The 144,179-nt window shown below is 35.8% G+C and overlaps 4 protein-coding genes and 2 long non-coding RNA genes across 9 annotated transcripts; 4 read left to right on the top strand and 2 right to left on the bottom strand.

Annotated features, from left to right (window-relative positions):
- The first annotated feature begins 40,582 nt into the window (after window positions 1–40,582).
- On the top strand, window positions 40,583–51,153 carry LOC127845810 (uncharacterized). Of its 2 annotated transcripts, XR_008033397.1 has the most exons (4): window positions 40,639–40,682; window positions 46,731–48,417; window positions 49,896–50,084; window positions 51,063–51,153. It is a non-coding gene; the product is annotated as an uncharacterized LOC127845810 (long non-coding RNA). The 2 variants fall into 2 exon arrangements; XR_008033396.1 differs by lacking the exon at window positions 51,063–51,153 and having other exon boundaries at window positions 40,583–40,682; window positions 48,271–48,417; window positions 49,896–50,368.
- A 4,556-nt stretch (window positions 51,154–55,709) lies between these two features.
- Window positions 55,710–58,549, bottom strand: LOC127846395 (uncharacterized). The gene is made up of 3 exons (XR_008033494.1): window positions 58,249–58,549; window positions 56,148–56,243; window positions 55,710–55,800 (listed from the first exon to the last, which is right to left on the bottom strand). It is a non-coding gene; the product is annotated as an uncharacterized LOC127846395 (long non-coding RNA).
- Window positions 58,550–70,965: 12,416 nt separating this feature from the next.
- LOC127844861 (cytochrome P450 2U1-like) lies at window positions 70,966–89,811 on the bottom strand. 2 transcript variants are annotated; one of them, XM_052375392.1, is made up of 9 exons: window positions 89,666–89,801; window positions 87,698–87,766; window positions 87,059–87,451; window positions 81,148–81,327; window positions 80,570–80,779; window positions 79,481–79,607; window positions 76,574–76,839; window positions 73,027–73,154; window positions 70,966–72,485 (listed from the first exon to the last, which is right to left on the bottom strand). In XM_052375392.1, the coding sequence occupies exons 3-9, from the start codon at window positions 87,428–87,430 to the stop codon at window positions 72,248–72,250; spliced, it is 1,521 nt and encodes a 506-aa protein (XP_052231352.1). In that variant the 5' UTR covers window positions 87,431–87,451; window positions 87,698–87,766; window positions 89,666–89,801; the 3' UTR covers window positions 70,966–72,247. The 2 variants fall into 2 exon arrangements, with proteins under 2 accessions (XP_052231352.1, XP_052231353.1); XM_052375393.1 differs by lacking the exon at window positions 87,698–87,766 and having other exon boundaries at window positions 89,666–89,811.
- Window positions 85,783–102,240, top strand: LOC127844860 (kelch-like protein 24). Of its 2 annotated transcripts, none has more exons than XM_052375391.1 (4): window positions 85,783–85,874; window positions 92,056–92,247; window positions 95,947–96,082; window positions 96,849–102,240. In XM_052375391.1, the coding sequence occupies exons 2-4, from the start codon at window positions 92,125–92,127 to the stop codon at window positions 98,462–98,464; spliced, it is 1,875 nt and encodes a 624-aa protein (XP_052231351.1). In that variant the 5' UTR covers window positions 85,783–85,874; window positions 92,056–92,124; the 3' UTR covers window positions 98,465–102,240. The 2 variants fall into 2 exon arrangements, with proteins under 2 accessions (XP_052231351.1, XP_052231350.1); XM_052375390.1 differs by lacking the exon at window positions 85,783–85,874 and adding an exon at window positions 89,929–90,227.
- A 13,676-nt stretch (window positions 102,241–115,916) lies between these two features.
- On the top strand, window positions 115,917–117,914 carry LOC127846068 (uncharacterized). The gene has a single exon (XM_052377246.1). The coding sequence runs from the start codon at window positions 115,917–115,919 to the stop codon at window positions 117,912–117,914; it is 1,998 nt and encodes a 665-aa protein (XP_052233206.1).
- Window positions 117,915–118,026: 112 nt separating this feature from the next.
- Window positions 118,027–119,427, top strand: LOC127846067 (uncharacterized). The gene has a single exon (XM_052377245.1). It carries the CDS (start codon window positions 118,027–118,029, stop codon window positions 119,425–119,427), a length of 1,401 nt encoding a protein of 466 aa, XP_052233205.1.
- The last annotated feature ends 24,752 nt before the right edge of the window (window positions 119,428–144,179 follow it).

The following is a 144,179-nucleotide window of genomic DNA, read 5'->3' as shown; positions in this document are numbered from 1 at the left end:
TAATCGCGTGAAAAAATCATTGTGGTTTAACGAGGATTGTAGACTGAACAAAAACGAGTTTTATGATTGTAAAAGAATTTATAAACGTTATCCTTGTGACGCGAACAAGATTAAATTTTTAGATTCCAGAAATAAATATTGCCGCGTTAAAAGGGAGACAAAACGTACATTTTTTAATAAAGAAAAGCATACTTTAGCTAAACTAAGCAAAAACAATCCAAAACATTTTTGGCGATATATAAACAAATATAAAAAGAAAAATGTCTCAAACAGTAATGGGATCGACATGGATCAATTTTTAAACCATTTTAAACAATCATCAAATACTGCACATAGCAGTACATTTAATCCTAATGACACCTATGACTTGAATTTGTTGCCATCTATTGAAACGCTTGATTGTGCATTTACTGTAGAAGAAGTGAAAACAACGATATCTAACATGAAGCGTAATAAAAGCTGTGACTTGTTAGGCAATGTAGCCGATTTCTTTATTGATTCTAATGATTTTATCTCACCATATCTTACTAAAATATTCAATTATATTTTCGATCGTGGTATTTATCCAGTTTCTTGGTGTAAAGGTGCTATCATACCAATTTTTAAAAAAGGGGACAAGAAAGAGCCTTCCAATTATCGAGGAATCACACTTGTTAATATAATTTCTAAAATATTCTCATTATGTCTACGCAACAGAATCAATTGCTGGTGTGAGGGAGAAAATATGTTTAATCCTTCTCAATTCGGTTTTAGAGACAAACGTAGTACAAGCGATTGTATTTTTATCCTACATAGCATTATACAAAATGTTCTTTTGCAGAAACATAAGTTATATTGTGCTTTTATTGATTATGAAAAGGCTTTCGATACAGTAATCCACGAAGCATTATGGATTAAATTAATTGAATCAGGTCTCAGTTGCAAAATAATAACAATGATAAAAAGTATATATGCAAATGTTAAGTCATGTATAAAAAACACACAGGATATGTCGTACTCCGACTTCTTTGATGTATCTCTTGGTGTTAAACAAGGAGAACCCCTGTCGCCGCTACTTTTTATATTGTTTATAAATGATATTAAAGATTGTATAAATGTTCAAAATCTGTCAAATGCAGATTTGCATCTGCTATCTGTCTTTATGTTGATATTTGCTGATGATATTGTATTATTTACTACTAACCCAGTAAGCCTTCAGAACCAACTTAACAATTTATACCTTTACTCTACTAAATGTGGTCTTAAAATTAATATAAATAAAACGAAAATATGCATATTTGAAAAACGAAAATGCAGGTGCAACTACACATGGTCAATAAATAACGAGAACCTTGAAATTGTCAACAGTTTTGTATATCTGGGTATAAAATTCCTTTACACGGGAAATATGTCTAATACTGTAAAAATATTAAATGAACAAGCACTTAGAGCATATCATCATCTTGTATCTATTTTTGGCCGTGTCAAATTAGATGTCAAAACCAAACTAGCTCTATTCGATGCATTAGTAACACCAATCATACTTTATGGTTCTGAAGTCTGGGGCATTTATGACAACCCTGATATTGATAAATTACATTACAAATTTTGCAAAAATATTCTTTGTGTAAAACAATCTACTTCTAACTATGCTGTTCTTAGTGAATTGGGTAGATTCCCTCTAGCCGTTTTATGCAAACTTAGAGCATTACGTTATTGGATGAAAGTCGCAAATAACCAAAATTCACTATTGTACCAAGTTTTTATGGAACAAATGAATGTTTTAACCAATTTCAATTGTACGAAAAATAATCTATGGTGTCATGCTTTGAAGTCAACTTTAGACAATCTTGGTTTGGGTTATACACTTTATTTATCTGATTTCACGTGCGACATTTCTCACTTGGTAAACCAAAGATTAAAAGACCAATTTGTTCAAGAATGGAGCGATACTTTAGCTTCTCAGTCCAAAATGGAAATGTACTTGAAATTTAAAAAAAGCTTCGAATATGAAAAATACCTTGATTGTATATCTAATGAAAAGTTAAGAATCCAAATGAGTCAATTTCGTCTAAGTTCCCATTATCTAGAAATAGAAGTTGGCAGATATAGTGGGCTGTACCGAGAAGAACGCAAGTGTAAACTCTGTAACCAAAATGTTTGTGAATCCGAATATCACTTTTTATTATGTTGTCCATTATATAATGATTTGCGTGTAAAATATAATGTCCGGACACCATGGCCTTCCATAAGTAAATACATATTAATGATGTCTTCCAAAAATGTTCTTAAGTTAAAAAGCATTGCAAAATATTTAGTTGAAGCGTTCAAACTTAGATGTGATACTTTAAAACATCTAGCTGTTGTATAATTGCATGTTAAAAGACATAACTGTATTTAATAGTCAAACATATATGTTTTTGATTGACATATTTGCTCATGTTTAAATTGTATTATTGCATGATTCCCTGTCTTGGCCATATTTCTATTGTATATATGTTCTTGGCCAAAGGCAGAATGCCGGATTGCCAATAAACTTTGAAACTTGAATGTCTGCAAAAATTGTTTTAAAGGGGCCTTTTTACGTTTGGGTGAATTGACAAAATTGAAAAAAGTTGTTTTAGATTCGCAAATTTTCGTTTGAGTTATGATATTTGTGAGGAAACAGTAATACTGAACATTTACCATGCTCTAAAATAGCCGTTATATGCATCTTTTGACGATTTAAAAACCTGAAAATTATAAAGCGTTGCAACGCAAAACGAATTAATAATTTTGAGAGTTCTGTTGTTGTCGCTATATTTTGTGAAACTACGAGGGTTACTTATATAGAGTATAAATACATTTGCCATGGTATCTGGAAGGCTGGCCGAGTGGTCTAGGACGTAGACTTTTTACTCCAGGACTCAAGGGGTCAGTAGTTAGAGCTCTGCTGAGGTTTACTTTTTTGTTCTTTTAAATTTTATTTTTTATTTTTTACTGGAGCTTTTTAAATCCAATGTTTACATTTATCAATATAAAGCATTTAATGACAAACTTTAAAACATGCCAAAATCTGTGAAAAGGCCCCTTTAAAATAATAATAAAATGATCAGTATGTTAAAAGATAACACAACGCTACGTTGGTTTCTAACACACATATTTTGCACATTTTATAATATCTCATGAGACTATTTTTATTTTCGATGTGTTACTAACTACAATATATATTATTGTCGTGCATCGCGCATTTTACCGTTCGTGTCTTTCGGATAAACCATAGGCATAGCACTCACGTAAGATTCGATAGAATTCTAACTTTCCATGTTATAAATAAACTGCACACCTAATAAATTAAAATGCTCTTTAATAACATTCTTATAAACATTAAATGACGCATCTGAAATATCTAATTCATAAAATGTTTCTAAATAATGGAATTTTTGTATATGTTCCGATACACGCTTGTTTATGTTAATTTTACATAAAAAGAAAGTAGCGTAAATGTCCGCTATTTCCACATCTCTTTATCATGAAAATGCTTTGAAATCAATTATAGAGACTTGGGTACAAATAACCGCTTTATAGATTGATCCCCGATTTTCTCAAATGCATTCTACTCGATGTGAAACACTTTGATTATACCTACTTCTGCACAGCAGATACAGGAACAGCTTCTGCTCCATTTTTGCAGAAAGAAGGTTGATGCACATGTCTGACTATCTATATTAAGGTGCAGTTGCTTTTGAACCGTGAGGCACCTTTGCTCATAAAGATATTTATGATTCCCATTCATGATTTGCAGTACTTAAAAAAGAAGGCTTAGGTTGTGTGCATCAATTATTAGAACAAAATCAATGTTATGAAAATATTTCCATGTAGACTATCTAATCGATAGGTGTCCAGTTTGCACGATCTTACTGGCTGAACATTGTGAAACCATTTAATGAACATTTAGTCATATTGGTACTCGTGTTCGTGTCCGTGATAGCATAGAGACTGATTACTAAACCCGTCAGCGACCAGTTAAATACCGTTTTGTTAGATTAAATGACATTAACCAAATAACCACACGAAAAGTTTATCTAGTTATATAGGACAATACTTACACATCCGCTTTATCAGTTTACCGTTTTTGCAAAAGCTTTTAATAATCTCAAAAATGTTTGCATGTTGAACAAAGCATTATACGCTGCACACGTTCCAATGTACGAAAATGCGATGTTTAAAGAATGGTCTGAACGCGAGTATGAGATATATTTCCAGCGTGTTCAAAATTGGTAACACCATACACTTTCATTTCTACAAATGTGGTGAGATTTATGTATGATTGAAGACGGGGAAAGGTATATACACGGTTACATAGCACACTAACACATACATTTATTCTACTTGCGCTTTCAACATGCAAATTGCAGGGGATTGAATGTTTATATGGCCAAACTTTACATTTTGGTTGTGCCATTGTTATAGACTAAATAAAAGACATCTGAAGAATAACACGAATTTATTCCCCGATTTATGATAGTATTTTTCGTATAGTGAATTATTTGTGTCGCACTTAAACCAAATCAAATATTCATTTTTCGACAGGCCTTTAAACTAAATCCAATGCCCAATACAATTCATTGACCGTTCAAAGACGGTGACCCCAGTATTCATATTTCTATAATGCTTATGGTTATTGTAATATTATTGCCGTCCCCGTATAGGCTACTTTGCTTTCAGAGTTTGTTTCATTTATCCTATATTCCAGACAGTGACGATTGTGTGTCTCTGGACTTTTATCCCTATCACATTGTATTCTACATGTCTCTCAAAACAGATTATCATACGTACGATGATACCTAATCACCGCTAAACGATCACGATAATGTTTTGGTTAGAAAAAATGATGAAACACAATTTCTTTTTCAACTTATATGTTCATATAAATATCACCAATAATTTAAAAAAACATGTCAGCGTGTTGTTTTTATTTAACTGTATGCATTAGTATGTTACCCAGCCAACACCCACACCTCAACGAGGGATAATAATCTCCATTAGTATGTTACCCAGCCAAAACCCACACCTCAACGAGGGATTCTTAACTCCATTAGTATGTTACCCAGCAAACAACCATACCTCAACGAGGAATTCTTAACTCCATTAGTATGTTACCCAGCCAACAACCACACCTCAACGAGGGATTCTTAACTCTATTAGTATGTTACCCAGCCAACACCCACACCTCAACGAGGGATTCTTAACTCAATAAGAATGTTATCTAGCCAACACCCACACCTAAACGAGGGATTCTTAACTCAATTAGAATGTTACCCAGCCAACAACCACACCTCAACGAGGGATTCTTAACTCCATTAGTATGTTACCCAGCCAACAACCACAACTCAACGAGGGATTCTTAACTCCATTAGTATGTTAGCCAGCAAACAACCACACCTCAACGAGGGTTTCTTAGCTCCATCAGTATGATACCCAGCCAACAACCACACCACAACGAGGGATTCTTAACTCCATTAGAATGTTAACCAGCCAACAACCACACCTAAACGAGGGATTCTTAACTCCATTAGTATGTTACCCAGCCAACACCGACACCTCAATGAGGGATTCTTAACTCCATTAGTATGTTACCCAGCCAACAACCACACCTCAACGAGGGATTCTTAACTCAATTAGTATGTTACCCAGCCAACAACCACACCTCAACGAGGGATTCTGAACTCCATTAGTATGTTACCCAGCCAACAACCACACCTCAACGAGGGATTCTTAACTCCATTAGTATGTTACCCAGCCGACAACTACACCTCAACGAGGGATTCTTAACTCCTTTGTATGTAACCCAGCCAACACCCACACCTCAACGAGGGATTCTTAACTCAATTAGTATGTTACCCAGCCAACACCCACACCTCAACGAGGGATTCTTAACTCCATTAGAATGTTACCCAGCCAACAACCACACCTAAACGAGTTATTCTTAACTCCATCAGTATGTTGCCCAGCCAACAACCACACCTCAACGAAAGATTCTTTACTCCATTAGTATGTTACCCAGCCAACAACCACAACTCAACGAGGGATTCTTAACTCCATTAGTATGTTACCCAGCCAACACCCACACCTCAAAGAAGGATTCTTAACTCAATTAGTATGTTACCAAACCAACACCCACACCTCAAAGAGGGATTCTTAACTCAATTAGTATGTAACCCAGCCAACACCCACACCTCAACGAGGGATTCTTAACTCCATGTGTATGTTACCTAGCCAACAACCACACTTAAACGAGGGATTCTTAACTCCATTCGTATGTTACCCAGCCAACAACCACACCTCGACGAGGGATTCTTAATTCCATTTGTATGTTACCCAGCAAACGCCCACACCTTAACGAGGGATTCTTAACTCCATTAGTATGTTACCCAGCCTACACCCACACCTCAACGAGGGATTCTTAACTCAATTAGTATGTTACCCAGCCAACAACCACACCTCAACGAGGGATTCTTAACTCCATTAGTATGTTACCCAGCCAACAACCATACCTAAACGAGGGATTCTTAACTCCATCAGTATGTTACCCAGCCAACAACCACAACTCAACGAGGGATTCTTAACTCAATTAGTATGTTACCCACCCAACAACCACACCTCAACGAGAGATTCTTAACTCCATAAGTATGTTGCCCAGCCAACACACACACCTCAACGAGGGATTCTTTACTCAATTAGTATGTTACCCAGCCAAAACCCACACCTCAACGAGAGATTCTTAACTCCATTAGTATGTTACCCATCCAACAACCACACCTCAACGAGGGATTCATAACTCCATCAGTATATTACCCAGCCAACAACCACACCTCAACGAGAGATTCTTAACTCAATTAGTATGTTACCCAGCCAACAACCACACCTCCACGAGGGATTCTTAACTCCATTAGTATGTTACCCAGCCAACACCCACATCTCAACGAAGGATTCTTAACTCAATAACTATGTTACCCAGCCAACACCCGCACCTCAACGAGGGATTCTTTACTCTATTATAATGTTACCCAGCCAACAACCACACCTAAACGAGGGATTCTTAACTTCATTAGTATGCTACCCAGCAAACACCCACACCTCAACGAGGGATTCTTAACTCCATTAGTATGTTACCCAGCCGACACCCACACCTCAACGAGGGATTATTAACTCAATTAGTATGTTACCCAGCCGACACCCACACCTTAACGAGGGATTATTAACTCAATTAGTATGTTACCCAGCCAACACCCACTCCTCAACGAGGGATTCTTAACTCCATCAGTATGTTACCCAGCCAACAACCACACCTAAACGAGGGATTCTTAACTCCATCAGTATGTTACCCAGCCAACAACCACACCTCAACGAGGGATTCTTAACTCAATTAGTATGTTACCCAGCCAACAACCACACCTCAACGAAGGATTCTTAACTCCATAAGTGTGTTACCCAGCCAACACCCACACCTCAACGAGGGATTCTTAACTCAATAAGTATGTTACCCAGCCAACACCCACACCTCAACGAGGGATAATTAACTCCATTAGTATGTTACCCAGCCAACAACCACACCTAAACGAGGGATTCTTAACTCCGTCAGTATGTTTCCCAGCCAACAACCACACCTCAACGAGAGATTCTTTACTCCATTAGTATGTTACCCAGCCAACAACCACACCTCAACGAGGGATTCTTAACTCCATTAGTATGTTACCCAGCCAACACCCACACCTCAAGGAGGGATTCTTAACTCAATTAGTATGTTACCCAGCCAACACCCACACCTCAACGAGGGATTCTTAACTCAATTAGTATGTTACCCATCCAACACCCACACCTCAACGAGGGATTCTTAACTCAATTAGTATGTTACCCAGCCAACACCCACACCTCAACGAGGAATTCTTTACTCAATTACTATGTTACCCAGCCAACACCCGCACCTCAACGAGGGATTCTTAACTCTATTATTATGTTACCCAGCCAACAACCACACCTAAACGAGGGATTCTTAACTTCATTAGTATGCTACCCAGCCAACACCCACACCTCAACGAGGGATTCTTAACTCCATTAGTATGTTACCCAGCCGACACCCACACCTCAACGAGGGATTATTAACTCCATTAGTATGTTACCGAGCCAACACCCACTCCTCAACGAGGGATTCTTAACTCCATCAGTATGTTACCCAGCCAACAACCACACCTCAACGAGGGATTCTTTACTCCATTACTTTGTTACCCAGCCAACAACCACGCCTCAGTAAAGGATTCTTAACTCCATTAGTATGTTACCCAGCCAACAACTACACCTCAACGAGGGATTCTTAACTCCATTAGTATGTTACCGAGCCAACATCCACACCTCAACGAGGGATTCTTAACTCCATTCGTATGTTACCCAGCCAACAACCACACCTCAACGAGGGATTCTTAACTCCATTTGTATGTTACCCAGCCAACACACACACCTAAACGAGGGATTCTTAACTCCATTAGTATCTTACCCAGCCAACAACCACACCTCAACGAGGGATTCTTAACTCAATTAGTATGTTACCCAGCCAACACCCACACCTCAACGAGGGATTCTTAACTCCATCAGTATGTTACCCAGCCAACAACCATACCTAAACGAGGGATTCTTAACTCCATCAGTATGTTACCCAGCCAACAACCACACCTCAACGAGGGATTCTTAGCTCAATTAGTATGTTACCCAGCCAACAACCACACCTCAACGAGGGATTCTTAACTCCATAAGAATGTTCCCCAGCCAACACCCACACCTCAACGAGGGATTCTTAACTCAATTAGTATGTTACCCAGCCAACACCCACACCTCAACGAGGGATTCTTAACTCCATTAGTATGTTACCCAGCCAACAACCACACCTAAACGAGGTATTCTTAACTCCATCAGTATGTTGCCCAGCCAACAACCACACCTCAACGAAAGATTCTTTACTCCATTAGTATGTTACCCAGCCAACAACCACAACTCAACGAGGGATTCTTAACTCCATTAGTATGTTACCCAGCCAACACCCACACCTCAAGGAAGGATTCTTAACTCAATTAGTATGTTACCCAGCCAACATCCACACCTCAACGAGGGATTCTTAACTCAATTAGTATGTAACCCAGCCAACACCCACACCTCAACGAGGGATTCTTAACTCCATTTGTATGTTACCTAGCCAACAACCACACTTAAACGAGGGATTCTTAACTCCATTCGTATGTTACCCAGCCAACAACCACACCTCGACGAGGGATTCTTAATTCCATTTGTATGTTACCCAGCAAACGCCCACACCTTAACGAGGGATTCTTAACTCCATTAGTATGTTACCCAGCCATCCACACCTCAACGAGGGATTCTTAACTCAATTAGTATGTTACCCAGCCAACACCCACACCTCAACGAGGGATTCTTAACTCCATTAGTATGTTACCCAGCCAACACCCACACCTCAACGAGGGATTCTTAACTCAATTAGTATGGTACCCAACCAACACCCACACCTCAACGAGGGATAATTAACTCCATTAGTATGTTACCCAGCCAACAACCACACCTCAGCGAGAGATTCTTAACTCCATCAGTATGTTGCCCAGCCAACACCCACACCTCAAGGAGAGGTTCTTAACTCAATTAGTATGTTACCCAGCCAACACCCACACCCCAACGAGGGATTCTTAACTCCATTTGTATGTTACCTAGCCAACACCCACACCTAAACGAGGGATTATTAACTCCATTAGTATGTTACCCAGCCAAATACCACACCTAAACGAGGGATTCTTAACTCAATTAGTATGTTACCCAGCCAACAACCACACCTCAACGAGGGATTCTTAACTCAATTAGTATGTTACCCAGCAAACACCCACACCTCAACGAGGGATTCTTAACTCAATTAGCATGTTACCCAGCCAACAACCACACCTCAACGAGGGATTCTTAACTCCATTAGTATGTTACCCAGTTTAGCAACCACACCTCAACGAGTGATTCTTTACTCAATTAGTATGTTACCCAGCCAACACCCACACCTCAACAAGAGATTCTTAACTCACTTAGCATGTTAGCCATTTACATACTAAACAGTGATAAAAAGCCGAAGGCTTCAACACATTTTTATTGCTTTAAGATTGAAACAATTGTATTGCTAAAGAGAAATTTACCAACACCAAGACCATTAAAAGGTGTGACTTTCTGAGTTGTTTCGATAAACCAACGAAACCTGGCACTTCGTGGTGTATTAAATAGCATGCATTTGAAGATTAAATATTGATTTCGAAAGTCACCATAATTTTGTAAATGCGATTCGACCACAATCTTGCGGTCAATCAAAGGTAGTGAATTATTGCTACACTTAAACGTTAACAAGTTAGTAAATTCGCCCATTTCCAAGGTGAATATTCGAATTTTCATGTTTGTGTTTGTTACTTAATTGAGAAAATAATTATAATATCATTTTAAGCTGATGTCACACATGCTCAGACGAAATTCGCAGTTACAACATAGATATTATGTTCACCATATATCCTTCAATTGTATATGCACATGCATTTTTGTATTAAACTCTAAACTATACCTTATCCTCCTTACAGCTGCAACTAGTGGAAGTTCAACTTAGGATGACACCGTACTTATCTCAACATGGTTTATTTTAGAATTTTCTGACATAATATAAAATGCGCTTTCCGTAATGACCGGGGTAAGAGCATTTTAAGAGCCAAACAAGCTTGGTAACAGGTGAAGTTACACGAACTTCTGGAATACTACAATATTGCGCAGACCAAATGATAACGTTAATGGCGTATATGCAACGCATTTCAGTAATATGCTTTTTATGCTATGCTTGTGTTGTCCAGTACATTCTCAAGATTTATTTTACTCTGTTATCCGATTTTCGTTCATTGAAAAGTGCATTTCTATATATAAATAATATAAAGGTAAAGGTTATTTCTAGTTGATCATGACATGTCATAGCTATTGACGGTGAAGCAAGTAATTCTTTTTCGGAAAGGAAAATTGTCCATACAATGTTTGTTCAATTTTTAACGATCGATGTGTAATACAAAAAGGTTTTATGCATGCCTACAAAGATATTAATGATAAAAAAATAAACGTATATTTATAATGAGCGCATGTTTCGACCGAGTCACAAAGATAAAGCTCATACACGACACTATGCCATTATTGTTCATTTAACAAACTTTAATGGTAAATCGTCCCAGTGCAGATTACATTTCGCAGTAAATGAAGTTCAAATAAGGTGTACCATAGTCATATAGTGTTGATAAGTGTCATGCTGAACTAGAGGTGACTTTACGTCTGTAGAATTGATGTGGTTTCCCAAACCTGTAGAAGTTTAAGAATCGTTATCAGAAGTGTATACTGAGAGTTTAACCAAGATTAAATTTTAAAATATTAGACTAACATAAACATGTTACATAAACATGCATTTATCAAGTTTCACTAGTGAATTCCCAAAAGTACACTTGTAAACTTCATTGAAATCCCATCGGATGCCATCCCGGACAATATTCGCTTTTACCTATTTTGGAATACAAAATCAAGCAAGTAGAATATAGACGTATTTCAAGTGAATAAATCTATGCGTACACTACCCCCCTCCGCATATATCTATTAGTTTGTTCTAATGGACGAAATGGTTCGATAATATATATCTGAAGGCGTTATTGTTATTTATGTAGAGTTATCTACCAATGTTAAATAATTGTTAATATGAAGCCCAAATTCTGCATATGAATAAAAAACGCCCTAGGGTAGTTAGACAGTGTTCTTACTAAAACTTTGCGGTCGCTATTTAGGGCTATAACGAAAAGACTCGGGGAAGGTTAACATTCCCAGTTCACTAATAATGTGCGTTTTAAAATCGCAAGGGGATTTTCCCAAATTGAACGCTTTAGGTTTTTGCATATCGATGTTGATTTGATTCTAGATGTTTCTCAGCCAAGCTATATAGATCCGTCATCATTTTCTTTAAATATGAAATGCGTGTACTAAATATGATACGCGCGTACTAAATATGATACGCGTGCACTAAATATTAACCGCCCATACTAAATTTGTGTTAGCCTATGACATTGTGTTAGCCTTATTTAATAACTCGATCATGCATATATCGATAATATAGTACCCAATACTGGTCATTGCGTAAAATAATTAAGAATTAAATTAGAATTAAAAAAAATCATAAAATGAATATGTGCTGACACATGCACCGTACGTTACTTCACATGCCGAAAATGTTGCATCTTTGTTTGTGGTTTAAGCACTTCTCACTAATTTAGCGGAAGCCAGTCATAGCTATTAAAAGCTGATTAGGTAAAGCTTAATTTCCCACACTACTATTCCTGTCAGCTTATCACTTTCCGCTGATTTTTACTGGGGTATGTTAAACTGTAGGAGCTAAGATTGATAGCAGCAAAGGTTAGCAGGTATACACGTAACAAGTTAAATAACTAAGTTCTGACATAAATGAGGTCTATCTACGGTGTTAATGATAATCGTATCGTAATTGTATATATCTATATATTATATATTGATATATCTGGATTTGTTTTTACAAAACAATACTTTGTATACGAAGGCAAATCATAGCTTGTTAAAATTAATAATTTTAGCATGAAAATGAACTTTTCGGTACAGAAATTCCTTACGTTTCAGTGATTGTTTGTAATTATACACAAACAGGGAACTTGTCGGTATAGCAAACGTATGGTGTTGCAAACAACGTGAATGAACGTGACACGTGCATGCTACGTTTACTTTCCAAAAAAGTCATTAATGTTTCAAAACTTATTTTTATAACGTTCTATTTTTCTAGTTGTTTTAAGTCTTGTCATTATGTTGTCTTGAAAAAGGTATGTTTTTATAAGCATTTAATGTTCCATCAACTCTGTATAAATACTGCCCTTTGGTTCATTAACTTGCAAAAAGCATTGACTTACCTCTATATGAACGAATATTATGCATATATACACGTTACATTGAAATATTCATTAATTAAATGTTCTAACTGGAGATGTCTCTGCCGAAACATGACCACACATATCCTGCTTGATTGCCGGAAGAAACGTGTCCAATAGAGAAAAAAGACACTCAATAAAAATGATCTGAAAAGAAATATGTGTTACCATCCGTCTAGTCTTTTATTTTCGACACTCGGTCAAGCTTGCAGAGGACTGTGTATAAAATACAACAGTCAACATTTAATCCGATTAAAACTGATATCATCGCATTAGAGTGATAAATCATAAGCATCTAGGATTTTGATAGAAAAACGAAGTAAATGTAGGGGGATGATGATACTCCATACATTCTTGTTAACGTCGGCTATTGTTTTATTTAAGGCAAGCAAACAATTGACATATGGATACAATACAGTGTATGGAACACGACATTTAAATTATAATGCAATGAACATAGTTCATCACATCGAAAACAATTCATTGGACTATGCCCGACCGCGAGACAGAAAGCGGAAGGAGGCATTACATAGACACAAGATTATGCTATGCTCATCTTTCTTTCGCGTAAGGGCATCTGAGTGCATATTAAATGTTTAACGCTTATGCCCAGTTGACATTTCGTAATTTTCAATGACAATTGCTGTATTTTTGTCTGAATTTTTGTAATTTCACTTAAAGCTAAAACGGGTATATTGTATGCAATGTAGCGGATTTCGGCAAAGGACCACATACTGCATAACATAGTGGAATTTTTCGAACAGAAAAAGGCTTTTAGATATGACAGCAATCTTGCACAGTGAAGAGAAACCATATATAAATGTTTGCTAGGGAATCCTTCGAGGAATATGTGTAACATTGTTATGAAGATTGTACAAGAACCTAGAGAAATTAAAGTTGAATATACAATATTTACGTCTATTCTGTTTTAGCTCAAGCGTCCATTTTTTGCAATGGAATGGAACCGTTTGAATACTTTTTGCTTATATATATATGGTTAGAAATTGTGATAGATATACAAAACGTAAAAATATTGCTTTGGTCCGCCAGAACGCTCGCCCGCATGACCGGCTTTCGCTTAAGCCGAAATTTCCGTCGAAAAATCCGACTAAATATCTAAACATACACTTTCAAAGCAGCTCTTTAATATATATACTCCAGATAATTAAAATTGCCTATAATCAAAGTACGGTGGCGCAGATGTGAAATGAGCCTGTCTTCATTTTTGCAGTTCCCACGACATTGACACTCGTTCCCACGATCTAATAAGTCGAGAACGTGATTACTAACGTGTGGATAGCAAGTCGTGGGAGCGAGTTATTACGTCGTGCGATCGACTTGGTACTCGTGCGAACTACAAAGCTTATTCCTGGAAAAGAGTTTCAGTCTTGAGAACAATATATTATATCCACTTCTATGTAGATGAGTTTTGAGTTTTATATACAATAATTATGAAAAATATGTTGATACAATCCACAAAACATATTTGATTAGTTCGTTGTAGCGCTAGAACATTATTGTCCATTTACGTGTTCTTTTTTAAACATGATCATGATTCGCAAACATATCGACTCGTTAAACTATGGTAGCAAAATGAGTAGGCAGTTTTGATTAAGCGTTTAATTAATTAAAATTTATAATCTAGTGGTTTAGGCGTTTAAATGTATACCTTTCTATTTGTATCACTGATAAATCACCTTCAAGTCATCTTTTATAGATTTCAACGTTAATACGGCGCTCGTGGAAAATTGCTGTTACTGTGGAATTTCTATACACGAATTGTTACCTATGGCAAATGTACAAAATTAAAATTTCACACATGTTACTTTTTTAATTTAATTTAATAATTTAATTCAATCAATATCTAAGTTTATCATTTTATATCATGATCATTGCCTATGCAAACGTATATAACAGAACACATGAACATTTATATTTTGTTTCAATTTTTTTTATAAATAGTTTAAAACCGGTTTACCTTTATTTATTTTATTTATTTTATTTGTTATAGCATGTGAATACACGTCTATATGTGATTATACACGTGTTAATATTAGATGTGCATATTAAGTTTAGAGTGTAATTTTTACTCATTGCTTTTGTAACCTCCCTTCGACATAACTTGACTTGGAGTTGAAACTATGTCCGGAATGTTGAGTCAAAATGTGCACCCTAACTTTCACAAGTTTCTATACAAATTCGTCTTTGTTGAGTATCAAAAGAACACAACAGCGCGGAATGGCGTGTACGTAAATCATTCGGCTTTTATGTGTCTGTAATTGCGCGATGCATGCTAGTTTTACAGTTCATGAGTTGAATGCCGTTGCATTAAATGCGCGATTGTACATTCTTAAAAGGATTATAGTATTGTTTTCTTAATCAAGTTATAATCGTCAATGTCTGCAAAAATTGTTTAAAAATAATAATAAAATGATCAGTATGAAAATACAACGTTACGTTGGTTTCTAACACACATTTTTTTGCACAGTATATTATCTCATAAAACTATTTTTATTTTCGGTTTGTTACTAACTACAATAGATAAATATTATTGTCGTTTATCGCGCATTTTACCGTTCGTGTCTTTCGGATAAACAATAGGCACAACACTCACATAAGATTCGATATAATTCTGAAGTTCCATGTCATCATAAATACACTGCACATCTTATAAATTATAATGCTCTTTCCATAACATTATTATATACATTTAATGACGCATTCGAAACATCTTATTCATTAAATGTTTCTAAAAATGGCGTTTTTGTGAGTGTTCCGATACACGTTTGTTAATGTTATTTTTATTTTGAAGAAAATATCGTAAATGTCCGCTATTTCAACATCTCTTGCTCTTAAAAATGCTTTTAATCATGGATAGAGACTTGGGTACAAATAACCGCTATATAGATTGATCCATGATTTTCTCAAATGCATTCTACTCGATGTGTAACACTTTGATTAAAACTACTTCTGCACAGCACATATAAGAGCAGCTTCTGCTCATTCTTTGCAGACAGAAGGTTGACGCACACGTTTGACCCTCGATATTAAGGTGCAGTTGCTTTTGAATCGTGAGACACCTTTGCTCATAAAGAATTATTTATGATTCCCATCCATAATTTGCACTTTTTTTGCAGTGCTTTTCCCGAATCATACTTTATGACGCAAACAACAGAATGCTTACGTTATGTGCATTAAATATGAAAACAAAATCAATCTTATGAAATTATTTCCATGTAGACTATCTTATCGATAGGTGTCCATTTCGGACGATCTTACTGGCTGAACATTGTGAAACCATAAAATGAACATTTAGTTATATGGGTACTCGTGTCCGTTTCCGTGATAGCATAAGGACTGATTTCTAAACTCGTCACCGACCGGTTAAATACCGTTTTGTTACATTAAATAAAATTGACCAAATAACCACACGAAAAGTTGACCTAGTTATATTAGACGATACGTACACATCCGCATTGTCAGTTGACCGTTTTTGCAAAAGCTTTTCATAATCTCGAAAATGTTTGCATGTTGAACAATGCATTATACGCTGCACACGTTCCAATGTACGGAAACATGCTTTTTAAAGAATGGTATGAACGCGAGTATGAGAGATATTTTCAACGTGTTCAAAATTTGTAACACTATGCACTTTGATTTTTACAAAATGTGGTGAGATTTATGTCTGATTGAAGACGGAGGGAGGTATATACAAGGTTACATAGCACACTTACACATACGTTTATTTTACTTAAGCTTCCAACATGCAAATTGCAGGGGATTTAATAATGATATGGCCAACTTTACATGTTGGTCATGCCATTGCTATAGACTAAATAAAAAACTTCTGAAGTCTGACACGAATTTATCCCCCGATTTATGATATTATTTTTCGAATAGTAAATTATTTGTGTCGCACTTAAACCATATCAAATATTCATTTTTAACAGGCCTCTTAACTAAACGCAATGCCCAATACAATTCATTGAAAGTTCAAAGACGGTGACTCCAGTTTTCATATTTTTTATAATGCTTATGGTTGTTGTAATATTATTTTCGTTCCACGTATAGGCTACTTTGATTTCAGAGTTAATTTCATTATTCCTATATTCCAGACAGGGACGATTGTGTGTTTCTGGACGTTCATCCCTATCACATTGTATTTTACATTTCTCTCAAAACAGATTATCAAGCTAAACGATCACATACATTTTTAGGTTAGAAAAATTGATGAAACACAATAACATATCAACTTAAATGTTCATATGAATATCACCAACAATTAAAAAAACATGTCATCGAGTTTTTTATTTAACAGTAACTACAAATAAAGCGTCAGAATATATTTGTATGAGTCATGCTATAAGATTTGTAAAACAATACAACCTCAAACGGAACGTTTCAATATTCAGTCAAACCAAAAACGATAGCATTACAGGTAATTTTAATAGCATGAATATCATATTGCTATTTCAAACCATTCCACTATCATGTTGTTGCGTTTTTTTTTAAATTTTTACTACATTGCATCCTAATCACACTTAGTCATTGACCTCATTTTCTCTTTATGCAAACATTATAACGTTGTATCGGGTTTTACACGAAGGCAAAGATTGACTATGTGTTCTTCCTTTGTTTGCACATATAATATATAATGAATTTTAACCAGAATCAGTACCTGATACTGTCCAATTATATGACTGAAGCATTATGATGACTTTTAATGATATCATTCGGGCATCACTTGTTGGCAATGTTTCAAGCTCACGTAGAAGAAAATTATTGTCCACGTATGTTGATGGTAAAATGTATATATGACAAACACAATCTTTGTCGAAACGCGCTAATGTGACGATTGTAGCTGCACACGTTCATGTTTAAACTTGTGCGTTTGCACAGGATAAGATTAAAGAGAATGACATTAAACATCATTCACGGCCGTTAATTACGCGCGCCACCTTTCTTTTGAGATGCATTTATAAATGAGCCAATTCAATTTCCGAGGCGGGGCTCAGGCCTGGATGTTTTGAAATTTCATGGATAATTTTACAGGGTGATTAGGTTTTATAAGTTGTTTTCTTTCAAATTATTTCGCACCATTTTTAAAATCGGGCAATGTAGTGCGATTCAGCGAAAATTAATTCATTAAAAAATGTACAGAAACATACATTCTCATCCCATTTAAAAACGTGAGAACCTTTATGAGTTGTGGCATGGTGGAGTTCAAAAAAGCATGTCGATGAGTTTTTCCTGTGTGACGAAAATATTTCCACCCAATTAAATCGCTCACGGAATCAAACGATTGCAAACAGCATACATTAGGTGCTGTATGCACAACAATATTGGCTTCTTACCGACAAAGTAGATAATTTTGCATTTTTCCAAAAGAGATAGAGCTAATGCTTAGGAGATGGCGCTAATGATAGGAGGTGGCGTCAATGCAGGATGTATCAATTATCAGTCGTATGGCAATGCAATTATCACATGGCGTTAATTTGATAGATAGTGTTATTTGTTATATTTAATTTATTTTTCAACAAACAAACGAAATCCCGAATCTTTACAGAACATAAACACAATCTATAAAACATAAGATGTTGTTTTTTAAAATATATAAGTGATCGACTCAATTAATAAGTTACGAACATGAATAAAACATATTGCACGATATATACCAAAAATTTGCAATACTCAATAAAACCAATGACTTAAGGTTCAACATTTTCAAAATAATTCATCGACAGTAATATGTGTATACAGTATGATAATTCACGAAATAAATATAAGATAATAATGCTTCTTGATTGATTTGTGGCCCTTAATCAAAATGCTTAATTTACTAAAAGGATATGGTCAACGAATTTTAATTAGGCTCATATATGTTGTTTTTCCCACTATCAACTACAAAAAAAGAAGATAGCTCGGTCTTTTTAAGTTAACTTTTTTGTAAAAAACATGTTGAATGTTGTTATCTTACAAAGACAAACGTTTAAATCCATCAAGACATTATTACAAAACTACTTTTTCTAATTAAAAACGCACGCGACTCAAATGTGCTGAAGTAGTCGACTTACAAAAAATGATGTTTGTCCTGTAAACATAATAGAAATCATAACATAAAATATTTCACTTAAAAAATATAAATGTGCGTTTGCAACGACTGCTAATCTGAGCGCCACCTCCTTGGCATTGGCTCCATCTCTTTTTGAAAAATGTAAATTTATCAATTGGATAAGCTAGAAGCCGATGTTTTTGTGCACGCATTAACTTAAACAGGTTCAAAGCAATTGTTTTATGTAATGGGCGACTTAACCCTTTTAGCGCTGGAACCGAATTTCAAAGGCCTTTGCAAACAGTTTAGATCCAGATGAGACGCCACAGAACGTGGCGTCTCATCAGGATCCAAACTGTTTGCTATTCTGATAGTATTCTTTGAAAAAATCGAAGAAAATGCTTATTTTAGAAATTCAGCAGACGACATTTTAGCAGAAGACAAATTTCCCAGCATGCAAAGGGTTAATTGGCTGGGAATGTGCTCGTCACACAGGTAAAATACATCGATTTGCTTTTACGAATTCTACCATGCTACAACTTATAAAGGTTCTCACGTATCCAAAGGGCTTGTGATTGCATGTTTCTGTACATTTTTAGACGAATTTATAATCGCTGAATTGCACTACATTGGCCGATTTTTAAAAATAATGCGAAATGTGTTGAAATACATAAAACCTAATCACCCTGTAAAATTATCCGTAAAATTTCAAAACATCCGGGCCTGAGCGCCACTTCGGAAGTAGCATTGGCTCATTCATTAATGCATCTCAAAAAAGAGGCGGCGCGCGTAATTAACGGCCGTGATCATTTATATGAAGAAGATAAACCATGTTAACAAGATATATTAATACAATTATAACTCGATCATACAATTCAAACAGCAAAATATATATACATGCTAAATTCGAACAAGAAACGGATCAGGAAAAATGTCAGCATAGCATACAACGCACATGTGCCGTTAGTAAATGTTGACGAAAGTATACAACGTTAACACAAACACTTGATTTCGATATTTTCCACAAAATATAATATGATGATAATAAATTGCGCAAACAATATTTTGTTTGATGAAAACTGAACACAATATAAACAGTGAAGTCTCAGTCATTAATTTATATTAAACTTCTATATTCTCGACTTTCTGATTCAATCAATAGCGCATTGATAAGGTACTATTTGAAAGGTTCCACAGATAAAATAGCTCGTTGTAATTCATTAAATAAGATATCAACGACCAATATTGAAATTTTCAGTAGGTATTAACAGTGTTTTTTGAGAAGGTAATGGAAAGATCTGGAATAAAAATTCTTATTAAATTTATTTATCACTAGCGTTGGTTTGTCTTTTAATGTGTTATCGGACTTCTGTTCCGACCAGAAGCATGCGTATATAGAGCAAACATACACTCTTTATAAGCCTCGTTTTGTTAAAAAGGGATTCAATGCATGTGCGTAGTAGTGTAATCCCATGTTAGCCTGTGCAGTTCGCACAGGCTAATAAAGGATGACACGTTCGGCTTTGGATTAACGCTTCGAAGAGACTTCCTTTAAACATAGAATACGATTATGGCGTTACAGGGGCCTTTTCACGTTTGGGTAAATTGACAAAATCGAAAAAAGTTGTTTCAGATTCGCAAATTGCCGTTTTAGTAATGATATTTGTGAGAAAACATTAATACTGAACATTAACCATGCTCTAAAATAGCCATTATCTGCATCTTTTGACGATTTAAAAACCCGAAAATTATAAAGCGTTGCAACGAGAAACGATTTGATAATTTGGAGAGTTCTGTTGTTGTGATATTTTGTGAAACTACGAGGATTGGTTATATTAGGTGTAAAATACACCTATAATTGTATCTGGAAGTATGGCCGAGTGGTCTAATTGGGAGACTTTTTAATCCAGGACTCCAGGGGTAAGTGGTTCGAGCCCTACTGAGGGTTACCTATTTTCTTTTTTTAAATTTTATTCTTGATTTTTTACTGGAGCTTTTTATATCCAATGTTAACATTTATCAATATAAAGCATGTAATTAAAAACTTCAAAACATGCCAACATCTGTGAAAAGGCCCCTTTAAGTGACGACCCTGGTAAGCCCGTGCACATGCTCATCTGGGAAAACACTTTTTTCCCATGCATTAAGCACGGGTTTCCCATAGTGACCCTCAAATACTATAGATATAAACAAAGGCTACCCCTGATAACATTCCTATATATCACAATGGTCGAACAATGTCCCATAGTTAAGTTATAATAGCAATACATACATCAAATGAAATGTATGGCTTTCAACATAATCGATAACAGATATTAAAAGAACTTTCTAAAATAATATAACGCGGGAAATGATTGCCCGTACATAGGAACGGCTAGAGTCGGTCAAGGCGCCTTCCTGGTCTGACGAATTTCATGTTTTCGTCAGTCATCTAAGCATTTAAACACGTGTAGGAAGTCATATGTCAATTATACATAGCACAGGCTAACCCCATTTAAATGTAAGGCTGTCTGGATATTTAAGGTTACTTCAAGAAACCTGATACTTAATCGCGCGTCAAATAACATACTAACTATTGAAGCTCGAATATCGATCAAGATCAAGTTATCATACTTTTGTACACGTTATACGACCACAATCTTGCGGTCTCAAATTTAGGTAGTAAAATATAACTACTCATGAACATTATGTTTTTTTCCCAGGGGAATATTTCCAATATTCACGTTTGTGGTTGTTGTTTAATTGATAAAATAAGTGTCCACGTGTGTGGTTGTTACTAAATTGTCAAAATAATTATTATATCATTTATAGCTGATATCAGATATGCCCAGACAACATTCATAGATTAAAAAACAGAATAAGTTTTACACAACATGTGCTTCAATTTGATAAACTTTGCTATTGAACTATACACGAGACCTAACCCTACGATCACATGATCTACATGTGAATTATCAACTTTCCATGGTTGTTAGACAGTATTCTCACTGAAATTGGCGGACAATATTAAGCTATTACGAATGATAACATGAACTCGTTTGTTATTCATTTCCAAGTGAAAACATTTAAAGATAGATTAAACAGAATTGCATTGCAATAGTTTAGAAATGAGTTTTTTCAGCAGAATCTGTATTCGTTTCCCAGTGTGAGTTTGGTACATGTAGACACTTGAAAACAAATATATATTTATTGTTGCAGTACATTAAGCACATAATGTTGTTTTTTCTGTATATCTGATAAATTTTACTTTGTTAAAGTTTGTATTGCGTTGATGCGATGCAATTACAATATATAATATAATAATAAGTACCAGTCGAAAACTCAGAAAAGTTCGACAAAGATATATACTATTTTAGAAATATTGATTTTATACATGAATTTTTGTATGTGCACAATGTTAAAACTACGTGCCAATGAATTTTAATAAAATGCATTCTTTTGTCAGTATTTCGTGTCATATCCTGCAGTCTAATTATCATATTTCTATCATAGTAAATCATATTTCGTCCGTCAGTCCGCTCAAGTTTATTAGGGACGACACGTTCGTCTTTTATGGCATTGTTCGTTAAAGGAAGCCTCATCTAAACGGGAATATATATTGTATAAACTGTACACTGTACACCTAACAGCGTACATACTAGTATTATAATGTTATATTATATAACGTTTGACTCACGCAGGTGCCAACCACTACTATACAGCTTACAATTGACTGATGCATTTTACAGAAAAAAGACTATTCATGCTATCGATTTTTTACCGAAACAAGGATCGAACTTGAACAACGACGTTGATGCCTTTAAACACACAGGCCAAAGGATGAAGTCATACGCATTACTTAATAACAGCTTTATGTAATTTCTCCTTAATGCACATTTTGATTACATACTACCCAATAACGATCCCGCTGAAGACATTATTGTGTTAATTTATAAAGACGAATGCTATAATATTAGATATAATTACAGAAATATAATACTATATATACATAATAGCTATATGTGCTACTGATCAATTAAGCTGAAGTTTATTTACGTGCCGAAACGTTTAATGTTTTCTTGTGATTTAAGTCGCTGTTATCATTCATTTAGCGGAAGCAAGTCATTACTATTAAAAGCGGATTAGGTAAAGGTTAGATTTCCCACACTACTATTCCTGTCAGCGCACCAATTTTCGATGATTTAACAGGGGTATGTTGGACTGTATGAGCTAAGATTGATTGCAGCAAAGGGTTGCATGAATAAACGTTACTAATGGAAAAACCAAGGTCAGCACCCCAATAATGTTTAATAACGGTGTTAACGACACTCGTGATTCCATATATCGTTATTACTTGTATATTTGTGTCTGAATTGTGATATTTAATCTATTGTGCATATACGAATACGAATACGTTGGCATATGCGATATTGTTTATAAAGTTAAAGATTTAAGCAATGGAAATGAACTTTCCGATACTGAAACTTAAGAGTTTCAGTAGTTTTTGTAATATTAAACAGCAACAAAATACATGTCAGTACACACAATTATAAATTTCGGAAATAATTTTTATTTGACAGTGAATGGGAACTATTCAATGGTTTAATGGCATGGCACACACTAATAATTCAAGTTTGATGATTGTTGGAATTTTTTTCTAAACTTTAATAAAATGCTATTGATAGCGTACGTTACTTAAATATAATTAAATGTAGGACCTATTTGACATAAAACATAATAGCATACACATATATCACTGTTTCTCTATGGCTTTTTATTATTTATTACAATGTTTGCATCCATGTTTTGTCACACTGGAAAGAGTATATTTAATTATAGATATCTATTATTGCCTTTTTCAACTTTTAGTAAAATGTATACAATTAATGTTTGTCTATAATCATAAACATGCCCTTTTTCATATGTCTTCAATATATTTTGACACGAAATTACATTTAATTGTAAAAGTAGACAGACTTTCCTTAAGTAAATGCTTTGTACGCCATCGATCTCTATTATTTAGATAACCTTAGATGTGTTACGTGTGTTTTTTTGTCTCATCTGTGATTGCATAAAATTATTGTATTACTGTTCTTATTTTGCGTGTATTTATTAGCAATACATAAATAAAATGTTGTTGTTTTTTTCAATTGTTTTTATATCTCGTTATTTCTGTAGTTGCAATAATATGCTTTGATAAGGCTACGTTGCAATTAATGTTCTCTTGTGGCGGCAGATATATTATTGTATTTAATTGTATGTTTCATGAACTCAGTATTAATACTTCCTTTACAGGAAGCTCGTTGGTTCATTCACATGCAAAAAGCATTGTATAAGTCGTATATGAACGAATAAAGACATAATACATTTCAACGCCAATGAATGAAATGTTCTAACCGGAGATCGTACCTACGTGGTATTTCGAAACATGAATACAAATATATGTCTTCAATGACGGAAGAAATGTGTTAGTTAGAATACAAAGAACATCAATAAACAATATCAGTAGCGACATTCTTGTTTCAATTCTTTTAATATATTAACGGCCATTGGCCAAGCTTATACAATACAGGGCGGTGCTTACAACACATCAGCTCACGCTTGACCTTATAAAGATAAACCCAACGGATTGGGAAATTTGATAGAATAATGAAGTCAATGTATTGGGATAATGCCATTCCATAAGCATGTTCAGGTGATTAATTGGTGTTAACACCCGCTATTATTTTATTTAGGGCCAGCGAACAGTTGACAGTTGAATACAAGACGATAAGAAGAAGATTAAACTTGGTATATATCGAACATAGATAATCGCATTGAAAACCATTCATTGAACTGCGCTCATACTCGAAACGAAAGGCGGAATGATATATGAATTAACTATGCTATGATCATTTAGGGAATATTCGTGCATACTACATGTTCAACGCTCATGGCCAGTAAAAATTTGGTAATGTTGATTTACAAATGCCATTGTTTGCTGAAAACAAATGATCCGTCTTAGTTTATATCAAACTTAGATATATAACTGTTTATGCATGGTGACTGCTATTTCACTGAATATTAACATTTGTATGAGACAGATTAAAACAAGCATATGTTGATTAAAGAGAACATTGGAGAAAATGTGTAAGAACTAGGTTTTATTATGTCGATCAGAGTACATGTCCAGATTGAAGAATAATTATTGACAAACTAAAATGTGTATTCAATAGACTATTGTTCACGAGCGTCCAAGGAAACTCGAACGCCAATATTGGTCCAGACGCATACCAATACTGTTCAGAGGCAATAGGTAGACTAAGCTTAGGAGACCAACGACAGAGCTTTGAGACTCCTTGATTCCGCAAGAACTCACCTACACAAACACGCAGTACCCACACAAACCGTCTAGAACAACGACCGGGCATGTTCTAAACGGATAAGTACACAACCAGATCGATTTCATACTGGCGCCGCAATGGCCAGAATAAACCATACGAACACAAGACGTTTCATGGCGCAGACATTGACTGTGACCATGCCATAGTGCTTACCATCATCTTGCTGCAGTTAAGGAACCAGTGCATCACCAAGAACCTTCGCATCAGATTTGACTTTTGGAATTGAAAGATCCAGATATAGCAAAAGTATTCCATGCACAGATGGGTGGCAAGTTTGCAGCCCTGAACATCTTATACAATGACATCGACACCATAACCAGCAACATCCTGTTGTCATTTGACGATGCAATATTTGGAAGAGACAGACGGAAGAACAAGCCATGGATGAAGACCGACATCATAGACCCATGTGACAAAAGTAGAGAGCTGAGGTATGAGAACTACACCAGCCTAGACTCTAAGTCAGATTACCAGAAAACGAACTTGGAGTTGAGAAAAAGATCAAAGAGTCCAATTAGGAGTGGATTCAGAAGCAAGATATCAACATCAATATAGGGATGACCTCCGGTAGCAGTACAAAGGCATACAGCACCATCAAGAACCTAACGAAGACCAGTCAGCCTAATTCCAGCGTTGTATCAGACTCTGACATGAATTTCCTGACGAAGAGTGTCGCAGTCTTTAACAGGGGGAACAACAGACCTCTACAACCGCTGCAACAAGACTCCAGTCTCCTTCAAAACAATCCCAGACCAAAAGCGGACGACGAAAGTCCGTCCATAAGTAAAGCAATACGGTAGAGGTGAAAGTATGTAGTCTTAAGGCAGGAAAATATCCGGGATTTGACTACGACCCCTCCGAGCTGATTTAGTACTTCTCAGTACTTCTCAATTGAAAGCAGGGATACTTATTTAGGACATCAGTTGCCGTCCGTCAGGGATGCCTGCTCTCTCCCGTTATGTATAACCCTTCTTTTAGAAGATGATGCAACATACTCTCAATGACCACCACACCTCTACCTCAATTTGTGGGAAACTCATCTCCAACTTTAGATTCGCTGATCACATTGACGTCATGATTGGCACCAGCATTGAATTCAAAGATACCAACATACTCTATGAAAGAGCAGGAGCATACAGGAATGAGGTTAGCACTGATTAGTCGAAGATCATGGTGAACAGCACGACACTAGAGCAGAAATAACCATTAACGGCGAGTAGCCAGAATGAGTGCCCAGCTTCATGTACTTGGTAGCAATCCAGTCCCATGATCGCACCATAATCAATGAGGTCCGGATAATAATTTTCATGACGACCGCATCGATGGCCAGACTGAGCCGATTCTGACCAAGCAGACCCATGCGCTTCCACAGAAACTTCAGGCTCTACAAGTCCCTCGTACTCGCCATCCTACTGTACTACTGCGAGACTTGGTCACAGAACGCAGAGTTCCGGAACATTACTGCAACAATTGTTCGCCCATAAGAGCCCGTATAGCAGCTGTCGAACGATGAAAGCTGGCTTGATCAGGGCACGTCATCAGACACGACTCTCTTTGCAAGACTGCCATCCAGGGCACTCTAGAGGGTGGTCGCCGTCGAGGCCGTCAAAAGAAAAATCTGGATGGAACATGTGAAAGAGTGGACATCCCTAAACCCCTTGGGTAAATTACGTTAAGCAGTACACAGTAGACCCGACTGTAGGCGAATTTTTGTATCGTCGACCCTTATTTCTCCCCACCTACGACCAGACCGGTCAAGGGAATAATGATGATGATGAATGTTGCATTTGCCGTTGTATAAAACAAGTTTTATTTTAGAGCCCAGTGCACGCGATAGCATTAATGAAGCGTATGAGACGAATATATAATTAGCTGTAATTAGTCCAAAATAAATTCTAATTTAAGCTAAAACTCGTATTGTGTGTAATTGAGCGGAAACATTTTTAATAATTTTGGCACAAGACATAATAATAATTTTAATAATTTTAGCTATCACGGCCATCTTACAAAGTAAAAGTTACCATGTGCATTTACTTGCTAGTAAAGCCTTCGATGAATATTTATGTACATTTTCATCAAGATTGGTCAAGAACTTAAAGAAAATATATTCATATATACAAACATTCAGGCCATTTCCGATTTTAGATCAATAGGTCCTGTTTTGCAATGTAGCGGAATCTTTTGATAATTATGTGAGAGGACTACATAATGGATATTCGTGTAATATAAATTACATACATAGACATAGGGTTGGAAAGAATGGTGTACAGTATAGACATGTTTCTATGATAAGCTATGACGGCCATGTTTTATAATGAGATGGAACATTATGCACATGTTTTGAAGAAGATCCTGCATGAAATGTGTGTACATTTTTGTAAAGATTAGCCAAGAAATCTACAAAATATGACATAAATAAAAAAATAAAAAGCAATTTGTAAACAATGACTTCACGCCTTCCGGAACGAACGTACGCATACCCGGTTTTCGACTATCTATTATCCGAGACAAATCTGGCTAAAAATAAAAAATACATGTTTGAAAAAGCTTTCCAATATAAAACAGTTACAAAACGTCTGAAAAAAATCTTTGATTTAATTACGGTGGCACATATGTAACAGAGCTGTTTTCAAAATGTTATCAAAATAACCCGGCAATTAACCCTTTGATACTCGAATGGTGTATGGGTTGAAACGCATACATTTTATTTGTTTAATTGTATGATCATATCCAAGTTATATTATATATATTTTATCTTTGACACGGCCCTAGTTCAAAATCGCATGTAAATGATAACAATTGCGAAATGAAGACGTTATTTTGAAATTTCTGTAGACACACCATTACTAATTGGAGTTTCATAAATTAAACGTTCACAAATGTTAGTTAGCAATATTCGATGTCGTTTATTTTGTAAGCGGAAAAAATCATTCTAATGTATTAAAGGCAAAACTAGTTTATATCGAATAGTTTCGTTTAAAAAGTATTCATAATTATTTAAATATCGGCTGGAGTCAAACCGGACGTGACATTAAGTTTGTCAATCACCATGTAGTTTTTATACTTCTGTTCTGAAAATAAAAGGCAAATATGTTATACGTGATGCATTGTGGGCAAATCATGAATACGTGCTTAAAGCCTACATGTTACGCAAACGGCGAGCATATTTTCGGTAGAAACTGTACTGAATTGTATGGCACATTTAATAGCTTATGATATTGTATTTAAAGGTATGAATGCATTCCTTATGCAGTATCAGCAGCAGTTCCCGCCTTTAGTTTTTACTTGTACATGAATCTTTACTTTTTACACTCTACAGATCAAGTCGTTTTGATACCCATAATGTGGTTTTGTTCTCCTTTCGGACTATATTTTACTATAACGATCTACGCAGTGACACAATCAATAATGAAATGTAAAATATCGAATGATGTTTAATAGTATTTAATATCTAATCAGTAATCAGGTGCCTGACATATTTAATGAATTTTATTTTATATAATGGTATTCCGTTGTGCATGAGTATATAAAAGTACACTTGTACATTTGTATTAATGTTCAAAGCTGCATAATAATATGTCAAATGCGCCTGACCTTTTATAATTTACACTTAACTGACGCTTATTACGTGTAAATACACGCTCGTGTGTGATTATCTACGTGCTATTATTTTGAAGCGCAACTAAAGTTTGGTGTTTATTTCAATCGTATTGTAACATTTTAAATTAAATCGTTCTTGGAGTTAAACTATGTCCCGAATGGTTAGAAAACATTTGCACTCTTAGTTTCTAAACAACTTCTCGTTTACACGATCAGTAGACCAAACAAGCAGAAGCGCGTGCTTTTGCGTCGATAAGTGCGCGATGCATGCTATAATTTTCCGATTGAATGGAATTGTACTTTAAGCGCGCTTGTACATTCTAAAAATGTTGTGTTTAACACGTGATGATGCGGCAAATCCCACCTTATATTGAAACCAACTGATTGGTTTGCCTCGACTGCTGACAGAGATCGTATCAGCAAGAGGAATGTGTTATAACTAAATATATAAATAATAACTTTAACCATATACAGGTTCTTTTGCTTTTTCGTCATTTCGTCGTTCATTTTCGCTGTGTTACAACAGAAACCGGACAGGCGTCTGTGGATCTCCTGTGGATTGCAGAGTTTGTTTCGGACAACATTCGTAGTAAGATAAGCGTTACGGGGAAACCATGACCTTTTAAAATAACCTGTTGATAACGAATACACATTATTGTGTGAGAGATGGACATGTTTCAGACAAAATGTCGATAAGAAGATCTTTTGTAGTCTGAAATATAATCGATACAATGAAATATGGACTTAACTTGGACACTCAGTACAGTAATTGCACTACACTTATTGCGTGTATGTGTGTATCCTTGAACATATGAATAAAAAGAATCATGCACTTACACAGTTGCTGCACTGACAATTATTTAATGTTTAATGCGTTGACATCTTATTATTTATGCTACTCACCAATATCAACCGTTGTTTACAGTTCTGCTAGTGGGTATCCTATTTTGCAAAACATTCTGAATGCTTTTGCCATCCAATATAAACTGTTTTATATAAACATGTATGACGCAAATTGTGATTGTATTACATTACACGATGTTGCTGCTCGTTACGTTGGTACCACACGCAACTCGTATTTAAAAGTTTGTACCTCGAATGGGACAGCTATAGGATTGTGTTATAATCTTCGCTGGTATTGGCGAGTGATAAAAGTTGTATTATTATTAAATGTTCAACTGAACTGTTTTTGATTTTGTAATTTGGCAAACGTGTTGCCACAAAAACACATTCAATTCTCCGAAAATTGCCTTCGAAACACGTGTTAAATCCGTCTACTTTTATGGACGCGATATGCATATTTCAGTGATACAGCATATTGCGGAACGGCCGAGTATTGGTCCACAATTGTTGCAGATGAATGAGAGGATGCATTTTTGCAGTTTTAATACATTTTTCTTAAGTGCTTGTATTGTTTAGCATGTAAATGGTGCATGATGTTCAAATGTGTAGTATACATTGTATTGTCATTAGATAGCGATGTATTTGAGCATGATGTATGCGATGAAGTGTAGTTCCATGTGGCAAGCACTTAACATTGGACGTTTAAAGTCATGCGCACATTGCACTTTCACAGTTCAGACACAACCGTCGTAAGACGCTCGTATTCCCTTAATCGTTTTCGTTTAGGATTTTCGATTGGCGTTTGAACAGTATGTATAAGTAAATAAATTAAAATACTCAGTCTGAAACACTTTAAATGATACTATAAATAATAGCAACAAAAAAATTTAAAAAAAAACAACATGAATATGATTATCATCGAGGGCAAAACTCTGTGTATCAGCAATAGCAAAAATATAACGTCATGAACAACAACAGCAACACCGTCAAAGTAGAAAGTGGTTGTTAAAGAATCAATATACAAAAATCGCTGAATCAATGTGTAATTTATAATATCTTCATGTATACACATTACATTCGCTATACTGGCTAACCTTCCAACTAGAAAATGTATGATCAAAAGTTCACAACAACAAATTGTTGTATTTATTTATATGTGACCCCAGACCCTATTCCGGCCATATCATGATAAGCATCATATTTCTGCATCGATTCAACTTCATGGCATTAAATTTGTTTGAGATTTTGGAATAATACCATGTTATTCACCATCGTGTCCATGACTATAAAAGAAAGCGCGAGGTCGAATCAGAACATGCCGTTCAATTATGGAGAGCAGTGCCTTCCTAAACCTGGTCTGCCCATTGTCTTGTTTGTATCCAGAATGCACCTCACCAGTTTAAGCTTACTAGCCAGCATGTCATTGAATATTAGTTTGTTTTGCGGCCAAAATAATAAAATGAACCGAACAACTTTAAATGCTGTCTTGACATTTTCTTAGCGCGCACGTGCATGTTTCATGATTTGGCTAGTCAGTGAGTCATTCGTTAACCGCCGATAACTTCCATATCAATATCTCACGCAATCGGTTGTCATTTATTAATAACAGAGTTGTGTTTTGCGGTAAAAAAATGACATAAAGCGGAAAAACTTTAAACGCTGTCTAGACATTTTGTTGGCGAGTTCATGCATGTTTCATGATATGGCGACTAAATTCGTCAGTTCACATGTGGTAAGCGTGTAGCTATGATATTAATAAGCAAAACATATATATGAGAGAGAATTGTATTTTCAGAGAAGTTGATTTTCCGTAATAATTCGACTATTTGTTAGTTAAAATTATAATTAATATCATAGCCACACACTTGGATCATAGCCATCACCGGTGCGTCATTTGTCAACCGCTGACTTACTTCCTTATTAATATCTTGCGTAATCGGTATGCATTTGTTCAACACAGTGGTGATCCTTTTGATACGAGCACAAAGTGGTTGTTGTTTGGATCATCAATCTTTTAATTTTAACTATACACAACATGGATTTCATTTTTGGATAGTGCAAAAAAGAAACGATAGTCATCGTGAAGCAAGTGAACTTAAAGCGAAACAGTATATGAAATAACATACGTGGTTTCTCAACTTATAGCGAGAAACATATAATACCAATGTTGTGGAAATCCCCTTATAATTATGCTCTAACGCCTTTGTTTCATTCACTTCAATGAGAAGCAATAGCAAACACCTTATAGAAACAATATGGATTTTACCACAAACTTACAGTAATTAAATGAACTGAAGTTAAGGTAGCGAAAGATGCTAAATACGTTACAATAACATATATACTTTATAAGATAAACTTTAATAACATTGTAATACTTTACAAACATGATATTGATCATTATTATATACAAACTTACTTGCCAGTGTTAAAATACATCAATTTAAGGAGTAATTTACTAAATAAATGATACAATACAAATTCAAAGGTTGAACAAGTTTCAAAATGACATCTCGAGCTTATGCAGGTCATATGAAAAACTTTTCATGCAAAGCTTGAATCTTGTTAATCCAATCCCATTAGTCATATTGCTTATCAACGATTTCATTTGACGACATTGTTTTTAATTTAAAATTTCAATGTTAAATACTTTCTATTTACAGTACATCCAAATTATATACCGGTAACTGCAAATATATTATTCAGCTAGACATTTAAATGTATCTATTTATTGTCCCCTTCCCCTACCGGTGAAACCGGAGGGGACTTATGATATGCACTCTGTGAGTCCGTGAGTCCGTGAGTCTGTGAGTCTGATACACTTTTCTGGATCCTGCGATAACTTTAAAAGTTGTTCATATTTTTTCATGAAACTTGACACATGGACAGATGGCAATATTGAGATTATGCACATCATTTCATTTTGTTCCTACGTCAAGAATTATGGTTGCTATGGCAAAAAATAGACTAGAGATATTGCTGATAATGGTGGAGTTTCATTGATAGTGGACCATATTGCTTGACCATAGTCTTGTTTATTTTATTTTAACTGATTAGGCCTTTAATATTATCTTACGTGTTTTTTTATTTTTAACTTAAACATATTCGATGGTATAGACCCTAATGGGATTTTTGAACTATGTTTTATGGAAATTCCAGACCTAAGCTTTTTTAATGTCAATGTCATTTAAATGTCAAATGTTTTACATATAACACTTAAAAGGTTGTCCGAGCTATAACTTCTTCTAGCTTTAAAGGATTGCAAAATAAATTCAGAATAAATGTTAAACACAGCAACGAGAAAGCTATTTCTTAGATAAAGGTAATACTTCAATAGATATTAACTGCTACGGGATAGCCCCTTTGATTGCTTGCATCCATTGTCTTCTTATGCATCCAATGTAATCATCATACTTATTCGCACGCGTTCTCTACGTTACGTGCAGAAATGAATGTACTGCGGACCGACATTCCGACCGACATTCCGACCGACATACCGACCGACCGATCGTCGGACTTGTTCAAAGCAAGGTATCCGCGCTTCTTCAAAGCAGAGCAGTATGTATTCTAAGAACACGTATCCGTGTTACATCTTGAAAGATAGGAAAAATAGCATTACGCGACATCTTCAAATGCACTTGTATTCATTCAACTATTTAACACTCTTTTCCGTATGACACGTAAGCGGCGTCTCTTCTTATGTCATCTCATTGCATACAGATACTTTAGACTCAAGTATCATTGTAAAATGCTCGTAAAGTTTTATGATTCAATGCCGTTGGTAATTTTGTCATGATTGTGCACTTATCAGGTACTATCGTTTATGTACTCGTAGAAAGTGCTATGCAGAATAGAACAGACAGTTTACAGTTAGTTAGCAATTATTCAATGACATAAATAAACTTTATTAAAGATAGATGGTTTTTGGAAAATATAGTTAAATTAAGTGAAGATTTCGAATGTATGCTAGGAATCCGGCAAGGAGAATGCTTATCGCCGTTTCTGTTTTCTATGTATTAAAATGATTTAGAATCAGTGCTCGCTGAAAGTGGCTTAAAAGGTATAGATGTAGATGCTTTTAAACTATTTCTTGTGTTATATGCAGATGTTATCATTATTTTTGCAAATAATGCAGAGGAATTGCAACAAAATCTAAATGTATTTCTTGAATTTTGTAAACGCTGGAAGTTAGTAGTGAACAGCGATAAAACTAAAGTCATGATATTCAAAAAGGGGGCGGTTGCCAAACAATATTTCTTTTCACTACAATGATACTGCAATTGAGATTGTTACTAAATTTAATTACCTTGGTGTCGTATTCACGTTGATGGTTCGTTCTATGATGCACAAAACACATTAGCTGGCTAAGCCTTAAAGGCTATTTTCAAGATGAACAAATACCTTTACAAATATACCGACATTACTGTGAAACAAAGATTAGATTTGTTTAAAAAACGTATATCACCAATTCTTAATAACGGCAGTGAAGTCTGGGGTTTTGTCAAGGGCGATGCTATATAACGTATACATATGCAATTTTGTAAAAGTCTGCTGGGTGTTAAAAGAAGTACTCAAAACGATTTTATATACGGCAAACTTGGGCATCTCAACTGTCAAACAATTAGATATTATAACATATAATATTGGGTTAAAATATTACATACTAATAGTAATAAATTCAATAAAAAAGTTTACCTTGCATTGTTGAGTGACTGCGAAAGATACACTAATAAAAAAAAGTTGGTGTACCCTACTACGTGCTTTGCTAAGCACACTTGGCTTTAACGATGCCTGGTATTTCCAGGATGTCGGTCACGATACTGTATTTCTTGAAGCTATTAAACAACGACATACAGATAATTTTATCCAAAATTGGAACGGCCGACTGGTAAACTCTAGTAGAGCTCCTTTTTTTATAGGAATATAGCATCCTTTCAACTTCAACCATATCTAGTATTAGTTTATATTAAAAAGTATAGATCTAGCCTTTCTATATTACGAGTATCCTCTCATAGATTGAGAATAGAAAGTGGCAGATGGTCTAAGCCCAACCCTACACCTGTTGAGCAAAGGACATGTACTGTTTGAAATCGTCTAGAAGACGAATATCATTTTGTGATTGAATGCAATTTATATACAGATTTAAGATGTAAATATATACCTTCATTTTACAGAAACAGACCAAATATGCAACCATTTATTGAATTAATGTCTTCCGATAGTGAATCTGTGTTAAGAAAAGTAAGTGCTTTTGTCCATGCCGCTTTGTTAGTTAGATCAACGAATATGTATGCGTCCATTTGATGTATTTTTACCCATTAACTAGCTGAAAAATGTAAACTGATACTGTGTTTTGATTTTGTATGAGAATGAAATCCTGTATAATGAGTATTTTGTGTGAGTTCTTGTTTACGTCTTCTTAGTTTGTTTTGTTGAGTAGATGTATGTTAGAAATAATGCAGTATGTAATAATGAGTAGGATAACTCCTCTTAAATTAAAAGTATTTCATTTATGTATGCTGACGACTATTTGCTTTAGCTGTATAATCAGTATGTTGTGTGAGTTTTTTTTGTTTTACTCTCTTTATGTTTTGTTTGAAAAGTAAATGCACGTCAAAATTAATACAATATGTATTGATAAGTATAAGTATGAGTGATCCTTTTACATATTATTCTTACGGTTAATATGTATTTCCTGCTGTAAACTATTACTAACACTAAATATGTAATTATTATTTGAAAAGTTGTGTACTCGCTTACTCATAATTTCATGTGATTGTTATGATCATGTGTATATGTCTATAACTGTAGTTATAATATTGCGTGTACGAAAATGTGTCCACATGGGCCATTGGCCTTCTGGAAATACTGTAAATATAATCTGAAATCTTTAGTATAATTATAACCGATGAAAACGTTATCTAAACGAATATTTGTGTAACAAATGTAGTTGATCATTCGTTGTAATATGGAAATAGTTCACCTCCATGCTTAAACATGATTAGATAAATAAAAATGAATTAAGACAGAAACAGACGTAAAAGTAAGTTTTGTAATGTACGAACACGGAAAATGTGTTAATGTTTGAAACAAAAAGTTCACAATATCAACGCTTAATAAACTTGCTACATGTTAAAGATAAAATGCAATATGAAGTTGAACATAATATAAACACGGAATGTCACTTCCTGCGTTTAATTTCATTCCTCGAAGATATCATGACAAAAACAATTTTGTATATACACACATTGTATCTCTAAGGACTATTACTATATATGGAAAGATAAGATGTCCATTTAAACAATGTAATCGCTGGGCGTCCGTTGGGAGTTCTTATTGGTTGAGAATTATGATAAGCAGCTCAATTAACTTTTAATCGTGAACTGACACCAAAGCTCGGTGGTATCCTGGTGCATATGGACACCAATGCACGCGACCGAGATTTCATACAGAATGATCCCCAATACAAACTGATTAATACACGTTCTGCTTGTCGCTTGAAAATATTCATATATTTATGAACGGACAAATTTGAGTTAATGTACATGTATGAACAAAATGTACACAAACGAAGAGGATACCGGAACTGAAAACGCGAATCATACGCCACCGGACATAAATCATTATGAAGTGTGTTTCAACTTTGTGTCGCATATTTAACATACGAGTTGAATTTTTCATCATTTCATTGGTGTAAAATATTCCGTCGGCCATAACGAAAACGGCGTAATTGTACCGACAGTTTATACACAAATGAATGCAGAAATTGCTATTGAATTCTTAAGCAATGCTTTCCATAACAAAGCAGGAAAAAATGCATTTTCTTTAAATGCTGTCCACTCTCAATTCTCATTACTCCAAAGTCGTGAGTTCAACACTGTCTTGGGCTTGCATTTCACACAGTGTCTTCTTCAGCTATCTCAATATGTATTTAATGTTTAAATGCTTTCTTCCGCAGGAATTGATTTTTATTAAACAATTGAATTTTCTTTAAAGTATTATTTTAAAACCTTTTATTCGTTAACATCATTTATTTAGGACAACAACGGCATTCAATATGTCCATTACTTTTCAGCAATGATATTCATTGAAAAGAAAACAAACTGAAGATGTTTTTAATTATAGTACTTGATTTGAAATCGACAAATAACACGATTAAAATCATTAATAAGTTTATGTTTGGATTGGGTTTAACATAACCCAAGGAGGATCCCGCAATATAAGCTACCTTTTTAGAGAATTTAAATTTACAGATATTACAATTTATTTGACAGCATCGCCTTTTATAGAAATATCCATCTATCTTATCTTACGACATAGTATTAAACCAAATAAGTATACTTCTAACCCACATGTTCTTATATGGGGTGTCATGTTTTATCATATATTCGTTTTAGCGACATAGTTTACTTTTCATTTTACACCTACCTTATATGGACTCGTTTTCCATAAATGCAAGGTATGTACTCACTATAAATACATTTTATAATGCATTAAACGCTTAATTTTCTACATCCTCATTGAGGAATGTTAACAGTGCGGTAACGTATGAAGCTTTTCTTTTTTTCGGAATGTATGACATACAAGGAAAGAATTCAGGAAATTTGTATACAAGTGTATCTTATAGTTTTGGACTTATGCGCCATATGTATTTTCAGTTAACACTTGATCTTCAAAAGATAAATTTAAGAACAATAGTATTATGAGTCGGCTTACTTATATGCAATGTCATTTTTCCGTTTAAAGATGTGCGTATATTTACGAGCGTATTTGATATGTATTGTGTTAATTAAATAAATATTATTTCATAAAGTGTACGTCCAATTCAGTTCTAAGTGTTTTTTGATAATTTTTAAAATAGTAGCTTTATTTTTTATGCAAAGCGTTTTAAACATATATTTATGTGCTATTAAGTCGTTAAGAGAAGGAACATTTGATGGCTAAATAACGGCAATTGTGCGCTAAGCAAGTATGACACGTGTCGCTTAAAAGTTATTAAGGAATAATCAAAACTAGTAGACGCTCAACAAACTGTATTTCAAACATACACAATAATATAGACAACAACTATATCAGTGGGATGTTTGTAAGCAACTATTAGAGGTACCTGTCCCGTCGTATACCAATGACAATACAGGTAAAGGTGGATATTTAGTTTACATACATGTATATTGATTTCCGATACAAGTCGCTTACCAGATGCGTGGATATTTTAGAAAACACTGGACATCTACGTTTAATATTAAATAAACTAAAGGATTGAATGTCATTCTTACAAAAAGTCAACGCAGCAACCTCTTCGTACTTTGTTTTGTCACCGTTTGTTTGGCCACGTAAGTTTAGTTATTTATCAAGCCTCCATGTGAGAATGTATTTGTGTTGTAAAGCTATATCCGGCCAGCTCAATCCTTAATTGACAATTGTAGTCACGTGTTTAAAAAAAACTAATTACAAAAAGCAGACATTCTCACAGCATGTTTATATAAAATGGCATCGGATTTACTAATAACGCAAACTGTTTTAATGTACGACACAGATGACTTCACGTTGTTCTGCGGGTATACAGTAACAAAATATACACTGTAGATTCCCGCTGTTTAAGATTCACATTTAATTTAAAAAAATAATCATATTAATATTTCACATGTCTATGGTGTTTGACAACTTTTATAGAAATGTAACTCAATCTGACAAATAGTTTGAATATCAAATAATGATACGGGTACACGGAATTTATTTTGTGTGTGCTCATGTTCCGTTTACATCAATTTTACCACTGCCGTATATGGACTCGCTTTTCATTCATACAGTACAGCCAAATAAGGACTGTTTTCCCAGTTTCAAAGTAACATGAGCGGTAATGGATTTTCCTTCCGGATTGATCCGATATGTATACAACCATCTCATATTTAGAACGCGTTTGCCTAAAAGGAAGTTTTGTCACGATTGAATAGACCGCTTATGACAATAATGTATTTAGAAAAGTTAATACGAATTATTTGATTAATCGGTATGGCAAATAACCGGCCTTTTACAAAGTCGCATACTCATTTTAGGTCGCTTCTTCATTTGTGAACAAGGCGTTTCGTTCCATAGTAATATAAAATGGTCACGACAATCTGTTAACGAGTCCAATTTATACTTAATAACCTAATCACCACGTTACTATATCAGATAATATAGGGTATCTCGCCCTTGAGTCGATTTCGCCCTTGAGTCGGACATTTTTATCTTTGCAGTTTGTCAAGATGCGTGTTGTTTGACATGAGTTGAGACTTTGTAATAAACACTTTGCAAGTGGTAATAAAACTTGGTAAAGTTCTAAATCAAGTGATATAAAATATGTTTACATGTACATGTAACAGTTTTAATAGCTTCTGGTGATGGTAAACAAAGATTTTTAAATTTTTTCGATCAGCTTATACCATTGGCTTTCTGGTCTGATGTATTACTGAGCATTCATCAATGACTTCATATTAAAAACGTTATCTGTTTCTTTAATAATGAAACGCTATTTCAGTGGTTAGTTTGATTGTATAGATTTCAAAGTACAACATGTTATACAACTCAATTAGCCCTTGAGATGAACACAATGCGCCCTTATGGCGAACATGAGTTTGACTACTGGCAGAGGCATATGGATGATAATTAACCACATATTCTTTCAAATTAGCATGACTCAATCTATAAAGAATCCATTAACTAAAATACATTACATAATGTTTTATCTCTGTATTTTCGCACTTTTCTGTGTTGCCCCAGTGCTTCAAATGGTCCCGTTGTGGTAAAGTTCGAAATGAAACCTAAAGTGACCCTTCTATTTGTTTTCCTTTTAAAAGCTCATTTTCGTCAGCACTTGGCATATTTGAATTGTAATACATCTTGGGAATTGATAACCCAATAAGTGCTTAAGACAAATATGTATCCCTGTTTAGGGATAATGTGTTCAACTCATGCGCGAACTCAGATGGTACTGATTTTCAACCATTATTTAATCAAAATAATCTGAGGACCAAATATTTATTTAAAAAATAGATTAGTAAAAAATGGTACTAAATGGCAGCACCAGATGAGTCGCGGCTTTTATCGATGAGCTTGTTAATATAGAATCGTACCGCTAACCCGTGCGACTCAATGACGAGATACCCGTTATTAGAATAAAAAGTCATGTCATGATTAAGCTGATATAAAAGATTCATTAATCGACCCGGATATTTGGATAAATACCACGACTTTACTTTAAAAAATGTAAAAGACATGAAACATGCGACACAGCAATGTGTTTAACAAATTCACAAATACATCAGTAAAGTCTATAATTGAAGTAAAAAGTAAACACCATAATAAAAGTTCATATCAATCCTTAAACATACACAGCTGTTAAAAATCATACGTAAAATGCAGTCTGTATCATCAACCGTAATATGAGCAAAGCAACTGAGAGCACATAGAGACTTGAAGCTTCTAGCATTCGTTAAGGTACGAACGGGTGTACATTGGCATTAAACATCGAGCACATCATAATTGGCGTAACGATTTAAGAGGCGATGCCATTTTGTTTTTACCAGCGTCAATGCGTAGAACACCACCCGATCCTGTTTTATTAGCTACTACTAGTAGAAACTTATTAGACTTTTTAGACTACTACTACTAATAATAAAAGATGCCTTTCCTACCGCGGTAAAATTTATTAGCTACTGCCAACACTAGTCTAATAAAAGATCACGGTTGGCCTGAATTATTTCGACCAATCAATCAAAAGCACTCTTTACGGCAACAAAGATGGAGGCATCCAGTTCTGTTGCAGTACCGACGGTAGGCTACGTTCTAAATTTCTATATCATCACGATTAAGTTTTGGCGTATCTGCATGTTTATTAGTAGACTATTTAGCGACTGAAGACAATAACGATTGCTTTCACTGAAATATTGTTTCAAGGAATCTGATTGTGCTATAGACGTCTATTTTGGATTTAAGGCGTTATTATTTTCGACTGACCTACTTTCGCTAGGTCGATCTACACAATACTTTTTACTCAAACCAAACGGAAATGAAAACTGCTGGTGTACCCTAGTATGGTTAGCAACGATTGTACTTTAAGACCGGGATTTCTTTACCAGAGTATCGTATCGATATATTCATTTGTCAATGTTTTTCTTGTTTCATGTTTCGTCCTCTAGCCTTTCGTCCTTTGTTTTTTTAAGAAAAGCATTTTAACAAATTTCATCAAACTTCTAATTTGCCAAATCTTTAGATATTTTTCCATACCCCACCCACTATTTTAATGTTTCGTTTTTATCTACTCTACTGTAAACACAATAAAATCAAAATAAAGCATAAACACAAACAAATTTAATCAAAGAAACTAGGCTATTAACAAATCACAAAAAATCCTACCATATAAGTTATGCTTGGGCGAGTAGTTATATATGTGGGGCGAATCCTTATATAATAAGGGGCGAGTTTATATGGGGCGAGTCGTTCCCTATCTGGCTACATTACTAGTTCTTTTTGAATGCTCTGAGCTTGTATGGGTGCATACGGAGTGTCAATAGCTGTGAGTAACTATTTCACAACTGTGTTTATATTGTTTCTAAAATTTCACATTTTCGATTAAATGACCCACAGCCTTTTCACAAAATGACCAGGCTAGGGCATCTTCACAAATTTTGGTGAAAAACCCATGCAGTCCCATAATACACTGCTTTTTATATCCCCCACCAACAAGGATATGTGAATCGCAGCCATCCGTCCGTTCCAATTGTGTCCGGAGCATAACTTCATCATTTATAAAGCCAGTTTTATTAAACTTGCTACAAATGTTCCCCATCATTAGATTATGTGTCACACTTAATTACCAGGTCCCTGGCCACATCCAAGGTCAAGGTTACACTTATAGGTCAAATGTCTATGCGGTCAAATGTTTCCATCCAGTTCATGTCCATAGCATAACTTCATTTATTAATATTAAGCCAATTTCATTAAACTTGCTGCGAATGTTCCCCATTGTTAGATGGTGTATCGCGCTAAACAACCAGACACTACCTCCAAGGTGAAGGTCACACTTAGGTAAAGCGTCTTTATATGGTACAATGTTTCCATCCAGTTCGTGTCCAGAACATGATGTTGTCATTTATTAGGTGAATTTCATTTAACTTGGCACAAACATTCGGCACCATTATTCAATGTGTCTTGCTTAAAGGGTTTCCTGCCTCCAAGGTAAAGGTCACACTTCTATGTCAAATGTCCATAATGTTCTACACTTATTTATGTCAAGAGCATAATTTTGTTATTTTTAGCATTTGTCCGTCGTGCGTCGTCCATCATCAACATTTTGCCTTGTGAACACTCTAGAGGCCACATTTATTGTCTGATCTTCATGAAATTTGGTCAGAACATTTCTCCCATTGATACCTCTACTGAGTTTTAAACTGGGTCTTGCTGGGTCAAAAACTAGGTCACTAGGTCAAAAAAAAAGAAAAACCTTGTGAACACTGTAGAAGTCACATTTGATGCCCAATCTTCATGTAACTTTGTCAAAATGTTTGTCTAAATGATATGTTGGTTGAGTTCAAAAATGGTTCCGGCCCATTAAAAAAAAACATGGCTGCCAGGGGGCAGGGCAGTATTTCTTATATGGCTATAGAGAAACCTTATGAACACTCTAGAAGTCACAATTTTTGCCCAATCATCATGAAACTTGATCAAAACATTGGTTGCATTGATATCTCGGACGAGTCGAAAATGGTCCAGATCGGTGAAAAAACATGGCCACCAGGGGGCGGGGCAGTTTTCCTTATATGGCTATGGTAAAACCTTGTTAACACTCTAGAGGCCATATTTATTGTCCAATCTTCATAAAATTTGGTCAGAAGATTGGTCTGTATGATATCTTGGATGAGTTTGAAAATGGTTAACTTACGTTTGCCTGAAAAACATGTTAGGCTGCCAAGGGGCGGGGCATTTTTCCTTATATGGCCATATATGGCTATAGTAAAACCTTGTAAACACTATAGAAACCACATTTATTGTCCATTCTTAATGAAATTTGGTCAGAAGATTGGTCGCAAAGTTGGCTTGAAAAACATGGTTGCCAAGGGGCGGGGCATTTTTCCTAATATGGCTATAGTAAAATCTTGTTAACACTCTAGAGGCCACATTTATTGTCCGATCTTCATGAAACTTGGTCAGAAGATTCATCCCAATAATAGCTTGGACGAGTTTAAAAATGATGCAGATTGGTTGAAAAACATGGCCGCAAGGGGGCGGGGCATTTGTCCTAATATGGCTATAGTAAAACCTTGTTAACATTCTAGAGGCCACATTTATTTTCCGATCTTAATGAAACTTGTTCAGAAGATTTGTCCTAATGATATCTTGGATGAGTTCGAAAATGGTTTAGGTTGCTTAAAAAATATGGCCACCAGGGGGCGGGGCAATTTTCCTAATATGGCTATATATCATGCTGTAGAAAAACCTTGTTAACACTCTAGAGGCCACATTTATTGTCCGATCATCATGAAACTTGGTCAAATGATTTGTCCCAATGATATCTTGGATGAGTTTGAAAATGGTTCCGGTTGGTGGAAAAACATGGCCGCCAAGGGGGCGTGGCATTTTTCCTTATATAGCTATAGTTAAACATTGTTAACACTCTAGAAGCCATATTTATTGTACGATCATCATAAAAATATGTCAGAAGTTTTGTCCCAATGATATTTTGGACAAGTTCGAAAATGGTTCAAGTTGCTTGAAAAACATGGTCACCAGTGGGTGGGGCATTTTTCCTTATATGGACTTATGAATCTTCATGAAATTTTGTCTGTATATTTGTTTAAATGATATCTTGGATGTGTATGAAAATGGTTCTGGTCTGTTGAAAAACGAGGCAGCCAGGGTGTTCACTAGTCATGAAAGTTGGTAAGAACATTTTGTTCTAATGACATCTTGGGCTGCACAGAACAGGTCAGTTCCTTTGAATCTCAGGTGAGCAACTTTGGGCCTTTCAGGCCCTCTTGTTTAAGCAAATTTAATTAAACTTGGTACAAATTTTTCCCATCATTAGAAGATGTGTCGCGATATAAAGCCAGGTCCCTACCTCCAAGGTCAAGGTCACAAAGGGCGAATGTCTATACATTGTACAATTTTTAGCTCACCTGAGCACAATGAGCTTTTGTGATCGCTTTTTGTCCGTTGTGCGGCGTCAACATCTGCCTTGTTAAATCTTTAGAGGCCACATTTATTGTCCAATCTTCATGAAATTTGGTCAGAAGATTGGCCCAATGATATCTTCGATGAGTTTGAAAATGGTAATGTTTGCTTGAAAAACATGGCTGCCAAGGGGTGGGGCATTTTTCCTTATATGGCTATATATGGCTAAAGTAAAATCTTGTTAACTCTCTAGAGGCCACATTTATTGTCCAATCTTCATGAAACTTGGTCAGAAGATTCATCCCAATAATATCTTGGACGAGTTCGAAAATGATGCCGGTTGGTTGAAAAACATGGCCGCCAAGGGGCGGGGCATTTTTCCTTAAATGGCAATAGTAAAGCCTTGTTAAAACTCTAGAGGCCACATTTATTGTCCAATCTTCATGAAATTTAATCAGAAGATTGGTTTCAATGATATCTTGGATTAGTTTGAAAATGGCAACGTTTGCTTGAAAAACATGGATGCCAAGGGGCGGGGCATTTTTCCTTATGGCTATATATGGCTGTAGTAAAATCTTGTTAACTCTCTAGAGGCCACATTTATTTTCCGATCTTCATGAAACTTGGTCAGGAGATTTGTCCCAATAATATCTTGTTATCTCAGGTGAGCGACTTTGGGCCTTTCAGGCCCTCTTGTTTGTTTTAAGTTATCACCCGTCTTGTCGCGTTTTTTTATAGCTTTTCCGACTGTGTCGGCAACTGAACATACAGCATCGTTTAAGATCTTTTCTATAATGTCTTTCTTAACATTCAACTTCAGCTAACTTTGCAAACAATATGTTAAAAGCGTGTTTTTGCACGCTTTGCAGTTTTTAGGACTCTCTCTGGGCGCTGCCATTGTTTTTTGACAGATAGACTGTGCACGCCGCTTTTATTGGAAAAAATAGCTTTGCAAAACAAACCCGATAACCATTCAATATAAGCACCGAAAAGATCTTAATTACGCAAAAAGAACTCAATAAAAATTTATACGAACCGATGTAAAAATAATATTCGTAACTTGATTTTGTAATTCTTAATGGTACGCCAAGATTTTAAGATAAATACGTAACGGACTTGAAAATAATTCGTAATTACGAAAATACGACCCTTATCTGGAGTTCTGAAATATGAGTTTTAGATCCGATTCCAACACTTTTTATAATGACTTGCACTGAATTGTAATGACCTGTATTGGGTTGTTTTGTCCTGAATCAAATTATTCGATGCCAAGGCCCTGTTGGCGGAGAATATGTCTGCAACTGTGAAGTTCTTGTTTTATTTTCAAAACAACCTGTGGCTCTCAAAAGGAAAATTTTTAGCTGATAATCAACAGAAAAGATATTAATAAGGTATAGATCAATATGAATTTCATTTATATGGTGAACCATCATATATTCGCATCCAAAAGCTGATTGAATAAAGCGTTTGTGATTATAAAAAAGTGGGTATTTGGAATGAATTTAATGAAAACATCTAAATGCTAGGGGAGAAATCTGTTTTAGGAAACTTGTATTTTGCTAGGGGAAACAGCCTGTGTTCGGCTGTAAAAAATTGGGGGAAAATTCACTGATATAAAATTAAGAAACTCCCAAAACATTATCAGGAGAGAACGCCTTATTATCAACAAAAAATCCCTTATTTAAGGCAAATGACCATTTGCCTAACAGAAAAATAAACAACAGAACATTAAAACATAAAACACAAAATGTGACTAAATCTGGCAGTGATTTGTTTGCTTTTATTATACCCCCAAAAACAAAGTTTAGGGGGGTATATAGGAGTGAGCTTGTCGGTTGGTCGGTCTGTCTGTCTTTCGATCCGTCCGTTATTAGTGTCCGCTCTCCAATTCAAGTTGTTTCATCCGATGTTCACCAAACTTGGTCAGATGTTGTATCAAGATGATGTCTAGGTCAAGTTTGAATATGGGTCATGCCGGGTCAAAAACAAGGTCACGGGGTCACTTAGTGTGTTTTAAACATTTAGCATGGAGTCCGCTCTCTAATTCAAGTAGTTTCCATCCGAGCTTCACCAAACTTGGTCAGAAGTTGTATCTAGATGATCTTATGGCCATGTTCGAACATGGGCCATGCCAGATAAAAAAACTAGGTCATGGGAATATCAGTGGTAATTTTGAGCAAAAAAAATCACTGTCTGGGAACACGGTCTGACCTTGGAAAGGTCAATATAAAGCACTGGAAGGTTAAACAGATTTGAGAGATCCCAACCTTGGTCCAGCAATATACATGTAGTGAATGTACTAATTAGATATAAGAAAAGACACAAAACAAGACAACATTGAAAACTCAATGTTTTTAGAAGCTTGGGTCACCGCCTTGGAAATGTCAAAGGGTCATGTACGCACTGCCGGTTTAAACCAGATTTAACCGGTTTACAGGGATACCTAACCTCAGACTTGGTCCACAATTGACCATCGTACAAAAATGTGTAAATAAACATTGACTTCATAGCATTCCTGTTCAAACAAGCAAATTCGTTGAATTGATATCCACCGCCAATATGCTTAAGGACACAAAAGTGTTTTATTTGACACTACAAAAGCATTTTTTTAAGATACAAAGGACCATAACTCTGTTATTAACAGATGTTGTACATTGCCATTTAGCGTGTATCATCCTCTTATCCATATATATACTCATACCAAATTTCAAGGAAATCTGCCAAAGCACTTCCAAGATATGGCTCCAGACACAAAAGTGACGGACAGATGGAAAGACGAACGGACCAAAAGATGAAAGGATGGACGGACGGACAAGGCCAAAACAATATCCCTCCGCCTATAGCGGGGGAAAATTAAACAGAAATACGAGAGAATAATAATTTTATTGATTTAATTACACAATGGTTTCATGTGAAGCACCAGAACTGCAACTATTTAAGAAATAATGATTTGAAGTAAATACGAGTATGTACATAATTTAAGGCCAAGCCCAAGGCAGAATAATCGTCCAATTGTAAGGTTGTCCAACGAGAGCTGTGTTTGGTTCATTCACTTCTCTGTTATTGACACTGTTTGAGTACTCTATCGGCTACAGGTAGTTAGGGTGTAGGTCACGATTCAGCTTTTTTTTTAGCTCACCTGAGCACAATGTGCTCATGGTGAGCTTTTGTGATCGCCTTTTGTCTGTAGTGCGTCGTCCGTTGTGCGGCGTCAGCATTTGCCTTGTTAACACTCTAGAGGCCACATTTATTGTCCAATCTTCATGACATATCGTCAGAAAATTGGTCTCAATAATATCTTGGATGAGTTCGAAAATGGTTACAATTGCTTGGGCTGCCAAGGGGCGGGGCATTTTTCCTTATATGGCTATAGTAAAATCTTGTTTACACTCTAGAGGCCACATTTTATATAGTCAGAAGTCTGAACTTGGTCAGAAGATTCATCCCGATAATATCTTAGAAGAATTACAAAAATGATGCTGGTTGGTTGAAAAACATGGCTGCTAGGGGGCGGGGCATTTTTCCTTATATGGCTATAGTAAAATCTTGTTTACACTCTAGAGGCCACATTTTATATAGTCAGAAGTCTGAACTTGGTCAGAAGATTCATCCCGATAATATCTTAGAAGAATTACAAAAATGATGCTGGTTGGTTGAAAAACATGGCTGCCAGGGGGCGGGGCATTTTTCCTTATATGGCTATGGTAAAACCTTGATAACACTCTAGAGGCCACATTTATTTTCTGATGTTCATGAAACTTGGTCAGAAGATTTGTCCCAATTATATCTTGTTATTTCAGGTGAGCAACTTTGGGCCTTTCAGGCACTCTTGTTTAAAAACATTGCATGTTCTGTGCATTTCCAAAAAGGAAAAACATTTTGTCATTTAATAAGACCCAGTTCATTCACTGCACAATTTATGAAGTTATGACTTCTTAAAGGGGGCAACATAAAAACAGCACCCTCCTATTTTGCTCTTGATCTTTCTTTACCTCAGATGTGGAAGGACCTCATAAACTTATTTTGAAAGTTTGCGTTTCCTTAAACTTACTCTATTTTTCACCATTTAAAAATTCAAGAACACATAATAAACTTAAAACAATGTTTGCCCACATGTTGGTCTGGCCCCGTAACAGTCCATATTCTTTCTCTACTGCTACCAATGTTCTGCCAAGAGTGCATTTTATGTATAATCATTTGATAGTTAACTATCTTAACACAAAATTTAAAACTCGTAATTATCTTTATGCAGGTAGGACTGCCTAAGGATGGATCAAACAATATTGGAGGTGCAATTTGCGGCATACCGAGGGACACTCAATTACCCCCATGGCAGGGCAGGACCCCCCCCCCTGGCCCCCAGTGAATGCCGACTTGTTCTTTTCTGCAATGAAGACTTGTAAGTATTCCACATTGTGAAAACTGGTTCATGGGTTTTTTTTCTGGAGTTGAAATTATTGTTTGTGAAATTGTGAAGTAGCCTGCAATCAGCCGCTGTTTTATTAGGTGAAAATGCCCTGTATCTATGAACACTTTCAACACTCCTAAATCAACTGACCATATTTGGATCTTTAAAATTACCTACTTTTGCACTTTAATTAAGAATTATCAAATTCTTGGTATACCAAAATGGTGCATTTCATATGACACCAATACTGCTTGCTACAAAGCTTTCACAGTTGCATGGATTTTATCTTTAAACCTTTTCAAAGACCCACATCACTCAACTTCAGTTTGATCTTGACATTGACCTATTTTTTGCACTAAGACTTCAAATGGGCAAATGAATTGATACTGATCCGGCTTACACCAGGGGTGTCACCATTTATATTTATATTTTAATTTAGGGTCACTGTCACATAACCCGAAATTTAATGTTATAACCCTTTCATGCCTTAGAAATGTTTGTCATGCTTTAATAACCTTTTTTGCGGTTTGGTCATTTTAAAAAACTTTCAAAAAAAAATTGTGTTAAATTAGTGCATGTTCAATGTCACAAGGCATTCAATTTTGCTATAGGTCAGCCCCTGTTTCAACATGGAATGTTGAGTTTCACTGTATACACTGATTTATCAGGAGCATGCTACTTAGATACTAAAGGCTTCAACTAGACTATTTAACTCTGAGAAAAGTGGAGCTTGCCATCTGCAGATGGCAATTGTATTATCCTACTAATGTAACCATTGGGAGAATTTTATAGAACCATAGTTTTTCATCTTTGCGTATGTTTTCTGCCATGTCTTAGAAGCTTTTCTTATTTCTTCTGAACGAAAATGCATACAGTCGGAAAGAAGAAAACTTTAAAACTTTTATACATATGAGTCGTGTTCTGAGAAAACTGGGCATAATGCATGTGCGTAAAGTGTCGACCCAGATTAGCCTGTGCAGTCCGTACAGGCTTATCAGGGACGACACTTTTACACTTATATTGGATTTTTGCTAAAAAGAGACTTCATTTAAACGAAAAATGTCATAAAAGCAGAAAGTTTTGTCCCTGATTAGCCTGTGCGGATTGCACGGGCTAATCTGGGACAACACATTACGCACATGCATTAAGCCCAGTTTTCTCAGAACAAGACACATATATACCCATACTTCAATAACAATCCCTGGGGGCTATACTGAGACTATATATCATGTCTTGATATGTATAAATATGATTAACAATGAAGACAGAGAAATATAATAAAGTTTGATGTTTTACATTTCAAATACCGTTAAAAAAACAACTGTATGATTATGTTTTGAAGATTATTTAATTGTACTATATCTATACAAGGAAATTGTTGCTACATGTAGTTGGACACGTAGATTGTTATAACTACTACTTTACCTTAAGTATTGCTGCTCATGCAAGTCAACGTTCCTGCATTACAGGTTTAGGGACGTCTTGGCATCTAAGTGCAGACTTTGAAGCAAATGTGACATCAACCCTCTAGACCGATGAGAGAAACAACACTGAACTTAAATTTCGGATATAACCCTGAACAATTGTCATCAATCACATGACATGCTGCTCACCACTAGAGGAAGACCCCTATTGAATTTGGCTTTGATTCCTCTAAGGTAAAGGTCACATACATACTTCCTTTATGTGACAGCCTTGTTGAAGGGATATCTTAAGTTCTGTCTGTGACTCTTCCTCATATTTGGATTAGTTGTTGCTTACCACTAGAGGAAGACAGCTATTGATTTTGGCGTTAATATCTTGAAGGTCCATGTCACTAGGCCATATTATTAATTTTCTTTATTAGCAACCTTGTTCAAGTGATTTTTTCAGTTCTTTATGCCAAGACGAAGACTTCTATCCATTTTGGTGTTGATACTCCAAAGGTCAAGGTCACATCTTTACCCGGTATATGGTTTGTTGTATGAAAATAGTATCTGAGAGATATACTTAAGTACCTCTTGACACTCTCAACCTAAGTTGCCTGTAACTAACAGAACACAAGGTCAAGCTCACATTCTAACCTTTCTATTTCATGAAGTAATTTCTCATCTGTCCTGGGAACACATAATATGATAATTGTGGGTGAACCTTGTTGCCTCTAAAGACATGGTTAAAGTAAAGTTGTGTTTGGACCACAACTTTGTCAAGCATTATGTGATTGTAAAATAAATTGGCGCAATTGACCACTATATCGAGATGAGGATGTCGCATGAAGCAACCATTTTGTTTATTATTTTTTTAACAATTGTGTGTTTTAGTTTTATTTGGTTAATTGTACAAATATGAATAAACATGACACGTTTTCATTGTATAATATATGTTATTAATTACCGGAGTCCCTTTAAAATTAATGTTTAATATGATTCTGTACACTTTCAAGTTTTGTTGGGATCAACTTTAGATTTATGGCCTCTTAATTGATGGTAATTGAGGAATTTTGTATGTACGGAGCCATCGCATAGAATTTTATTAATTCAATTGAATTTAATATCATCACACTGGTTGAGATTAAATGATTTTTTTCAGTTCATTGATTGTTTGTTTAAATAAGTTCTATGTGCTATAATTTACTTGACTTTAAATGTCTCTTTCAGTGTTTCTGGCGGCTGGTGGAGCGATTAAAGAAAAGCCATGCTAATGTTGCAATGATATGTATGCTAAACAAAATAAATAAATTTAAAAAAAATGTTTTAATTATTGTTGTTAAATATAATTTATCAAACTTCCTTAGATGCAAAAGCCAGTGTATCGGTTTGATTTCATGGCCACGGTATAATTTAAGTATATTAGCTTTAGAAATTTGGGCATTAAAATGGAAGTAAATATGACATTTACATCATTTGACAGTTTACTAACAATAAAAAACGCGTTATTTATTAAATTGAATTACAGGAATATTGCTAATTCTAATTGCATTGAATAATGAAACAATAGTGATGTTCCAACAACGCCAAACAGAGGGCTATGAACGACTTTATCAACATGATATCTCGTCTGAAGGATTTCGCTCCATGTTAATTATTAAAATGGTAATGGTGACTCATTTAAGGTTTTAACTTATATCACATTTATGAGCCCATTTTTGACAGGATGAGGGTATCACGTGATAGTCAAGATGGTGACGTCCATGCCAAGACAGTTATTTTTTGCCTTTTTATACCCTTATTAATTCTGTTTATTGTTTAAATGACGCTCACTTTCCAGACATATCAGTAAAATAGTGATTAGCGTTTATTTCGTATTTAAATTCGCTTTATATCTCGACTTTACTCCCCGCCAATTTTACTAGCGCAGCCCTAATTATGTCATCCCGCTAAGAAATTTCGCACCGAGTAAAGTCGAGATGTAGAGCGAATATTACTATGAAATATAAGCGATTAACTGTCTTCCTAATATGGCTGGAAAAGTGAGCGGAATAAAAAAATAAAACAAGTAATAAAGGGTGTTAAAAGACGAAAAATACCTGCCTCGTCATGGACGTCGCCATCTTGTTTGTCACGTGATTACCCCCTCTGGGGTACTACACCAGGCTTTTTCTCTGAACTATAATAATGGGTAACACGACTATATGTGTGCCTTACTATAACGCTGTACTTCTGAACAGAGGGAGAATATTGGCATTTCTTTGTGTCTTGACAATGTGATCCTTAAATCGTTAAAAAAAATCAGTGATTGATAACAAATGTAAGCATTTAGTAGTATAAATTGTATACTTGTATAAAGAGTTATTGATGAAGTACTTTGACATGCTTGAATCTTGACATTGTGAAATGTGTTTTGTTAATATCCGCCCGGTTTCTGTCCAATTAGTGACCTTTTAATTAAAGCCAAACATGACCATTTAAGGCGACATATTTTAAGCCTTTCGGTGCTTTGATTACAAATCATGAAGCTGCTTCATTATTTCCACATTACAGTTAACATACACAACTACTTCACCCATTTGATAGACAATTTCGTTCATTGTAACTTATATCTTGCGCAAGTTTAACATAAGACGGTATTTATATAACTCTTCATTATCTGGAACTGTATTTTCAAGCAATATCCGAATTTATTTTACCCGAATTTAGTATGTAAATATCAATATTATTAGCACCAAAAATAGGAAATATTATAACAAATTAATACAAAAAAACACTATTTTTATGTTTGATAAGAGAGTGGTCTACAATATAAACCCAATACAAGTCATCGGTTTGCACAAAAAGCGTAAGAAATCAAAATTTCATATATAAAGGTTATATTACACTGATTTATCACGCTATTGTAGAATAAGCGTGAACACAAAACTGCATTTTCTAAAACATTACAACAGATGCACGAGTGCTAAAGCCTATATTTAATAATAGAAAGTTTCTTTATGCAGTTAAACATAGAAGATAATGCCTTATCTGTGTGTTCACGTGTGTTTGTTTAAATTGAATAAATCAAGAGTTGTCGCGTATTACTCGTTACAAGGCCGTGCACGTCTGACCTTTTGAAATTTATTGTCAAAGTAAATTGTCAAAAACCATTGTGAAATATTGTTATGGGCATTTATATAGAGCACTCGGGTATCCCCGCAACATGACTTTCCCAAACAGACCTATTATGATACGCAATTACGAACACGAACATCGGTATCCTCGCTACATGGCTTTCCAATACAAAATTAGAATGGTACTCTTATAACGGATCTGAACATCTGGTAGTAGGGTATCCCCGATTCATGACTTCTCGTGCAGAACTAGAGTGATTCACAATAGCGGACATGGACATCTGTTAAAAGGGTATCTCCGCTACTTGACTTCACGTGCATAAGGCCGGGTTTACATGTCTCCGCGTTCCGTGTCCGTGTCCGCGAAAAAACGAACTGGTTGAAATCTGTTGGACTCAGTACACGGACGGCAGTCAACATGAAAGGTCGACTTTCAAGCATAGATATTAGTGAAAAAATAATAAACTTAGTAAATATACAACAAACTCAACCATCATATCATTAAGACAAACAAAGTTACATGAAGATTGGGCATGAAATGTTACTTCTACTGTGTTTACAAGTTTTTTCTTTTTTGACCTAGTGACCTAGTTTTTGACCCGGCACAACCCAGTTTCAAACTCGACCGAGATTTCATTGGGACAAAGCTTCTGACCAAGTTTAATGAAGATGGGACAATAAATGCGGCCTCTAGAGTGTTTATGAACAAATGTGAACGGACGGAGGGACGGACAGACGTCGGACAAAGAACGGTCACAAAAGCTCACCTGAGCAATCAGGTGAGCTAAAAAGCAAAGTATCAATTCATTGATTAATATTTATTTTAAATACTGTAATTGTAAAATGGTGGGATAATTTTCTGTTACAATCACTATTTTTAACATTACCTCATAACAAGCTGGACATTTGGATCCATCATCGTGGATGTTTTCCATTTGGTAGATAAAATGTCGAAATTCATCGGCTGTTCCTCCTACAAGCACTTTGTACAAATCTTTGACCTAAAAATATAACCGTGATTTATCCCATTTATTCAAAATTTATTAAACATGATAAAATATAGAGACAAAACCAACAGTTAAAGCAAGCTGTAAGAACTTAAAATAAACGTTTAAAGGTAAACTAAAGCATACACATAAGGCAATTACACATTGCAATTAAAAATAAGGCTTGTCATAGGATCTGACATATGCCCCCAATGTGGAATATTGTCGGTGCAGTGTGAACTTTTTTGTGAAACTTTTCCAGATGTTAAACTTTGTTCTGTGTTAGCGACTTCAGTATGGTGTTTCCACTTACATACTTATATTCAATCATCCATCCATTCAACATAATTCCATGCTGTCTGCTCTTAATCAAATTGAATTTGATAATTTTCATATCAAATAATAATGTATGTTAATCTATAAAATTGTTAATAGCCACTATAACACATAGGGTCTTTCTGTAATTATTTGTGTACAATGGTGAGACATACTTTTAAAAAGTAGAGCATAAAAATGGAAGGGGGATGGTACATATTTAACAGAGAGGGGCACAAAAATGGAAGGCTCCACCTCCTGCTTTTCTGATACTAGTATAGCAAATCATTCACATGAATCAGTAAATCAAATATTTATACTTAAATTATTTTGTAAACAAGCTTTATTTTATGTATTAACTACATATAAAAATATTATACTTTTGTGTTACTTCAAAAGCAATTCAAACAAAAATCATGTACAAACATACAGGGTGATGAATATATGTCTTCATGTGCTTTGATGTCCACGCGTCTCATGCGGAGCAGAAACTTTTAAATGACACCAAGCTTTCAAGAAGAAGACCACATAACCAGCGCATTAAGTCAAAGTGAAATGCCACGTTTGGAAATTTGGTTGAAGATGGCCACAGGTTGAACCTTATCAAGCGTACAGCTTCAACTTCACACTTGCAAAATTGCAGGGTCTTCAAATGCTGTCGACCTTAAAAAAGATTACAAGGTTTTTAAAAAATACTTATGGTTGTTAACTATAAAAAGTGTTTTAGTAATTGCAAATTGGCAAAACCATGATTTATTGGGATCATATAACTCACTTTAACTTGCAACTTAGTTGTAAACATGCTGGGCATTTCCACTTGTAATAATTAGTTACTTGGCTTTTAATGACCCAGTTTGATACAGGGTGCATATATAAGTATTGGCGAGAATGTAGCTAGATTCCAATATAAGTTGACTACTGTTTAACACAAAGTAACAGGACAGCAAAACAACCTGCAACGAATCTTTCGTACCAAGTTACATTATAGGATAAGAACAATGCAATGATCAGTGTGAGACATGACAAGATCAGAACAATTATCAGCATGAGACATGATAAGATAAGAACAATGATAAGTGTGAGACATGATAAGATAATAACAATGATCTGCATGATACATGATAAGATAATTACAATTATCAGCATGAACCAGGATAAGATAAGAACCATGATCAGTTTGAGACAAGATCAGAACAATTAGCAGCATGAGATATAAAATATGAACAATTATCAGCATTAGACATAATAAGAACAATGATCAGTGTGAGACAATATCTGAACAATTATCAGCATGAGACATGATAAGATAATAACAATATCACCAAGAGACATGATAAGATAAAAGCAATTATCAGCATGAGACAAGATAAGAACAATTGTCAGCATGAGAAATTATAAGATAAGAACAATGATGAGGGTGAGACATGATAGGATTACAAAATTACCTTTATCATCCACGACCACGAGTTTTTTCAGGTAAATAGTGCTACAGGAATGGTCATTCAATTTCCAAGCCTCATCATCATCAATGAAAGAAAGGTAAGCCATGTTCTGTAAAAAAGGGCATTTAAGACAAATGCTCAATAAGCATTTAAAAACACCTCGCAGTTTTAAAGTTCAAGATAACAACAGCTTTTGAGTTTGATGGCAGTTGGAACTGGTTGGTTTTGAAACCATGTATTGAAAAAGACCACATTTGTAATACACGTATTTGTATGAAGCTCATGTAATGATAATTTTCTAAAATGGTACTTTGAATATCTCTAAACACATTCAAAGATTTTTTAAATACATGAAGTCATACCACTTTAAGAAAAAAAAGTACACTGTCTTAGATGATTTATGTTCAAATTCAATGATATGATAAATGCTTTCTCTTGTATTTGTTAAAATTGTACCTTCCAAATGCAGATGAGGATGTTTATGCCTCAACCGCAAGCATGTGAGGCACGTAGTCTCCCATGAACAGCAATCACAACACCTGTACAGTTCATCTGAGGAGAGACAACAATCAGCACATTGTCGCTTATTGGGTGTCTGCATTTGTACATAAGCAGACATAATTTCTGGAGATATACTTTTCCATTCTTCAAGACGTTTGGCCTTTTCAGTATCATATCTTATATTTTCATCTGCAACGCATACATATCTTTCTTTAATATTTTGAGGAGTTTCTAGTTGACAGTAAATATTATTGATTATAGACAAATAAGTAGACCTCAATTATTGTATTCTCAGATATTCCAAGTTTTTTTCCATGATTTTGTGAGGACCCTGGCCCACTAATTTTTTTTTTTGAGTTGCGAACTTTTCAATATTTTTTTTTCAATGAGTCGCAAAATTCTGAAACATAATTGTAGTGTGTGTTTTTTTTTATATACATTTCCACACACCCGTGGTATGGGGTACTTTCCCACTTTAATTAATATCATGAGTATGTATCGTATGATTCCCTTTTTTTGAGCATGACCTAATTTATATCACTTTGTTTACATTAAGATTGCGGCTCTCATGATGACGTCACATGCATGCGTTCCGAGTATTTTGTTTTACTAACATTACTACGCTTGAAAATATAAACTACAGACACAACTAAAATAAGGAAAAAAAAAGTTTAATTACATTTACAAATCTTACTTCAACTGTAATATTCTAATTGTATGCCGATTCCGTTCATGTTTTTGCTACTCATCAATAAACTTGCACAGAAATTGCAGACCACTGCGCTTGTGTAAACACATAATTTCATGTATTTGTTTTATTTTAAAGAAAATTCTTTTACTTTTTCACAATTCCCAGAAAATGTTGCATGGAAAAATCTTTGCAGGTACATCACAAAAATAGGTGACATCCCTTATCCACATGTTCAGTGGGTATACACTGTCTCGATTTGATATTTTTATCAAATTTTTTAATAGTAACATATATGCCAAAATTTTATTTGAACAAATTGCGAACGTTTTTGTTTTTTCCAATTCTTGAGCACTTTTTGTGTGTATATGTTGCTTAACAGAAGATCTACCGATAAAACAGAAACTTGTTAAATGGTAAATAGAAGTTATAAAAAAGTTAAATTAATCTTTCAGTTTCTCTAAATTTGTTCAGTGAATCGAATTTTCTAAGTTTAATTGACATCATGTCTATTGCAATCGAGTACTATAGCTTTTTTAATGTAACCTTTTGACTCAAGGTAGACAACGCGTGTAGTGTATATTATTTGCGGATGTGCATGGAACTATCGACTTTGCGTAGTTTAACACGCTGTAAATAAACAATTTTTACATGGATTTAATGGGAATGAAATAAATTGTTACATCGTTTATTGCGGCAATGTTTGAATTATTTCAGAAATTATTTTATTTGTTTCCTTAACCGCTTGACTGAAGGTAATTGGAGGATATATTTATACTAGCTGTGTGATCTTATAAGGTAATGTCAGAAGTTGTGCGACAATGCTGGGAATTAAAAACAAGAGCAATGCATAACGGGTGCCACACTCGGCTACGGGTGCAGTTTTGAATAAATGAAGGCTTGTCAGATTTTTTTTTTTTTTAAAAAGGTTACAGTGACCTTGACCTTTGACCTAGTGACCCCCAAAATGGGTGTGGCACGTAGATCTCATCAAGGTGCATCTACATATGAAGTTTCAAAGTTGTAGGTGGAATCACTTTGATTTTAGAGCAAATGTTAAGGTTTTAGCACGACGCGGATGGCGGACGTCAGACGGCGGACGACGAGCTGGCTATGACAATAACTCTGGTTTTCTCCGAAAAACGCTGAGCTAAAAAATGATCCAAATATCAGTCTGGAATAATAATTAACTTCAGATTTTTAAACTTTCCTTAATACTGTATCATTGGTTTTGGAAACATTACTTTGTGAATAGATATATATGATCACACACACCCATAAACCAAGGACAGCTGACATGTGACTAGAGCCGGACGGAGGCTGGAATTAATCTCAATCAATGCACCAATTAGGTTGTTGTTTACTTACCAAATGTAACCGAAGTATCTACGTCTGATACTGAACTGCTATTTGTAGTACAGTTAGCAATTAAGTTTGTTTCTGGTTTCTCATTCTCAATCTGAACTTCTGCAAGTTCTTGTGATTGCGTTCCAAGCTTTTGCCTACTGCCCCACTTCTCGGTGACATGTAGGCCTACTGTTCGCCGGCTTTTCCCCTTGTACACAGTTTTAATAGAAGCTTCCGGATCATTGGCATGATGTTTAGTTAATTTAGGCTAATCACTTTATTATCCCATAATTATTTGTATTCTATAATTAAAATAGCACAGACACGTTTCTTCCGCGAACGCCGGTACGTCAGCATTATCAGACGATTGACTGTATAAGCGCCTTTCAGAAAGGTATAATTTGCGGCCAGATAAGACTTGGCGTAAAGCTGAAGCGCAATCGAACCACTCCAATAGCTTTTAAATGCTTATCACTGCGCAGGCAAATTTAATTAAAAATAATATCATTTGTAAAAAAGAACAGCGATATCTCGAAAATATTTATTCATAATGCTACATAACCGGAAACTATATATTTTATATAGTTATTTTAAAAGTAGCACTGAACTGAATTCTCGTCATAGGTATCAAATTGTGCTTAAATCGTGTAATCTGCTATAATTTATTGAAACCCAACATCCAGAGTTCATATTCGTTCGAGCATTTTAAAGGCAGGAAATACAATCAGCTATGCAATAACGGCATAATTCCTCACACGTGGCACACCATTGTCCGCCAAATGAACAAGCACCGTTTAGCGACAGCATCTTTTATTAGTGTTGGCAGTAGCTAATAAATTTTACCGCGGTAGGAAAGGCATCTTTTATTATTAGTAGTAGTAGTCTAAAAAGTCTAATAAGTTTCTACTAGTAGTAGCTAATAAAACAGGATCGGGTGAGAACACAGACATTCCCGTGGATTATTAATGATGTAAATATGCAACACAATCTCGAGAAATTATATACATATGCATTTAAGCAAAACTGTCTTAGACATAACTTAAAGCACACATATTATTAAAGCTAAATATAATATATGTAATGTTATTCTGCTCGTTAACTAGTAATGACACTAAACAATAACAAACATACAATCCTCTTTGAGTCTCAGATGTAGGTGTTATCATGTAAATTTTGATTTTAATATAGATTGGCATCAACTTCCACAACCTGATATGGTTGTATCTACAGTCGTCCGCTTCATCGCTTGTATATTAAAGTGACCGGGATGTAGGACGATTCCCAGAGAGAAATTGCGAGGATCGAGATCTGGAAGAAATTATGCGGGCCGGAAGTCGTAACGCTGCAGCAGGGCAGTGGTGAACAGGAAGAGACGGTTCTTAGCTAGCGACTCCCCGAGACACACGCGTCGGCCAGCACCAAATACAAGTAAATACAACTAACCTGAAATATATGTGAATAGTATGACACTAATAAACAGATGAAAATACCGGCCTATTTTTTCTAATGCAATTCAAATGCGTCATGTATTTATTTTTACATATTCAAGTAAATTTAAGCTGTCATTGTTTAATGAAAAGTAATTGGGTGGTTGAACAAGTTACGTGCGATGCTGATTATTTGTATAACATGCAGGGATTAAGATCAACGTTGCCTAAGATTGTGACGATGAATTCGCTTACATTTTAACATAACGTTCATGAGGACTAATTATCACTTAGAACGTCCATACAGACACGTTTACTTGTTTAATACTACATTTTGATTGTTTGCTGCGGTACACTGTTTTATAAACATTAACGTGTAAGGTTTAATTTTTAAGTTTGAAACCAATTAATGCATAATAATAGCAATAAAATGCTTTTTTTTTCAAAAACTAAGAGCATTCATTTTTGAGGAAGCAAACACAAAAATTGTAAACTCAAACACAACGCAAATAAATTGTTACAAAAAAGTGTTCTCGACCTTCGTCGACATTCGTGGTATGGTGGTAGTAGGTAACCGTCAGCGTCCAGGAAGCGACCGGGGTCGAACTCCCAGGGGTCAGGCCACACTTCCGGGTCGTGGTGGAGAGACCACAGGTTGATGTACACCTTGAAAGATGGTGTTAATTTAACGTTACATTACGAGATAATTGGCTAGCCAGTAAAACCGCTTCCCTTAACTGTAAAGCTAGTACCACGGGCTTAAAGGGACCGTCAACCGCGATTGACGAAAACTGAAATGTTCTAAAATACCGTATTTTTGTACAATTATTAGTTTATATTGAATAAAATATCACGACTGGTACATTACATTACTTGAAAACAGTTGTTAAGTTTTCATATTTCAGTATACTCTTGGTAAACCGGAACTCTCTAAAAACCCGCACGATCAGGCTGGTCCCCAGATCGTCCGGTTTACAGAGAGTCTACTGTATTCGGTAATTAATTTTACTAGGTACAGGTACCAGGTAACTACCATTAACTATAAATAACGCAAGTAGATTGATCATCATCGTCACGTGGTAAACCCAAGAATGCAAATTGTGCATGCGTAGTGAATTGTATATATTTTCTATATAAAAAGATCAATCTACGTGCGTTATTTATAGTGTGTATATCGTTACGTCAACTATTTTCGCGATGTACTTTCGATTTTACATCGCGAAATATCATTACCGAATATACTGAAAATGTGAACTTTTTCAAGTAATTTAATATATGTGTCGTGATATTTTAATCAACATAAACTAATAATTGAAAAAAAACATGGTATTATATAATTTTTCTTTATCGTCAATCGCGGTTGAAGGTCCCTTTAAAGACCCAGTCCGTTGCCTATACTAGTAACTGAAAGTATTTAAAATTGTCTTATTAATGACCTTTGAGACGAAAAGTTTTGTTTTTAAAGACAATAATAATTATTTTCTAAAATGCTTGGTGGGAACAGTCTATATACATGTATACTAGAGAGGAGTGTAATCAAAGTTTATGACTTCCTGATGATGCATTAAGTGTAGACCCGGGGTGTGTCCCACCACTCTTGCTTATTTCACTTACTAGACTCAGGGGTAGTGGTGCAAAGTTGTTATGTTATTATCATTATATGTTATTATTAAATCATTAATATACTTTATGTTAACACCTTGTTGTGATGTGTCTGATGTGATTTATTTTGAAAGATTGATTTTTGTATCATATTTTGAATATTTTGTATTATCCCTTGTATGTCCGTATGCATGTTTCAAAATATATACTTGTGTTATGTTACTGAAGACCACGTTATAAAAAAGAAATTATTTTTTAATGCGAATTCTTCATGAATTAAAGTTATTATTATTATTATTATTATTATTATTATTATTATTATTATTATTATTATTATTATTATTATTAATAAAGCTGAATACCACATATTTAGCTGATACTTAAAGATTTTCAATTTCGGTGTGGTCTTGTGTTTAAGAGGGTGGAGAGAGGGACAGAGTTTCCGGAGAAAGTCCCAACTCGCCGGTTAGTGACGGTTTACATAATTATAATGAAGACGCGTGATATGAATGGAATTCTTGCTATGTTAATGTCGATTTTCATTACAGACATCACAAGTTATCACAATCGAATATATAGACACGTAAAATTAAACTTACCGACACATTATTTTTATTTACAGAGTTACATAATCTTTGATAAGCTGTTCCTGTCTGTTTTTTTTATTATATTTTCGGACAACCGTGTGGACTATTAGTGCAAAAATGTGCATAGCTTCCGATAGCTATGATACGGTAAGTGCCCGTACTTAACGCATGCGCACTCACCAATGACGAGGACGGACGTGGCGCAGACGTCAGCAATTTATGAAAGGAAATAAACACAGCTGAAGAACATAATACAACGCAGGGCTTCAAACCACTAATACCACTTGATTTAACAAACATTTTCTGCACCTACAGTGCAACCAGATGAACAAGTAAACAATTAGGTCAAAGCATCAAGCCCATTTGTCTAGGATTACATTCGGAAAATGGACACAATGATAAAATCAAAATTGAGATAAAAGTACTGATATATCGCCTCAAAAAGGTACCATATGCCTTCTAATTTTATTGTCACATTGTATGTTTTTGCACCAAGAGGGCGAATTACAAAACCAACTATATATAGCGTTAGTTGTTTACAAAGTCTCATAGGTTCGGGTATTCCCAAATGTTACAGAATCTTTGAAATCGTTCCTTTAAATTTGATAACATGATGCGATGTGTTGAAGCATGCTGTATGCGATGAGGTTTGGTTTCATGTGGCAAGCACATAGCATCCGACGTTTAAAGTCATGCGCACATTGCACTTTCACAGTTCAGACACAACCGTCGTAAGACGCTCGTATTCCCTTAATCGTTTTCGTTTAGTGTTTTTCAATTGGCGTTTGAACAGTATGTATAAGTAAATAAATTAAAATACTCAGTCTGAAACACTTTAAATGATATTATAAGTAATAGCAACAACAAAATTATTTAAAAAAACAACAACATGAATATGATTATCATCGAGGGCAAAACTCTGTGTATCAGCAATAGCAAAAATATAACGTCTCAAACAACAACAGCAACACCGTCAAAGTAGAAAGTGGTTGTTAAAGAATCCATATACAAACATCGCTGAATCAATGTGTAATTTGTAATATCTTCATGTATACACATAACATTCGCTATACTGGCTAACCTTCCAACTAGAAAATGTATGATCACAAGTTCACAACAACAAAGTGTTGTATTTATTTATATGCCACACCAGACCCTATTCCGGCAATATCATGATAAGCATCACATTTCTGTTTCGATTCAACTTCATCGCATTAAATTTGTTTGAAATTTTGGAATAATACCATGTTATTCACCATCGTGTCCATGACTAAAACAGAAAGCGCGAGGTCGAATCAGAACATGCCGTTGATTTAAAGTATTGGGAGCAGTGCCTTCTTGAACCTGGATTTGCCATTTTCTCGTTTTTATCCTGAATGCGTCTCACCAGTTATTGCTTACTATCCAGCATGTCATTGAATATTTGTTTGTTTTGCGGCCAATATAATAAATTGAACCGAACAACTTTAAATGCTGGCTTGACATTTTCTTAGCGCGCACATGCATGTTTCATGATTTGGCTAGTCAATGAGTCATTCGTTAACCGTCGATAAATTCAAGATCAATATCTCACGCAATCGGTTGTCATTTGTTAATAACAGAGTTGTGTTTTGCGGTAAAAGAATGACATGAACCGAAACAACTTTAAACGCTGTCTAGACATTTTGTTAACGCGCATGCATGCTTTATGGTTTTGCTACTTATTGCGTCATTTTGCAACCGTCGATTTACTTCCATATTAATATCTTGCGTAATCGGTATGCATTTGTTTAACACAGTGGTGATCCTTTGGATACGAGCACAAAGTGGTTGTTGTTTGGATCATCAATCTTTTAATTTTAACTATACACAAAAAAGTTTTCATTTTGGTAGTGAAAAAGAGAAACAAAATGCATTGTTAAGCAAGTCAACTTTAAATGAAACAGTATATGAAATAACATATGAAATAAAGACTCGCTAAGTGGTTTCTGAACTTTCAGCGCGAAAAATTTCCCACCGATGTTGTGGAAATCCCCTTATGATTATGCTCCAACTCCTTTGTTTGAAATACTCATTTACTTCAATGTGAAACAATAGCAAACGCCTTATGGAAATAAAATGGTTTAAACCACACACTTACAGTAATTTAATTAAGTAGTTGCCTTTTTTCAGCCGTATACTTAAGTAATTGATAACAGTAAATGAATTAACGAAACAATTCCTTCTTCCTTCCTAGATAACCCATGGGAAGTTTAGATATTAATATAATGTTATTTATCGGGGACCTCTTGATATTTGCAGCAATTGTAGCATTGAAGATTGATGATAAGATGCGTAAAAAGATGGAAATGTATGTACAGTACACATAGCAAAATATACGACGCATTAGTAAATGGACACACATTCAAAGAAAGAAATTGATCACATTTTGTAAGAAATAGAAAGAAATCACTGTAATTAAAGAAGCGAAAAATACAAAATACGTTACAATTGCACATATACTTCAATAAAATAATAGATAGCAACATTGCAATATTTTACAAACATGATATTGATTATTTGTAAATGCAAACTGACTTGCTATTTAAAAAAATGCATGCATTTAAGGAGAGAGTTGTTGAATAAATAATACAATAAAAATTCAAATGTTGTAAAAGTATCTTTAGAGACGGTCTCAAAATGACATCTCGAGCGTAGGCAGGTCTGAAAAACAACTTTTCATGCAAAGCTTGAATCTTGTTAAGCCAACCACATAAGACGCATTGTTTATAAATAATCTCATTATTTCATATTTCACGACAGTTTTGTTTTATTTTAAAAAGCTTCTTTAATGTTAAATACTTTTTATTTACAGTGGATACAAATATTAAACCGGTAACTGCAAGTATACTATTCAGCTAAACATTAAAATGTCTTTTTATTGGTTTTTATTATATTAATGTCATAAGAACTTTAATCTTATCTGACGTGTATTTCATTGTTACCTAAAGCATATTCAATGGTAAGACCATACAGGGATTTTTGGACAATAATTTATGGAAAAGACAGAAATAAGATTTTGTTTGCAGATTGGCTGTATAATGGCGTATGGTTTGTTAATGTCAAGGTCAAATAAATGTAAAAAGTTTTACTAACAACACTTTAAGGGTTGTACGAGCTATACCTTCTACCAGCTTTGAAGGATTGCAAAATTAATTCAGAAAAATTGTTAAACACAAGATCAAGGTCATACTTCAGTAGATCTTAACTGCAACACGGTGCAACATTCGATTGCTTGCATCAATTGTCTTTGTATTCATCCAATGTAATCATCAAACTAATTCGCACGCGTTCTCTACATTACGTGCGGAAATGAATGTACCGCGGACCGACATACCGACCGACAGACTGACCGACCGACCGACCGAACGACCGTCGGACTTGTTCAAAGCAAGGTATCCGCGCCTCTTCAAAGCAGAGCAGTATGTATTCTAAGAACAAGTATCCGTGTTTCATCTCGAGAGATAGGAAAAATAGCATTACGCGACATCTTCAAATGCACTTGTATTCATTCAACTATTTAACACTCTTTTCTGTATGACACGTAAGCGGCGTCTCTTCTTATGTCATCTCATTGTATACAGATACTTTAGACTCAAGTATCATTGTAAAATGCTCGTAAATGTGTTGGATTCAATGCCGTTGGTGATTTTGTCATGATTGTGTCATGAATGTGAACTTCTCAGATACTATCGTTTATGTACTCGTAGAAAGTCTTATACAGAATAGAACATACAGTTTACATTTAGTAAGCAATGATTCAATGACATAAATAAACTTTATGTAAGATCGATGCTTTGTGGAAATTATAGCATAATTGTAAGCGATGAAAATGTTTTCTAAACGTGACTTTTTGTAACAAATGTAGTTGAACATTTGCTTAAATATGGAAATTGATCACTTCCATGCTTAAACAAGATGAGATAAATAAAAATGAAACAAACATAAAAAGTAACTTTTTGTTATATACAAACACGGAAAATGCGATAATGTTTGAAACAAAAAAAAAATAACGATATAATTGCTTAATTAAATTGCAGCATGTTAAAGACATAGGATAAAATGAAATTAAGTTGAACATAATATAAACACGGAGTTTCAGTTTTTGAGTTCATTCCTAGAAGATATCATATTAACATCAATTGTGTATATCTGTCTAAGGTCTATCACTATATATGGAAAGATAAGATTTCCGTTTAAGGTAGCGCACCTCTAATGATTTCCCGCGATTTATTTTACGATCATTGCCGATCTTAAATGATCGGTGATTTCCAAGAGATGCATTTTATTTTTTTCAAACTTCGAATTTTGATATGTGTTTACCTAATTCATTAAGAATACATTATTTTCACTATAAATATTGACTTTGATCCAATTATCATCTGAAAAATACGATTTCGCGATTTCTTCAAAGATTGACGAGCCTTTTTACCTGTTTACTTATGGATATTTAATTTAAGGTTGCACTGATGTGAAGTTGACGTGGCTGAGTGGTTAAGGAGATAGGCTAGAAATCTTTTGGAATCTTCCCGCGCTTTATTTCTTTTCTAACGTAATTTGATTTAATATAGCATATAAGCTATGTTTATTGTCAAATATGTTGAAAATTGTAAGAACATCCTTCAATTTTTTAAATTAAAACAACATTCTGGCTAAATTGGGTAATATACTGCTGAAAATACGAATGATGCATATTGCATTTTTATTTTTATTTCAAAAAGTAAACGGTAAATCTGTCTATTTCTTGGTATTTTTGCTGTATATAGTGTTTATATAAAAAATTAGTTTAAAATATAACTAAAATGATACTATTTTGAATGTTATGACACTTTGTTTTTAACCGACCCAATTTTTACTTGGCTGAAATCACTTACATTTCATGGCGCAATTCCATAGATAAAAAAATTGTAAAAAATAAATGTCTGTAAAAGAGTACTTATTTCATCTTGTTTAAACTTTAAACACCTTTACTGCATCTGTACACACCAACTGCATGCCCTTATTTGGAACTCTGAATGAATTATGGAACTTTTATATACCCCAGGGGTTAAAATAAACTGGACAAAAGCCGAGCGAGAGGGTCGTTTTGAAAAAATCGGTATATTTTTTTTTAAAGCATGGAAAGCCTACCTACAAATTTGCATGCAGTTCAGTGAAATGATGCTGATTAAGAAAAGAATTAATTAAATTATATTTGGATATGTGCCCATTAGAGGTGCGCTACCTTAAACAATCTAATCGTCGGACGTCCGTAGGGAGTTCTTACTGGTTGAGTATTATGATAATCAGCTCAATGAACTATTCATCTAAACGTGAACTGACACCAAAGGTCGGTGATATCCTGATTCATATGGGCACCAATGCACGCGACCGAGATTTCATACAGACTTTCACCGACCAATACAAACTGTTTAATACACGTTCTACTTGGCTTGCGCGCTTGAAAATATTCAAATATTAATGAATGGACAAATATGATTGAGTGAGTTAATGTTATGAATGGACAAATATGATTGAGTGAGTTTATGTATGAAACATAGGTTCGCAAGTTTACTATAAAACGAAGATGAAACTGGAACTAAAACAGCAAATCATACTATAGCGGATAGAAATCATTGTGAAGTGTGTTTCAACTTTGTGTTGCAGATTCAACATATGATTAGTATTTTTCTGCATATCATTGGTGTCAAAATATTCCGTCAGTCATTATAAAAAAGGCGTTATTTTCATGACAGTGCACACAAATGAATTGCAGATTGCTATTCAATTCTTAAGCAACGCTTTCCATAACAAAACAGGATTTTTTTTTCTTTAAATGCTGTTCACTCTCAATACTTATTACTCCAAAGTCGTGGGTTCAAAACTGTATTTGGCTTGCATTTCACACAGTGTCTTCTTCAAATATCTCAATACGTATTTAATACTAAAATATTTTTTCCTAAGGAATTGCGTTTTACTATACAATTGAATTTTCTTTATTTCTTTATGTACACCAAAGGTCGGTGATATCCTGATATGGCAACAACAACAGCATGAAATTGTCGCGTAATTTTCAGCAATGATATTCATTAATATGGAAACAATCCGAAGATGCTTAAAATAATCGGACTTGATTTAAAAGGGACACATAACACGATTAAAATCATTAATACTTTTATATTTAGAATGGGTATAGCATGACAAATTAACCCAAGCAGGATCCCGCAATAAAAGCTTCCTTTTAAGGGATTTAAAATTACAGATATTACAAGGTATTTGACAACATCGCCTTTTATGGAAATATCCCTCTATCTTACGAAGAATATTATAACCAAATAAGTATACTGTTAACCCAAATGTTCTTAAATGGGGTGTCATGTTCTATCATATATTCGTGTTTGCGACATAGTTTACATCTCATTTTACAACTACCTTATATGGCCTCGTTTTCCATAAAAGGCAAGGTATGTACTCACTATATATAAACTTTATAATGCATTAAACGCTAAATTTGCTACATCCTCATTCAGGAATGCGTGCAGTGTGGTAACGTATTAAGATAAGCTTTTGTCGGAATGTATGACATACAAGGAAAGAAATCAGGAAGTTTGTATACAAGTGTATCTTATATTTTTGGACTTATGCGCCATATGTATTTTCGGTTAATACTTGATCTTCAAAAGATAAATTTAAGAACACTAGCATTATAAGTTGGCTTACTTATATGCAATGTTTAATGTTGTTTCGTTTAAAGGTGTGTCTGTATTTATGAGCTTATTTGATAATTAAATAACATAAGTTCATACAGTGTACGTGTAATCCAGCTCTAAATGTTTTTTTTTCACAATTTGTATAATTTCTGCTATATTTTCTATGCAAAGCGTTTAAACATATATTATTGTGCTATTAAGTCGCTAACAGTAGGTACATATGATGGATATATAATGGCAATTATGAGACATGCAAATATGTTATGTGTCACGTAAAAGTTGTTAAGGAATCATCACAACTAGTATACGCTCAACAAACTGTATATCAAACATATAAAATAATATAGACAACAAATATATCAGATGGATGTTTGTAAGGAACTGTTAGAGGTACGTGTCCCGTCGTATACCAATGACAATACAAGTAAAGGCGGACATTTAGTTTAAATATATTGATTTTTCATAAAAATCGCTTACCAGATACGTGGATATTTAAGAAAGAATTGGATGTCTATGTTTAATATCAAAACAAAATTTAAGGATTGAATGTTAATCTTACATTAAGTCAACGCAGCAACCCCGTCGTACTTTCTTTTCGTCAACGTTAGTTGGGACACGTATTTTAAGTTTAGTTATTGTATAGAGCTTCCAGGTGTGCATTTATTTGCATTTGACAATTGTAGCCACGTGTTTAAAAGAGAAATTTACAAAAAGCAAACATTTCCACATTATTGTTATATAAAATGGCATCGGACTTTACTTAAAACGCTAACTGTTTTAATGTACGACATAGATGACTTCACGTTGTTTTGCGGGTATACACTAGCAACTTATATACTGTAGATTCCCGCTTTTTAAGCTTTCCATTTAAATAACAAAATAATCATATTAATATTATACATGTCTATGATATTTGACATCTTGTATAGAAATGTAACTCAATCTGACAAAGACTCTGTATACCAAATAAGGATACGGGTACACGGAATTTATTTTTGGTGTGCTGATGTTCCGTTTAACTTTACAACTGCCGTATATGGACACGCTTTTCATTCATGAAGTACAGCCAAATAAGGACTGTTTTCCCAGTTTCATGGTAACATTAGCGGTAATGGATTTTCCTTCCGCATTGATCCGATATGTATACAACCACTTCATATTTAGAACGCGTTTGCCTTAAAGGAAGTTTTGTCACGATTGAATAGACCGCTTATGACAATAATGTATTTAGAAAAGGTAATACGAATGATTTGAAAAAATGTTTATCGGTATGGACACTTACCGGGCTTTTCCTAAGTTTCAAACTCATTTTAGTTCGCTTCTTCATTTGTGAACAAAGCGTTCCGTTCCATAGTCATATAAAATGGTCACGACAATCTGTTAACAAGTCCCATTTATACTTAATAACCAAATCACCACCTACGTTACCATATCAGATAATACAGGGTAACTCGCCCTTGAGTCGATATCGCCTTGAGACGGTCATTTTTTATCTTTGAAGTGTGTCAAGATGCGTGTTGTTTGACATGAGTTGAGACTTTGTAATAAACACTATGCCATTGGTAATCAAAATTTATAAAGTTCTAAGTAAAATGATAAAAAATATGCTCTCACGATTAAATTGTATAATGTAACAGTTTTAATAGCTTCCGGTGACGGTAAACTAAGATTTTGGAAAATTTCGATCAGCTTTTACCATTGGCTTTCTGGTCTGATGTATTACATAGCACTCATCAATTAATTCATATTAAAACATTATATTTTTCTTTAATAATGAAACGATATTGTCAGTGGTTAGTTTTATTGTATAGATTTCACAGCTAAAAACGTGATACAACTAATTAAGCCCTTGAGATGAACGCAATGCGCCCTTATGGCGAACACGAGTTGAACTACTGGCAGAGGCACATGGATAATAATTAATAATATATTCTTTCAAATTAGCATGACTCAATCTATAAAGAATCCATTAACTAAAATTAATAATAAATAATGTTTTATCTCTTTATTTTCGTACTTTTCTGCGTTGCCACAGTGCTTCAAATGGTCCGTTGTTGAAAAATTCGAAATGAAATCTAAAGTGACCATGCTATATGTTTTCCTTTTAAAAGCTAATTTTATTCAACACTTGGTATGTTTGAATTGTTATACATCTTGCTTAAGACAAATATGTATCCCTGTTTAGGGCGAATTTTCGACTCATGGGCGAACTGAAAGGGTACTGATTTTCAACCATTATTTAATCAAAATAAGCTGGGGACCAAATATTTATTTTAAAAATAGATTAGTAAAATATGGTTCTAAATGGCAGCACAAAATTAGTCCCGGCTTTATCGAATAGCTTGTTAATATAGAATCGTACCGCTAACCCGTCCGACTCAACGACGAGTTACCCGTTATAAGAATAAAAAGTCATTTCATAATAAAGCTGATATAATCGCCTTATTAATCGACCAGGATATTTTGGGTAAATACCACGAATTAACATTTTAAAATGTTAAAGACATGAAACATGCGACAAAACAATGTGTTTAACAAATAAACAATTACATCAGTATAAAAGTCTAAAATTGAAGTAAAAAGTAAACACAATAATAAAAGTTCATATCAATCCTTAAACATACACAACTGTTAAAAATCATACGTAAAATGCAGTCCGTATCATCAACCGTAATATAAGCAACTGAAAGCGCATAGAGACTGGAAGAAGCTAGCATTCGTAAAAGGAGACTTTTCACAGACGTTGGCATGTATTGAAGTTTGTCATTAAATGCTTTGTATTGATAAATGTAAACATTGGATCTAAAAAGCTCCAGTAAAAAATACAAGGATACAATTTAAAAAAAGAAACCCTCAACTGGCCTCGAACCACTGACCCATGGAGTCCTGGAGTAAAAGTCTACCGCTTAGACCAGTCGGTCATCCGTGCTGATACAATTCGTGATGTATTTTATACTTTATATGTGCAATCCTCGTAGTATCACAAAATATAACGACAACAACAGACTCTCCAAATTATTTAATCGTTTCGCGTTGCAACGCTTTATAATTTGCAGGTTTTTAAATCTTCAAAAGATGCATATGATGGATATTTTAGAGCATGGTAAATGTTCAGATTTACTGTTTCCTCACATATATCATAACTAAAACGAAAATTTGCGAATCTGAAACAACTATTTTAATTTTTGTCAATTTACCACAACGTGCAAAGGCCCTTTTAAGGTACGAACCGGAGTACATTGGAATTTAACATCGAGCACATCATCCTGGGTACAACGAGTTTAAACAGCATCGCCATTTTGTTTTACAAGCGTCGTTATAAAGAAGTGAAACTCCAGCTGCTGGAGCAGTATTGCATTATTATTATACACAATTGCGTGGTCTTTTATTTATGGCAAGTGACAAAGTGCCAAAATAGTACGAAACAGCAACAAGTCGTAGGATACAGATATTCCCGTGTAAAATTGTTGTGGTAAATATGCAACAAAATCTCGAGAATTTAAACAAATGTGCTTTCTAGCAAAACTGTCGTACACATAACTTGAAGCACACATACTCTAAAAACTAAATATAATATCTGTAAGGTTATTCTTCTCATTAACAAATAATGACACTAAACAAGAACAAACATACAACCCTCTTTGAGACTCGCATGTAGGTGTTATCATGTAAATTTTGATATTAATATAGATTGTCGTCAACTTCCACAACCTGATATGGTTGTATCTACATTCGTCCGCTTAATCGCTTTGATATTAAAGTGACCCGGATGTAGGACGATTCCCAGGGAGAACTTGCGAGGGTCGAGATCTGGAAGTGACGATGCGGGCCGGAAGTCGTAACGCTGCAGCAGGGCAGTGGTGAACAGGAAGAGACGGTTCTTAGCAAGCGACTCCCCGAGACACACGCGTCGGCCAGCACCAAATACAAGTAGCCTAAAACATATATGAATAGTATGACACTAATAAACAGATGAAACATAACGGCCTTTGTTTCTAATGTAATTCAAATGTTTATTTTATTTATTTATTTTTAAATATTAGAACATCAATTAAAGCCGCCATTGTTAAATGAAAATTTATTGCATGGCTGAACAAATACTGTGCGATGTTCATTATTTGTATTACATGCAGGGCTTAAGATGAAAGTTGGCTAAGATTGTGCACATGAATTCGCTGACATTTGAACATAACGTTCCTGAGGACCAATTATCTCTAAGAACGTCGATACAGATACGTATACTTGTTTAATACTACATTTGGAATGTTTGATGCAGTACATTATTTTATAAACAGTAACATTAAACATTAAGGTTTAATATTTTACTTAAAAACCAAATAGAGCATAATCATAACAATAACATGCATAGTATTCCAACAACAAAACAACTATGAGCATTCATTCTCGAGGAAGCAAACGAACAATTGTAAATGCAAACACAACGCAAATTAATTGTAACAAAAAAGTGTTCTCGACCTTCGTCGACATTCGTGGTGCGGCGGTAATAGGTGACCGTCAGCGTCCAGGAAGCGACCGGGGTCGAACTCCCAGGGGTCATGCCACACTTCCGGGTCGTGGTGGAGAGACCACAGGTTGATGTACACCTTTAAAGCAATAATTTGGAGTTAAATTACGAGATAATTGGCTTGCAAGTCAAACTGCTTCCCGCAACAGCTAATACCGGAGGCTTTAGGTGTCCGTAGCCTATACTAGTAACTAGTAATACTAGTAACTAAAAGTATTTTGAGAGGACAAGCGTATGGACGATAAGTGCAAAAAAGTGCATAGCTTCCGATAACTTCGATATATAAAACTAAGTGTTCCTGTCCTAAACGCATGCGCACTCGCGAATTACGAGGGCGACGTGGCACAGACGTAAGCACACTATGCAAGGAAATAAACACAGCTGACGAACAGAATACAACGCATGGCTTCAAACGACTAATACCACTTGATTTAACAAACATTTCCTGCACGCGCAAAGCAACCAGTTGCCATTAAAACGTAAACATGTTTAGCACGGGGCGAACTTATCAAATACATTTTTTAGTCACCTGACAAAATGACAACAAAGACATATTTGATGTTGAATATATGTAGTAGCATTTGTACATTTAAAGTTGAAAATGTATTATATATATATTTAAAAAACCAAATGTGACCATGCCAAGAAATTAGATTTTAAATGCTTAACTTCTTATTTTAGTTAAATAAATTATTATATAATATCAACACCCAAATGCATGGATGCTATTGAAGGAAACCATTTTTTCTATTTTTTGTAACTCAAGTTACATCTTAAACTTCAATTATCAAATACTATGATACATTATACAGCATTTTGGATAGATATAATTGTGCCGAGTCATTTGGGACTTTCTTATGTTGCGTGGAGATGTGTTTATAAATAGTTTTAAAGCTGACTACATGTTACATATAAGATTATAATTTATCATGTATCCACGAGTTGAACAAGTTCGCAACCAATGTGAAATAAGGATAACAGAGGAAAACAGTGGGATGGTTTATAAATCAGATCATGTTAACACTCATAACTATTGCTTAATAGTTCATTCCGTTGCCAACATATCTTGTAAAAACTAGAGCTTTGTCACAGACGTGACGTATACCCCCACGTGCCGCATTGACACAGACTATTTTGCATGCTGTTTTTACAAAAGAATCAAATTTATAGCGATTTTTAAGAATTATAATGCCATTATCATTTATGGCCATTTCGACCTTTGAGCTCTTGAATTCTTTCGCATGACATGCCGTCCAAATTTATGGCCATTTTTTTTACTTTTGAACTCCAAGTGTGACCTAGACCTTGGAGTTATCGACATAATTCTTTCGAATGACACATCGTCCAATCATTTAGAACACATGTACCAGGTATTTTAAAAATCTCACAATAAATGACATAGTTATGGCCCGGACAAGATCATTTATGGCCATTTTTGTCCTTTGAACACACAGTGTGACCTTGACGTTGCAGATATCGACGTAATTCTTTCGCGCGACACGCAATCCAATAATGGTGAACAAATGTGCCAAATGATTTTAAAATCTCACAATGAACAACATAGTCATGGCCCGGACAAGCTCATTTATGGCCATCTTTGACCTTTGAACTTAAAGTGTGACCTTGACCTTGGAGTTATCGACGTCATTCTTTTGCGCGACACACCGTCCAATGATGGTGAACAAATATGCCAAATTGATTTTAAAATCTCACAATGAACGACATAGTTATTGCTCAGACAAGCTCATTTATGGCCATTTTTAATCTTTGAACTCAAAGTGTGACCTTAACCTTCGAGATATCGACGTAATTCTTTCGCGCGACACACCGTCCCATGATGGTGAACAAATTTGCCATATGATTTTAAAATCTCACAATTAATGATAAAGTTATGGCCCGGACAAGCATTTGACCCTTGAACTCCAAGTGTGACCTTGACCTTGGAGATATCGACGTACTTTTTTACGCGACACACCTTCCCATGAGGGTGAACAAATGTACCAAGTTATTTTAAAATCTAACGATAAATGACATCGTTATGGTCCGGACAAACTTTCGGTTTAAAACACACTAAGTGACCCCGTGACCTAGTTTTTGATCCGGCATGACCCATATTCAAACTTGACCTATACATCATCAAGATACAACTTGTGACCAAGTTTGGTGAAGATCGGATGAAATTTCGGGACAGACCGACAGACCGACCGACCGACCGACAGAACGACAAATTGACTCCTATATAGCCCCCATTACCCAATGGTAATGGGGGTATAATAAAAGCATGAATGTGGGGTTTACTGATATAGACCTGTAAATAAACATCTGATGACATGAGCTTTTCGATAAAAAGAAAACAAATGAAGAAAAATAAACGAGAAAAAAACAACAACGCTCTTTTAATCATTCCATGTTTAAAAAAAAAACGGTAATAAGGTCGTGTATATAAACATATTGGTGCTTGTAAACTAGGAGCTGCAAACACGATATGAATACATATGCGCTGGTCATCGTAAAAGCGGGCGTAATGCATATTGTGCATTACTGTTTATTCCACACAGGCTAATCTAGGACCTAACTTTCCGCATTTATGGAAATGTTCGTGTAACTGAAGTCTCTTCTAAACGAAAATCCAGTCTAGGCGGAAAGTGTCCTCCCAGTAAAGGCAAGCTAATCTAGGGTCGATACTTTACGCACATACATAAAGCCCGGTTTTCCAAAAGACCGACTAATTCCTTTTCTGTTCAAATATACTATGGGACCACGCACTGCCGATTGGGCACATTTTATTTTTACCAGCCAACACCCACGCCACCCGAATGCATACAACTTGACATTACCCGGTTAACTTGAATAGCACAGATTGAATTGTTTAAAGGTGGTTTCAAATTTTAATTGACATATGTCTTTTCTTATATAGCATAAACCACCGACAGTGTATGGATGTTATCATTATTGCCGACAGACAAACACATCCGTTCATCGGAAAGCGTCGGGGATAGTCGGAGTTAGTGATATAAAGTAAGCGTATTCCAAATTTGGATGAAGAGAACGCGGGGCAATTTAACTAGTCGAAAGCGTATATTGTTTACATTTGTTTCTATGCAATAAGGCATTAATAAATACGCTGAAACAAAATTAGCAGCGCGATTCACATCAACTTTTTCCACAAAACAGACCATTGGCCAATGGTCTAATGCCATATTGTTTGAGTCTCGTTTTGCACAGGCTAAGCTGGGGCTAATTTTTTTCTGAACGTGTTTAATTTTTAGTTGTTTGTATCGACGCTAGTCCTAGTATAGCATACTGGTAATTCTGCACTTACTCAAGACAGTAACCAGTAAATTAACCACACAAAATGTAATTATTACGAGTGAACATGATTTGTCGATCTTTAAAATTCGTATTTTTTTCGGCATGTTTTGCGTGAATCATGATAAAGAACGAAGTGTCATTGATGTAATAATAAAGGGATCTGACGATGAAATGGTTGCGACTTACCGTTGTATCTTTTGGAATCCTCTTTCCAAGGACAGTGGTATCACAGATTGTAGCGTGTGGCACCGCAAGCGGCACGTGCGATATTAACCGCAAAGTCTCGAACAAGCACGCCTCCGTATATGGCATCGAAGAGCGGTCGCTAAGCGACGGGGCACGCGATCTGCCGACCACGTGGTCTAGCTCCTGGTACATGCGGTCTTGAATTTCCGGTTTGTGGAGTAGAACCAGTAATAAACAAGTGATGGCGGTGGTAGTGGTGTCCGTTCCTAAGATACATAGAAAGTACATTATCAGTTTCTTTGCGTCAGTATGCACGTTAGTAAAATTCACATTGTTTTCTTAGTTTTAAAAAGCTACAAGTATTCTTTATTAAGTGAATAACACAATTACGTCCTTATGTTTTCAATGTATTATACTAAGAGGAAAAACGAAACAAGAGGGCAAAAATGGCCCTAGTTCGCTCACCTGAGAGAAGTCGGTTCATTCAATCTTTACCAAACGTCAAACTTGACCTAGATATTGTCCAGACAAACATCCTGGTCAAGTTTCATCATTATTGAACCAAAACTCTGGCATATGGAGTGTTTTGGTTTTTGTAAGATTTGATCTGGTGACCTTTATTTTGAGTTTACTCCCCTTACCAAACATCAAACTTTGCTTAGAAAAATAAATATTATTACCAAAATTAATAAAATCTGAAACAAAATTGTGACCTCTAGAGTGTTTACAAGGATTATGTATAATATAATGAAAATTTGGATAATCTAAGGGCAATAATTATGGCATTAATTATGTGATTTTGCTCATTATCAAACTTGACCGAGATCTTTCAGCAACTTTGATAAAGAATGCAAACCAAATGTGGACAGGCGGACGGCGGACAAAGACCAATCCTAAAAGCTAACCTGAGCCATCAGGTGAGCTAAAAAGTGTGTGTTCATCGATCTGAGCCATTTCCCAACTTGTCCGAGAAATCAATAAAACCAAAGTATTGACTAAGATTCATGATGACTATGCAAAAAATGTGACTTCTATAGTGTTCGATCACAAGGTTTCTCTCTAGTCACATAAGGAAACTGCCCCCACCCCCTGGCGGCAATGTTTTTTTACCGATTGCGACCATTTGCGAACTCATCTGAGAAATATATAAAAACCAATCTTTTCACCAAGTTTCATGATGATTGAGCAAAAAATGTGACTTCTAGAGCGTTCACAAGCTTTTTTTACAATATAAATATAAGAAAACTGCCCCCACTCGGCAGCCATGTTATTCAACTGACTGGAACCATTTTCGAACTCAACGCTCATATCAAGGAAACAAATGTTCTTACAAAATGTCATGAAAATTTTGCCAAATGTGACTTCTAGAGTGTTCACATGTTTTCACTATATACATGTAGAGAAAAATGCCCCGCCCACTGGCGGCCATGTTTTTTCACCGATCTGGACCATTTTCAAACTCATCCGAGATATCAATAAAACCAATGTTTTGACCAACTTTCATAATGATTGGGCAAAAATTGTGACTTCTAGATTGTTTACAAGGTTTCTCTATAGCCAAATAAGGAAATCTGCCCCGCCCACTGACGGACATGTTTTTCAACGGAACGGAACTACTTTTGAACTCAACCAACATATCATTAAGACAAACATTTTTACAAAGTAACATGAAGATTGGGCATGAAATGTGACTTCTACAGTGTTTACAAGTTTTTGTTCTTGTTTTTTTTTTACCAAGTGACCTAGTTTTTGACCCGGCACGACCCAATTTTGAACTCGACCGAGATTTCATTGGGACAAAGCTTCTGACCAAGTTTCATAAAGTTCGGACAATAAATGTGGCCTCTAGAGTGTTTACGAACAAATGTGGACGGACGGACAGACGACGGACAAAGACCGGTCACAAAAGCTCACCTGAGCAATCAGGTGAGCATAAAAAACGGAATCTTGCAGTTCTATTACTACAAATCATTCAGGATACTCTTGCTTTATAAAAAACGTGTAAAGCAGTTAATTGATATGAATTATTTCAATTGTATGCATTCAAATAAACGTTGTGAGTGAATTATGGAAATGTATGGCAAAATGTGTTATATAATTATTAACAATTATTTATAATAATAATAATGTATTGCATTAAAATGCATTTCAACTGCACATTTAACCAAACGATTGGGTCAAAGTATCAGGCCCATTTGTCTAGGATAACATGTTTCGGAAAGAGGACACAATGATAAAATCCAAATTAAGATAAAAGTACTGATATAGTCGCCCCATCGGTGCAAAAAGGAAGACTTTTAATTTCAATGTCACATGGTATTTTTTTGAACCAAGAGGGCCAATTATAAAACCAACTATATAGCTTTAGTTGTTTCAAAGCCTCATAGGTTCGGGTATTCCCAAATGTTACAGAATCTTTGAAATCGTACCCATTAAATTTAAAACGCTTCGCAATTTAATGGTAAAGGGGAATCGAGTTGTTCAAACCAAGAATGACTGTCAATATAACCATACTATAGCGCGTGCAATCCACAACATACTGACATTGCTTTTTATTGGATGTAATTACACGTTCTTTTTGAAATTCTGTACTTAGGCATATTCTGATACTTCCTGTGTATTTGTATGATATGTTTTGTGAAGGGTTAATATCAGGATGAGTATTAAAAGGCTGCGACAGTGACGTTTGTGAGTAATTTAAGACTACCGGTGAACAGTAATAGTAACATATCTGCTCATGACATTAGTGAATGTAGATTAAGACAACAAATGAGCAAAACTACTGACTAAACTGCTTTAATGACATCCTCCTCCTCCTCCTCTTCCTCCTCCTCATCATCATAATGACTGCACAGGCTTATCTAGGACGACACTTTACGTACATGAAATAAGCCCAGTTTTTTATACCTGCCAGTATGAGATTGGTGAAGGTCTCTTTCAGAGTGGCCTCAGAGATGTCAAAGTGCGAGTTCGAGCTCTTGGCCGCGAGGTCTCTGAGACTCTGTATCACGCACTCGTCCTGGGTACTGGGACGCTACATGGGAAGAGTGATGTGAGAGCATGAACAGTTCATACAATGGCTAATCATCATTATAAATATAATAATCGTAATAATATTAAGTCGCGTTCCGGGAAAAAACTGGGCATAATGCATGTGCGTAAAGTGTCGTCCCAAATTAGCCTGTGCAGTCCGCACACGCTAATCAGGGACGACACATTCCGCTTTTATGACATATTTCGTTTAAATGAAGTCTCTTCTTAGCAAAACTTCAATTTAGGCGGAAAGTGTCGTCCCTGATAAGCCTGTGCATACTTCACAGGCTAATCTGGGATGACACTTTACGCACATGAATTATGCCCAGTTTTCACAGAACACGACTCTAATTATAATCATAATCATCATTACTCTAAGCGGTAAATATTACAAACAGCGCATATTTATTTCAGTAAAGGACAAGTGCCCTGCTCTGCTGAAATCTTGGGTTTTTGGAAGGATGGGAAATGGTAATAATTACATGAACACTCCCAACAAAAGTTATGTATCAGAGCTGTGATGCGCCATAACAAACAGAATTGATGAGTGCAGAAGTCTACAAACTGAGCTATTAAAGCCCGGCTAACAGTCGATGTCGTTAAATTATAACATAACTAGAACTTGTTACAGTAGTGACGCATAACCCTTTAACCACATGTCTTAATAAGCAGATAGATGTTATGTATCGTGTAATTGAAATTATCAGCTCAAATTGCGGCATAACTTAAGCAATTGTTAACGTAGGGTAATAAACATAGAACAAGCACAACTTCACATAAAAAGGAACAATTAGTGCAACTTTTAACTTTGTACGTTGAAAAGTATGTGATCAACTCGCCGGGCATTTCTATTGCTATGGACATAACTACGGACGTACATACAGACAGTATAAGCCATCTTTATTAATGCAGGGGTATACTTATTTCACTCGTCTCACCGTTCATACAGTCCGTTCACCATACCTGTAGGTTACCGATATGGTCCGCCCAGAAGCTGTTACGCATATCAACCGCGGTCTTCAGAGATTTGAACTCGTCTCGTATACAGTTGAGGAACGGAAACCGGTCCAAAATGCGGCTTACCCCGGGCCCGAAGGAATGATTAAACAGGCCGTTAATTTTCTTGAGCTGGGATAAATCTTCTCCTTCATACGGAAATCTTGTGCCTATTGTCTACAATTGGAACGCGCATTTTACACTATCGTGCGTCAGTTTTTAACAACAACAATAACAACAACAGCAACACCATCAGCATAATTATCATCATCACCATAATCATCATCATCATCATCATTATCATCATCATTATCATCATCTTCTTCTTTTTCATAATTATTAGCATCATTATTTATCCTCTTCATCCTCCTCCTCCTCCTAAACATCATCATCATCATTGACGTCAGTCAGACGTGAAAGTTTGAGCGAAATCCATTTTGCACTAAACATATTGTTCGGGAAGAATGGACAAAGGTAAGGACAAGTATATTGCTTTATCGTTTCCCTTTCGAGCGTTCATTATAAACATCAGGGGTGGTACACACCAGATCTAGCATGATGTTGCACGCGGAGTCGTACAGTAGACTCCAAGGGTCAAAGGTCAAGTCCGGTTGGGACTCGATCCGGTCCAACAACTGCTCGAGCTCGAACCCGCACCGGTGTTGTAGACGACCCAAGCCACTTCCGTACATGCGCAATGAGGAATGTATCTGCTTCCGTAGAAACTTAAACGATAATAAGATTTTAATTAAATTTTCTCCCATAGGCTGTTTCAAATTTAAAGCTCATTAAATTCCAGTCACCATTAAAGAAAATGCGATAATTAGTTAGGTTTAAACCAACCTATTATACATGTATGTAATTAGGACTATTCTAATATATGTTTGCTGTTCAAATACAGTTTTCATCATTTGGTTTTGTTATAAGCGTATTAATGACATATAAAGCTGCAACTATTAGATCTAATAAAGAACAATACACATGATAGTCAAAATCGATCTTTCACCCTACCGTTGTGAAAGAAAGTTTGTTGGCATGTTGCCGTCACTGATAATAGCATAGATGAAATTGTCAACGTCGATCTGTTATCAGGCTCATAATGCACAATTCAACTCAATTAAACATCCTTTTCGGCAAATAGCTATTACTTTAATAAACGAATAATCAAATACTTATTTAGCTATTCGTTGTCACCCCTCGTTAAAACTTATCTTATTTACGACGATAGCATCCAAATCCTAAGGTTTATTGAGACACTCTCGAGTCCGTTTCCCGGGTAGAACCAGGACCTGATTTCTTATGAGATCTCCCTATAATAATCTGTATCATATACAATGGGTCTCATGATATCGGCCCTTCTTATTGGTTGCTAAATTGTGTTACTCTGTGCATGTGATTGTTCTTAAAATAGTATTTTTAGTTATTGGAAAAACGAAAATCTTGCTCATGTTGTTCTTCAAATATTTTTAAATTGTATTAAAAACTAATCGGCTTTTAAAACATTTGATAAAACTACTATTAATACATAAAAAAACTAACATAAGTGTGTGTTACGTAATTTAAAATCATAGCATCACCCTGGATTAAGCATGACCTACTTTCCAATGAACACCGGTACTCATGAAAATGATCGTCGTAATAGTCATAGATAACAATAAAATAAATTACAACTTTAAACATGGAAAAAAACTTTAACTTTTCAGCACATCATGAGGGTTTTTCTTTAAAGGCACCGATACTATGAGGAGGGCCGATACTATGGCATTAAGGAAAACATAAGAACAAACATCAGGCAAACTGATGAAAACTTATTCTAAAACTCATTTCGTTTTGAAAATAAAGTGCAATAAAGTGAGCCTGACGTGTTTGGAAGCGGAGAAAATAACTCAATTTTATTTGATACTCGTGTGATGTCGCATCGAAAAGCACTATAACCGAAAACGGCGAAATCAAATCTTCCAGAGTTCCTGTATTATAATAGCATAGGGCTTATCTTCAATCTAATCGCATATCACAAACGTTTAGGCCTAAGAAAAAATATGTTTGTTTCCACTGACATGGCCTTAAAAATTAGGGAAGGTAGGTAGGCAAATAATTTTATTTTTAAAAATATTTTTTTTTAGAAAATGTCGTACATGGTGCATCTTCTTCTCATTTTTTGTGTACAACTGTATGTACAATAAATTTGGTGATGTATGCAATGCTAAATGGCTTTATTTAAATGCTTTAATGAAATAAAAACTTGCTGTTCATTAATTTTGCATTTGTTGCTTCCCTTATTTCCGAGTTTAATGTTGACTTCTGGCAACGGCTTTAATAGTCCATTTTATGACCAATAAAAGGCATAACTAAAGTCGCAGTAAGCTTGACCCTCAGTGTCTATAGGGATTCAGTGTTTCTATACTTTCTGTTCCTTTGGGATCATGGAGTATATACTATATTATTTATAATTTATAATATATTAAATAGCCCAAAAGCCATGCTAGGGGGACGCGAGTGGTGTTGCATGTAACATTATCACCACTAACAGACCCAATCAAACTGGGTGTGCTATTACCGGTATATATCTTGGATGCAGTTTATGCTTCCAAAGGACCACATTTTCAGATTATATTATGTACTGGTGTCGTGGGGTCTATCTACCAGGGCTAGCGCTGTCCCAAAATTTCTTTGAGCCATTCAGGTTTTTGTTTTTCGATGCGCGAAAACTGGTTTTGAAATAATTACATATACATTTACTATCAACTTGTTTATATTTCTTTTGATGACAACAAGGGCATATCACATATCTTAATGTAACATACATTTTTCAATATAGAAATAATTAGTATGGTACTTGTCAAAGTACAAACATAAGTTATTTAATAGATGTACATTTAATAGGGGTGTCGATTGGTCCAAATTTGAAATCCTGAAAATTAGGCCGGGGGTCTTGGAACCGCAGCCGCGGGAATCCAACAGGAATAAAGGGCAGATCCCCCACCCCATCCAGAGCCCTTACTAATTGTTCTTTTTTATAGTCTTTCCAATTGTATTTTCAGGTGAATACAATTTAAAATATTATAAACCACACCGTCCGTATCACCGCATGTGCATTCGTCATTCTATTTCTTCTATAAAGAACTTCGAAAATAAATTATAACTGACGAAAAAAATGTATCCGAAAACGACAGTCCGAAAAATTGTACGCGTTTGCCACATTAAATAAAATGTGAATATCGTTTGACTGCAGTCATTGCAAACCCTAGCAAATATACAATTTGGTTGACATATTGCTTTACAATAGCAATTTTTGTGGATAAAAAACAACTTAATTATCACCTTTTAATTTCAAACGATAATCGGCAAAAAGGTGTAACATCGTCGAAATAGAACTAATTATTTAATTATCATCCTTTAATTCTGATCGATAGTCGGGAGAAAGGTGTTAAGTATTCAGCTTAGAAATAATTTATTTATTGGTACGCTTCTTTTGATTTGTTAATCTTTAAATACGACGTTTGCCATCGGCCGCTATATTGTTGGCAGACGACAAGATCAACTGACTGTGTATTCCAAGTGTACAGTGTCTGCGCATGAATGACCCAATATTATGTGTGAGCAAACTTATTGCTGATTGGCCAGCTACCACGTGCGCTTCAATAACAATAAAAATGATATGCGGATGACGTAGAAAAGTTTATTGAGCGTCGCCGAAAAATACGCGGTCCGATTTTTTCGAATTTTGGGCTAAACAAAGATAAGGACCGGCGGCAAAACATTAGGTAGGGTCGGGCCACCGGAAACAAACAAATATTTTTGTTACGCCTTATATGCGATATTGTAGACAGTGATCTTTTTAATGGCTGTAAAATACTCTTTGTTAAAGGTACCTAATTGTGACATAATTCGCCCCTTGGTGCAAAAAGGTACCATGTGCCTTCTAATCTCAATGTCACATGGTACATTTTTGTACCAAGGGACGAATTATGTTTGCACGCTGATCAAATGGCAAACGAGGACTATACTGCCTTGTCCCTGTGACCTTACAAGGAAAACGAGACAGATGGCATTTATTATGTTCTATTTTCCGAAAATTGATCACCCGATAAGCTTAAGACGCATAAATGTTAACACCTGAATAATCTCTATTAATTTCTTTCCTCCATTAAGTGTATAATGCAACCAGGAAGATATATTTACGTGGATTCCCTAGAGATTTTTAACAGTGGTTTTCTTTTCGCCCGATATTCATATATAATGATAGTATTAAACAATTAGTACGGTGAATTAGAAATTGCACAATTTTCAATCACCGAAAACAAAATTGCTACGATCAAAATCTAATACGACAGCGTGCGGACTTCACAGGCTCACCTGAGACGACACTTTACGCACATGCATTTAAAACCCTTTTCGCAAAGCGCGGCTCATTTAAATAAGGATTTCCCATAGGAGCCTGTTGAATACAAGGTCACGCCTATCATAATCTTGCATGTGTTATATAAAGATTTATATTTAAACGTTAATACATTTATGCTGATATTTTTACTCAACAATTAAGTCATGGTTTTGGTTTATAAATGTACAAAGGGAGATGAACCTGTTAATTACACATAAAAACGTTTGCTTATTACCGCCCTTTCAATATCATCGATATATTAGCATGGTAGTTTATACATAATCTGAATCGATGCCCAAGAAACTCGTGACATGAGGAAACATGTGCAATAATATATGTTTTAATTTATAACACTTATCTCTTATATTATTTAAATTAATGATTTTTTTTATTAATCTGAGCCTATACATATATATCTATGTGGTAAAAAAGAAGAAAAACTAGTTCATCTATATAATATTTGTAATACAGTTCTCAAATAATGAAAAAACATATTATATACTCCGAAACTTAAACATTTGGAGAAAATTTCGATTAAGACGTACGGAAGCTTGTGAATACCCTTCTTCAAACGCTTATTTTAATAAATTTGACTAAATATCTACATTAGGTCATGATGCAAGTGCGACTTTTTGTACGAAAGTTTGCTAAGTTACTAATAAAAGAAACAATTCATGCACCATATATTTATTTTACGTAAGTGCGAATTGGGCCAGTCATTATGAGGTATGATTGACGAATATTTCCCGCATTTGCGCGGTTCAGACTGGTCAGGAGCTACCATGTCGCTGTAAAGTCACGCGTGTTTAAGTGGTCTCATAAGCGGAAAAGGGTAGATCCTGACCAGACTGTGTCAATATTTGACCGTTGATAATGCTTGTTTCATTTGAGGTATGCTATTTTCGTATTTGTTTTAAGATTTAACTGGCAAGCATATTTTGACCATGGGAATGTATTTTAGGGTCATATGAGCGTGATGCAGACACACTATGCGGAAGAGGCAATATTCGTAAGCAAGGAATTTAGAAACTATACATTGGCTCTTTAACAAGTTTGGTGTTTAGCACGGATAAACACGTTCTTCCTGTGTTTTCTACAAGTTTATCTCAAGTTTATAAGCGTTTTTTAAATATCCAGTGCCCTGGCCGAGAACCGGAAAAATGTGCGGTAATCCGTTGATTACAACTCGAACACCGCTCCACATTTATCAATGTTCAAAGCTACGGTTCATGATATAATAGTTGAGTATGCTTGTCGTTTGATAATAGTAACTTATTCGCAGATTTTTGACTTTTTGAAATACATTGTTGTATAACAAAGAAATATATCTAACAAAAGAAAGTCCCTTCGCAATGGCTCCAACAAAAGACTTCTCGAAAAACAGCGAATGTTCTGCCACAAAACCACGCAGGCTTTTGCAATGGCGATGTAAGCTAAACGCTATGCCGGAAATATACTTTATTTTAATTAAAGATGGAAAACGCTACAGATGTGATTTATATTTTTGCGATGTGATTCAGCAATCAACAAACCGATATTTTAAACATTTGTTGTTAGTCAGATGTGTCGTTCTGCGTGTTCGAATCTTTTGCACACATTCTTATTTGAATGTATAACATTTTTTAAATTGTCATCTTGCCAAACTGTGATAAAGTCCCTTTAATATCATAATTTCAGGTAAGACATCTCTACAGTCATTGTACGCGTAAAAGTTGTTTATCGTCCGCTGTTTGTTTTATTGCTATACAGGCGACAATACAATTTGTATAATTACGTTCGCAGAGACGCGAAAAAAGTTTTAGGCTCGTGAACTTGGGTGATTTTGAGGGCACTTGCGAACGTTAACACTTTTTAAAAGGCGTATTATCCATATAACAATGAACTATGATTACGGCAAAAAGAAAATCGCAATTACACAAACTAAAGAGTGTTGGATAACTTTCATGTTAAGGCCTGAATACTGGTGTATAAACATTTCGGCTTTTAGAAGGATGCAGTAATAGTAAACACTAGTTTCAAATCTTAAATAAACAAAAACAACATATTAACAGTATAAACGGCAAATCGTAGATTACCTGTAATTTCGGCGTGTACGATTGCCACACAATCGAGTTCCGGTTCCGACCCTCATAGTCCGTGCGCGACATGTGCGGCCGGCCGGCGAAGTCGCTTCCGCGCGTCACCAAGGCCTCAAACACGCTCTCGTAGCTGCTGAGAACTACTACTTCCTCCCCAAATAGATTGAACCTGAAGACGGAACCGTACTTCCGGTACCAGTCGGTCAGGACTATATGCGTTTTGGACAAATCGAATATGTTACCAACGATCGGTAGTCGACCGTCGACAGCGGGTATGTCACCGTACTGACGGTGGTTTTTTGCGCATGCGCTGTACAGATGTGTTAGGAGTAAAACGACGGCGATGGCGCCGATAATGAACGTCAGCATGGCCGCTGTTTGGCGCGGATACTGTGAAAAGATCAACACATCTGCTCATGAACAGTGCATACGAAAAAGTATGAATGGCCAATTGAATATCCATCAGACAAATAATAATTACGATGACCGAAATAACAATTTACTACATCCGCATCGTCTTCCTCCTTTTTCTAATTATCATCATATACTTCTGCTACTGTTGCTGCTGCTACTGCTTCTGCTGCTACTGCTTGTACTACTACAATAACTTCTACTGCTCCTGCTACTACTTCTTACCTACATAAGGAACATCTTCATCGTCACCATCATTGTCCTTCTTCTCCTCCTCATCATCATCATCTTCTTCTTTTTCATGATCATCATCATGATCATGATGATGATGATGATGATCATCATCATCATCATAATCATCATCATCATCATCATCATCTTCACCACCATCATCATCATCATTAGCAATATAAAATACATAAAAAACATCCAAATAACCACCGAATTACTCACAACGCCATCAAATTGAAAGGGACATTATTACAGTTCCGGGCTGGGTTAAAAAAAAGTTACTTTGCACCCGAAATTGCTTTTAAAACCAGCGACTTAGAAACAACGTATGATTTGAACAGGTAAGAAATAATTTCTTGACTCCAAACGCTTTGACAGTCTTCCTTTAGTCATATCAGTCTAATTAATACGACTTGGGTTTCACTGTGAAAAAAAGCACTTATCTATTGGGTACATCCAAAGACGACACATGTAATATCCTTTCAAAATCACAAAGTGACTTATCTGAAATTATTTTAATGCATAAATATTCATGTATAAAATGGAACAGCTTTGTTAATACCGCGTGTAAGAAGGGATTTTCTATCGGAGTGAAATTCCGGATAACAACTTTTTGTGAATTCGTTTAATCTAAATTTAAAACAATGTTATTTAGTAACTAATTCTTTATCATGATTAATATTAGCTAAAGAAACTTCAGCGTACAATTTATATAGTATTGACATACCTGTACGCTGAAGCCAACCCTGTATCGAAAGTCAACCAGAGTCGTAACATATTGATGTCACGCTATAAATCAAAGAAAGCTCATTTTCCTGAATACATTTCTACGTATATTGGTGAATGAATATAAATTACTGCATCGGGGAATATTTTAAGGTTAAGGTTAGATGAAAATAACTCTCATAAGTCTGAAATTCACAATTTTGACGCCATTGTCGCTTTGTCAGGTGACGAGTTTTCATTTGGATACTTTCGGTTCGACCTTAACATTTTTTGCTGAAATTGTAAACATTACTTTCGTTTAATGAAATCTATTATTTGTGGATTAGGTAGTTTTAATTAATATTTACCTTGAGTTTGTATTTACACAACAATTTGTTTTCAAAACACGCCAAAATAATCTAAAATACCGGGAAATGTCATTCTTAATTTGAAAACACTTGAGCACATGGTATGTTACTAAAAATAGAAATAACGTCATATGACCGTGAAATCTCGGGAGATTCGCATTTCAAGAAAGTCTGTCACATCGCTGTTTTTCTCGATATGTAAGAGCAGAATAGATAAATTTTAAATGTTGAAGATGGTATTTTGTGAAAGAATATATCAGTTAAATGTGAAAAATGTCAATCTTTCCGATCAAGTGGTTGATAAATTTGGACCAATAACTGCATTTAAATGCTGTTTTGGACCGGTCTTTGTTAACTGTGAACTTTTTGGGAATTTCTGGTTGACTTTCCTAAAGGGGTTGGTCCATAACTATAAAGTCGCGCTTGTCAAAAATCATAAAAAGCGACATTTAAAGATATGGTAGCCAGAATTAACTAGATTAATATATTCTTGGAATACATATGGAATGAGTTTCCTTAATAGTGACATTCGAACTAAAAAGTACGAACCATGATTGCAGACAAAAACACACAAAAGACATTGTTATTAATCATTAATTTAATGTTGTTTAGATTCTATAAATAACTACCGGTACTCGTATTATCATAATCGTTATACTGGATATATAATATTGTTTTCTAAATTTACACGCTTATCTACCTATAGTAAGTTATACGTAGAACAATAGCAAATACATGACATTATAAACTGCATTGATATTGATACTGGGAAAACATGTTAATATATTATTACAAAATCACGCCGGAAACCGAAACACAACATACAGTGGCCACTGCATGGGTGGAAACGATGCAACGGCTAATTCATTGGATGTAAAATCATACTTACGACCCAAGGCAAAGCAAGTAGAATAGTTCCCTATGATACGAATAGCATTCGCCTGTACGTACGCGCTCGTAAATCTACATACTCCAAGGTTATGTTAAATTGTGTATGTTCTACTATGTAAGGTGAAGGTCGCCGGTATTGAAGGTGAAGTTTATTCATGTATATACATGAGACCTAAAGGGAGGTAATCACTTTCGAAACAGATTACAGTATATAACAGATCTAAAAATAGGTTATGAGTCGTCTACCTTTTGAACTCTTTTGCCGCTTGGTTGAGCACTTTGTGTTAGTTAATGTATACATTTACAACGCATTAACCTCAGATGTAAACATTTACGAAAGCATTGTTGCGAAGTATTTGATAATGTATCGTACTCAGGGAAAAGCCTTTACGTAAACTAGGTTTAAAGTGGTTTTAATATTTGATTAGGGTGCTCATAGGCTGGTGGTTTTATTCTGTCCTATGGCAAATATTTGAACTAACTCATGAATAGACTGCACATGTATACAGAATATCAATACACCAAATGTGCGGTTAGCGATTAGCTTTCAACGGAGCGAGGTATGTTATATTTTAAACTGTTTTCATGTAAATGTTGATTTTAAATGACGAAAATCTAATGCAAATACTTTTCATTCACGTTAAACGTTTTGTTATAGTAGATTCTACTAGAAGCCGATTTTTAAAGACGGAATAAATTAAAACGCACATGGGTTTGAGACTACTGTTTTTTTGTCTTGTGTATTTATGTGAATTACTTAGTAATAGATACTGTATTGATGTTGACACATTTCTATTAACGAAATAATTGTCATTATATAAATATTTCTTTATGTAGCTGCTAATAATAATCATGATTAATAAAACAATTAAATTAACATCACGCTGTCCTACATTTCGACCTTTAGAAACTAGTACAGGTCTAAAATCGAAGTTTTCTAGCGTAGACATTATATATATATATAGATAGATAATTTCAGTTACAAAATACTTTCTGTAGAAGCACCAACTTTATGTCCGATAACAATAACTGCAATAAATACAATACTAGCATACTCAACAACAGCTACAATAAAAATACAGCAACAGCAACAACAACTACGAAACTACTACTACTACAACTTCTGCTGCTACTACTGTTACTACTACTACTACTACTACAACTACAACATCAACAACTACTACTACTACTACTACTACTACTACAACTACTACTTCTACTTCTACTACTACTTCTACTACTACTACTACTACTACTACTACTACTACTACTACTACTACTACTACCACTACTACTACTACTACTACCTCTACTACTACTACTACTACTACTACTACTACTACTACTACTACTACTACTACTACTACTACTACTTCTACTACTACTACTACTACTACTACTACTGCTACTACTACAACTACTACTGCTACTACTACTACTACTACCTCTATCACTACCACTAATACTAATACAACTACTACCACTTATACTATTACTACTACTGCTACTGCTGCTACTGTTATAGTTACTACGTCAACTACTAGACATACTATATATACGTATACTTTTTTTCGCAAATTTAAAATCTTTGTTTGTTTGATTCGCTGATAAACATTTGCTTTAGTATTTTTTTCAAAATGTCAGCCTTATTTGTTTAGTGGCCATGTATTGTTGTACAGTTTTATACTGATGTTTCTGCAAACTTTAATCGCACAGAAGATATTTGGAAATGTTTATAAAAGCTAGAAACAATGAGATGAGTTCCTTTATGATACATGCATAGTCAGTTATAATTGTTGGGTGATATTTACTTAGCCATGGTTCACGAAAGTCAAGGACGGTCCCTCCTCACATTGTATGCTGGTAATTAAATACATTTTGTATAAATATTCAATTTTGAACACATTGTGAACAGAATTACAAACTCATTTGAACACTTCAGTGATCATGAAGGCTTGATAGTAAAAATACAGATAAGAATGTTTCTTATCTTTTTCATTTATCAGTACTCTGCCTACTCAACGAAATATTCGTTTTCGGTTCATTAAATTTGACCAAGACTCACCAAAACATGCATGTGTAAAAACGAACCCTTTAACCAATGTATGCCTAGTGGACTCTCCCATCCTTCTAAATTGGATCAATTTATTTCCATAATTAGGGATGTCTAGTATATTTATTTCTATATTTAGAATATTTCTTACAGAAATTCCTTTAAGCAAACAACGCAGACCCTGATGAGACGCCGCATCATGCGGCGTCTCATCTGGGTCTACGCTGTTTGCCAAGGCCGTTTTTTCTAGACGCTAGGCATAAATGGGTTAAAAAAACACGAAATATATTCAAAAAGTATTCAAAATCATCCAATAGCCAAACGATATTTTAAAGTGCGCGATGTAAGCAGTGATGTAGATACATGCAAGTGACGATTCCAACGACATCTGCCCGGCGCATTCAATGGACGAAGCGCGACTCCGTTTTCTAGAGACGCTGACCGCCGGCTTGGAGAGCATGCTGCGTACCGGAAGTCACGCCGACACCACCATCGTCGTCGACGGCAGGGTGTTCCCCTGTCATAAGGTGAGTGCAGCCGTACTGAGACTACATGTAAATGTTAGGCAGAAAGTTTTGTTTCAGTTAAATAATAGAAGCAGCAAGTCAAATGTAGATGTGTATAACTTTGACTAAATTCAGAATAAATATATACACATCCAGATGGTAAAAAAATTAAGATACTAAGCTAAAGCACATCACGCACAGCATTATACACACATGAATACATATACTGGTCCCGGTTTCTCGAAAACTCCTAAGCCTGTTATAACAGGATTTGCTTAAGCTCACCTTTGTATAGTGCAATTCAGTGTGATTTTTTTTACATTTTAAAAGCTTTATCTAATATTTGTAATGCGACCCTAAGAACATAAATACTGTTTTGTACAACTTAAGCAACTTGACAAATATTAATATGATGACCATCATTTTGAAGAGAGGTAACCAATACCCAATGGTTGGTATTTATTACATTTACGAACTGTGTCAGCAGTATTCATTATGAAGTCGTTTTCGCCAAATTTGCGTAAATTTCAATGCATTTCTTTATCCAAAGCTTCAATTAATATTCCACTAATCTGTCCTACCTAGTTACCATCTGAATGAGTTGCTTAGTTCAAATATTTTAGGGACAAAATCGGTAAAAAAAAATATTTCAAGGGAAAACTAGTTCTATGATAAGGTTTTTCAATGACAAAATCGTTATAAACTGAGGTACAGTATTTCAAGAACATAGTCATGACATACTGTGATATTTCAAAGACAAATAGTTATATACTGTGTCATTTCAAGGACAAAACCGTTTTGGTTAGTGGCTTTTCAGGTGAAATTTGTTATGTACTGTGGTACAAGGACAAAATCGTTCTGAGATATTTCAATATTTGTAATTAAATGTATAAATGGAGACAACATATATATTATTGGTTCACCTTACTATGTTATATAATGCTATTTAATAACAGATACATATGAACCTCGCTCTGGGAAAACAGGGTTTAATGCGTGTGCGTAGAGTGTCGACACAGATTAGCCTTTTAACTTCGCACAGGCTAATAAGGGACATCACTTAACGCTTTTGATGAAAAATTCAAATATAGGCGGAAAGTGTCGCCCCGGACACGCCCTATTTTCCCAGAGCGCGGCTCAATTATAAAATGTTTGTCTGTATCTGGTTTTATTAACAACAGAGTAGTATAACAAATGCGGTCACATCTCTTTTTTTATTTGTCTGGTCGGCTCTGATTTGAACATGGATCGTGAAAACTAAACAAATTTGATACGTATCATTGGAACACTGTTTGATGGCAAAAGCATTCATGAGTGTGTTTTACCAGGTTAATACGCTATTACGACGTAAAAAGCAGTATTCATGGGGATTGATTTAAGTTTTTGTTTTACCGATACTATCGCATGATGGTGCGAATGCACACAACTCTAGCAGGCTCGATTTACTATTTTATAAACATCAACCGCAGAACAACGTGCATGTTTGTAGTTTCGTCACACAGTTTTGCATTAACCTTGTTCTTTAGCCTAACTCTGTGCAAACGGTGCTTAATGCATGTATGTTAAGTGTCGTGCCAGATAAGCCGTTGCAGTCCACACAGGCATTGCAGTGACGACAGATTTCCGCCTTGTCTCGATTTTCATTAAAAAAATAATTTCTTTAAACGAAAATTTCGATTAAAGCGGAAGTTTCGTTCCTGATTAGCCGGTTGGACAACACAGACTAATTTTGGGCGACACTGTAAGCCCCGTGTTTACAGACCGAGGCATAATCGTTATTGGTTACGATCGCCTGCTTTAAAATAATACTGTTTTCTTGCACACTATGTTCACGATAATATGATGCGATAATCGACCAAACGGAAATCACTATACAGACTTTGTGGAAATTGTTTGAAAATAATGACAGTAGGATAATATTTATTGTTGCAGAAATTCACAGCTATGATTTAATTTACTCATGTCGATTATTTCACTTGAGTATGGTGAATAAGCAACTGTTTCATTGGCAGAAATACTTTTTAGTACAGACAACAGTTGCATATTTGAATGTCCTCTTTAAACAAAAATATTATTGAGAACAGCGTTACCATTTTCACTATCTAGCGTGCAACTATTATCTCTCTGATTTTGAAATGGGGGGGGGGGGGGGGCATGCAGGATACCGCTATGTATGTCGTCCATCCGTGCGTTAGATGCGGGCGTTTGTTAACTTTTTCTTTTAACGATTTCTGCTTTTGAACCGATTGATAAACTTAATTTTCATAGGGGTGATCCGTTGTGATAGACCCTCTTTAAAAGTAGAACAAATTGTTTCGTTCCGTATCAATTGTCGGTTTCTTGGGCAATAAATAGATATTAAAAATGAAAACGACAACATTTCTGAAACACAGGGGTCAAAAGTTTAATATTTGGAGTAAAACATCTGCTTTAGTGGTCCTTTACTAAGTTTGTTCAATTCATTTCCATGAATTCGAAAGTGACTAAACCCAAAGGTCAACTGATAAATATATTTTTGTAAAGCAAAATAAATATAAAAATATTATCTTAAATGGCAAGGCCCAAAGATGTTATTTTTGCATATAACATGGTATGGGGGCCCTATACAAAGTTCGTTTAAATCATTCCCATAGCGACTTAATTGGTTCCGCCCTTTGTGACACTTGTAAATTAAATGTTTCCCTCAGATGTATAGAGACAAAAGGTTAGAAACACCGACACCGAGAAACACCAAAGCCCAACAATCGGATGTGTAACATCACATTATGGTCCTGTACCAAGTTGTTAAAATAATGTCCCGAGGTTCAAACATTTTCCTACCCGTCGGGTTACTTGTTTCCCATTTATGTATATAGTGAAAATATAACAACTCTTCTCTCTCTGAAAGCGCAATTCCCAAAGGTTTGGTACTTGGAATGGAGCAGCGCAGTGTGGTCTTCTACCAAGTTTGTGCAAATCATGTCCCTGAGTTGAAAATTGCCCCCCCCCCCCCAATCTGGATTACTTGTTTACCCCATATGTTTATAGCGTAAACTCTAACAAACATTTTGTGAAACCGCAAGGTCAAAAGATTCCGTATCTGAAATTTAATATTGTATGGCGGACCAATACCAAATTTGTTAAAATCATTCCACAAAATCGGCCCCGCCATGGAGGAAACTTGTTTCCCGTATATGTATACAGTGAATACTCAACATTTGTAATTTGTTTTGTAGCTTGAGACTCCTCCTTTTATTCTAATCTGGGGGTCTAATTTGGTCCCACCTCGTTTTTTTATCAAATATGTATCATGGCCACGAGGAAGAAAAGCAGATTGTCTTGTTTTGCAACAGTGTAATCTTGTGAAGAATTAAGACGTCATATTTTTTTAAAAACTCACATAACTTGCTGATAATATAAGTCCTTGTATTGCCCAATCTTAAAGGTCTCTTACTTCGACGAAGTCATAAGGAAAATAAGACAGATAAGACATGAAGAAACATTATCATGTAACTGAAAGAACATCTCACCATAAAAACACGGGGCATTTTCAGTAAAAACAGTTAAACCGTCAATCACTACATGGAAACTAAGTACTTCTCGAATAGGGATAATTGGTCAGTAATCTATAATTGGTAACATTAATAAATATTACTGAGTAAATACCATAATTAAATTAACACTCTACCCAGTGAATATTGCTCAAGGTAATTATTGATGTTTAATGTGATGTGAATTCAGGTGGTGTTGAGTGCGATGTCACCGTACTTTGAAGCGATGTTCAACCACGACATGATAGAGACGCGCGGGGGCATTGTCACCCTGTACGACATAGAGCCCGACGTATTTGACTGTCTATTGCGATACATGTACACAGGTAGGTATTTTGTTACATGCCATTGTATTGCATACTATTTAAAACACATACCGCTTACGCAAAGTAACAGATTCGACGACTAGTTTTAATGTACACATAATTTCGCACCCGATTCTTTCGAATATGAAGCCACTGCTTTTGAGCGAAAGTTGTATCGTAATTATGCCTTATAGATTGAAATTGTGCTTGTTTACTTGTTATTATCTTATGTAAGTTATGTTACAAATTTCCTAAGTTATGTCCCCTGTTCAACATACAATTGAGCATCGCTCTGGGAAAATGGGGCTTAAATAATGTGCGTAAAGTGTGTACCCAGAAACTGAAAAAAATCCAGTTAAGGCGGTAATTGTCGTCCCAGATTTGCCTATGCAGTCCGCTAAACGCGGCCTCAAATATAACGTTTTCATTATGCTCCCCCAAAATTTATTTTGGGGGGGAGCATATAGTCGCCGCTTCGTCTGTTCGTCCGTCCGTCCGTGCACAATTTTTGTCCGGGCTATTTCTCAGCAACTAATGACCGGAATTCAATGAAACTTTATGGGAAGCTTCACTACCAAGAGGAGATGTGCATATTATCAGCGGGTTATGGTCGGATGATTTTTCAAAGAGTAATGGCCCTTTGAAAATTTCTATAAAAAAATTATTGTTCCCCCAACTACTGTGCCCTCAAGACGTTTCCTTTTATCTGAATATATAGTGCAATATTGTGACAAAAAAAACTTTGGGGAGCATCACCCGTCTCCGACGGTTTCTTGTTTTCCTTCAGGTGTCGAGGTGGTTGATCACAATAACGCGGAGCAGATCTTCAAGGCCTCGTCCATGTTACAGATACCCTGTCTCCAGCAGCGATGCGAGGACTTCCTTCTGACCCAAGTGTCCAAGGACAACTGTCTCGGGATCTGGAAGATCGCCAGGGCGCACAATTGCAAAAACCTCGCGGAAATAACTCTTATCAGCATTGTAGAACATTTCCCAGAGATATGTAATTCGGACGATTTTCAAAGTTTGGAAGTGGATGATATGGTGGCGCTGTTAAGCAGCGAGTCACTCGCAGTTCCGAATGAGGAGAGCGTCTGTGATGCTGTGGTGTCATGGCTGAAGTTTGAACCCTCCCGCCAATCTCATTGTGCAGCCATATTCGAAGTCCTCAGATTGCCGTTGGTGACTCCGGAATATCTTTTCTGTCTTTTAGAAGAAGATTTAAACATGGGTGACAAGGCTAGCGATTGCATTCAAGACGCGTTTAAGTTTCACTTGTTTCCTTCGAGGCGAGCACATTTCTCTTCCAAACGGTTCCAACAACGTAGGCATAGCGAGCGGAATGACTGTTTGGTAATTATAGGCGGCTTACTTAAAACAGTTCCCCGGTTCCAGACGACAAAAGAGGTCGTCTGCTACAGTTTTCAGCAGCAGCAGTGGTTCTATTTGCCGTCAATGCCATACGATCCAGGCTACGAATTCGCGGTCTGCTCGCACGGGTCGGATATCTACGTATCCGGCGGTTGGTTGAAGCTGCAAGGGTTGGCCGTCTACAAATCTGAGCAAAACAAGTGGATCGTCTGCGACACGATGACCAATGGCCGGTGTGGTCACTGCATGGTCGCCACTACTAACGCCATTTACGTATTTGGCGGCAGAGACGGGACGGCGCCTGCGTTGACTAATATAGAAGAATTTGACCTCAGGTCGAAGAAATGGCGAATCGCTGGCGAACTGATTTTAGGCATTAGATCAATGTCGTCTGCCGTCGCCGGTGAGGCTGTGTTCTTATTCGGTGGGATCACCGAAACTGATAAAGACTCTGACAAAGTGCAGTGTTTTGACACTCGTTTCGGCACTGCAACAATCATTGGCGATCTTCCTTTTGCATGTCGGATCACACGCTCTGTTACCGTAGATAAACAGGTGTACATTATCCTCCCCGATGGACGGGTAGTATCACTTGACGATTCGTTCACCTCTCGAAAAGCAATCAAGTCTCTATCAGAACTTTCGTTTTCTTTTGACACGGAAGACTCCGACCGTCCTGCATCGCAGATTCCCTTGACCTCCCTTAGGGTGTCTCCTCTCCTACCCTCCCCATCCTCACCGAAAAACTTCCCTGTTCGGGTCACAGAGAAGGAAAACGCGCTCGGAAAAGTTGCTGGTAAGATAAGTGGCTTCAACCAGCATCATTTTGAAGCGATCCAGCACAACGGGAAACTTCACTTGGTCGGCGGCAAGACCCCAGACAACACGATCTTGCGAGATATAGTGGTGGTTGACCCAGACGGATGTAAGATGGTAGGGCAGATAGAAATGCCGGCCGCAAGGTGGTGTTTCGGTTGTGAGAAAATTGTCATTCGTAAGGAGTACCTCCAGAATGCAATAGGGGTTGTGTAATATATATTGTTATACATTGTTTTTTCGATTGTGTCAACAATATCATTTTACTTTTTTTTTAACAATAACTATTATTAATTAATGTATTACATTACCTTCTGATATCGACCCGATAACACCTACAAACAGTTTTGTTAGGTCACTGTCCGATAACACAAATTAAGCCCCGCCCACATTTGCGATTGTCATGCAATGTCTTTTGATTCTATTGTCACATTCAATTGATACTATTTTTGTTGGAGGTTTAAACATGTTGATGAATGGGGGGCATCGTGATTTCAACAGTGCTGAAGAGAAAATTAGTAAATAGTACACATCATCAATATGAGTGCAAAAGTATATGATGAAATAAGAAAACGTCAATGTAATAAAATCGCTTCAATACCATTTCAAGTCGAACAATCGCCATCTACTGTAACTAACATGCATGTTTAATTTTCTTATTTTAAAGCCTCATCTTTCGATCCAAAATTCACAATCATGACAATATCAACTGTGATAATAAGCGCGTAAATCATTGTTCAGCTGGCGTGTTCGCTGTGTTGGCAACGGGGTAACACATCTCATTGTACATCACAATTGTGCTTACGCTTGTGCTTGCAGCCATTAAATTAACACAACGTGTAGCTTTGCAATACATCTACGTCAATTAAAGACACTTATTAAGAATTCCGCTGGTAATCATTAAAAATTCGTACGAATTAATTGTTTGTGTTGTTTTATAGTTTTTACAATTAACACATTTGAATGAGGCTGTCCGCACATACTGAAGTGTGCTGTATGTGTTTGTTTATGAAACATATTGTAGTTGTTTAATGCTTTATCTCACGACAAGTAACACTTTCTCGCTTCAAGTTTTTGTTTATTGATTAACTATGTGCTAAAATGATGTATTGATTAAGTATGTGCTGAAATGATATATTTATTCAATATGTGCTAAAATGAGATTATGTATTACTTTATCAAGAACTATTTCATATGTTAATAACGTATCGATCCATGTTGACCTTATTAGGTTGTCTCATTTACATGTTGTGCAGTACTGTAAATTGCTAAATTTTAGCGAGTTTTATGTTGATTTAATTATTTTTGTCATAATTTTTTGAGTATAGAATTTGCATTATAATTTAAATACATAAATACCGTCTTATAATAGAAGATTGATATTGGACTCGGATGAATATCGGCAGGAGAGCATCGGCAAGCCTCGACTTACTTTTGCCGTTATCATCTTCGTTGGATATCATTATCTGTTATCATATTCTCTGTTACTGACTTACTTTTTTACCGATGATATTTTAAACATATTTTGTTTCGCGAATTCTTTCCGTGCATGTTGTTGTAACACTATTCATTTATTTAAATAATGCTAGTATATTGGTGGACAAATTGTACAAATATCATTATGTAAGTATATTGGGTGACTAGTGATACACATATAATAATGTTAATATATTGGATGACTAATGTCACACATATAATAATGTACGTATATTGTTGGACTAACGGTACAAATATAAGAATGTAATTATATTGGGTGACTAATGAAACAAATATGATACTGTACGTATATCGAATTACTAATGATTCAACTATAAATATGTTAGTTTATTTGTTTACTAATGCTACAGATATAAAAATATAAGTATATTGGGTGATTGGTTAAACTACTTAACGTTTAGAAATGTCAATTTAGGAGAAATTCAAAATTGAAATGTTATTTCTGTGTAATGAACATACCGTTTGTCCCTTCTTTTTGGAGTAAAATTTAATAATTATCCCAAAGAAACAAAATGTCCTCTATCATATTTATCGTCATTTTCTGTGACATTACACAGATCGTTTTCTTTCTCTTGAAATATTTGACAATTCTTTTTATCACGCCCCATATCTGTACCCGTTTTAAGCTTACCTGAGAGCAATGTGCTTATGGTGAGCTTTTGTGTTCGCGTTTTGTCTGTCGTACGTCATGTGTCGTCATCATTTGCATTTTAACGCTCTGGAGGCCACATTTAATGACCGATCTTCATGAAATTTGGTCAGGAGATTTTTGCCAACGATATCTTGGACGAGTTCAAAAAGAGTTCCGGCTGGTTAAAAAACATGGCCGCCAGGGGGCAAGGCATTTTCTATTAAATGGCTGTAGTAAAACCTTGTTTATACTCTAGAGGCCACATTAATTGTCCGATCATCATGAAACGTGGTCAGAAGTTTTATTACAATTATATCTTAAACGAGTTCGAAAATGGTTCCGGTTGGTAAAAACACATAGCCGCCAGAGGGGCGGGGCATTTTTTTAAATATGGATATTGTAAAACTTGCTAGCACTCTAAAAGTCAAAATTATGGTCCAATCTTTATGAAAATTTCTCAGAACATTTGTTCGAATAATATCCTGAATGAGTATGAAAATGGATGTTGTCAAATGAAAAACATGGCCGCCATGGGGCCTGGCATTTTTCTTAATATGTCAGTGGTAAAAATTTGTTAACACTCTAGAGGCGATATTTATTGTCTGATCATCATGAAGCTTTGTCAGAAGATATTTACCAATTATGTTTTGGGCGAGATCGAAAATGGTTCCGTTTGGATGAAAAACATGGCCACCAGGGGGCGGGCGTTTTTCCTTGAATGGCTAAAATAAAAATTTGTTATAATTCTAAAAGTCACATTTATTGTCCAATCTTTATGAAACTTGCAGAACATTTGTTTTAATACTATTTTGTATGAATTTAAAAATGGTTCATGCCTGTTGAAAAACATGGTCGTCAGGAGGCTTTGCATTTTTTCCTAATATGGCTTTTTATGTGAATAGTTAAACCTTGTTAACACTCTAGAAGCAACATTTATGATCTGATCTTAATGAAACTTGGTCAGAAGATTTATCCCAATGATATCTTGGACGAGATCAAAAATGGTCCCGGTTGGTCGTAAAACATGGCCGTTAGTGGACGGGGCATTTTTTCTGATATGGCTTTAGTAAAAACTTCTTAACACTCTAAAAGTCACATTTATTGTCCAATCATCATGAATTTGGTAAGAAAATGTGTTCCGGTCTATTGAACAATTTGGCCGCAAGGGGGCGGGCAATTCATCCTCATATGGCTTTATTAAACCTAGTTAGCTCTCTACACGTTAAATGTATAGTTCACTTGTCAGGAAACTTGGTAAGAACATTTGTTCTTATGTTATATTGGGCGGCACAGAACAGGTCAGTTCCTTTGTATCTCAGGTGAGTAACTTTGTGCCTTTCAAGCCCTCTTAAATAAAAAATATGGTATGAATTTAAGATCCTTAAAACATTGCGTGTTAATGGTGTATTGAATCTGTTTTGAACTAAATCTCATTTTGACAATACAAAAACTTTGTACAGAACGTATTTATTTATAGCAGATCTGTTTGCACGGAAAATTACTGTTAATAAACTATTATGCTTCTAAAAGTTCTTACATCAGTGCTCACTAGGGCTATGAAGGTCGTACGAAAAAATAATAATACGACGCACTTTTTTTTAATACTGTTTCAACGAAATGCATTTAACGTATTTTTGTTATTATTTTGACATACATAATCGTAGTGTATACATTTATTTATTTATTTACAATCGCGTGTAATGGTCTATATTTTATGGCTTATTGCCACGCTTTCAATTTTGTTATTTCAAATGTTAATTCTTCAGGTAGTGTATTGTTATAGCTTGTTTAGGTATTGTTTTATACATGCTTACTCTTTATGTTGTAATACTATTATATTAGTCTTAAATAAAAGTGAAAAATACTTATTTGTATAATGTGTGTTGTTTTCTAACCTGAGCATATTGTTCTCATGGTGAAATTTTGCATTTGCTTTTTGACCACTTGATCAACATATTCCTAACGATTTGAACCTATAATGAAGTTTGTGTAACATCACCTTGGTCTAAACAGTTGTTCTAATAATATTTCAGCTGAATTCGTAAATGGTTCAGTTATGATGAACAAACATTGCCGCAAGAGGCGGGGCAGTTTCACTTATATGGCTATAGTAAAACAATTTTACACTCTAGAACTAGTTTTTCAGTCCAATCTTCATGATACGTGGTTAGAACATTTGTTCGAGTATTATCTCGGCTGAGTTTGAAAATGGTCAGAGGGCGGGACAGTTTTCTTTATATGGATGTAGTAAAACCTTGTTAACTCTGTAGAAGTCACGTGTTTTGTCCGATCAACTGGCAAGGAACATGTGTCCATAAAACATCTTGGCTGAAATCGAAAACGATTGCGGTCTGTTGAAAAACAAGGCCGCCAGGATACGGGGCAGCTTTCCGTATATGACTATAGAAGCTATAGTAAAACTTTGGTAATATTTAGAAGTTACAATTCTTTCAGTCCAATCTTCATGAAACTTGCTAGGAACATAATTATGTTCTAAAGGATATGTTGGCCAATTTCGAAAATGGTTGCGGTCCGTTGAAAACATGGCTGAGAGGGGGCTGGGCAATTGTCCTAATATGGCTATAATAGTTACAGTAAAACCTTGTTTACACCGTAGAAGTCACATTTAAGTCCTATCTTCAAGAAACTTTGTAGCAACATTTGTTCAAATTATATCTGGACCGTGTTCGAAAAAGTTTCGGTCTTTTGCAAAAAACATGGCCACCGGGGGAGGGTAAGTTTCTCTTATATCGATATAGTAAAACCTTGTTAACACCCTAGAAGTCTGATGAATCGGCCAATCTTCATAAATCTTGTTCAGAACATTTGTTGTTATGATATCTGGGCCAAGTTCGAAACCTATTTAACTGAATTACAAACACATTTAGTGATCATGTAGACATAATTAAAAGAATGAAGATAACATTTGTTCTTATCTTTTTCTTTTACCCATGCCGTACCCACTCATAGAACTATTCGTAATATGTTCATTAAAGTTTGCAAATACTCACTACTCTAAACGTGCATGCGAAGAAACGACTTCTTCCAATATAAACAACGAAAGAAATATCTCTATGATAAACATCATATCATCATTAGAAAGGAACTCTACATGTCAATAATGCTTCCACTAAGGTTAGGCTTTCTCACATAAAGCTTTGAAATTATTAGGTTAAGAAAGTACATATTTTTAATAGTCAAACATAGCGTAAAATGAGCGGGAATCATTACTTCATGTTAATGACAATTTAATTCAAATCATAGCATACCGGTAATATAAACAATGCAACTTTTGGGAACATCATTTTTTTCTGTAGGCATTCACAATCATTCAATAGTCCTGTAATAAGCAGGCAATAAATAAAAATGTATGTACTGACGTAAATTAAAAACGAATTACCGAAACATATTCTTATCCCTTTGGAATATGATAATACAAGGGAAAGGGAAGTGCTTCCTATAAATAGAGCTCAATATAAAGGGAGTTTTCCAATCTCATTTAAATTTTGTGGCTACGCATTAGTATCGTCTTCATGATGCGATTCTAATGAGCACCAATGACAAAAAAAAATTATGAGGTGTATTGGTCGCTTTAACTCCCCTTGCTCCCCTTATCTAGAGTCCTGCTTTAAGTTCAATTAAACACAGTCGTGTTGATCCATATGATCCGTTGTATTTTCAATTCTCTTAATCTCAATTTACCACTTAAACAAGTTTTTTATTTAGACAATTATTTTCGGTCGTCACTTGAAATATATCCTTCAGAAATAAGCATTTGAATCTTATTTAAAATTTGCACTTATAATATAAATTATATAAATAAATAGATATAAGATTTTCGAAAACGAACAACGCCATTGGTTATATTTTACATGTGTATGTACAGTAATTACGTTATGCATAGATTCCCAATGTGTCGGGCTTGACAATGCAAATTGATTCGTACTTCAAAATGTTTGGTAAGACTAGCCATAATATACATAAGTGCATTTCAGGTAGAAGATAAAACTCGGTTATCAGAGTGCTCAATTTGTTGAAAGTCTCTTTTTATCCGAAGTGCCCTATATCGGGAATCAAAGTATCCGCAACTTCATGAATACCACCTATTTAAACATGCTCTATCTTCGTTTATATCTCATTGAATACTATCAAAATTTCAGTGTTTGAAGCAAAGTGATTACTCTACATGCTGGAATATCAAACAATTTCTTGCAATTTTTCGAAGTAGTTTTATTTTGTTGAAATGTTTACTGTTCATCCAGTTTATGCTGTTTTCCGACCGAGTTTTCTATTTTTTGGGGAAAAATCTACCAGTATTCCGTGATGTTTTTCTGTGCAATAGAAAAGGATACACCATTTATAAACTCGACCATGCGCCTTGTCTAAAAAAACTGATCTGTATTATATAACTTAAAAAAACTTATTTACTTACCTCTCGCGCGTGGCTTTTGTTGTTATCTGGTATCGAAGTGCCATCTGTTATCAACGTATCCGTATACCCAGCTTGTCCTTTACATCTACGTAATAATATTACACTCACTTATTTTCACTTGTTTTTTATTAAATTACTAACTTAAATTCTTTCAAGCACAAAATCGTTATATACTTTTTCGGAAAAAAATCGTTATGAACTGTGTGATTTTAAAGATCAATTGTTTAAAACGGTAGTATTTCAAGGACCGAATCGTGATAATACTGGGGAATTTCAATGACAAAATCGTTATATTCTGTGGTATTTCAGGACATTATCGTTAATACTGAGGTATTTCAATGATAAATTCGTTATACTGTGGTATTTCAATATGTAACATAGTGTATTAATACAAACTTTACCAGTATTATAAGTTGACCTTTCTATTACGTATAAGAACATTTTGTTATATATTAAACATGGGTCCCGCTCTGGGAAAACCAGACTTGATGCGCGTGCGTAAAGTATCGTCCCAGATTAGCCTGTGCAGTCTGTGATGACACTTTCCGCTTTCATGGATTTACCATTTAAATACTCTTGTTAACAATATCCCACTCTATGCGTAACGTTTTGTCCCTGATTAGCCTGTGCGGAATGCATAGGCTTATCTTGGTCGATACTTTACGCAAACGCATTTAGAAATTATTTCGGCGGAAATAAGGTCTAAATGCGTTTGCGTAAAGTATCGACCAAGATAATCCTATGTATTCCGCACAGGCTAATCAGGGACAAAATGTTACGCATAGACTGGGATACAACTACTATATATGATATTGAAGCATTTAATAGAATGATAGTTTGCAGAAAAACCGTCGCTTTTGGAGCTCAGATCAGCTCATAGTGCTTAATGGGAGCGTTTACGATACCGTGATGTCTGTCGTACGTCTGTTCGTGTGGTGTGTGCTTGCGTTAAGTAAAAATTGAAAAATCTCTGACAACCCAAAGATCAGGTGTTAACATTTGATGTGTAATATCTGCTCTAGTAGTTCGCTCAAATAAACCAATGCAGTCAACTAATGACTTACATAACGAAATGACAATAAAAACATTTTTTCTCTAAAATGATAATTCTCAGACTGCATCGCATGGTGGTTTTCTACCGAGTTTGTTCAAATATTGTCACTGTTCAAAATTGGCCCTCTGTGGTGTTTTGTTGTGTTTCCGTCATATGTTTTATATTAAAACTTAAAAAAAATATGTTGTTAAACCGCAAGGTCAACATGTTTTGTATTTGGCAGTACAATTGTTTGGCGGACCTTTACCAAGTGTATTCATATCTTACCCAAGGGTCAAATTGCCACCCCCTCCAAGATTAGCTTGTTTCTGTTATTTTTTTAAATTTTATCTTGAAAACTTTTAAATACAAGGTTCCTCTTCCCAGTTTGTCAAAAGCATACAAAATTGGCCCCGCCCTGGAGATATCTTGTTTCCGTAATATTTATACAGTGAATACTAAACTTTTGGCATTCGTTCTGTAACATAAAATGATGGCCCTCATCCAAACGTGTTCAAATCATGCCCAAGTGGTCTATATTGATGACGACCTGGGTTTCTATTCAACATTTAACATGACAGCCGGGGGGAGCAGTTTTCTTTTTTTGTGAGTAGAGTGTAGCATTTTGAACAATCTAGATGTATTTGTTTCCCCAAAAAGTATCGGAACTTGCTCAGATTGTTTGTTCTAATCCTATCCTGGCTTTATTATTTTTATTTATTATGGAAGCATCCAAAAGGCTGTCCAGAGTGGTTTGGGTATCATATGAGCGACATAGGGCATAGAGCACTCATATCTTCTATTAATACGCGGCACCTTCAAAATTGGTCCATTTCAAGTAATTATAAAACAAAAGCTGAAAAAGAATATATTGGCTGTTGGTACAGTACGTATGCTTAACACACTCAATAATGTTTACTTTAAACAATTACTTCTGATCATGAACTGGCTTGAACAAATTACAACGACAACGTTTTACATATATATACACTTAAAGTTAGCTAAAATGTATTCACGTCAACCCAGGGAAACGTTGACATGTGTCATATGACAGTTCGCTTCAATATAATCACGTAATGAAATAATACGTGAACTTACTAGGTACTATTTTGAGCTACACTTCAACACCGTTATTTCGAACACCGATAATCCGAAGTCACCGTTATTTCGAAGTATTTTTCGGGTCCCGATTGTGGTTCTTCTTTGTTCAATGTAAAATTTCATTGTTAATCCGAACTTCGTTAAACCGAATAAATCGTTAATTCGAAGTGATTATGTCGGTCCCAACACTATAATTCGCACCATATTATCAATCTTTAATCCGAAGTCTAAACTGCAAAACACTGAGCGTAATTTTTACACCTATGTCGTCTGCGCGTTGTGCGTCAAAGCCGATAATTACACCTTTGTCGTCTGTGCGTAGCATGTTAATGTTATAATGTCGTCAAAAGCTGACGACGAGGCCGACAACACATGAATGAACATGATATCTAATCAACGTGTGACCACATGCATCAACGACGTAAGGCAGTTCTGCGAGCAAAACACGCGCTGAAGTGAGTTCAATTCCCTTGACAAATTGGAAAAATATGTTACACGCGTCCAGTTTAGTGCTGCTAACGCCGGTGTTTAGAGAGACATCGCGTCTTATTTAAAAAAAAACAGTGAATTCATTTCCGAAAATGTATTCATATGTATTTACATGTATGATGCGCTATGCATTATATTTTATATGTTCTGTAGTTAGAGAAAAATAAAAAGAAGAAAAAGAATCGTTTTATTCCTCCGTTTGTTACAAGTAGAAATCTATTGCTATCTGACTAGTTTACGTTTTTAAAGGGATCTTTTCACAGTTTGGTAAATTGACAAAATTGAAAATGGTAAATTGACAAAATTGAAAAAAAGTTGTTTCAGATTCGCAAATTTTCGGTTTAGTTATGATATATGTGAGGAAACAGTATCACTGAACATTTGCCATGGTCTAATATAGCCATTATATGCATCTTTTGACGATTTTAAAACCTAAAAATTATAAAGCGTTGCAATGGAAACGATTGAATAATTTGGAGAGTTCTGTTGTTGTCGTTTTAATTTGTGAAACTACGAAGATTGCTTATATAACGTATACAATACGCATCTTATGTATGCTTGGAAGGATAGCTCAGTTAACTAATGCGTTTTTACTTCAGGATTCCGGGGTCACTTATTCGAGCCCTGCTGCGGGCTACTTTTTTTCCTTTTTTTAAATTTTACTTCTGATTTTTTACTAAAGCTTTTAAAGCCTAATGTTTACATTTAGCAATATAAAGCATTTAATGCCAAACTTCAAAACATGCCAAAATCTATGAAAAGGCCCCTTTAAGTAAAACAATTATTAAAAGTACAGTGTGACCGAACCATGCGACTTCCACAATGTTGTATTTTTTCAGAATCAAAGAAGTCGTCTGTCAAATGTTTATTTCGAATTATCGTTAAGTGTATTTATATTATATGTACATACATTACATATTTTTATAGGCATATGGTGGACGCATCTTAATAAGACGATGTCTAAATGGAAAAAAAGACAGGGTTGAAGTCAATTTACGATTTCTTGTTAGTGAAAGAGTATCTCACCAAAAAAACATGGGGCATTTTTGGTTAAAGCAGTTTAACCTTCAATCACTAAAATGCCACTGGGTAACTCTCGGATAGGGATATATAAGCAGTCAGAAAAGATCACTGGTACTATAACTTATTCAATATCATATTTTAATTTACACGCTCGGCAGTTTTAATAATTCGTTATGCTTGATGTGGTATGATTTCAGATGGTGTTTAGTGCGATGTCACCGTATTTCGAGGCGATGTTCAATCACAACATGATAGAGACGCGCGGGGGCATTGTCAACCTGTACGACATAGAGCCCGACATATTTTATTGCCTACTGCAATACATGTATACGGGTACATATTTTTGTTGCATTCATTGTATAGCACATCATTCAAATCAGACAGACATAAAAACAGACAAGTCTGTCTTTCATACTTGACTTGCTACTGCGCTACGTGTATACAGGTAGATAATTTGTTACCTCCCATAGCATTTCACATAATAAAATACAGGCAGACAGGTAGACAGACTTGTCTATCTGTATGTCTGTAATATTTGACTGTCCACTGCATTGTATGTATGCAGGTAGATATTCTATGACATGCTGTTGTATTGCATATTATTCACACATACCACACGGCGGTTTAACTTTTAGACGATTATATGTGATGTAAAACAAATTACTGTGCATTTTTACTTCGGATAAGTCGTTGTTGCAAGTTTCTTAAGTTATGCCCCTTTTTGAACAAACAACTTATATAATGTGGTTACTTCACTATGCTGCATATTAGGACATACTGCGTCTAAGGATATTATCACTTCAAAGAATATCGCAAACTCAAGTCTATATACTGAAACGTCGACGAAATGATTATCATTAGTGTAGACTCGTATTGGTTGTGATAGAAAACTATTAATCTACACCTATGGTTTCATATATACAATGCTACCATACACGTACAACAAAGTTTTTAGAAATAAAGTTCATAATGAAATAATAATGCAAGAGTAGTACATACATCATACATATACACTTGAAGACTTTTCTAACGCAATACTTTTCAAACTTGAATATCCCTGTTATGAGTTAAGATTTTGATTTAAATTTTTTAATGTGATCATTTTACTACATTCTGAGCAAAATCACGATACAATCATTCATTAATGTCGATTGGACGCTTTAGCACGTAGGGTATGTTTAGTTTCGTCTTTTTGCACGTGGAAACGGTGAAACGAAATATTAGTGTAAATTTATATGATCCATACATTAAACAAGAGCACCGCATAACGGGTGCCACGCTCGGCTGCGAAAGCTTGTCAGAATTATTTTTTTAGGTCACAGTGACCCTAACCTTTAACCTAGTGACCCAAAATGGGTGTGGCGTGTAGAACTCATCAAGGTGCATCTAAATATAAAGTTTCAAAGTTGTAGGTTGAAGCACTTTGATTTTAGAGGCAATGTTAAGGTTTTTGTTAAAGTTTTATATAAGAGGTCACAGTGACCTTGACCTTTGACCTAGTGACCCAAAAATGGGTGTGGCGTGTAGAACTTATCAAGGTGAATCTTCATTTGAAGTTTCAAAGCTGTAGGTGGAAGCACTTTGATTTTAGAACCTATGTTAAAGTTTTATATTAGAGGTCACAGTGACATTGACCTTTGATCTAGTGACCCAAAAATGGGTGTGGCGTGTAGAACTCATCAAGGTGCATCTACATATAAAGTTTCAAAGTTGTAGGTGGAAGCACTTTGATTTTAGAGCCAATGTTAAGGTTTTAGCACGACGCCTACGGCGGACGTCGGACTGCGGACGGCAGACGAGCTGGCTATGACAATAGCTCGGGTTTTCTCCGAAAACAGCCTTGCTAAAAATAAAAATATGTTATAATTAAAACTAAAAATATATCACATATATGAAAAGTAATAACAATGAAAGCAAATATAGTTATTGGCATGAGTACACAAAAAAGCAACATCAAAAATGCATATATTTCAAAAGGAGAAGGCATAGATTTCAAAAGGAGATCCGGGGAAGATGTACATACGGTTGCGAAGAGGATTCGCCTCGTTCGCGAAGTGATCCCAAACGAGCGCGTTGCTGGAAAGCAGTTTAGGGGTCCTGGAGAGAAGCTGGCAAAGCTTGTTTTTGATGTTTACCTGGGATGGTTCTCCCCCAAAGATCTCCTTGCACTTGTTGGCCATATCGATCGTCGTAATCGTCAATTCGCTGACCAGACCAACGAATTTGTCGACAAGGTTCTGCCACTTGAATTCTATGGATTCGCTGGTTTGGCCGACGAGAGACATGTCTGGAAGGAGCGACCTGAAGAGCCATGTCTTCCCCGCGTTGCTGTCTCCCTGCAAATAGATCGTATTCTTTTTGGCGGATTGCATGCTCATAACTTTATAAACCGCTTTTATAAATTGGACTTTGTTCACCTTTTGGTCTCTGAACCATTTCCCGAGAACCTCGACTGTTTCTGCATACGGTAAGTATAATTCCTTATTCTCGATCTTCATGTTTGTGATGATGTCAATGTAATCTTTGTCATTGACTTGAGCTAGTAGATGGAGATCGTCTGCTGCGGACAGAAAGACCTTTCCTGCGTATGGTAGCGCTCTTAGCTGCTCTATCTGAAATATATCCGTGGCATCACCCCCTCTGCAGATTGCCACGAACAACTCGTCTGACGATAGACGGTTGTATTTGGTCATGAGATTCTTCGCATTGTCGATATTGATAGAAGACTTGGATGGTCTCTGACGCTGTGGAGCCGTCTCACCTCTGTTGATGTCTTCTAATGACAGAGTCGCAGACGGTGGTTCTCTTGCTCTGGATTTGTAATCCGCGGGATCCATATAATACATGGAAAGTACCGGCGCTTCTGGGGTTACAGATCTCCTCTTTCTCTTCGCTTGTGGTCGCCCTAGTAGTCCGATGAACGCGTTAGCGGCGCCTTCTTCTGAGTCGTCGGACTCGTTTTCTGACTCCAATTCATCGACCTGATTCAGGGTCATCTGGGCAGCCATTTCAATATCAGTGAGTTGATGTTTGAAAAGAGCGAGCTCAGAATCTCGCAAATACACGCCGAGAAGACGATTCTTAAATTCCAGGTTATTAACCCCCATGAAGACTCTTGGTGCACTGAGCATGTGCATGTAAAATTCTTTGTGGCGTACGATTCTTGCCGTTTTCACTTTGTAGATCTTGGAAATCTTCCCTCTGATGGTTCTCCAGTGGTTGTTCCTGCACAGGTGATTGCTGGTATCATTCTGGACTAGAATGTGCAAATGAAACCCGTTTATCCGGCATGCATCGTCGGTGGTGCCATCGTGCATCAAGAGAGCGCAGATATTGTTGTTCAGGAACCTCTTGAGATGATTGACGTACTCCGCGTCAGTTTTGGACAGTTTCTGGTACGTGGCAATAGGAGTCGCCCAGTTGGTGACCGCAAACTGTAGCATCCTGTATTTGTTTCCGTCCTTACTGACACGCTCTAGATGTTTGGAGCTCACGTATTCCGTGCATAAGATATTCTCCCGATTTCTGACTTCCTGATTTCTCTCATTCAGCTTGACGATCTTGGGACTCCGTGTACTTGGGTTAAAATATTTGTGCACTTTGACCCATAGATAATAACGCTGTACAGTTTATCTTCTTCATATTTCTTCACAAAACGTTCCTCAAATCCGACTTCATAGTCCTGACGTGAGAAACCCTCGATAGCCTGCGCCATTATCCAATGGAGCCCGGATCTGGCTTATCTGTAATAGTTAATGGTTTTTGAGACATGTTTAATATAGGTGTCCACAGTTTGTTTAATACTACGACGTTGTAAAACAATGTCTTTTTAACATTTGCCATTGCGTCTTCCATGTCTTTGTCTGTTTTAATAAGTCTTTAATAGCGTCAGGGTTTATCCGAATGTTATTGAATGTCGTTGTTCCCGTTATCGGAGTGAACTCTTTTGTAAGAGGAGTCGGTCCCGTACCAGGTACGTATACTGTCGGTATTCCTTTTACTAGGTATGCTGGTTTCAGTCCTTGTTGTTGACTAATGCTATTTACTGCGTTAAATGTTCCAATTTGATTCTGTTATAATCGTCCAAACATTTCAGGATAAGACTCTAGCATATATGGTATGACCATTTTCTTAAGGTAAGTATTGACGTATTGTTGCATGTTTGTTATATTGGCGATATTATGTGTCGTTAGTACTGAAATGTCTGTTAATGTTACGCCTTGTCTTGTTAAAAACGTTTCTGCACTTAACATTCTAGCTTCTAATGCTTCCAGTAAGTCAGCGTTTTTCTCAACCGTTGCCTGCATAGCTAATGCTTTTGTAATGTCAAGTGTTTGCATTTTATTCACTTTGTCTTCCAATGTTGCGACTAGTCTTTTACATTCATCTATTGCTAATTGATTAGTGTTTATCAGTCTATCTCTATTCTTATCTTCCACTTCTTTTCCTACTAATGCGTCTATAGCTTTGTTTACCCCATCAGATGCTTCCTTTGATAACCTTTCCGTAGCTGTACCCACTACAGCGTTTACAGTTGATGATACTTGAGAGCTTACAGACCCCTGAATTAATCCCTCTACTGCTGAATTTACTAAGTTCCCTTCAGTTTCTACTGCTGCTGCTATTGATGCAGCCGCTACGTCACCCCCCACTGTTGATATTGCTTGAACTCCTATTCCTAATAATCTTGCCCATATACTCTCATCCCCGCCCGTGACGGTTACTGTTGAATCCGACATACCGTCTTTAATTGTCTGATGTAGTTTGTCTAAGAAGTCAGGTGGTATATTTAAATTGAACGTAGACTGTTGTATTATGTTTGGTACGTTTGCTGCTGGTACACAAGCTGTCGGATTCTTTACAGGACTCTCTTCTAGTTTGCGTATTTTAGTTTGTAATACTGTATGTTCCTCAAACAGGTCGTCTAGTCTTCGTTTTTGTGCTGCTGTTCCTTGATCTAATGTATCTAGTCGTACCATTAATGCATGTCTATAGTTCCATATAGCGTCCATATGTATCATTGCCATAGGAAAGAACCATAAGTTAGGTCCCAATTGCATTGCTGTTTAGTCAAAGGTCATTGTCCCTGTTGTGTCTCCCGTGTTATTTGTTTGTTTGACCGTAAACTGGTCTATTGTATATGCCAATATTGTTTCTCCTAATGTCCAACTAGAGGTTCCGTATATTTCTGGTGATCCTAACTTGTTGAACGTTTTATTTACTATTAGTAACTCGTTTATTTTATTTCTTGTAAGTACCGTTCCTAATACGTACGTATGTAAGTCTGTCTCGTTTACAGGAGGACAGTTGTTGACTATGTCCCATTGAAATGACACTGTTATTAACTCCGGTACGGTAGTGTTACATTGCAGATGCGTATTTCCAAGAAATCCGTAACTTTGTACCATAGGTAATTGTATTGCTCTGAACGGATCGTCGTTAACTTTATTTTCCCATATGTTCTTTGTTAAGTCTGGGTCTGTTACCATACCTAGATACATTTTATTGTCACCAGGAATTGATAACATTTCAGTGTCGTTAGGCGTATCTGACCAGTTTACTTTATGTACTTCACCATTAGATAGTCGTTGCAATATAGATAGATTTTGAGGGTTACCTCTAAGCGTTGGTAGCATTACTTTTAGTGGGAACATTTGTGCTAATAGTTTTCCATACCGTTTAGTACTTTGGTCAAATGTCGTGTTTTGCGGTATTTTCCAAGTATGTGGCCCCTCAGTATTCCCTGATGTCATTTGTAATCCCGTAGTGGGTACCGTACTGTCCCCTTGCAGTTGACCGTCGTACGAGAATTGTACGTAGTTATGGTGGAAGATCTTTTGAAACGCTCGCATGTAGTTAAGAACATGGTGTATAGGTTTGTCAGAATAGTCAAATGGATAATCTTTACCAAATTGATGGTCATTTAGTAATATAGATTTGAACGTTTGCGCAATATTGTTTATTGTAAACAAAGCTGGATATTTAGTCCAATTTAATATATCATAATATTCTGGAGTTTCGTTAACAGTTCGTATAGATAATGTTTGTGGTCTAGCAATTTTATTAAAAGGTTCCATACCTAGGGTTTTCTTTTCTTCTCAGGGATAAAGCTGATCTCGTCCGGACCGGCAAACCGCTTGTGAGATATCTCTCTAGTCGATGGATTGTATCCGTCGTCTATGATATTTGACGTTGCGTCTGCGTATGTGTTGGGCTTTGTGTTGTTGTAGGTAAAGTAGCTTGGTATCTTAGTGGCTACTATTAACGCCGATGTTACAGCTCCGGCGCTGTCAAATGACTGGTTTCCGTCGACGGGTTTATAATACTCGTCCCTCGCTTTCTTTGTTACTTTGTCGATTACTGCGGTTTTGGCGACTCGCGATTTCACCCGGGTGTCGTTGACTGGTTGGATTTCTATGGCCTGCTGTAACACAGATGCAACAGGGAACATGACATCAGGTTTAACTTTAGTGTCAGTGAGTACTTTACGCATTTCCTGTGTCAGTGCGTCCGTCTTGACTTGTAACGATGCCCGTTCGGGGTTACGCGTGAATGTATTTACGTCTGCTCGTTTGGTACCCGGCTTATAAGGATATACCCATTTACCAGTCATTCTAATGCGATATTTCTGTCCCGATCTGTTAGCTTTACTTTGATCTGAAGAACATGTATCTGCGTGAGTCAAGCCCTGCCCGATTATAACCCCTTTAGTAGTAATGTCCATTTCTACCGGAACGTGCGTAGCGTCCATGTCTGATATTGGCATCCCAGTTAAGTTAATAATAGGTTTACCCTCTCCGTCCTGAATAAACTCAACGCCTGCATCATCACTCACAGTTTCTAATATCTTAGAACATGCCTCTTTTGAATCGTTTGTCATTCCATTTTCAGAAAATGGGTCAAATCTATCGTCAGTAATTTCATTACCGTCAATGTCCATCTGGCCCTGTCTTAAAAAGTTTGCTATGCCCTCCCTTGAAGCTGCCTGTTCGTTCAACGTAGGTCGTATTAAATTGAGTCTAGCCCGGTTATCCGTTTTGTCATTAGTCAATGGTATTGCACTTGAATCCATTGAAAACGCTACGTCTTTACCTGTAATGGTAACAGTCTTTTTAGGTGGTTTGTTTAAGTTTGCATTAGGCACTGCCCTAAATTTCCCTTGTTTTACTTTACGTTCCCGTAACATAATGCCTCCAAACTTAGGATTTACTGTTCATAACCGTCTTTGCGCTATTCTAAACGTTTCCTCTAAGAACGATCGTCTGTCCGCTGACATTGGTTTAGCTGATACCTTTTCTGCAGTAGGACCCTGAATGTATGCAATAGTATATGGTACCTCTAAGTACTTTGGATCACTATTATGCCACTGATCGAAAGGTTTGCGTGCTTGATCCCATTGATATTGTTTAGGTTGTCTTAACATATCAGCCCAACTGCCCATCTGCAAAGCCCTGGTATGTATATGAAAGACCAGCTGACAACTGTGAATAGTACAGTGACACCATGGAGAGACAGGTGGCAGCTAGGAAAGACTGGCATAAGGGTAAACTGTCCCAGCAAGTCAGTTTACGTTCTTCGTAAGAAGAAACCCGAGCAAGCTACAGAAAGACAACACAAGAAATACCCCCAAGGTCGTACGAGAGTGGGGGAGGATGATCGACCTACAAGCCAACAGGTAACGAACACGCCCGATCAACCGACAACGAATCAGAACACGGACTGGGCAAGAACATGTAGTTGTGGGAAGGTGTGTAAGAATAAGGTGGGACTGAAGATTCATGGCACAAAGATGGGGTGCGCACCAATCCTAAATCTGTTGCAACGCGCAAGGCAACTTGGTGAGACGGAGGAGGAGCTGGATCAGGATGAACACATCAGTGTCCAGAGCCCCCACGCATCAGAAGAGAATGAGGTAACCATTGATAACGCAGAGAGGACTGAAGATCGAGCTGCAGTAGAATCTACAGAGCGGCGGAAGAAAGTGATGTGGCCCGCAAGTACAGAGAGAGCGAAGTGGAAGGCGTTTGAAGAGGAGCTGGAACTGGTGATGGAGAACGTTCTGAAAGGCAAAGTAGAGAGCAAGCTGCATGTCATGTCTGAGCTGATCTACACATTTGGAAAAGAGCGATTCGGAACAGCTAAAGAGAAAGTCGGACAACCCAAGGTTGGCGGGAATAGAAGACTGCAGAAGATTTTCAACCTAAGGGGAGAACGCTTGAAAAGCAGATACAGACAAGCAGAGGAAGAGGAGAAACAAGGTCTGGCAGAACTGAGAGATGATGTACGGAAGGAGATCCAGTGTTTACGGAGAGCAGAGAATCTGCGCCGGAAGAGACACGAGAGAAGGCGAAAGAGAGCTCAGTTTACTAGCAATCCATTTCAGTTTGTGAAGCGTTTGCTCGGAGAAAAGAAGACAGGCGAACTTCAATGCACAAAAGAGGAGGCAAACAAGTACATCAAAGATATGTACAGTGACAGCGACCGTCACAAGGAACTGGGCGAGTGCGACAAGTTGCTCACACCAGATGATCCTGAACATGACTTTGATTGCGCAGAACCTAGGTTGCAAGAAGTCAAGGACATTGTAAGGAAGGCCAGAGCGTCTTCAGCACCAGGACCCAATGGAGTACCGTACAGAGTATACAAGAACTGCCCCAAGATCTTGCTACGGTTGTGGAAGCTTATAAAGGTTGTTTGGAGGAAAGGAGAGCTTTGCAGAGAATGGCTGAAGGCAGAGGGATGTTTTATTCCTAAAGAAGAGGATTCGTCAACCCTTGGTCAATTCAGGACTATCTCTTTGCTGAACGTGGAAGGGAAGATACTCCTCGCTGTCCTTTCAAAAAGAATGACCTCTTATTTGCTTCAGAACAAGTACATAGATACAGCTGTGCAGAAAGGAGGAGTACCCGATGTATCTGGGTGCATCGAGCATACCAGTGTCATCACCCAAATCATCAAGGAAGCACGCGAGAACAAAGGAGACATCGCAGTGATCTGGCTTGACCTAGCAAATGCATATGGTTCTGTTCCGCATCAGATGATACAAAAGACTCTACAATTGTATCATGTACCCGTTCGATTTCGGCAGATGTTGCGGCACTATTTCGACTGCTTCATCATGAGATTTTCAACAAGGGCAATAACCACTGACTGGCAGAGACTTGAAGTAGGCATCATTACCGGGTGCACAATTTCAGTGGTGCTGTTCGCAGCAGCCATGAATCTGATAGTGAAGTCAGCGGAGAAGCCATCAAGAGGACCCAAAATGACTTCGGGGTGTATCCAACCACCAACGAGGGCATTTATGGACGATATGACTATTACAGCAAAGTCGTACGTCGAGGGAAGGTGGATGCTGCAAGACATTGGCGAACTTATCGAGTGGGCCAGAATGAAGTTCCCAGAAATCAAGGAGCATGGTTTTGAGGAAAGGAAAGATTCAAGAGAGTGCAAGATATAGAATCAAAGATCAGCTCATCCCTACTGTTAAGGAGCAACCGCTGAAGTGCCTCGGGAAGTGGTTTCGAGACTCACTCAATGATAAACAGAGTATCAAAGACACGGTAGTGCAAATGGAAAACTGGTTGAAAGATGTGGACAAGTGTGGTCTGCCAGGAAAATTCAAGGCCTGGATTTACCAGCATGGCATCCTACCACGCCTATTGTGGCCGCTGCTTGTGTACAGTGTACCGTCATCAACAGTGGAAGCAATGGAGAGGACAATAAATTCATTCCTCAGGAGGTGGATGGGGGTGCCAAAAAGTTTCACCAGCCTCGGTTTGTACTGCACAGGCAGCAAGCTGCAGATACCTCTCAGATCACTGACGGAGGAATACAAGGTCACAAAGGCTCGGAAAGTCATTATGCTACGAGACAGTAGAGATGAGAAGGTTAGAGAAGCAGGAGTGCAGGTCAACACCGGGAGAAAGTGGAGGGCTGACAAGGCAGTTGAAGAGGCTGAGGCTCGTCTTCGGCACAGCGACATTGTCGGTAATGTTGCACACGGGCGACTAGGCTTCGGATGCGTCACCCGTTCGCAGTGGAGCAAAGCCAGTGCAAAAGACCGACGCACCCAAGTGCAGGAAGAGATTCGCCGAATGGAGGAAGAATCCAGGCTCACCAGAGCTGTTACCCTACGGAAACAGGGAAAATGGCTGAACTGGGAGGGAGAACCCCAGAGAAAGCTTACATGGAATGCGATCTGGACCATGGAAAGCGACAGACTTAGTTTCTTGCTCAAGTCTGTCTACGACGTGCTGCCAAGTCCAACAAACCTAGTGACTTGGGGTCTTGCCGAAAAGCCAGATTGCAAGCTCTGTGGAAGACCAGCGAATCTGGAGCATGTTCTGAGCTCATGCAGGACAGCCCTGTCTGATGGTCGATACAGATGGCGTCACGACAGGGTTCTTGCTTCAATCGCCGATCATCTAGATCAAGCACGAAAAGCGCAGAAGACGACCAACAAAGGCCCCTCATTCATTTCCTTTGTCAGAGCCGGAGAAGAAGGGGCAAAGGCCAAACGCGCATGTGGGATTCTTGGAACGGCAACAGATTGGAGAATGGAAGCAGACTTGAAGAAACAGCTCAAGTTTCCACAGGAGATCACCGTGACAAACCAGAGACCCGACATAGTACTGTGGTCAGCTGCATCAAAACAGGTTGTGATGGTGGAGCTCACAGTACCATGGGAGGAGCGGATTGAAGAGAGCTTCGAACGGAAGCGCGAAAAGTACCAGGCCCTCACAGATACCTGCACAGAGAAAGGCTGGAAGGCATGGTGTTTTCCAGTGGAGGTGGGCTGCAGAGGTTTCCCAGCACAATCACTGTGGCGCACTTTCAGCAGACTGGGGGTTACAGGACAGGTCCGGAAACGGGCCATATCGGTTGTTGCACGTGAAACGGAGTCTGCTTCCTTGTGGCTATGGCGGAAGAGAGAGAAGAAGTGGATAGGGGGACACAGGGCTGTCGACTAGGGACTGGCCACCGAGACCTGGCAGATGAGGAAGTGTAGCGGAGGCTTACTATCTCCTGGCCGGAAATTGATCACTTCCGGTCGGCACACCATAGGAGGACGTAGTGGGACAGTGCCGAAACGTCCGATGAATATGGACCCACCTGATGAAGGAGATAGTAGCAGCATCACGGCTGTATCTGACAACTGAAGATCATAATTGAATTCTATTGATGACTCGTACGTAACTTCAAAGTTATAGCATATCTTCAATGGACCGTTAGGGCCTAATATCTTCTCCCCCTTAAGACAGATAGGTGGTGCTTGAAACTTGTGCATATGATCGAGACCTGTATGCCAATTCATCTGCGTATGACCTGCAGTGCCAATGGGTAAATCGTGCTCTAAATTCCTAAAATTGATGTTAGGATCGTTGCTTTTGTCCGTGAATGTACCCAATGGTAACCAGCCTTCATTAGCATAATTGTAAGAATATGTATAACTCTGTCCTGGTTGTAACGTGTCTATTTCCCACATACCATTAAAGTCTCCAGGAAACAATGTCTGTTCCCAGTCATTGATGAAATCATTGCTCATAGCCTGTATGTATTCAGCCCCCAGATTAACGACACATCTGCGTAATGCTCCCTGATCTCTATTCATGATACTGTGCCGAGTGAAACGAGCGTTAACGTCATAAAGATTCTTTGTTTCTACAGGGGGTTCAACCATGTCCATTGTTACCTGCCTGTGTTTGTCTCTGTATATATATAATGGCATTTGTAACATAGATAAACTGACCGTATTTCTATTGACGTCCGATATTTGATCATACGTAGAATTGACCTTTTTTATCGTAACAGTATGTCCCTTTATTCGGTAACTACGTGCAAACATAGCTGCCTTTAACCAGTGTTTTGGCCACCATGAATTGAATATAGTCTGATAGGGTAGAAAGTATAGTCCACTATCGTAACACAAAGTAGGAACCATTGAATCAACCCCCGTGTCCGTAAATTCATGTTCAAGATTTGCCATAGATTCGTCTCTGTTTAAAGGTCCCGCTTTCATACGTATAAATGAATGTTCGTCTTTGTCTATCTGTCTCATTGTATGTTGAAATGTCTGTCTGTGCGTAAATATCTTTGATTTACCATTCTCCGTCTGTGACGTATGACGAGTATCAATAAGAACAATTGGCGGTCCAATGGCTGGAGTATTTCCGACATTATTAAGTTCAACGTTAGAAGGCAATTGATTAACAGTTCCTACCATAGGATTATTAATATCCGGAGCAGTTTGCGCTTGCGGCGCCTGATTAGTAGCCATAATAACTTTTAATAAGTACTCACTGTTCTATGCATGTGTCTACTCTCTCCCTATCCTTTCACATCCTATCCCTGTAAAATCTAAATCATGAATGCCAATATGGCGTCGTTAATACAGCCTCGTGCTTAATGGCGGCTACCCAGTAATGCATTGCGGCCAATCAGAATCTTGTTATAGCCAATGGGATTCCAGTGATTTACAACGCCAATGATATCAAAGCGCTGAGAGACCAAAACGCGTTTAGTGCAAATCACTTTACTCAATCATGGTATACATACACCCGTGTGTAGCCATGAACTAATGAGTGGACAATCTATGGTGGGTGTGGTGTGGTCTGCACTCCACATGTATTGTCTTTAAATAGATTGACAGTGTGTTGTGTGGTGTATCAGACCAGTCAGGATCAAACATCTTTGACATCAACATGTTTAATCATTGGCCCTTTGACAGTGGCCTTAACTTTGTAAATTTATAATTGATTAAATCATAATTGCCATTGATAACATCAGTGTCAAGAAATGTGAAAGGACTTTGGAAAGACCTCAGGGAAAGTCCTTGAAATAAATCAATTTTAAACATGCCAAAAGCATGGATTCATAAGAAATACTTTATTTACTTAATTACAGTCTATAATTATAAAGGTGTGTGCCTTCTGTCATGATTTTCAGACACTTATTGCACAGTATATATGTTGCTTTTAAAAATCCAAAGGCAATTGTCACCAGTGAAGGTTGGGCATGAAACACTAATCAGCTGATACAAAATATATGCCATTGTGTTTTTTTTTCACCATTTTGGGAATGGGGTCGGGTTCCCTTGGATTGGGAAAATTTACGGTGTTTTGACTAAAATTGGGAAATTAGTCTTGTTGTTGTTGTTTTGCTACAAAATGCTTCAAAATTGAGAATGCAAGTGATTTGAGTATTATATTAACAAAGGTTAAACTTATATTGATGGGAGTTGAACAAAATATTGAGATTCTAAACAAAAAAATGTTTTTTGGAAACCTTCCATTTGTGATTTTTAGCTCCCATTAGGAAAAGAATTATACTTTTTTAATTTTTTTTCCATTGGAAATGGGGCTGTTAACCGGACCCAATTTTGAATTATAAAAAACACTTTATGTGATATGCCCACTTGAAATAAATAATTTTTCAAAGCAACAACTTCAAATAACATCACTAAAGCAAACTACCAAAGAGTAAAAACTAAACGCAAAATGAGAAATTAAAAGACATTGAGCAAGAAATGTTATTTATACTAAAAAAAATGAATGACTTTTTCAAATACTGACTACAGCGGAAGTTTGGTGAGTATCATGTGATATCTAAGCGTATGACAGTGACACTGAATCTGGATGGAGGCCCATCCCCATGTGATGAGGTCACAGATAGCGTGTAACCTCCTCCAGGTCCTGTGCAGTGACCCCAGCGACCTCCAGTAATCCTACCCTCACCACAGGGACAAACAGAGTCCCCAACTACTGGCCTGCTTCAATAACAGCCCAATTAAAAACCGATTAACACATGGCATACCGCCCAAAACTGAAAACCATTCACAGTTTCCTCCAAAATAAAACTGACAGCAAAACCAACCAATTTTGGAAGATTAACTTTGCCTGTCAAAATGCGTAAAACCTCGGATTACCATAAATAGCAAAAAAATATACTGGGATGCTAAAGGATAATATTAGACTTTGCATAAGGCTATAACCTAATGCATTTCTGAAAATGTCTTTCAGCGCTGCGAGGTTTAAAATATCAAATGGTGTACACACAAACTGGTGTCATTCGTGGGAAATAAACGGTTTCAAATGCAACTTAGATTCTGGTTTGTTGAAAATAAATCTCGTTCTTCCTCTTGAGCTGTCACAATGGGACAGTTGGCAAAAAAGACTTTTTAAGGAAGTTTTCAGAGCAGAAATTCAGGTTAAACATTCTCAAAATTCCCCTAGGGACAGTTGCAGCTGAGTTCCATTTCTTTGTTACAGCGTAATTACTGCTGGGTATTTTGTTGGTCAGAATGTGACAATTAATAATTATCATCTTATTACAACAGAATGCTTTTATAATTTAAAAACTTATTTGTTAGTTGAAGCTCACTTCTGGTGCTAATGCTGCTGCTGCTGCTTCTGGTCATGATGATAATGATGATAGTAGTGACACTGAATGAGATGATAATAGAAAATGATGCTAGAGATGATGATGATAATGATGATGATGAAATTGATGATGATTGTGGCGAAGACAAACTTCAGTTATTTAATAAATATTTAAATTGTGTTGATGATGATGAGGATATGACTATTAAACAAAAGGACTTTTTTTTTAATAAACAAGAAACCGTCGGAGACAGGTGATGCTCCCCAAAGTTTTTTTTGTCACAATATTGCACTATATATTCAGATAAAAGGAAACGTCTCGAGGGGCTTAACTTTGGACAAAATAATACAATGGATGGTTTAGCAACTTAAAAATTTCAAAGGGCCATAACTCTCTAAATAAATCATCTAACCAGAACCCACAAATAACATGCGCATCTCCTCAAGGTAGTTAAGCTTCCCATGAATTCCAGTCAGTAGTTATGGAGAAATAGCCCGGATAAGAATTGCACTATATGTACAGTTTATAGAAAATTTCAAAGGGCCATAACTCTGTGAAAAATCATTCGACCATAACCTTCTGATAATATGCACATCTCCTTTTGGTAGTGAAGCTTCCCATAAAGTTTCATTGAATTCCTGTAATAAGTTGCTGAGAAATAGCTCGGGCAAGAATTGCACTATATGTAAAATGGAAAATTTCAAAGGGCAATAACTATGTGAAAAATCATCCGACCAGAACCGGCTGTTATTATGCACATTTCCTGTTGGTAGTGAAGCTTCCCATAAAGTTTCATTGAATTCCGGTCATTAGTTGCTGAGAAATAGCCCGGACAAGAATTGCACTATATGTACAGTTAATGGAAAATTTCAAAGGGCCATAACTCTGTGAAAAATCATCCGACGAGAACCGGCTGATAATATGCACATGTCCTCTTGGTAGTGAAGCTTCCCATAAAGTTTCATTGAATTCCGGTCATTCGTTGCTGAGAAATAGCCCGGACAAGAATTGCACTATATGTACAGTTAATGGAAAATTTCAAAGGGCCATATCTCTGTGAAAAATCATCCGACCAGAACCCGCTGATAATATGCACATCTCCTCTTGGTAGTGAAGCTTCCCAAAAAGTTTCATTGAATGCCGGTCAATAGTTGCTGAGAAATATCCCGGACAAAAATTGTGCGCGGACGGACAGACAAACACACACATACAAACGCACGGACAGACGAAGCGGCGACTATATGGTTTCCTCAAAATAAATTTTGGGGAAAAAAAACAAACAAGGTACAGGCACGTGATTTCAGTATTTTCTATTGAATTCTAATAGGATATCAGACTGTTAGACAAATAACTTTCATATGACACACATTATCACCACCACCTGACAAAACATATTCAATATCTCTAGGACACAACCATGAATAGTGTATACTTACAAGGGCCTAGTCCAAAGAAAAATCAAAGTACTGACAGTACTGGTGTGACGATGCTTTTGAAGAGGATGGATATAAAAGCATCAATTTAAGTTTATCTACATCACCACAATTGTGTATGTAGGTACGAACATTTGGGTACGAATAAAAGGGTACACAAATTTTGGGTACAAAAATTATGCCAAAAAAAATGGGTACAAAAAAATTTGGTTACAAAAAAAAATTAGGGTACGAAAGAAAAATTTGGTACGAGAAAAATTGGGTACGCAAAATTTTGGGTACGAATAAAAAATTGGGGGTACAGGGAAGTGGTACCCGTGGGGAACTTGACCCATTCAGCGAAACTGGGAGACGGGTTACATTCTAGATCAAATATACCAAGAAATATCTTTAAAAAGATCTTTGACGTGTATTTTCTGTACTACTTATCTTAAAAAAACGTTCTGTTACAGTAAAACGCGTGAGGATTATAACAACGTTACGTAGCAGATATATTCAAAACTTGACATGCTCTTTAATTACACCATGCTCTTTAATTTCACATTTATATCATACCAAACTTTATATTTCGTTGTTTCCTTTCCTAAGTTAATGATGTTATGTGTACGGACGTGATTTCACATGCCAATGTGCATGAACATATATTTTTTCTCTTTTGATTATTGTTTTTTCTCTCATTCAATAAGCTTAGGCATGTTTGTTCGTTAAGTACGGCAATACTTTCATGATGATTCCCGAAAGTAGGTATGAGCACATAGTCGAATACGACTTGAATACGTGAGTTCGCCCATGAACACATGGTAAGGTTTACTAAATCTCCGCGATATGACCTAATATGTGTTTAAAACAGAAAACAAAATCCAACAAACGAATGAATTATCAAACATAGTGTGTGCACTGATGTGGCTCTGTAATTTCTGTTTGAAAAGTTTATTAAATATGCAAAATGACAGAGCACGCAGAAGAGCGAGTTTCATTGATTTCGCACGGCTATTATGCTGTTTATATACCATACTCGATTTAACGTTTACAAATGGCAGTTCGAAATAATTCGTTTTCTTTACACTCATGATCGCGTTAAACGTTAATTATACACGTTTTCATTCGCAATGTATTTGCAGAATCATGACAAATGTCAAATATAATACAGAAAATGCATAGTTGTTTTATTGATCTATAAACATATAATGGATTGAATATACATGATTTAAAATTAACGTTTTTAAACTATTATTTTTTTTCCCCAGAATATGCTGTCCTATTTATAGCTGAGCTTCCTTTACATTTATTAAAGATAATCAGCGAGGTATGCCGATTAGAAAAATCGAGCTATCTCAATCGGACTTGCTCGGTCTTTTACATAGGTCGCCATTGTGAATAATTTGTTCATGGCATGATAACTTAGACGAGCTGCTTCGCAGCATCGTCAAAAATAACTAATTTTATGTTATCCTGATGTAAGAACCCACCTAAAATGATGAAGTTGAAATTAACTTTGAATATTATTGCGTTTCACCATTTCCACGTGCAAAGCGTTCGATCATCAAGGATGAATGATTTTATCGTGAGCTTGCTCAGAATGTAGTTAAATGATCACACGAATTTTTTAAATCAAAATCTTAAATACCGGGTAATAACTGATATATTCAAGTTTGAAAAGTGTTGCGTTACAAAAGTCCCAAGTGTATTACAAATCTGAATGCAGTACGATATTTAATTACTGAACACTAATAAGGCTAGTATCATAAGATTTACAGTTATATATAGTAAATTGTTTAAATATTTTCTGCTATTAAAGTTGTTGATCATGATTACGCAGAGCAATTCTTGTAGATCAGTGACAATCGGAGAAATCAGTTTTACATGCTGTTTATGTAACACGTTTGCCTCAATTTTCGGATTTTATTTGATCACAGTAACACAGAGGACTTGTTATTAAATATGCCTCGTTATGGGAAAACTGGGATTAATGCATGTGCGTAGAGTGCCGTCCAAGTCCGCACATGCTCATCAGGGATGAAGCTTTCCTCCTAAACTGGATTTTAATTTAAAAGAGACTTTCTTTTTAAGGAACATTCCGTAAATGCGGAAAATGTCGTTCCTTATTAGCCTGTGCTAAAGAGAGCGTCTGCAACGTTGTAGTGTAATGGCTGAAATTTGAATCTTCAAGACAGTCTCACTGTGCTGCAATTTTCGAAGTTCTAAGGTTGCCATTGGGAACTCCGAAATGTATTTTCAGTCTTTAAGAAGAAGATTTGAACATAGATGCGAAGGCGTGAATTTAAGACGCATTTAAGTTTCATTTGTTTCCTTCGAAGCGATCACATTTTTTCCGAACGGTTTCAACAAAAGCGACAGAGCAAGTGAGCACAATTACTGTTAAGTCAATGTAGACCGCTTACTTAAAACTGTCCCTCGGTGGCAGACGACTAAAGAGATCGTCTGCTACAGTTTTCAGCAGGAACAGTGGTTCTATGAGCACTCAATGCCATACGATCCAGGCTACGAATTCGCCGTCTGCTCCCACGGCTCGGATATCTACGTGTCAGGCGTTAGCTGAAGCTGCAAGGGTTGGCCTTTAGCACATCCGAACAAAACATGTGGATCGTCTGCGACACCTCATGGTCGCCACCACTCACGCCATCTACGTGTTTGGGGACAGAGACGGGACCGCGCCTGCCGTGACTAGTATAAAATAGTATTTTTGGTAGAAGGTTTTAAAATGTTGATGAATGAGGGACATCACGATATCAATAGCGTTCGGGAGAAAATAAGTAAATTATTCAAATCATCATCTTTAGTTAAAAAGTACACGAAGGAAAAAGAAAATGTCGATGTAAACAAATCATGTTAATACCATGTCAAGCGATTTACTGTAACTAACGTGCATGTTTAAATTTTTAATTTTAAAGCCTTATCTTTCCATCCAAAATTAACATTCATGACAATGTCAACTGTGATAATACAAGTGTAGCTCTTTTTCCAGCTGGTGTGTTAACTGTGTTGGCAAAAGGGTGGCACATCTTATTGTACACCGTAATTGTGTTTTAGCTTGTGCTTGCAGCCATTAAATTAACCAAACGTGGCGTTTCGCAATTCACCTAAGTCATACCTTTTGATTGCGTCATGCAAGTTTGTAATTGCTCCACTACTGGTTTTAAATGATACATTTAATTTATTATAATCATTGCCTTTCCTAAATTTCATTACAAACCCACATCACAAACGAGACACCAACTGTAAAAGCAACACAGAAGTGTTTGCTTTTCCCACCCACTTCATCCTCCAAACTTTCTGAAGAGTAATTGTAAGAACTTTAATATTATATGTATTGTTTCCTGACAAAACAATTAATAAAAGACACACTTGTTAATCATTCCACTGGTTTTAAAAAAGAATTCGTATGAATTAAGTGTTTTTGTTTGTTTTGTATTTACAATTCACGCATTGAAACGCAACTGTTCGCACAGGCTGCAGTGTGCTGTTTGTGTTTGTAAATGAAAAAAGTGTAGTTGTATTAAACTTGTTCTCACATCAAGTAACACTTTCTCGCTTCAAGTTATTGTTTGTCGATTGAACTGATATTATTTATGACTTTTATCAAGAGCTGATTAAGGTTATATACTATTTTATCATGTACTATTTAATATGTGTACTGTTCAATACACAACGAATCCTGTTGATCTCATCATGCTCATTTGAATATAGTGCAGTAATTTAAATCGCTATTTTTGCGTTTTTTTTTAAATATTTTACTCATTTTTTCATCATATTTTTGTAAAGTAAAACATGCCTTATAAATTGAATACACTTTTAGTGTCGTATGACAAGAGATTGGTATCAGACTCAGATGAATATCTGCAGATTTATTAACTATGGTAGTCATATCACAGTATCAATATGTTACCGGTGATGTTTCTAACAGGGATTTGTCGCTATTTCATTCCATGTATGGAGTTGTAACACTATCCATTTATTTTAAGAATTTATATTGGTGCAAATATAATAATAATTATATTGGGTCACTAATTGTATAAATATTTAGCCTGCAACTAACTATATATTTATAACCGAAACAATTTTGTCTTTAACCATTCATTTAATGAAATAACTTACAAAACTTTGCCGAAAGGAACAAAATGTCCTCTATAAATTCAACGCCATGTTTTGTGTTTTATTTCGTTGAAAAATATATGGCACTTGTTGTCATCTCAACAAATCAAGCGATCTGGGAATACTTAATGGATGTGCGCAAATGTCAACCCAGATAAGCCTGTGCAGATCGCACAGGCTAATCAGGGATGACACTTTTGATTTATATTGAATGCGACGTTTTAAGGAAGTCTCTTTTGAACGAAAGTCAGTCAAGGCATAACGTGTCGTCAGATTTGCCATGCGATGTTGAATAGAGCTAGCTCTTTGTTTTAATAGAACTAGTTTTACAAGAACTAACCCGGTATGACACAATAATTAATTGTATTATGCCACGACAGCGCATTTACGTTGGAGACGCTGACATGATATTTTAAAGTGTTATCGGATACCCATCCGATAACAGTTTTAAGCTCCGCCCATCAATATCCGTTTTAAAACTCCGCCCATATTTGGTTTAGTCAATGAAAATTTTTAGCGTTCAATGTTTTAGCCCCGCCCATTCTGAGAACTACTTTTTGTAGGCGTGGTATGTCGCTTCTTTGGTTTAAATGGAAACAAACAGCGATTCATATTTTATTCAGAAGTTAGAACATAATTAAACAAGAATTTGTTTTTTTAAACAAAACTAACATTTTATTAAGTATATATCTATAGGGAAATATGAGTTAAATGAGCATTAATCAATTGAAAAAATAAACAAATACAAATGTGCACCGCTACCATTTGTTGGCTGCAGATGAACACAATTTAAAACAGTAATGATAAACATTTAACGTAACACAAATATACTTAACACGTTTTAAATAAAAAAAACCCACAGATTTGATCAATTTAAAGAAGAATTTATGACAAATATTCACTTAACATCTCGTCTAAGATTATATAAAAAAAAAAACTAATACTTTACAAATGCTTTCCTTTTTTGTGTCGTTCTTATAAAAAGCAAGGCAAACAGGTGATTAGCATACACAATGAATTAACATTGACAAAGTAAAATAATTGATACTTGATTGAGATGCTTTGCTTATACCTGCCATGCCTAATAATACATGACAATTTCAATTTTTAAGTGTCTGAAATCAAACTTTCACAAAAAATGGTTCTATCTCCACAACCAAACAGGAAATTTGTGTAGTCAACCTGAAAATATAATAAAGAATCCTTTAGAAAAAAAACATCATCAAACACTCATTGCACAACTGCTTTAATAATAAAAATCCAGAATAAGTTATATAATTTGTATTAAAATTTAAACTTTATAAATATAGTGACATATAGATTTATAACATGTTCAGATAAAACAATAACATAAATACTCTCAATAAATACTCTCAAAAATAAATTTGTCGACAAAAAAGTAGTACCTTTCCGACAAATTAATTAGATGGGTTGATGTGAAGCTGTGCCGGGATGCACTTGGGGGGGGGAATATCTCGAGTTGGTTGAGAGGCAGAGAAAGACTCAGACCAGTGCAACTGACGAGGGTAGAACTGTGCCGCCAAGAATTTTGGTAGATATCATCACCCATGGAATGTGTGGTCGCAACTTTCTGCCATTAAAATAAAAACATTTCACATTATAATAAAATAAAACAAATCCAACAGGAGATAACATTTCAAAATAGAGTGTATAAATAACATTTTTATGGCACAACTTGTACAAATTACAACTTTAATAGACACAATATTATTAAAACAAAATTAAAATGTATAAACTCCACTTTATATAAAAATAATTAAGAATTTCTTTTAACTTAAAATATTTTTATTATGGACTCGGGGCTTTTTTTTGCTTATCAAGGGAATAGGTGTTTTCCTAATTCGAGAAATTTGCGACTCAAATTTTCACAATTTAAAGAAGTTCGCGACTCAAATTTTCACAATTTAAAAAAAGTTTGCAACTCATTTTTTCACAATCTTGATCTGTGGGCGACACAATTTTGAACAGTTTTCGACACATGTTTTCAAAAAAGTTGCACAGCGCGCAACTCATTTGTTCATAATTTTTAACAGTGAAATTTTTCATGAACAGTGCGTGACTCAATTTGTTCACAATTTTGAACAGTGTGCAACTCATTTTTTAAAATTGTGCACAGTGCGCGACTCATTTTTTCCACCATGTTGAATGAACAGTGCGCGACTCATTTTTACCAAGTTTTGAACAGTGCGTGACTCATTTTTACAAATTTTTAACAGTGCGCAACTCATGTGTTTTCACAATTTGAAGAGTTTGTGACTTTTTTTGTAATTTTGAATAAACAGTGCCCCACTAATTTGTCCCCCATTGCAACAGTGCGCAAATGATTGTTCCAAATTTTGTACAGCGCGTGACATGATTTTTTCACAATTTTTAACAGTGCGCAACTCATTTTTCCAAAATTTTGAATGAACAGTGCATGACTTATTTTTTTCCAAAAAATTGAACAGTGAGCAACTCATTTTACAAATTTTGTACAGCGCGCGACTCATTTTTTCAAAATTTAATTTATGAAAAGTGTGGGACTCATTTTTCCACAATTTTGAAATCACAATGAACAGTGGGCAACTAATGTTTTCCACAATTTTGAACAGTGCGCGACTCATTTTTATTCCACAATTTTGAATAAACAGTTCGCGACAGTAGAACAACTGGCACTGATCATTGGTTCATCAGCACGAGAATGGGTGTAAAAAAAATGGCACAAATAATGAAACATGTGTGTTTAAGCATGTATACATAACAACAACTTACCAATTATTCGGCCAGGAAACATATGGTGCAGAAGCTGCGGGATTCAGCATGCTCTCCCACTGATATTATGCAGATCTGTGGTCAGATTGGTAGTCAACTTATGTTGGGATTTCCCAATTGTGAAGATATTAACCTCACCAATCTCCAAACACTAACATATGTTCATTTATTGTCAGTCAAACAGCAATTAATCCATCATGTAACCCAGACAGTCTCAAAACACGATGCAAAACCAAAGCATTTTCGTTTCGTCTAAAACACAGCTGGTAACGTCGCTGAATATTGCACGAAAGCAGCTTCATTATGAAGTTCCAGCGACTCGAAATACACAAGTAGTCGCGTTCCCTACCCACTTTGACTTTGCACGTGAAGGCCTGTTTTGGGGGGCAACTGTTAACATCTCACAACTAAACTTATACTACGGAGATGGACACGTTGAAAAATAAATCACTCTTATTACTTCCAAATTGCGCACTACGTTAAAATCCCGTTCAATTTGATTATTGTCTTTATTGTTTGAAATTTTCACTCTACACATTCGCTTTGAAAATAACGGTTGGTGTGTACTCTTGGAAGTACATGCCGAATGTGTTATTGTAAAAAATATTGGTATTGTGTTTTTAGTGCAGAAATTGTTCTTGTAAGTATCGATTTCTCGATTCAATTTTTGTATTTATTTTTTTTCAAATTATGTGCGTTTAAATTTGATTGTTTGTTGATTACTTGCGAACTATTTTTTTATGTGTAAATATTTATGCATAGACGCTAGCGGAAGTAATCAGGTTGCTACTAATTTGCATATTTACTACCGTATCTACATCAATGAAATTTAGCGGTTGTTTGTTTTCTTTGTTTTGTAAATATTTTCTTATTTACTTTAAATTTGGCATAATAAATAGAATATATGGTTGGTGACTTTTGATATCATGTGATATAAGACTCGTCCGATATGGCGTGTGAAAAGGCTCGGCAAGCACACAAGTGGAAGTAACGTACCCAGGATAGTATTTTTTTATTTGTTTTTTAAGAGCCCAATATATTCAAATAAATATATAAATTCATGTTTAATGAGAGAAAAAATTGACAAAGAGCCATTAAAAAAAATTCCCCACCCTCTGATATTGGAATCATAACAAGGTCATTAACTATAATTTATCATAGACCTGTCTTCGCGGGCCGCAAAAATGTCAAAAACAGCTTTAATCCAAAGCATCCCTTGATCCTTCTATGGGCAATTGGACAGCCTTTCAAAAAAAGTTAACTTAAAAAAATCTGTCCAGCCGTTAACTCGCAGTCGGTCGATAATCAAGCAATATTTCCAGTCCGTTTGTCAACCCGAATAATTGTTCGACAGACTTTCAAACAATATTTTTTAGTTTTTGCCCCTTAATCGATAGCTCGCGTCCTATTCCTTTAAAACAACGAGGCGTGTCAAATAATGCATGCATATGCAACCACTTACCCCTAAATAAATGCTTTATAAGTTAAAATATTTATAACTGCAATTTGTGTAAGAAAATATACATCATGTATGGAAACCATTCACAAATTAAAATAAATTATTATTATCACAAGTATTTGTTTTAAATTTTAATAACGAGTTGAGTAAAATAATTTCTTACCATAAGACCAACTGTACTGATTTCTTTCTGGCATACATCTCATACAGGAATCTTCATCATCGGCGTCGCTGTGTTCAACACATTGTGCGTTAATGAAGCAAAAGCCACCCTGTAAAGGTTGTATAGAAAACACATATGTGCAATCTATAAAATACATAGACGCGTATTGATTATACTACTAGACAGATAACGATACTGATGTAAAGATTAATTACGTTCTTTAAATGAACTTCTGTTTTCACAATGCATTTATCATTAACACCTGTAAATAGATAGATAGATAGATTTATTTCGGAGATAGCATACATACTCACAATGCATTGAAACAACATGTTTATAAAACAATATGAAGTAAAAACAATCATAATTGATAAGTACATGCATAGAATGCACTATGGCATGGCATGCACACTAACGCCAAGGATTACACAAAAAAGAGCAATATCCCTTATTTCCATTGTGGTCCTTGATTTTTGGTGGCACGACATAGAGAGGCACTAGTAATAAATTAATACTAAATACTATGTTAATCATAATAAATACATGAAATATAATACTCAAATATAATACTGAGATCCAGATCAATGGACACAAATGTATCAATTATGATCGTCATATCACAGATAAATTTGGATGGACTAAAAAACTAAAGGTTACTACAGCAAACAAAAATTTAAAAGTCACATTAAGTATGCATGTATTATTAATCCGAAATGATAAGACACTGGGAAAGGAAAATGTAAACATTTAACAGCATAGCATAGAAACTTAAAATAGATTAAAAGATGTTGTTTAATTGCAGATTTAAAACTGGACAATAATGTCATCTGGGTTATAAAAGGTGGTAGTTTATTCCACAATGTGCAACCCAAGTAACTGAAGGACCTCTTCCCATTTCCTTTAACCTTTGGTACAGAGAAAGCACCTTTATTACTCAATCTGGTATTATGGGAATGGACAGAATTCTGGGGAATAAACTGGCCTGACAAGTAGTCAGGAGATAGACCATTTTTGATTTAAAAAAATGGGAGAGCATTATTTGCTCGACACGTTTGTCAAATGGCAACCATTGCAAATGACGTAATATAATAATTTAAACATGTATTTTCGCCCTGATCAATCAAAATTCGCACAGTATTCATAACATTTAAAATAAACGGTCAATCAAGTAATACTAGTAACTGAGCGACGATACCAAAGCATATAAACATACCTTAAGCTTAAACTGAACTCCCGATTGTAACTGGAAGTGCTCCTGACACAGAGCCTCATAGACGTACATAGATCTGACGTCACTCAACGATATACCGTCGTAAGTCACTGATATGTTGTATCTGTATACAAACGCATCAGGGATGGGCTCTAATTTCGGTACACAGCATTTACCAGTAAAAATGTCTTCATAGACTCCGTTTACAGTAGTTTTTCCAACACTTGTAGTAGATCCGTTTATAAACACCTTAAGTTATAAAAGTTCCTCATTTTTTGCACTATACCCGTGAAATTGTTACAAAAAATATCATCCGATTGCAAGTGATTCAATAATAAATGTAACTTATCAATGAAATATAAGATCCTTTATACAAATATAATTCCTCACTGTGCCGAAGTAGAGACATTACTCTGAGCACATTTACTACTGAATACATATTAGCGAGACACATATACTGATATCAACATACCGAATCGATGTCAATGTTGAACGAAAATGTCCGCAGCAGATTATCAAAATACACAAAGAAGCAGGATGAGTTCATCTTGAGAGGGCTGTAGAAGCCATTTTCTTCTAAATCGGTAATGACGGGTGCTATGCGGTCTATATTACATGCGGTACCATGACACTGATGCTCGCATTTGCATTTGCCTCAGAAGTGAACGTGGTTTTGAAAAAATAAAATACCAAATAATTGTTAATTTTATTATTAATTTATTACCGAAAACAACAAGAAAATTTTATTATTAATTAAGTCACAAAACCCAATTTTTAATGGGGTCTTTGGAAGTTAAAGCCGCACAAAAATACTTTAATTTAGCGCGAACAAAATGTAAACATATATATCGGCTATACATTACTGATAACTTTTATGTAGGCTTCACATTTGCACAAAGGCAAATGTTAAAAAACTTTAACTAAGAAAATAATATAAGAACACGAATAACTGGTGTGTGTTCGATCTCTGTCAAATTCCTTTTACCTAATTCCTTAGCTCTAGAATCGCAGGCTCCCGTTTTGCGATCACAATTGTAAGCATATCTTATTTCGGCAAACAAGTCTACCAAATCACTGTTGTTCGCAAAAATACGTCATCCTTATCTAACTGGTACTGGATATTGGCGTAAATCGCAGCAACCATAGGGGCCACAGCTGTGTAACTATTGTATAGCTGGAGAGAAACAAAATAATTGACGCTGATCTATAAATAATAAATTGTACAAAAAATAAAGCAAATATATAAAGTAATCTGCATGCATAACGGATTTTTTTATTGTATGTAATAGTTACCATAGTTTACATAGACACAAGAGTTATGACTAGCTTTTGGAACAGTTTGACCTAATATCGTTTTTAATATGGATACAAATATCAGTGAACAATTACTTATACCTTTTTCGTTTTAAAATTAATTTCTTCAAAATGCACATAATGCTGTTCTTAATTGAACAAAACACATTTACGTCGCGTTATCTGTATTATGTGAACACACTGAGCTTTGATGGACTCCATGTCTTCCCTTGCAAACTCTATCAGCTTTTCGACGGCTCCGAAATACCCATTGACAAGTGTTTTGCAAAAGCAACATCTTGTGTGACCGTACTCTGATTTGTCTTTTAGGAATAACATATATACACGTCTGTTAACTGAGGGCAGATATGATAGTCAATATATCACGTGCATATAAATACTTTGAGGAGAGAAATCTAATCGGTATCTAATGCATATGTCTTACATTCACTACGTAGCCAGCATCAAGTACATAAATTTACTTTGATGACAGACATATAAAAGGTATTCAGTAAGTATGTTATACATTTACTTTCTATTAATGCAACACGAACAAGGAAATCAAGCACACAGTTTTAATTGTGTAAGGCTGGTAAACTACAAGGCAAACAATAAGCCATGTTATCAAACGTAACTGCATATTACCATTTTGAAGACTTGTGATTGTGTTTTATTCTTTTTACTTTTCATTCGTTCAATCTCTTTTCGCCGCGAGTTTGTGCCATTATTAGATACACAACTGCTGTGTTTTTTGTCTTCTTCGTGGTTGCAAAATATGTTGTCAAATGCTGAACACTGTGGCAGCTGTTCGGGGTCTCCAGAAACATTGGTATTGTTAAGAAACTGTCCGCATATACATAATGTGTGTTTGTTGCCATTCCATTTAGCAGACGTATCAAGCCCAAGCGATGACAACATAGTGTCACTGTCGTCAACACTGTAACAGTTGCATAGAAATAGTTCTAAGTCCCCATCTAGTATAATATTAATTTACCCATCGTTATTGTAAGCTGGAAATGCGATATATATATATATATATATATATATATATATATATATATATATATATATATATATATATATATATATATATATATATATATATATATATATATATATATATATATATATATATATATATATATATATATATATATATTAAATACACTCATTTTAAACAGGATGTTCATATTTACCGCCAGCTATCAAGAAAGCTAGCATGGTTTCTCAAAAGGCATTCGACGGTTTGTGGCAAATCTTGAAAAAGACCATTTTGATAAATCAAATCGTCGGCAATGTCGCCGTTGTAAGTTCCACAAAGTCCTTTGCCTTCTCCGAAGTCTTTGGCGGACATGTATACGTCAACATTCATGTAACCTTTATTCAAAGGCCATTGTAAAATGTCAGCTACGACCATGGCCCCCGACGGAGTAATAATCTAAGTAAACAACGCAATAAAGAAAAACTTTGATATAATCTTACGTATTTAACGTATGCTGATAAACAGGTTTATACGAGCTGAAATCCAAATGTATTAATCACTATAAATGAATAAGATTTAAATAAGTTTACACCATGTAGAGTTTGGCATGTTAATGATAAAACTAAACTAAACTCAACGTAATTATGATACATTTATTGTACACACATTCATTTATAATAGCCTATATATACTTTTTCAACAATAAGACGTCCCAAATAAGACATAACGAACTTAGTGAAAAATTTCACATTAAGTATACATGTACGCTACGATTGTTATTGTTGAAAACAAAATCGGTAATAGAATAAGTGTAGTTTACCTTTTATACGTTTTTCGTTTCCCCTATCAATTCAATTTTTAACGTTCGTACGTCTTCACACACGAGGTAGTCTATGTAGGATAAACTTTTGCAAAGGTTGATAACGAATACATTTCCACCTGCTCTTATAGCAAGTCCACACACGCATGTTGTCTGATTGTTCTTGCAGTAAGCTATCCGATGTTGAACCTGTTCAGTTGAATTTTAATTGCATTTAATAGGCTCGTTCTTCAATATATATATGGATGTCGCTATAAATTTACTTTTTGACGATGCTGGAACAGCGTCGTCCAAGGTTTCATAACCAGTAGAAAATTTTCTCACAATGGCGGCCTATGTAAAAGACCGAGCCAGTCCGATTGAGATAACTCGATTTTTCAGTTACTTCCCTTTTGCATACGCCACTGCGTAGAAGCATTGATAACATTCTCCTAGCAGAGTTGTCGTTCGTGTTTCAACATTCAGCAATGGCCGCCTTAATGAGAGTCTAGATTCAAAACTTTCTTACTGCATACATTGGCTTGTTTCGCTATTTAGAAGCTGTCATTTAGGATATATGAATTATTTATTCACTAAATTTCCGCTTATGACAACACTAGTTGGAATTCGAAGGATATATACTCGATGTGAATGAGGGACTTTCTGGATCGTAACAGCTTGACACTGCAAAGCTGGCATACTGATTACTGGTATTTTTAGTTATCAATTTAAGTCACATTGTGCTTTATAAATTGTATTCGAGCATTTTGCGACTTATTGAATGACTATGATACCCGATATCAACATTTCATCGGGAATTTGCAGATCACCAAGCTATCCTGAGATTCAACATTGATTTCAAACTTTTACTGGTTAGTTCTCTTTCTTAGTGTTAGTACTTTTTATCATTTTAAAGTTAAATGAACTGTGTCACAGTAAAAGAAACATTAGACGATTGTGGCCAGTTTGGATCTAGATCAGCCAGCAGTCGCTTGAAAGCTGTTTGCTTAAAAGCGTTTTTCTGACAATAACAAATAATTTAATTGGATACTGATTTGACTGCGCTTTTCCTGTGACCTGGCTCAAATAACAGAATTGTCATTAATCAAATTATTTATTTCGAACATTAATCAATTGTTTTTCTTGTCCCTCAGGATTAATGACTCCAGCACTTTCCTGTTGAGAATTGAATACTGCTAAAGGCGATGCTAGGGGGCGTGAGAGATGTTGCACCTTCCAGTATCGCTCACTTGTTCATTTTCGTCTCGGTTACTACGTACATGTACCCCAGGTACTCTTAAGTATACTTACATGTATCCCGGGTACGGTAATATATACTAAAATGTACCCGGGAAATTTAACCTTAAATCAGTAGTTGTCGACTATTTTTTTGAAATAATTATATATACACATTTATGTCAATTTTCTGTAGAATGGCCTCTATATTATCGGAACACATACTCAAAAAGCATGTTGATGCAGTGTTTTTTGAAGAGAAGTGTGTTTAAGATAATCGGTTGCGCCGACATCGGATTTTGGGCGCGAATACAACTCGGGTACAGTCTAATATGGACCGAGTACAATTACGTTTATTTACCGTACCTGGTTACATGTAAGTATACTTAGAGTACCCAGGGTACATGTAAGTACAGTACAGCTCACGCAAAACAAACATATTCCGCGATCCGCGGAGTCAGACGCCATCTTGTGTTCGCGGAGTCGACTCGGAATCGACTATCTGGTCGCCGAGTAGCCTCGTCGGTCCGCCGAGGCACTCCGCATCTCGTCTCCGCGACACGCCTCGGCATGATGCCGAGGAATTTGTTGATGGGTGTACGGAAGAAACCCCCTCCGGAAGAAACCCCCTTCGCTAAAAACGGCAGGGCGGAAGAAACCCCCTTTCATAGTTTGCATACGCGGAAGAAACCCCCTCGCTAGTTTTGCATAGGCGGAACAAACCCCCTTCGAGTTTTCAGACAGGCGGAATAAACCCCCTTCCATAGCGGAACAAGCCCCCTTCCAGACGATTTAGTTACATTTAAACGCACGGTAATTGTTTACAGAAATTCACTTTCATTTTCAGAAAGTTCTCGGGAAGCACGTTTTTTTGAATGATTCAATTTTTTTTTAAGACGAATGCTTCGGTTATTATAGGAAAATATGTACGAAATATCTTCGTCACTATCGGCTTTGGGTGCTAATTTTGTGTGTTTGTTATTTTTATCAAGTTAACGCATATAAAATGGTATAATCTCACTGAAACGCGTGCAAGACAAATTCACACTAGCATCTCATCATTAACAAGTTGTGAACAAACGGCCGGTACACCTCTTTACTCAGCACATAACAGTTTGGAAATAGATATTCGCACCTGCATTTAATTATATAAAAGGTCCTTTAAAGAAGTTGTGTCATGATCGGCGCCTTTGCGGCTTGTGTGAAGTTATGTACAGTTTTTTTTAATTACATTTGCTCGATTAATTGGTATGTATATATATACACATCGTTGGTATTTCTAATATATCAATAATGGCGATCATCAAGAACAACAAGGGTGGGCAGAAGTTGTGTTACTAGGGGTACTGCTACACGAAGAAAGCAAAGTCAGCGGTTAGCCAGCGTTGGGAGTGTGACCAACGGGGTTCACAGAAATGCCATGCTATTGCTACCACTGACCATCTAGAGGTAAGTAATATTATACCATGTACTTATACTCAAACATAAATGAGTCTTTTTCTACAAAACCCATGTATTGCGATTATTTTTATATAATATTAATTTTGCATAAAATTCCCATTCGTCACATCTGAGTATCGATATATTAGTCATATTAACATTTTTAAAAAGGCTCGGACAAATGAATAAGTACTTGATATTATAAGTAAAACGATTGACCTGTTTCATCGATATGTATGCTTTATGTTTCAGCTCACCGTAGTGAAGTCAGTGACAGAGCACACCCATGCCGCCGACATGTTCAAGGGAAAGACTTAACACTTAGGAAGGGGGTTTATTCCGCCTGTCTGAAAACACGAAGGGGGTTTATTCCGCCTGTCTGAAAACTCGAAGGGGGTTTGTTCCGCGTATGCAAAACTAGCGAGGGGGTTTCTTCCGCGTATGCAAACTATGAAAGGGGGTTTCTTCCGCCCTGCCGTTTTTAGCAAAGGGGGTTTCTTCCGAAGGGGGTTTATTCCGGTAATCTTGTTGATGATGTCGAGTCATTCGGCGGACAATCGTATTAATTATATTTTACAATGTACATGTACCTCGGATAGAAATGGACTCCGAGTTTCGTATCATAAAATTTATTACATGGAGCGTTACTACGTTGCGAAACAATTCACTACATAATACATTGACATTAAGGTTTTGCATCATCTGTCCAAATTATCTTTATTAACTGTTTCTTAACCCTTTCCCTGATAGATGCGTATAATCCCGAGTCTATCGTTTCCCCGATACATGCGTTTATTACTGTCATTATCGATTACCACATACATGCGAATTTTTCCGTCTCTATCCATTACCCGCTAATCCCGTATATTCCATTTTCAAATGCAAATTCTGATTAATACTGACGAGAAAAGTGCTCAAGAAAACTCATTAAGGTTCATGGGGGGGATAAAATTAATTAAAAATTCGCTTTGGTTTTTCTTCATTCAATGTGGTACAATATGGTCAAACTATATATCATTTTAAAGCTAAAGACGGATAGAATAACATAAACACATTTTTGACATTCAATATTTGTGTGCTTTATTCATATTTTGGTTTAAAACCAATACATTTTTACACTAATTTACAAAATCTCAATCTTAAGTTAGGAAGGATATGCACTACCTTAAGTTGAATAAATACAAAGCTATATACATAAACAAGGTCAAGTTAGCAACATTTCACAGAAAATTATTGTCATAAAACAACAAATGAGTTTTTATTCAACTGCCTATTTTGGATAAATTTCCTAAACAAAGTTCTAAAAATAACTAAAACGTAACTACTTTTTAAAAATCCAGGTATGGTGGATAGTAAGAGTCACAATTCTTTTTCAAAGGCTTAACAATTTTGTTATTTACCTCTCAACCAAATTGCAAATTTAAACCATCTAAAATTGAAGTAGATTGCAGACGACATATAAAGTTGTAAAGAATTATAAAGAAATTGGCAAACCGATTGATTTTATATTTCGATTACTTCTACCCATTTTGAAAGCGTGGCACTCGCTGTGCTCCGTAGAAAAACGTGCAAAACAAATCGGTCGAAACCACGTGCAGTAGTGAGAAAACCGGGTATGTGTATACACATACCTGAGAAAACACAAACATATTTTGACAGTTGGTTCGCAACTAGTAAAACAACTATTAACATTAATCAGCAAGAGATCGCACTCAATAACAGAAATGACCACGTAGAGATATCATCACTTACCCTATTTCAAATATTTTCGAGCTGAAAATTGTCCCCCACACGTCTTTTTTAGTTTATTTGTATTGTTTTTTCTGGAGCCGAAGTGCATCTCACAGAATATCCGTCTAACTTCCGTTGTTTTCACTTTCGTTATTAAAAACTTTGTTTAAAACAATTATTTCTCCTTTTAGATTGTTAAAGCGATGTGTTATTATATATTATCAATAGAATAGTATACCGTGATGAATTTAACGGAGTTACGTATCGATCTTTCTGTCAGTCTGTAAGCGTACTATTTTATGCGCAATAATATAAGTATGGTGATTCGACAACAATTGTAAACATTGGTGAAATGCTTCTTACATAGTTATTCTTTTGAGTGTTTATGAGGTCTGATCGTGCAGTTTGCAAACATCAACGAAAAGATTGCAATCCAATGCATTTGTCATCGTCAACCGTTTGGAATGTCAATTAGGCGATGAGTTAGTTTTTAGCATGTTTCTTTCTATGTTATGAATTTACAAATGGCTGCCCCCATGGTGATGAAATGACATGTGTTCGAGTTTTGATATTTCTAGATATGTAAACTTTTTCTACTATTTAAGCGTAACTTGCCCTCGTCAATGTCGATATTATTCACTAGTTATATAATTTTCCGCCGAAATACGTGAAATAAACATGATTCAGATTTTTGAAAATAATGTATATTTTAGTGTTAAAATCGCTTTGTATTTTGATTGATTTTGTGGATGGTATGATACGTTGATGTACAAAATTGGTAGCAGTTTGAAGGAAAAACATCCTTTAAAGCATATATGTATACATTTTCAATGTGGCACTCTTCCTTTAGTCAAATTTGAGTTCAATGCTTGGGGTCCCATATTTTTCAAAATGAAGCCTCTACATGAACCTTAACACAGACATCCAACATTTTTCTAAAATATCACATGAATTTAAACATATGTTTCTATTTAAAGATTTGATGAAATAGGTGTCCAATCGGGACAAGGGTGACACAAATAAATACATGTATATGCCCATGATATTTTCGTGTCCAGTGTTTCTCTAAAACAAAAAGCGCGCGAAAATAGGCGTGGGTTAATTAATTGATACACGAAACTACGTAGCGCAGACAACATTGTAAAAGCTTCGTATTCAATTTCCATTTGAATATTGGGGTATCTCGCAAATGATTTTGACATTTTCCTGAATAAAATAAAAGTAAAAAACGCTGTATCATTTTCATATTTTAGTTCGTTCAATATTGCAACAATTACTGTATTGTATCTGATTGCACAAAAAGTGCCATGTAAAGTTTATATTCTTTTACAACGACCAATAAACAGCGTCATCTATATTTAGATTTTATGCAACATGTATAAGTCATTTTTCTGAAAATTGGGAGAAAGGAAAAGCGATTTTTCGAAAATAAACCAACGTTTTTTTTCCATTTAATTTGTCATAATTATTTACATTTTGTTTTTTCTGTGTATGTTTGATTGGTTCTCATTTGTTTTAATCTTCTGAACAAAGCAAGTCCCGTTTCCGAGATCATATACGAGAATTACTTCGATATGTTTACTGATAAATTATGGTTTTGACAGACGACACGTGCTTATCTAAAGTGTGTGTTTTTGTAATACACGGGATATTGGATTATCGGTGCTTGATTGAGCAATAAAACAAAGACGCAGTCGGCGGTTTTCAGAAGGCCTTTTGTGCTGACCAACATACTAATTAATAGTGCACGTGCTTATCTAACATTTAGGGATAAAACACACGGGAGACTAGACACTTTGTGCTTGTTTGGGCCATAATCGGTGGTTATTTTCAGTAGCACACGTGTCCAGAAACTAACGAGTTCGGGTAATAAAGCACTGAGATTATGATCTTAAAACTGCATGGAGTCTGAAATGAAACAAAATGCCGACAAATCAAAAGATTAACCGCCTAATGTTTCAGTATAAAAAAAATGCCGACAAATCAAAAGATAAACCGCCTAATGTTTCAGTATAAAATTCGATATTTTAAGGCGGGGTTCTCACTGCATTTCCTTTTGCATTCGCATACGCTTGTATTACTTTTTATATCCTCGTATTATTTGCACAGATTTATTAAAATTACAATGAAAATGCTCACGCTTTCCAGGCAGATAACGTGATATTACACAAGTCATCTTTACTTTCGCGCAATTTCTATGAGAACAGCAGATTTACAAGTGTATTTAATTGTCACAATAAAGATACTGTTTTGCGTCACAATATTATTTTGGTAGTCACATTTATGCCGAGTTTAATGTTTCAATATATTATCCGATAATTTCGTTTATTAAATTTATATTTAGATGCAGCATGTACATGGCCATTTCTGAAAATCGGGACGAAGTGAAAGTAATCATTTTTAAATATAAACGAATATAAGTTTTTATTAAAATTGTCAACATTATTTATATCTGTTTTCTATGTGTATAGTTGTTTGGTTCTCATATGTATTTTCGCAAATCTTATGATACTCAATATGTTATTTTCGATGTTTAAAGCAAATCTTGTTTCCGAGATCATGTTCGGGATTAAACTGTGTAAGGTTTATTGATATGGTTATAATGACCTACAACATCATTACGTATAAAGTTCCGCATGCAGCGAAGCTTACCAAAGGTTTACACAATCACGCAGAAGTAAACATATCAACGTATTATTTGTAACTGATTCT

Source organism: Dreissena polymorpha, chromosome 9 (assembly GCF_020536995.1).
Source record: "Dreissena polymorpha isolate Duluth1 chromosome 9, UMN_Dpol_1.0, whole genome shotgun sequence".
Classification (NCBI taxonomy): Eukaryota; Metazoa; Mollusca; class Bivalvia; order Myida; family Dreissenidae; genus Dreissena; species Dreissena polymorpha.
Note: the sequence above shows the minus strand (reverse complement) of the source record. Positions and strands in the feature narration are given on the sequence as shown.

Bases quoted from the DNA above. Each gene is read 5' to 3' on its own strand.
- LOC127846068 (XM_052377246.1), top strand. From the start codon at position 115,917: ATGAAAGACCAGCTGACAACTGTGAATAGTACAGTGACACCATGGAGA.
- LOC127844861 (XM_052375393.1), bottom strand. From the start codon at position 87,430: ATGCTGACGTTCATTATCGGCGCCATCGCCGTCGTTTTACTCCTAACA. The intron at 80,780-81,147 runs GTGTGTACCACC...TTCCAATTGTAG, and splicing joins GCAACATCATGCTAGATCTG to ACAATAGGCACAAGATTTCC. The intron at 72,486-73,026 runs GTCGAGAACACT...TATATGTTTTAG, and splicing joins CACCACGAATGTCGACGAAG to GCTACTTGTATTTGGTGCTG.
- LOC127846067 (XM_052377245.1), top strand. From the start codon at position 118,027: ATGGAAAACTGGTTGAAAGATGTGGACAAGTGTGGTCTGCCAGGAAAA.
- LOC127844860 (XM_052375391.1), top strand. From the start codon at position 92,125: ATGGACGAAGCGCGACTCCGTTTTCTAGAGACGCTGACCGCCGGCTTG. The intron at 92,248-95,946 runs GTGAGTGCAGCC...ATGTGAATTCAG, and splicing joins GGGTGTTCCCCTGTCATAAG to GTGGTGTTGAGTGCGATGTC. The intron at 96,083-96,848 runs GTAGGTATTTTG...GTTTTCCTTCAG, and splicing joins ATTGCGATACATGTACACAG to GTGTCGAGGTGGTTGATCAC.